Source organism: Pteropus medius, unplaced genomic scaffold (genome assembly GCF_902729225.1).
Source record: "Pteropus medius unplaced genomic scaffold, Ma_sr-lr_union100, whole genome shotgun sequence".
In the NCBI taxonomy this organism is placed as follows: Eukaryota; Metazoa; Chordata; class Mammalia; order Chiroptera; family Pteropodidae; genus Pteropus; species Pteropus medius.
The window spans coordinates 11,541,136-11,685,314 of NW_024353517.1; the positions used below are offsets into that span (position 1 = coordinate 11,541,136).

Below are 144,179 nucleotides of genomic sequence, written 5' to 3' on the forward strand. Positions count from 1 at the left end.
CTTAATATTAAACCATTTTTGTATTTCTGGAAGTTAGCCATTTTTTAAAATCCCCTTGAATCCATCATTCGTACATGAAAAAACTTTCTTATCTGAACCCCTATCTCTAAAAAAATGTTAAACACAGAAATATGAAAAAGCTACTCATAAATGCTCCTGTTACTTCAACAGATCCAGGTTCATCTGTATATGAAAAACCCTGGGCCCCTTTGGCTAGAGAGGCATAGACAGATGGCCCAAAGGAACACTCCTCTTCACACGCAGACTATCAATTATGAATATGGAGCTTTGTTTAGCTATGGTCAAACAAGGTGGGTTCTTTGCCTGAAGAACTGCCCTGGGCCCAGAGAGCTATGGCACCTGGAATCTCCTCAAGTGAGTCACCCCTACCTCCTATGGTCACCAGTTAATTCTGTTAATGATCTGAGATCTTTCTGTTTTCTCAACTTCTTTCACAATCCTGGAGGCCCAAGGCCAATACCCCTCGTGAGGGCATAAGGGACTGGGAAGCCAGGAACACAGGTCAGAGTCACCTGGGCATAATGTGTTCTTTGAGTTTCTTCAGAAATAGTTTCCTGGGCTCAGCAAGAAAATTCGTACTCAGGTGAAACGGGAGAGCTCTGCTTCTACAAATCAGAGTCCTGTGATCACCATCTACTGCTTCATTATGTCTCCGGATCTGTCTTTAACTTTGATGCTGTTTTCCTAATTCTCTTTTCCTGGCTTGGCTGGGCCCTTGACCCTAAGTCTCTGGCAGCACACCCTGGCTGGCTAATGGGTGTACTCCAGCAGGCTCCAGCCACTCGTGTCACAGATACAGGCTGCCTAAAGACTCCAGCTGGTGAGTCCCTGGAATGGGTCAGGGTTTAGCTGAGACAAAGCCAAAGGAAACAACACAGGGCAGGTGGCATCGAAAAATTTGGGGTAGAAGCATATAAAACTACCAATAATCTTTTACTTTTGACCTACAAAAAACAGCACTAATATATGGTTCGAACACAAAAGCTGCTTCTGAGACCAAAATATGTAGTCACAGAAGAAAATCTGTGGTGCCACCCAGTGGTCAGAGCAAGTAAACAGAGCTTGTTTCATTAATCATGATGACAACAGTAACAGAATAACATCTCTGGAGCTCCCCACTGCATACTGGGTTAGGAGCTTCACGCAAGCGATAATTTAATGCTATTGTGGTTTATGGTAATAATTACTTATTTGATGTACTACAAACCGCTCTTCTGAGGTAAGCATGTAGGTATTATTATCTTCATTTTAGAGGAGAGAAAAATGAGACTCGGGATTTAAGGGAGTGATGCAAGATCACACAGCTAAAAGAGGCAGATCCTGGTTTGCTCTTCACATTCAGTGGTTTCCCTTCCAGCTTTTGGGAGAAGATGAGCTCTCAAGCTGGAGGCCCAAACCCCCGGAGGTCCCAGCCAAGGTCAATCCAGGCACATACACTTGAATGTCTGAGCACTTCATGTCATACAGGAACATATGTTAGTAGAACCATTAAGGCAGGTCATTAAATTAATATTTTTAACTGTATTAAAAGAAGTTTATTAAAATAAAAAAGAAAACCCTATACTAAAAAGACATTGATCAATTAATTGTCAGCTTAGTGAAGTTCATTCTGGAAAATTCTCTGTCCAAAACTTAATCAGCATTTGTGTAACTCAGATCAAATGTTTTAATTCTAATCTTTCTTGAGGGTAAATTGTCCTTTGACTCAAATGGCATATCCAAGTGGCAAGGTCCAAACACTCCTCCCGCAAAGCCTCAGCTGCTTCTTCCCATCCTGTGAGCTATAGCACCAAAAGAAGAAGATGCCTCGTTAGGCAGGCTGAGGAAATGGCAAAGCAGGCAAGACGCTCCCTACATCTCAAGGCTCCCAGGAGGGCATTGCAATGGCCAGTCCATGGGACACCGTCAAAGCCTTCTTGACTGAGAGGGCTAGGGCTATCTCAGGTGACTTCCTTCCAGGACACTAGAGCTGTGTGGCTTTTTAGAGCTCACAGTGTCGTTTTACAGTTGGGGAAGCTGGAGCATAGAGAGAGGAATCAGCCTGGTCACACATCTAGTTGGTGGCAGAGCCAGGTCATTCCCTGGGCTCTGACTCTCCATCCCAGCTCCTTCCAACTCCCGGGTAAGATGAGAAACCCTGTTGCTACGACTGACACATAATTTATGAGTTTGGAAAATCACAGGAGCATCTGAGCCAGCACTTCCGCTGTTCCAGAACCTGTATGACCTGAGAACTTTGTCCTGTTCCATGTGGGCCAAGAGCAGAGAAAGGAAGAAATGAAGATAGTTCCAGCAGATAACTCTGCACCTGTCTCCCCTTTTCCTACAGAGTCTGGTCCTGATTACAGACCGTGACATTGAGGAGGAGGAAGATGGAAGAGGAGGCGGACTCAGGGATAGGAAGAAAGGAGGCTGGGCCCTGACCCAGAGAAGGCCTCTGGGTTACTCGATTACATCTCAGGCTTAGGAAAGGCTCTCATACTAGGCTGCTATTTCTCATGTAAGCTTTGGGTGTCTATCTGAAGTTTTAAAATTGATTAAAATGTAAATTAAAGCAGTAAAGACTTCAATTAGACACAAGGAAACTGAAGGATGGCAAGCACTGCTCTGGCAACTAGAGAGGTGAAGATCCCCAGAGGGCAGGGGGCCTGAAGGAGGGCTGAGAGGGGTCAGAGGCAATGGAGCCCTCACACCCACAGTGTTCTCAGGGAGCCACTTCTGTCTTCCCAGTTGGTTCTTTGCCTTTGCAGGGTCATGGGCCCTTTTAAAATTAGAAACCCTTATTCACCCCAGGAAAAATATATGCACATATGGATACATGCGGAACTATCCATATAATTTCCTGGGTCCACAGACCCCAAGTTAAGAACTCCTGTTCCATGTGCTGATGACGAACCAGACTGTTTTTCCAACCCAGCCCTTTTTTCCTGAGCTTCAAACCCACACATTTAGCTCTCTTCTGCAAACCTTCTTCGAAATTTCCCAAGTGCCGGATAACCAAAACCTAACTAAAATCTTTTCTATCTCCCGTATTCCTTCTCTAGGGACTGGAACCTTCATTCATTCAGTTGCCTACGTCTGAGACTGGCCATCATCCTGAACCAGTGGTTCTCAATGCTGACAGCACATCAGAATTCACTAGGGAGTTTTCAAAACTGAGCCATGGACTTCACCTCTGACCTCCTGAATCAGGGCCTCTGGGAGTGGGGCCAAGCCTGGAGAGTCTGAAGGGTGCTTCTCTCATGCAGACCATCCTTCTCCCAGCCTCACTCCAGTCATCACATTCTGTGGCTTCTACTTACTGAATTCGTTTATTTTGAATAAGTAATTCTTAAACATGATACAGAAGTCAAAGGTTAAAAAAAAAAAAGGACAATCAGAGGAGAGCTCCCCTCCCATCGTCAACTCTATGTAAATAATATCTCAATAAAGTCTTTTTTTTTTTTTAATGTGATGGCTGCTGTGAAGCACTAGGGAGGACACATATGAAGAGATTCTGCTCAAAACTTTCCAAAAACCATTTGGTTTGGAAGGGAGGGAGGATTCTCTCTGCAACATCAGCCTCACCGGGAGGCTTAGTAAAATATTCCCCCGCCAGGGGGCAGTGTCGTAGCCGGCTGGCCACCAGGTTTTGACCATTAGCCCCCTAGGGCGTGAGCAGGGACCCAGAGGGATCCGAGAGGCGACGAGCCTCACCCACATACACGTGCCGTGGGGCTTCGAACCCCGCCCTCTAGCGCGTGAGTGGGGGACGATCACCCCGCGTAGGGACAAGGACCGTGAGGAATGGTTCCAGCGCCGCGTCCTGCACCCCTCGCCCAGCCCTTCTGCTGGCGTCGCCCCGTCGCCTTCGAGGGCATGGCATTGGAGAAGGGAGCCTGGGCTCCCCCGCACACAACTCCCGCTGTCGGGCAACCTTGGGCCAGTCCCCTGTCCCCTGCTTGCGGGATGCAGAAGGGAAATTGTGCCCGCCGCGGGACTGTTTCCAGCACGAAGTGCGCTGCGGCGGGCGGCTGCAGACGGGTAGCAGAACCTGCCTCTCTGGCTCCGCTCCTCAGACAAGGCCTGCAGAAAGACTTGCCGGCGCCCCCGTCCTCCCTGACCTTCTTCCACTGAACAAAGCAGGTTATCTGAGCTGTAGCGAATCTCCACCCATATAGAACTTTAAAGTTTTATTTCGAATGACAAAAGAAGTATGGCCTAGATTGTTTGGTTGTCCCTCGTGCTAAAAAGGCATTTTTCCAGCTGTGGCTCACCAAGGAGGGGGCCGTTAGGGGAATGAGCTGGAACGCGGAGAGGGGAGAGATCAGTCACTTCCCGGAGTGCCACGGCCCCAGGGACCCTCCGTAACCTCCCCCAGCGTGGCCACAGCCGGCCCTCGGACGGCGGAAGACATTCGGTCAGCCCTGCCCGCCCGCTGGCGCACTTGTCTCCAGCCCTCGGCGCCACACCTCCTCCTCACCAGGCGCACCGCGTGGTTTGCCCAGTTTCCCGGATCCCGGTGTTGAGGGCACGCCGCCTCCTCCTCCCGCCCTCTGGTCCGGGGGGCCCCTGGCGCACCACCCCCAGTGCAGGCTCTCGCGGGGCCGGACGCAGCCAGTGCCGCAGGTGCAGCCCAGAGGCAACACGCGGGTGAGTCAGACTAAGCAGCTGCTAGAGACCGTGGAGGCAGGCAGGGGACCCATGGGTCCCCACATTCTCTCGGGTAGCTTCCCCCACACCGGGTCCGCGGGCTCTCAAAACTGACTTGACCCCAGGTTACGGGAGACAGGAGGCTTGCGTGGCTTTTTCTCGGGAAAGGAGGCTGTGGGTATACTTCATTTTAGAGCGCTAGCTTTGGACTTAAATCCTCTCCTACTACCAGCTGGCGTTCTTGGGTGATTTCGTAACTTTAGTGGAAGACTTCCTGGACCTCACTTTCTCCATCTATAAAATGGGAATATAATGCTACCTCCCAGGGTCCCTGTGAGGATGAAACCAAAAGACGCTGCAAAGTACTGAGCAGGAAGCGGGTGAGAGCGGCTAGATCCTCGTTATTTTACCAGAGAAGAATCTCCACTCCCGGCCTTGCGGGGTGTACTTTGCCCCTGGCCTGCCGTCCCGCAGTATAAGAGAAGTCGCATGGGGGGTATGGCCAGGAGTCGCATGGGGGGCATGGACAAGGGCAAAAGCTCTGTCGCCAGCGATGCTCCAGGAGACCCTGTGGGCGAGCACCTACTCTGTTCTGATTGGTGGTTCTTTGGGCCTTTGAGTAGGACCCACAATATGGCAAGGACAATTGCAGCTTTCCTTAAGGAGGACATCCCTCACATTTGCTTCTCAAAAGTCATTCTTCACCCTAGACATCTTCACCTCAGGAAACTTGGAACCACTGTCAAAATTATTAACACCGCAAAACTCCTCCCTAGAGAGCACAGTTCTCATTTTGCAGTTGGGAACCATGAGGTCACGGATAGTTAAATAATGCAGGCGCATTAATGGAAATACCTTACTCTCTTCCACTCTCCCATATGTGTGAATGCTGTGTTGCATTAAATGTTAAACAAGAGATGAACGTGGGTCCATTTCGGCAACCAGAAAAAGGAACGGACAGGGTCAGACTTTCCAACGCTTCTAGGGTGGGGCTCCCTGCAGGGTTTACTGCGGCCCGCAGAGTAAAGGTGAGAAATACGACACCAATCGAGAAAGTAGACTTGGAGAGCCACTCTCACCCTCTGCCCCTGGGATGGACCCCAGAGTCTGGAACAGGATCTTAGCATTGAGGAATTTGGTCCTTGAGCGTTTCGAGCAGAAGACGCCTTTGGCGGTTACGCAGGGATCCTCCTTCTCTTCCAACACTCCTGCCCCCTCCCCCCGCCCCACAGTCTTTAAAACCTGCTCGAAATGCCAGAACCCGAGAAGGGGCAGAACCTTGGGCCTGCCGCCCTCTCCCGTAAGCAGAGAACCAGCAGCTTTGTCATGAAGTTTGAAGATAGGGCTATTCCTTGGAACGAGCCACGCGATGGCTGCCATTCTAGACTACACTCTGTGTCCCCAGACTGTGTCGCCAGAGCCGACACGGTGCTGCGCATACAGTGGGCGCGGGAGAAAGGTGGGTCACCTACGTCTGCCGGGGACCCTCTGACTCAGAGAGAAAGACAACTATCTCGGCTCACCCGCGGCGGGGCGGAGCGGTCTCCCTTCCATCTTCTCGCCGCATTGGTGAGAAGCCTCCCCCCGCTCCCGGAGCAGTGGTTTCCTCTTCGGTGTGCCCCTGCCACTGAGATGGTCTCTCCCAGCTGCCTGCCCTCGCACATCCCGCGCACACGCGTGCGGAATGCCCCTGTCTGTGGTTATCAGCATCCGCTCCCTGACCCCACAGTCGAATCTCCGCGGTCTTGAGCGTTTTCCCTTTATTCTAAAGCTCTCCGTTCCCCTGCCCTCCGGGAGACCGAGCCCCACCTGGCCGCAGCGCTAGCAGGATTTGGACCCCGCCGGTGTTCATATGCATAAATGAGCTTGCATCCTGATTGGGCTTAGGTAAGTAGTTGCCACGCCCAATGGTGTTGGCCCCGCCCCCTAGGACACATGGCTAGAGATGTTCCCAAGGACAACTCACTCCTCCAGCCAGGCCTCGGCCTGGGGAGCTTAAGGATGAGTACCGATTGAGCCTCTTTCCGAAGAATACCCGCGCTTGTTAAATTCAATGTCCCCTATGTTGTCACCTCCTCCAGGGACCTCGACTCTGTCTTTGACGCTTGCCCCTCAGAGGCCCATCCAGGTGTACTCGAGGGGCAGAGATGGATCCGAACGGATCTCTGACCTGGAGGACATCAGCTAGACAGGGCAGAGAAGTAATCAGAAGGCCCCACGGGTCAGTGCTCAGTGAAGTGTAAAGCCTAGCACAAGGTCTTGCGGAAAACAGGGTTAAAGAGGGCTTCTCTGGGTCCCAGCAGTTGTAGCAAAATTGATAATGAAAGAAACCACTTGTTATGTTTGCTTTTTATTTAATGATTTCGTCTTCACAACAGCCCTGAGGTAGGTATTGTTGTTATCATCATTATACAGATGGAGATATAAATTTGGGGTGCAGAGAGATTTAGTGCCCTTTCACCATGAGCAAGTGACAGAGCAAGGATCTGAAACTGGGTCTTGTCGAAGCCAAAGATGGTCTTAACCTCCATGTTAGAAACAAAGCCGGCAAAGGAAGCAATGTGAGCAAAGACACTCAAGTGAGAAATAAAGCAGAATAGAGGAGGGGCTACAGGAAAATGTTTCTGGAGGACGAAGCTCTGTTCACAAAGGGAGAGTGAAGGCTGGAGAGGGCCGGTGGAGAGCTTTGTACACCACGATCAGGAATGTGGACTTGATCTTGAGGTGGTGAGGGGCTGACCCCCACCCAGAGATTTTACAAGGAGAGTAATGCACTCTCTCTGGCTACAGTTAGGAGAGTAGGTGCAGGGAGGAGAGGTAAAGAAGCAAGGTGGGTGCAGTCTACTCTATCTCTTGCTTCTTGATTATTTTTTCATCATGCACGTGTATAAAATGGTTCCTTGTGTTGACACACTGGGTTAATAAATAAGCAAAGGAGCTGTTTGCAGCTAGAAGCAACCAACCCAGAGGGCTCCAACCATCAGAAGTCCCTACACAGCCACCCCTAGGGCTGAGGAATCTCAGGCAACATGTACCCCAGTCACAGTGGATGTGGACTCAGATATTGACAGTGGAGGATGAAGAACAAGAGCTGGATTTAAGGAATGATTAGGAAGCAATGTTAGTATCACATAGTGAAGGGGTGAAAAAGGAAGATGACTCCTGGGTTTCTGCACTGAGTACTTGGATAAATGGTAGTTCCCTTACTGCTGCAGGGAACATGAGAGCAGGGCTGGTTCATGGAGAAATGATGAGTTCTGTTTGGCTGCCTGTGTTAGAGGTAGACAGGCAGTGGATTAGGACTCTGGTATCAAATAGACTGGGTTCAACAACTACTTTCATCAACTTGGTAGTTCTGTTACCTTGGGCAAAAAACTTGATCTCTCTAAATCTGTTCATTTATCTATAAGGTAGGGGTCATAATAAGATCATAAATTTGTTATAAGAATAAAATGAGAGTGCACAATGCCTGGAATATAATTAGTATTTTATAATGGCAATGCTATTATTGTTGATATTTACTATTATTATTATCAGTAAATCTGAAGCTCAGAAATGAAGCGGCTTCAGAAGTCATCAAATGGAAATTGAAACCATGAGACTAAATGAAAAGACCCACGAAGCATGTAGATGATGAGAAGGGAGGAAATTGAAGACCACAAGGACTTACATTTCAGGAGCGGAAAAAGAAAGAGGAGCCTAAGAATAAATAGAGAAGAAGGAGGAAAGCCATGAGAGTATAACATCATGGACACCACATGCATCAGCCACGCAGTTGATCCTCTGTCTCACTTTCTCCTTCCCAACAGAACCTGAGGTTGTTAGGGTAAGCACCCACCTCTGGAGGGCTGTGTGCTTCAGAGGAGGCAGCCGCAGCCACAGCTCCAAAGGAAGAGGTGAGTCCTCACTGGTAATTCCATTTTCTTTGCCAGTGGTTGGTTTAGGAAGGTCTATTTAATATCATTCTGGCCAATGAGACTTGATGGAAGTCTACGGGGGGACTCCTGAAAAAGATTTCTTTGATCTTAAAAAGAGATACACATGCATATCAAAATCACAATGAGATACCACTTTACATCCACTAAGATGGGTAAAATGAAAAAGCCAGATAACAACAAATGTTGATCAAGATTTGGAGAATTCAGAACCCTCATACACTGCTGATAGAAATGTAAAAAAGGTACAGCCACTTGGAAAACAGTCTGATAGCTCCTCAAATCATTAAACATAGTGTTACCATATGACCCAGTAATTCCATTTCTAGGTATATACCAAGGGAAACGAAAACATTTGTCATACGTCCCTGTGAAACTGTACACCAATGTTTATAGCATCATTTTTCATAATAACCAAAAAGTGGAAACAGCTCAAATTCATCAACAGATGAATGGATGCACAAAATACTGCCCCTCCATGCAATGCAATAGTATTTGGCCTTAAAAAAGAATAAAGTACTGATGCATGCTATGACATGCTAAGTGAGAGAAGCCAGCCACAAAATACCACATACTACGTGATTCTATTTATATGAAAGCAAGAATAGGGAAATCTATAGAGCAAGAAAGATTAGTGATTGTCTAGGGCATGGGTGGCGGAGAAATGATAACTAAAGGACATGAGGTTTCTTCTTGAGGTAATGAAAATGTTTTAAAATTGACTCTAATTTTAATAGTTACACATACCTCTGAATATACTAACAGCTGTTGAATTGTATGCTTAAAATGAGTGAATTGTATGATATGTTAATTATATCTCAATAAAACTGTTTAAAAAGAAGCAACAAAAAAAGAGATACACACGCAAAAAAATACAAACTCTTCTTCTCGATGTTGTCATGTCTAGATGGGATGGCAGCATGAGGGTGATTCCACGCGCAGAGAAAGGCAAAACCATGAGGATCACTGAGAAACAGCAATGGAGCCTTGGCAGCACCAAGCCCTGGTTGTCTTGTTATGTGACATGATAAATTGTTGAAGCCAGTCTGAGTCAAAGTTTTGCTAACGTTGTTTGTGGACAATTTCAGTACTTTAATCACGAAGGAGTTTAATATAGGGAAGTAGCTGCTTACGAAAACTTATAGAAATGACTCCTGGAACATGTAAAGCTGACCCCTGTCTGAAGAGTGGCGACTCAGGAGACCACTATGAGAACTAATGACTCCAAGAACACAGTGCTTTATTTGCAATCCAAGGATCAGAAAGCCATAACCAAACCACCACAGCTGCCTGTCAGTACTCACAAAGCTGGTGAATTAACATGGAACACTAGTTCAGAAAACTGACCCATCTTTTTGACCTTACTTGCCGGAAGAAAACAAAGCAGCAGAAGAATGACTTTCACTTATTTCCACTTTCCAGATAGCTCCCATCTAATGACCAGCTTTTTTGCTCTTTATTCCAACTTTCATCTCAGATCGTCTATCTAGAATCATTTTTCCTTTAGAATTTTCTGAGGGTCTTCTTGTGATTTTTCAGATTCGGTTTGCCTGGAAATATCTTTGTATTGCCCTCATTCTTGACAAAAAAAAAATTCTGAACATAGAAGATAGACTAGTAGTCATTTTTGTTTTTTCTTCTTTTCTTTCTGTTTATTTATTCATTTATTTATTTTAGTTCTTGTGGAAGGGAGTGGCAGCTAGTGTCTGGGTTCTTTGATGGGTTTAAAGGGTGACCAGATTGTGGGCTGGGGCCCCAATACCACAAGGTCCAGAGAAGGGCGGCAAGGGGCCATCCAACAGGGAGTCAGTGGATGAAATCAGTGTGATGGAACGTGTGGTCAAGGTGGAAAAACAGTGAGTGTGGGATGGGGTTTTGCTAATGTGGCAGAGCTAGTCATTGACTGACTGGGAAGCTCTGGAAGGCGGTGGGGACAAGCACAAGGAGAGGGTGTTCTTCTCAGAGTCTGCCCACGTGTTTCCTGCCTGGCCAACTGATAGTAATGTTCTTTCAGCACATGAATATTCCCATCCATGACAGCCTATATTGCCTACAGCCACTTCTGACACCAAATGGCCAGAGTTCAGTACAGGAGACCGAAGTCAGCAAGAAAATTCCAGACAAGAAAAAGTAAAAGGAGTTCATCGCCACCAAAACAATATTATAAGACATGTTAAAGGGACTTCTTTAAGAAGAAGAAAAAAATTATGAATAATAAAATGGCAATAACTACATACCTATTAGTAATTCCTTTAAATGTAAATGGATTAAATGCTCTAATCAAAAGACTGAATGGAGAAGAAAAACAAGACCCATACATATGCTGCCTACAAGAAACTCACTTCAGATCAAAAGACACACACAGACTGAAAGTAAAGGGATGGAAAAAGATATTTCATGCAAATGGAAATTTTAAAAAAACCTAGGGTAGCAATATTTATATCAGACAAAATAGACTTTAAAACAAAGGCTTTAACAAGAGACAAGGAAGGACATTTCATGTGTAGTAACCAAGATATGGAAGCAACCTAAGTGTCCATTGATGTATGATTGGATATATACAATAGAATATTACTCAGCCATGAGAAAGAGTGAAATCTCACCATTTGTGACATCACAGATGGACCTGAGGGGTATTGTGTTGGGTGAAATGGGTCAGACAGAGAAAAACAAATGCCATGCGATTTTATTTATATGTGGAATCTAAAATAAATAAATAAAAATAAGTGAAAAATCAAAACAAAAACAGGCTCATGGCTACAGAGAACAAACTGATTTGTGCCAGATGGGAAAGGATTAGGGGGCTGGTTGAATAAAGTAAGGAATTAAGTTATAAAATAGTCACAAGGATGTAAAGTACAGCCTAGGGAATATAGTCAATAATATTGTAATAAATATGTATGGTGCCAGGTGGGTACTAGAGTTGTCAGAGGATCATCTCATAAGTTACACAGATGTCCAACCACTATACCATACACCTGAAACTAATATAATATTGAATGTCAACTGTAATTGAAAAAAAATTTTTAACTAAAAAAATGTCAGCAGAAGAAAAATTCCTTATACAGGGAATTAGGTACTAAGAATTATTAGGTGCACTGGAAGAATGGGCTGTAGTTTAGGCCTCAAGGAAAGACTTTCTAAACACCCAGAAGTAACTCACTAGAGAAGATGCTGTTTGTGTGACGATCAGGCAACTGTAAAGGCCACCTTGGAACTCAGTCAAATTTGGAACACAGCACTGTTGTTGAGAATCAGGACACCACGATAACCAGAGTTGCGTCTTGATACCGACAAAGATGGCCCTGGACACTGGAAAGCTGCTGCAGGAAAACCCTAGGTCTTCATAATCTAGTTTGCCAGGGGGGAAAAAACAACAACAACAATGAAAACTGCAAAAGTACGGCCTGTCTCATGACTGCTTTCTAAATTTTTAAAACCTAATTTACATACACCAACTTCTAGGGAAACTACAAAATGGAGGCTTTTAAAAGGGCTGTGTCGGTGCAGCGGTGGTGGGAAAAGCCAGATTGTATTGGGTAGAACAGTAAACAAGACATGAGGAGTGAATTCAGTAAATGTGGGTGGTTTGAGTTTTCCTGTGAATGGAAGAAGAGAGAGAGGTAGTAGATAGAGGGCACATCCAGTTTCAAGCAGAGTTTTGGTTGTTTTTTTCTAAGAATGATGGAGAGTCCAACATGTTTATTGATGGAAGGGAAGGTGCCAACAGAAGAGAACAGAGGGAGTAAGTGGATACATGATAGATGGAGAGTTTGCACCTGGTAGGAGGAGGTGGTCATGATGTAGGGAAAGATGCCCATGATATTTTGCTAAGTGATAAAAGCGTATTATAAAGCAAACATTGTATGATTCATTTCCTATTTTAAAAACATATTAGGTATACTGAAAATACTCACAGACTTGTCAAACAGCCCTCATAGAGATAAAATTCAATTCCGCTGTTGCGGGCTGCACCCCTGAGGTGGAGTAGCCCCAGCAAATGGCACAGGCTTGGGCAGTGTGCGTTGTAACTAGAGGGGCAGGATGACAGTAGGAGAGGGTGGGAAGGAGGACAGCAGACCTATACTCTTGCAGGCCATATGGCCACAGGCTAGCTTGCTCCATAAAACTCATGCTCAAGTCATGATCCCAATTCACCCACTCTCCCATATGCTGAGGGACAGACTGCCAGCAGTTCTTCCAGAAGCAGCTCCAGAGGCGTAGGCATAGCACCTCCATATCCCATCTGGCCACACTGTGAAAAATCATTGATTGTGACACAGTCTCTTCAAATCATGTTTCCCCGCCAAATCGTGATCACGAAGATCCTCTGACAAAGGCAGACTCTTAAGTACATGACTTCCTTGAAAATAACTTGACATGGCTAAAACTAATTTAGCTTTCTCAACCCCCATCTTATCTCTCAATATGGTTATTTCTTATGCCAACCATGTATATGAATATATTTATATGAATAAACAAAACTATAAGCCTATATGTTACATGAAATGCCAAGCAAATCATATATTGAAATGTTAATGCTGTTTTTCTGAGTGATAGGAATTGAGTGTAATTTCTGTTTTCTCCTTTTTTGCTTATTGTGCTTTCTATTTTTTCTATAACAGTCTTGTATTACTTATATAAATAGGAAAAAAAATGAGGTTGCTAAAAATCACACAAGTGGAGGGTTGTCATTGAACTATAAAATAAATAAATTGCTAAAAATAACTAAAGTGTTGGATAAAATAATAAGTGAGCTAAACAAAAGGCAAAGAATACTCAGGCATAAAAGCAGGGGCCTAGAGAAGTATGCAAAGCCCTAAAACCAGATTTGGATTCAGGGATCAGATGCATCTGAGTATGAGTTTTTGTAGTGTTTCAGAACTGACAAGACAGAAGATATAACCTAGCAGCTACCCTGAAGTCTAACAGGAGACTCCTCAAAGCTGAGACTCTGTAGGACTACATTCTCAACATGTAGGTGACCTAGAAATAAACTCTCCCATCCCCAGAAGACTGCAAGGAAAACTGCTTTTCTTCAGTCTTGATGCTAATCAAATTGGTATAGAGGTTCTCCATTGAGAATTTGCATTTATAACCCTGTCTCACATAGGTTCTCAGCCTGAATTCACATGATTAGACACCATTCCCCCCAAAGGGGAAAAAAAAAACCTGGAGCCAATAATATGACTAAAAATGGTCCCAGACTTTTAATGCCCCCCGGTACCTGACAGAAGCAAATGTAAATCTTTTCCAGTGGAACTCAAAATTTGCCTTCATCTCTGTCCTCAAAGAATTCTCATAGTAACATTCCAAAGAAAACGAGCAGCCCTCAAACAAAATATTTCATTAAATATACAAATAAACAAGGCACTATGAGTAAGAACTGGCCAAAACAAAACATTAGATTCAGATCCAAAAAAAACTTTAGATGTTGGAATTATCAGATCTACTATATCAACTAAGTATGCATAATATAATATAAGGGAGCTTTACAAAAATGACAAAAGAGCAAGCAGATGTGAAAAAAATCAACAAATTCTAGAAATAAAAAATATATAAAATTGAAATTTCAATCTCTATATCTGTGAGTCTTTTTGTTTCATTTGTTCATTTCTTTTGTTCCTTAGTTCCACATATAAGTGAAATCATATGGCATTTATCTTTCTCTGACATTTCACTCAGCATAGTACCCTCTAAGTCCATCCATGTCATTGCAAATGGTAAGATTTCTCTTTTTTTTAATAGCTGATTAATATTCCACTGTATATATGTACCACAACTTCTTTATCCAATAGTCTATTGAAAGGCATTTACGTTGCTTTCATATCTTGGCTATTGTATATAGTGCTGCCATGAATATAGGGGTGCATAGATCTTTACAAACTAGTGTTTTAATTTGCTTTGGATAAATACCCAGAAGTACAATTGCTGAGTCAAAAGATAGTTCTATTTTTAACTTTTTGAGGAACCTCCAAACTGTTTTCCAGAGTGGCTATACCAATTTGCAATCCCACCGACAGTGTACGAGGGTTCCCTTTTCTCCACATCCTCGCCAACATTTGTAGTTTTTGATTTATTGATTATACCCATTCCAACAGGTGTAAGGTGATATCTCGTTGTGGTTTTAATTTGCATTTCTCTGATCATTAGTGATCTTGAGCATTTTTCATGTCTATTGGCCATCTGTATGACCTTTTTGGAGAAATATCTATTCAGGTCTTCTGCCCATTTTTTAATTGGATTGTTTATTTTTTCGTTGTTGAGTTGTATGAGTTCTTTATAAATTTTGGATATTAATCCCTCATCATATGTATTATTGGCAAATATCTTCTCTCATTCAGTAGGTTGTCTTGTCTTTTTGCTGATGGTTTCCTTTGCTGTGCAAAAACTTTTAGTTCGATGTAGTCCTATTTGTTAATTTTTTCTTGTTTCCCTGGTCCAAGGAGATATATCAGAAAAAAAATTACTAATAGCAATATCAGAGAGTTTACTGCCTATGTTTTTTTCTAGAAGTTTTATGGTTTCAGGTCTTACATTTAAATTATTACTCCATTTTGAGTTTATTCTTATATATGGTATAAGAAGGTGGTCCAGTTTCATGTTTTTGCATGTATCTGTCCAGTTTTCCCAACACCATTTGTTGAAGAGATTGTCTTTACTCCATTGTATGTTCTTGTCTCCTTTGACATAGTTTAATGACCATATAGATGTGGATATATTTCTGGGCTCTCTTTTCTGTTTCATTTATCTATGTATCTGTTTTTATGCCAGTACCATGCTGTTTTGATTACTATAGCCTTGTCGTATAGTTTGATATCAAGTAGCATGATACCTCCAAGTTTGCTTTTCTTTCTCAAGATTGTCGTAACTATTTGGGATTATAAATTTTTGGATTATTTGTTCTAGTTCTCTGAAAAATTCCATTGGTATTTTGATAGAGATTGAATTGAATCTATAGATTGCTTTGGGTAGTATGGCCATTTTAATGATGTTGCTTCTTCCTACTCGTGAGCGTTGTATATGCTTCCATTTATTTGTATCTTCTTTTATTTCTTTTTTCAATGACATAATGTTCTGAGAAAAAGTATTTTACCTCCTTAGTTAATTTGATTCCTGTGTATCTTATTGTTTTTGATACAATCATTGTTGGTGTATAAAAATGCAACCGGCTTCTGAGTATTAATTTTGTATCCTGAGATTTTCCTTGATCTTGTTAACCCATTCATTATTTAGTAGCATATTATTCTGCCTCCATGTGTTTGTGTATTTTCCAGTGTTTTTTTTTTTCTTGTAGTTGATTTCTAGTTTCATACCATTGTGGTCAGAGAAGACACTTGATACGATTTCAATCTTCTAAAATTTATTGAGACTTGTTTTGTAGTCTAACACGTGGTCTGTCTTGGAAAATGTGCCATGTGCACTTGAGAAAAATGTATATTCTGCTGCTTTGGGGTGAAACACTGAAAATATCAATTAAATCCATCTGGTCTAGTGTGTCATTTAAAGCTGCTGTTTCCTTACTGATTTTCTGTCTGGAAGATCTGTCCATTGGTGTCAATGGAGTGTTAAAGTCTCCTACTGTGAGAGTATTACTGTCAATCTCTCCCTTTATGTCAGCTAATAATTGCTTTATATATATATAAGTGCTCCTATGTTGGGTGCATATATGTTTACTAGGGTTATGTCCTCTTGTTATTGATCCTTTTATCATTATGTAACACTCTCTTTGTCTCTTATTCTAGCCTTTGTTTTAAAGTCTATTTTGTCTATATAAGTATTGCTACCCTAGCTTTTTTTTTTCATTTTCATTTGCATGAAATGTCTTTTTCTATCCCTTTACTTTCGATCTGTATGTATCATTTGATCTGAGGTGGGTCTCTTGTAGGTCTTGTTTTCTTATCCATTCAGCTACCCTATGTCTTTGGATTGGAGCATTTAATTTATTTACATTTAAAGTGATATAGGTACATAGTTACTGCCATTTTATTATTTGTATTTATAGTCCCCCACCCTCTTATTTCTACAGAAGCTCCCTTAACATTTCTTGTAATTCTGTCTTGTGGTGATGAATTTCTTTAGCTTTTTCCTGTCTAGGAAGCTCCTTATCTCACATTCAATTTTAACTGATAGCTTTACTGGCTAGAGTAGTCTTACTTGTAGGTTCTTTTTTGTTCATCACTTTGAATATTTTGTGCCAATCCCTTCATGCCTGCAAAGTTTCTGTTGAAAAGTCAGCTGACATTCTTATGGGAGAATCCTTGTAAGTAACTAGCTGCATTTTTCTTGCTGTTTTTGGATTCTCTCTTTGTCTCCAATCTTTGGCATTTTAATGATGATGTGTCTTAGTGTGGGTCTGTTTGGGTTCCTCTTTTTTGTGACTCTGCACTTCCTGGACCTGTATGTCTATTTCCATTACCAAATTAGGGAAGTTTTCTGTCATTATTTTCTCAAATCGGTTCTCAATCCCTTGATCTCTCTCCTCTTCTTCTGGTACCCCTATGATGTAGGTAGGTGTAGGTATGTTTGATGTTATCTCAGAGGTCTCTTAAACTTTCCTCTTTTTTTTTCTTTCTTTTTTTTTAGATTCTTTTTTCTTTTTGCTATTCTGATTAGATGTTTTCTGCTACCTTGTCTTCCAACTTGCTGATTCAGTCTTCTCTGCTTCATCTAATCTGTTGATTCCTTCTAGTATATTCTTCATTCTGGTTATTGTATTATTCATTTCTGACTGGTTTCTATGTCCTTTTTTAATACTTACTATCTCTCTGTTGAAGTTCTCACTGAGATCATCCATTCTCCCCCTAAGTTCATTGACCATCTTTGTAACCAGTGTTTTGAACTCTGTATTGAGTAGGTTGCTTTTCTCCATTTCTTTTAGTTTTATTTTCTGGAGTTTTCTCTTGTTTCATCTGTGGCATGTTTCTTTGTTTTCTCACTTTAGTTGCCTCTCTTTGTTTGTTTCTATATATTAGGAAGATTTTTTATGTCTGCCAGCCTTGGCCAGGTGTCCTGTGTGGCCCAATGGCACAGTCTCCCTGCTCACCTGCACTGGGGGCTCTGGGCATATTCCTTGTGCAGTTGTGTATGTTCTCCTATGGTAACTAAGCCTTGATTGCTGTTAGCACATCAGTGGATAGGATTGACTCTCAGGCTGACAAGCTATGGGGTTCGGCCATGCCCACAGGGTATGAGCTGCTGTGTGGAGGCTGATACCATGGAGTGGGATTTGCCCCAGCAGTCTCATATACCTATTGAGACCACCCTTTGAGTGTGCCACTTATAGGACTAGTCAAGTGGTGCTCTGTTGTGGTCTGATGCCAGCCTTTGGATGTGTTGGTTCCATGTCTCCTTGGGAGAGGCTCCCGTGTAGGCCAAGTTCAGCCACTGCCTTTGATTGCTCAGGGCTACCTGGTAGGAGCTACAAAGCAATCCATAGATGGTTGCTTCCTATGCTGGATCTAGAGACAAGTGGGAGAGATTACTCTGCAAGCCAAGGTAGATTACCCCAGTACCCGGCCTGGGGAGACTTAGCAAAAGGATCAATGCACTTCAAGGCCTGGGGCTGCCTTCCAGCTGTAGCCTCACTTCCCCTCTCAGTACTTAACTACCATGTGCGGTTGCAGACCCAGACTGCTTCATATCTTTGCCTCTCCTACCGAACTCAATGTGGCTTTTTCTTTATATCCTCAGATGTATGTGTTATGATCAGCTAGACTTCAGGTGGTTCTCTAAGTTGTTTCTTTTATAGTTTGTTTGTAATCCTAATGTGGTCACGGAAGGAGGCAAACCTTGCTTTTACCAGCCTACCATCTTGACCAGAAACTCCCTCCTGAAGATTCATTCTTAAGTGAGTTCGACACCAACTAGAACCTAATGTTCTAAGGGCTTAATGATTAAAAGAAGTGGACATGCAGGAGGATCTGGGGGAAAGAATGAAAGTGAGTCATAGTTCTATCAGGCTAAACAAAGCTAGCTTGGATTAAAGAAAAAACCACTACGGCCATGCCACCCTGAACATGCCTGATCTCATCTGATCTCAGAAGCTAAGCAGGGTCAGGCCTGGTTAATATTTGGATGGGAGACCACCTAAGAACACCAGGTGCTGTAGGCATAAAAAATCAATCAATCAATCAATCAATCAATCAATAATAAAGCAAAATCCATGCTAAAGAAATGAAGTTCATGTGCAGTTACAAAATCAATTAGGTATTCTGTTATCAAAAGGATTTATTTGAGGAAAAAAGAAAGAAATGCAATGCAGTACATGCAGACATAGCCAGCCAGACAAGCACGAAGCATATATACTGCTGTATAAGTACCACATACTAACCAGCCATGACACGTACACCACTGGAGAGCTTCTCCTACAGGTTCTTCTAATTTCTGTGCAGGTTAATGTCTCTGTCATAAATTAAACACTGAAGATTGGTGGTAGGAGGTGAGGGGTGCAGTTCTTGGTGGGAATTCTGAGTAATGTAGCTGTAAGAAACATCTAAACCTATAGAGAATTTTTATAAGAATTTATCTGAGCCAAACTAACGACATGTGCTGGGGAGCAAGATCTTATGTGCTCCAGAAAATAACAGTTTTGAAGCTTTTTTTCTGCACTTGAAATTAAGGAGGGAACATAAGGAAGATTACATGGAGGTGAGAAAAAGTAAGGCGAAGATTGGTTTACAGGATGGTTAACAAGATTATGTGCTCTCGAGGATGGTTAGGGATTATTTCAAAGGTGTGTTAACCTAGATGCACAGAAAATAATGGGATTACTTAAGGCAAAGATAAATCTTTTGCTAAAGAAGTTATGTGCCTGGGATGTGACTACCCACCATGACCTGCCCAGTTAGGAATTTATGATCACATCACCCTGTGAGGTTACTTTCCACAGAACTCCTTTTTTAATTCATAGGACTGTTTCCTGGGAGGAGGAGCAGATGGTGGGCAATAAAAATATGTCCCCTTGCTGAATTTCTTCTGTTGCTGCAGAGGGAAAACAGTGCAGACTCGGTGCAGGGCAGGCAGGGTTTCTGTGTTCCCAATTGGTGGAATGGATTTGGTATTTTATTCTAATCATAGGGTAAAAGTCCTGTACTTAAAGGAAAGCTTGAAACATGTGCATAAATGTGTCTAGGCAATCGGACTAAACCAAATCCTGTTTATTTTCATAGCCATTGGGAGTGCTGATTTGGGGCATTTCCTAGAGTATCTGAAGCAGCCTGGATTTGTGCCTCAACTAAAAGTAGTAATAGCAACTGTCAGCACCGAGCTGATCAAGAAGGGAAGGTTTTGGTGGTGAGATGCCCAGTTGGAAGAATGCATGAGGGGCTGACATGAGAACGATACGGAAAGCACCAACTTTATTGTGGGGAGCATGCTTCTGTTGCAAGGAGTGCACTTCTATTGCGGAGAACATGCTTCTGTTCCGGCCCCCCTAGGGGATCGCATGAGCTCCACGTATATCAGAGTACAATAGTGGCATTCTTCCACACATGCATGATACAATAAGCTGAATTATGTTCACATATGTTAGGCACAGGCGCCCTACTACACTAATGTAACATTCTAAATCCAGGGTCCTATTCCAAGCCGTGAGCCTGGATCACAGCCAGACCTGGGACCTGCCGGGCCTGGGACCCACAGCAACCTCACATTGATCACTTATATGCAAGCTTTGTGTACTAAGTGCCCTTCAAGCACCAGCTCTTTAACTCTTCCTCAACCCCTTGAGGTTGATGTTGTCATCTGACTTTCCTGATGAGGGATCCGAGGTTTAGGGATATAAGCAGCTGACTCAAAGTAACATAGCTAATAATGGCAGAGTTGGTATTTGAACCAGGCCTGGAAAACCCCAAAGTTTGGGTCTCAAGATGGATACTATGCTTTCCCCTTTTCCCTATCCCCATCCATCCCTCCTGCCACGTCCTGCAGTATCATACTGGCTGCCTATGAGGAAAAGTATTACAAATCAATCTTTGCATCCCACATGTAAGTTTGGCCTCATCTTCTATCTGAAAACTCTGCTCTAAATGTCAGGATATTCATCGACTCTGGAAAAATAGTCTGTACAATTCAGTTGGAAAGCTCGAGCAAAAGCTGCAAAACTTACCTTTCAAGTTCTATGAGGTTTTAGTGAGTATTATCAATGTAAAAAATGTCCAGATCTGTAAAGAATTTTTATAAGATTTTATTTGAGCCAAACTAACGGTAATTGCCAGAAAGCAAGACCTAAAATGCTCTAGAGAAATGACAGCAGTTTCTTTTATGCATTTGGAGTTAAGGAGGGAATTTGAAGAAGAGTACACGAAGGTGGGAAAAAGCAAGGCAGGGTGGTTACACCTTGAATGGGTATTCTGTCATTTCAAAGGTGTGTTAACCTAGATGCATAAGAACAATGAACAGGGCTTGCTTAAAAACCTTTCACTAAAGAAGTTATAGGCCTGGATACCCACCATGACCTACCCAGTTAGAAATTTATGATTTATTACAGCACATACCCCCCTTTTTTTGTCTACACTATTAAGAGGCTCCTTATCAACATCTGCCAGATTCCTGTTCTGTTGCTTCTGCCTTCTCTCCTTTGTTATGACATGATAGCACACCTGTTGTTTAAGGTCAGGCTTTAAAATATCAAAGTCGAGAAGTCAGAAAACATAGAAAATGATGATTCAATAAATGGTTTGAGATAAATAACTAATAATAATTTGTTAAAAAGAAGTCTGGAAACAGTCACCATATGTATTTTTGGAAGAAGGACAAACTCATTGTCAAACTTGTTTTTCTGTTCAGCAGAAGGTGATATATAGGTGCTGATATATAGGTCCATTATGCAATGGGCCCAGGTTCCACCTGATCTTTGGAGGAAGTGCGAATCCCTATCAAGAGGAGTTGTGTAAGCGTCTTAGTCTGTTTGGGCTGGGTGGCTTATAAAGAACAGAAATTTATTTCTCACCATTCTGGAGGCTGGGAAGTCCAAGATCAAGGTGCCAGCATGGTGAGGGCTCTCTTCCTGGTTCATAGCCAGTGCCTTCTCACTGTGTACTCACGTGGTGGAAGAGGTGAGGGAGCACTCTGGAGCCTCTTTTATAAAAACACTATTCTATCATGAGGGCTCCACCTCAGTGACCTAAGCACCTCCCAAAAAAAAAGCCCCCCCCCCCCCCATCTCCAGCATGATCACATCAGGCATTAGGATTTCAACTTATGAATGTGTAGGGGGAGACACAAACATTCAGACCCTAGCAGTAAGTCCCCATCAGCTTCCAAAAGGTAGGTCCCAGGGTATGTGAAAGTTGGAGGGAGTGACTGGAGACAAAGGGGTCGAATGTAGTTCATTTTTGCAGGGAAATGGAAGGAATCCATTAAGGTTCCCAAGTTTTCAGAAGTCCAAGATCAGGCTGCCATGTTTGCCTATGGATAGGAGCTGTGAACAGGATAGGCACTGTGAGACCCAGATTTAGGTCTAATGCCACTCGCAAATGTCATACTTATGCATTTAGCAAAATGTCATGCTAGAAAATATCATATTTAGCAAATGTTATATTTAGACACTTAGCAAATGTGATTAGCAAGTAACCATGTTCCTCAACAGAGGCCTCAGCTTCCCCATCTGTAAAATGGAGATAATGAGACCCATTGTCCTAGACTGTAGAAAGGATTAAATGAGATTTGCATGTAAACTTCCTGACACTTTAGCAGGCACTTAGTAAATAGCATGTTATTGTTATCATTTTAATTGTGCATAGACCCATTTTGAGTTTGTTTAGATGACTGAACATATTATAATTTACATTCTAATAACTAACAAATGTTATCCTCAGCAGATGCAGATCTGTGGATCCAGAATAGCAACTGTAGCAGCTGAGAAGTCATTCTAGGCTCTTGGCCCTGTGTCTTGGCAGCAATTTGATCTGAAGATGATGTCCAGGGTGCTGTGGGGCAGCCTCAGCCTGCTCCGCCTGGTGTGGTGTCTCCTTCCACAGACCGGCTATGTGCACCCAGATGAGTTCTTTCAGTCACCAGAGGTCATGGCAGGTAAAGTGCCCCATGTGTGGCTAAAGACAAGTTTCAGCAAAGTCTGGATTGGATCTGATTGGATATTTACTGAGGAGGGAGAAACATGTCTGTGCAGATGAACAATAAATCCATGAGCCTCTCTGGAATAAGAACTTGGGTGTGGGGACTTCACATCTCCTCCCTCAGTGGTGACATTGACCTTCTGGATGATAATAATGAAATGCCAGCCTCTTTGATGTTTTCCTGCTTGGACAAACAGTACAGGTTATTCAGAACAAAAGCTGTTTTTTACTTCCCAGTGGGAGGATTTTAGAGTTGGGCTTCACCAGTGGCTGGGAAAACTTACAAAGGGTTGTGATCTGAGATAATGAAACTTTTCTTCTGTAGATTCATATGAGGGCTGAGGGAATCCAGACCCAGAACTTATTAGAAGTTGTCTTGTTAGAATTTATTGGCTAGGTGGTGTAGGACATATTATGAAGATGGTTGCCAGGGACGTTGAGACTTTTCAGATGCTGTGGGCACATGGCCTCTTCCTCATGGTTCAACATGGCTGCTTGAGCACCAGCCACCAAGTCTAAAACCAGCCACCAAAGAAGAAATGAACATGCTGCTCTCTTCAAGAGCATATCCTGAAAGTCATGCCTTTTGCCCATTTCCATCCCTTTGGTCAGAATGTATCACATGACCACACCTACCTGTCAAGGAAGCTGAAAAATATCGTTTTTATACCTGACCAAATGCTCAGCTAAAGAGAGTAGGGAAGAAAGAAGAAATGGTTACTAGGGAGACATCCAGCTATTTCTGGCACAGGGCTCTACAGGTGCTATCTGTTTTTTAAGTTGAAAGGTCCAGTCTTATTTTCCACACATTTTTTTAACCTGAGCCAGCAAAAAGCAACCAGATCAGTCTGATTCTAGATTTTGTTTCCCTTTCACCTTCTGACATAGAGAGAAAATGGCCAGAAGGCTGGAGGAATAAGTAGGAGAAGCAAAGAGCCCTAAACAACCAGCAATGTTATCAAGCATGAGATGTAAGCTCGGAGCTGAGATGTAGAAATTGATTTTGTTTCCCTCTCCCCGGCCCCTCAGAGCTCTGGGACGCTGGAGCACAGGGTCACAGACCAGCCCCAGGCAACAAGTACTTTTTAATTACATAAGTACTGCTTGAATATATTCTTCTTATAAAAAAAATTTAGCATCACAGGCAAAACTAAAGTCACTTTTGACCATAGTCACAATTGTTTATTCCCTTCCCCCTTCTCACACTGCCTATTCCGGATAACAATCGTAATTTCAGAGATGGATTTTTGACTTTGACTTTGGAGACTTTAAATTCCAAGGAGAGAAATGGAGCCTCCCCCTGCTCCTCCCCTTATGCCCTGTCCAGGGCACAATGTCACCTCACGTCCCAGGCATGGTTCCTCCTGCCCCCTTCCTAGGTGAGGCCTCAGAAGGGCTGAACTCCTCTATATTAGTTTCCATTGCTGCATAACAAACCATCACAAACCTAGCTTTTAAAACTGTTAGTTCACAGTTCTGTAAATCAGAAGTCCAGCATGGGCTCTCTGCTCAGGGCACAAGGTTGAAAGCAAGGTATGGGCTGGGCTGAGTTCTTGTCTGGGAGCTCTGGGGGAAAATCTGTTTCCAACTTCATTCTTCTTGTTGGATGAACTTGTTTTATTGCCACTATGGAACTAAAGTTTTGTTTCCTAGCTGGCTGTCAGCCAGAGGATGCTCTCAGCTCCTAGAGACCACCCACATGCCTTGCCAATGGTCCCCTCTATCTTTAAGCCAGAAGTGCTGTATCAAATCCTTCTCATGGCTTGAATCTCTGATGTTCTCTTCTGCTACCAGCTAGAGAAAACTCTGTTTTTAATGGGCTCGTGTGATTATGTCAGGCCTACTCTGGTTATCTCCCTATCTTACAGTCAGCTATCCCCTGAGATATAACCTAATCACAGGGGTAAAATCCATCATTACAGTCCCAGGGATTATATGGGGCATGTACATTAGCGGGCTGGAAAACGTGGGGGCCATCCTAGAATTTTGTCGGCCATATTCTCTTAGCTTGGAACTGGTTCATCTCTGCTTCTCTCTCCACAGAGGACATCCTGGGCATAGCGGCCGCACGGCCCTGGGAGTTCCACCCCAGCAGCTCCTGCCGCACAGTGGTTTTCCCACTGCTGACTTCTGGCGCTGCCTTCTGGTTGCTCAGGCTCTGGGAAGAGTGGGGACCACAGCCTGGCCCAGTGAGTGGCTATGTGCTGCTGGTGGGGCCTCGGCTCCTCCTCACTGCCCTTTCCTTTGGCCTGGATGCGGCTGTGTACTACCTGGCCCCTCTGTGGAGGGCAGAGCGCTGGAACGCCCTGGTCCTGCTGTCTGGTTCCTATGTCACCCTGGTCTTCTACACAAGGACATTCTCCAATGCCATCGAGGGATTGCTCTTTGCGTGGCTGCTGGCACTGGTATCCCCCCATGTGGCTTGGAGCCCTACAGCCAAGAAGCCTGCTCCAGGCCCATGGTGGCACGGCTCGCTTCTCGGGGGCATAGTGGCTGCTGGCTTCTTCAACCGGCCCACCTTTTTGGCCTTTGCTCTGGTCCCCGTCTTCCTCTGGAGCATTTGTGGAGCCACAAACCCTGGCTTCAAGTCACTGACCAAAGACGCCCTGGGGCTGCTTCCAGGGGCAACTCTAACAGCAGCAGTGTTTGTAGCTGTGGACAGCTGGTATTTCTCCAGTCCATCTAGATCCACTATTCTTGTCCTTACACCTGCCAACTTCTTGTACTACAACCTGGATCCTCAAAACCTGGCGAGTCACGGCACACATTTGCGGCTCACTCACCTGGCAGCGAATGGCTTCCTGCTCTTCGGGACGCTGCACGCCCAGGCCCTGCAGGCTGCGTGGCAACAGTTGCAAGCCTGCCTCCAGGCCTTTGCACGAATGGGCTTCCGAAGGGTACTTGATGCCTGGAGCCTGCTATCCAGCCCCAGGCCGCACCTCTTGCTCCTCTACTTCACGCCCCTGGCCCTACTGTCTGCCTTTAGCCACCAGGAGGCTCGGTTCCTGATCCCCCTTCTGGTCCCCCTGGTCCTGCTTTGTAGTCCACAGACCCAACCTATACCCTGCAAGAGCACCGTGGTCCTCTTCAATGCCTTGGGTGCCCTCTTCTTCGGCTGTCTGCACCAGGGGGGCCTAGTGCCTGGCCTAGAGCACCTGGAACGTGTGGTTCATGCACCTGTGCTTCCAAACGTACCTACCCACTACACACTCCTCTTCACCCACACCTACATGCCCCCTCGGCACCTCCTACACCTCTCAGGCCTGGGGTCACCCGTGGAGGTGGTGGACATGGGTGGGACTGAGGACCAGGTCCTGTGCCAAGCCCTGAACAACTTCACCAGACAACCAGCTTGCCAGGTGGCTGGTGGGTCATGGCTCTGCCGCCTTTTTGTGGTGACTCCTGGCACCACCAGGCCTGCCATGGAGAAGTGCAGCTTCCCCCTCAAGACTGAGAAACTCGTGTTTCCTCACTTGACTCTGGAGGACCCACCAGCCCTGTCCTCCCTGTTGAGTGAAGCCTGGAGGGACCATCTCAGCCTTCACATCCTGGAGCTGGGAGAGAAGCCTGACAATATGACAGAAAAGCCACTGCCATAGGTGAAGCCACTCTATATTATATGTGGGTAGCTAGACTGGGACAGAGCCCTGATTCTCTTCATTTCCCTTCCAGAATTCCCATCACTGCTTCTCCTGTGCACAGCCTTGCCCTACCTTCTGGATAATCTGGCACCCTTTTCCCCTCAAAGACCAAAGATCTGACCAATCATGGACCTGATTCCAAGGTCCCCAAAGAACCTGGTGTAACAAATGGCACCTAATGTCTGTTCCTGCGCTATACCTTCCAGCCACTGTGATGTTTTAAATGTAGGATAGCACCTGCTTGTGAAAAGAGACAACTATTTACTGATGACATTCCTGAATGACCTCCTACTATCTTCCAGATGCCTTACCTCTTGTTGTCAGGACAACCCTCCGGCTTCATAGATACCTAGAAGGAGGCAGTGCGGTGATGCAGAGACATGAGGTAGTTTCAGGGTACCTGAGTTCTAGTCCCCGGTCTGCCTCTCACTGGCTGTGTGATCTTAGGAAAGCCCTTTTCCTCCCCCGGCCTGTTTCCCAATCTGTACGATGGATCAGAGGATCTCTGAGGCGTCTGCCAGCTAAAACTGTCATTCCTGCACAGTGTCAGCACAGTCTGCAGCATGTGTCCCCTGGCTAGACAGGCATGTCTCTCTCAAATCTCTTTAAACACAGAAGTGAGTGTGGTCAAGTATTTAACTGCACTTTGGTGCCTGCTGTCTTAGTATTGGGTTATTACCAAAACAAGTAGTTCTGCCATTTTTCTCCCTGTTCCCTTCTACTCCTGTCGCAGAGAGAGGTGGTGGGACATTTCAGCATTTCACTCTTTAAGCATTATTTATTCTCCCAGATTAGGGGGCCTAAATGTTTTCCCTCTCAGCCTGCCCCCGTGGGAGTAGAGAACATACAATGTTCAGTCAGTATCTGGCAGCACTTGAGGACGACCTGGTGCTCCCACAGGCCTTTCTTCTTAAATGTGGTCTGGTCCCTTTCCACGCTCAAAGCCCCTGTCTGAAACTTCTCTTCACAGGATAGAGAGAAAATCTCACTCCAGACCTGCTGCTTTGGTGGAAGCTATCACAGCCCCGAACGTGCTGCTCTCAACATGGTGAACCCTGACCCTGTCCACTGATAACATGAGGAACTGTGGAACTACACCTGTGCTCGTTCTCCCTCCTCACACCACTGCTATCTCATGAGAACAAGAGGCACCCGGGCCGCAGAGACCAGTGGGCTAGAGGACAGCGCAGAGCAGGAGACCAAACCTATACAAATGACCAAACCTGAGTCCTTTTCTAATTCTGCCTTCTGTTGACTAAAGCCTTGGGTCATCTAGAAGCTATGCCGTTTTGGACGTGGTTCCATAGTGTAGCGGTTAGCACGTCTGCTTTAAATGCAGGTCTTGGGTTTGTTCCCCAGTGGAGCCATGGTCCATGGTATACGGCCATGCCACCCTGAACAAGCCCAATGTCTGATCTCGGAAGCTAAGCAGGGTCGGGCCTGGTTAGTACTTGGATGGGAGACCACCTAAGACCAGGTGCTGTAGGCATTAAAAAAAAAAGTCTATTAAAAGCTATGCCCTTTACAGGCATGCTGCTCTGTGACTGCTGATAGGGTCTTATGCCACACCTTCCTCATGACTCCGACCCGAGGAAAAGCCAGTGATAATGCTGGTAAATGTTTAGCAACCCGTTCTCTGGGCTAAAAAAAAGAAAAAGAAAAAAGCCCCAATTTGTAGCACTTGCTAATTTCCATGGTGTAGATATTCCCACATGGCTGATTCCAAATCTACTGGATGTTACTGAGCTCAGAGTTGGGAGATGCTAAGGAAGGATCTACTCATGAGACAGTATAAGCTGGCTCTAGTACTCTATCAGACATTTCCCTCCTTTAAACTCTAGACCCATTTGTGACAACTCACTGTTCTTGTTGTGGTTTCTGTTTCTGCTATGGACCTCTGATTTGCCTTTCTACCCCTAGTGCTTAGCATCATCTCTGGTGCTAAGCACTTATTTACTTTGCGGCCAAAGATGGCATTTTGCCCACAAATTAGAAACCAAGTGCCACCTTGGAGAACCCAAGACTCTAGAATCTCAATCTCCTTGGGGCTTCTTGGGACTTCTGCCTCTTCCCTTCCCTAGTTGGGTCCACAACCTAGAATTCCCTGGAGAAACTATTGGTGTGGTAGTCCTTGTAGATTGTGGTGGTCTGAGCTCTAATAAATTTGTCTGTAAAGTGTTGGTATCTGTGTGGCATCAAAAGATCAGCCAGAATTACCCTGCAGGATGATAAAGTAGGTGAATTGCTTCCCTGCTTCACTTTCTGGCAGATCTTAGAAGAGCATGAACGGCATGCTGGGAAACTGTTGCCACAGCGGGTGGTGGGAAGAATTTCATGTTTCTTTAGTAATACGGTAACTGGTGAGATGGCAAGCCACTGACTTAAAAACACTGGAGTCTTTTCCAGTGAAGTGGGGAGCATCCCAATCACCTGTGCTAGAGCAGAAAGGACCCAGTCTTCTCTCTGCTTTGACTCCTTTTACAGAAACGGAGGGAACTTAGTTCCTGTACACTCCTTCCACAAAAAATAAGCAGTGGTCCCCTTCTCTCGCTCTACTTTTCTTACTGAATGGACAGTTTCTCTAGAAATTTCATTGCCTCCTGTACTGCTCCCCTTTTTCTCTTCTAGAAAAAGACCAAACAGTGAGCGTTCTTGTTTATGCTGAGGGTAAGGGGTTGGGCTGGAGACTGCTAATATTCTGCTGCTCTGATATCCAGAGACCAATGGGTGGGACTGAGACCAATGAGGCAGACAAGGCAGTAAGAGTGGACAAACTCTTCAGGCTCCTCACCGCCAGGCTCCAAGGAGAATCCAGTAAGTTGCTTCTAGTTTGGGAGGATTTCATCTCTGATGGGAGGAGAGGGCGGGATGCGAAACCAGGACTTTAGTCATTAAGAGAATGGGATTTCTGGCCTCAGAGGATAAAACAGCAGCAACTCTGATAGGAAAACTGGACATTGGGATGTCAAATCAGAAGCCTGAGCATGAGGAAAGTGAAGGACAAGCTACTTTAGCTTCTCCATACCCAGGAAAGGTTTTCAGCCTTATCCAGCTCCCTATGACTATCAGAAAAGCGAGAGTATAAATTGTTTGGTCACCAGCCAGCCTAAAAGCTTTTCTTGTAGCTTCAAGCTTTCTAGATTGCATGATTACCTCAGTAGCCTAATTAGAGGTATTCAGAAATTCAGTCAGAAGCCTCAAATGAGAGGACATTTCTGTATACAACAGATTTCCTAAGCACAGGCCCATTAGCTGGACCAGTCTTTAGCTTGTATCCTAGATCCTATAAAATGGGGCATAGGAATTCAGGTAGTTTGTTCCATGGTGGGCAGTAGTCCTAACACCCAGTGCTGATGGTAGTGGGGTTGGGGAGGCAGGCATTGAAGGTCATGGGTAAATGACGCACTGATTATGGACTTAGGCCCTAGGGTTAAATGCCTGTATTTAATCCTGCTCTGTAAGGCCAAGGCAACATAAGAAGTAGCCTACACTTCCTCATATGAAAATGGCTGTAAGCATGAGATAACCCACAGAGAGTGCAATTAGCAAGTGCCAGCACAGAGAGTAAGTACTCAATATGTGTTAACTAGTACTACCATGGGCTTACAGTCCCCAGGAATCCTAATCCATCTTGCCAGATAAGTACCACACTCATACCCATTACTCAGCTCACATATTTAATCAGAGAATTTTGGCAGCTGTAAGGTTGTCCTTCCATCCATGATCTCCTCTGAAGTAGTGCCCTATTACATCAGTGCAGAGACATTACCTATATCACGAGTTTTAGTCCCATTCGCAGAAGGCAGACTCTTGTTCGGACTGTGGTATGGTCCATGGCTCTCTGTACGCGGTGTATCAAGGCCTACCCTATCTTCGATTCTGTTAGGTTTCAGGGGCTTTCTTCACACACTGTGCCATGTCCGATCTCAGGGCTACACCGGGAATGTCGGTTTGACCTGGGCTTTCTGATGGCTGGGACCTCTGCTGGCTGACAATCTGAGTCAGGATTTGAAGACGCGCGCAGTGCCAGGGATGACTCCTTAGCGCCGAGTGCGGTGTCGAGCCCAGAAGGGAAATCAGGCGATTTGGGCTAGGCCCAACCTAGATTTAGGGGTTTGCACCTGGGCCCCTCTGGCTACCTGGTGGTGCTGGGCGTTCCCGGAGGCCGCGGCGTAGCTCCTTAGTGAAGATGTCTTTGAAACGCGCAGCGCGGCGGCCCAGGGAGCCCGCGGGCCCAGCCGCGAGGCCTCGCAGGCGCCGGGCCGCGTCCTGGCCGCGCAGCTGGGCCTGCAGCAGTGCGAAGGCGGTGAGCTGCGCTGCACGACGGATGGGCCGCGACTCGGACAGGCGCTCCACCAGCTGCGGGCTGTGCAGCAAGATCGCCAGCAGCCGCCGAAGAACCATTCTCAGAGTGACCCGGAACCCGGAGGGCGCAGCTTTGGATTCTGATCGGCGGCGCCCGACAACGGACCACATCTGCGCCGGCGCCGCCCGGTGACGGCACTGCAGCTCTGGGATTGGTCGGCAACATTCCGACTTTCTGCAGTCGCCCCGCGCGTTTCCGGTTCCGCCACAGCCGAGACGGCTCGGTGTTCCCGGAGTGGCGGCATCTTTGTCCAGCTCTCTGCACTATGTCCGGTGGCCTCCTGAAGGCGCTGCGCAGCGACTCGTACGTGGAACTGAGCCAGTACCGGGACCAGCACTTCCGGGTAGGGAAAGGCGGACCGCGAGAAAGGAAGGCCCTGGGCCAGAACGCTGAGAATCGGTTTGCTCTAGTCTCATTGTGTCGTCTCCCGTTCTCTGGTTTCCCCAAACCCGAAGTGAGGCCCGGTGCCTTCTGGGGAATGGATGCTGCAAAGGCGTTTAGATATCACTGAATCTCGTCTCTCATAGAAAGGGAGTTTGAGGCTTGCTTTCCTATTGCCCTGCAGTCGCTCCCATGCCAATGCAGAGGGGTTTGAGCGGCAGTAGTGGTGGCTCACGTTTTCACAGGCTGTGTCCCGGGAAAGATGACTTTGTGATGAAGGGAATGGGTGTCATTTTGACACCTGGGGTATGTGGAGGTGCCTTCCTGACTCAGATACCGGGGCTTCTTATTATTTTCAATTAGCCAAAGAGTCCTTTGGCGTTTCGAGTCCTTTCTTTGGTCTGGTAGAACGGTCCTATAAAGTTCTACGCGGTGGGTGAGAGATACAGAGTTGAGCCCTGTTTCCATCCTTAGGGAGCCCTCGGAGTAGGGAGGTGGACCAGCCAAGCTAGAGACGTTAAGAGTTTGCATGTCAAGATCAGAGAATGGTTGGGTTTCAGACGAGGAAAATTTTAGTTTGGCATACGTCATGGTAGTTTTTGTGTAGAAAGGAAAGGCTACAGATATTCAAGGTGGACTATTCGGTATCAGCAAAGGCAGGGGTAGGGTGTCGCGACGCTCATTAATCACTGGTTATTTAGTATTTTTATTGAGTGCCGTTGCTAAGCCCTGGAGGGAGACGGAAGACAGTTTCCGCACTTTGAGTTCACACTCATCTAGTAGGAATTGTAAATGGAGGCAAGTAATCAACCTAGAGCAGAGATGATGAGTGGAAAAGGAAGGGCTGTGAAAATTCAGAAAAAGGAGAACCCTTGTAATTGGGAAAGGAGGGGAGCACATATTATAGAAGAGGGTGGAGAATGTGTAAAAGTATTAGTAGAGTAGGGAAAAGAAATTTCGTTTGAGGCCAAATTAAGGAAGATCTTAAATTCATTCACTCAGCCGTTTTTAAATGCTCGCTATATGCCAGGCATGATTTTCACTTCTATCGTTTACAGCTCTCATTATTTATAAAGTTCCACATCATAACCATCTTGAATTGTAAGCATTCTGCAAAACTGAAACTGAAAAGATTCAACTTGCTATTATTCATCTCTGCAGTTTAAAGCCTGTGGCTTTACTTAGATAGTAGTAAGATACTGTAGTGGGGAATTTCTGCTGTTCCCTGAATGGAATCCACGTTAATATCATACCTCAAGTAAGACTTACACCACAGTTGTCTTCAGTCATAGGCTGCTTGTTTAGACATTACTTACATGTGTAAGAAAGAAAGTAGAAAGAAAAAACAAAATGCCTCCTGACCATATTTTAAGAAAGAAAAAATAATTTATGTCAAAGCAGTAATACAAATAAAGTGAATCTACTTTATCTAATGTCTCATCCTAAAGTTCTGAAAACCTATTTTTAATGAACAATGTCCTGTAGACTTTTTAAGGAAGTATGGGATTGGGGAATTAAGTGAGACCCTATACGTGGAGTCTCTGATTGGCAGTCCTTGATTCTTCATAGAGGCAGATGTACTTACCTTTTTCTTGTGTATAGTATCTATGTATAGTCATACTTTGAAAAAATATAACTGGGAGCATTCCTTTCCCATTGTTCTATACTTTTTTTTGAGCTTTGCTCACTATCTTGGGGATGTTCCATATCACTGCATGTGGATATGTATTATATTTATTGATGTACCATTATTTATTTCATTATTTTCCTTTTGATATAGTTTAGATGGTTTTTCTATTTTTCTATTCTACCATTGAAGGTGAGCACACATGAGACCCATTACTCTGAGCACTGTGCTACAAAGCATTCAGAGATGAATAGTGCAAAGTCTTATTCTCAGAGTGAAGAAACTGGATCAGAATTATATATGGAGTAGTAAATGAAGAAGGGAGGCTTCTTGGGAAAATGCTCTAGGGGCCTGAACATGGTTCCGCTCAGCTACTTTCCAAGCTGGAATATCACTGTGTGGCTGATGTTAGAGCCCTAACATGAGTCTGAAGGGCCTGAGAGCAGTTCAGCTGGCACGTCTTCTATTTAATCAGCATTTGTCTTCCCTAGTATGGAGGCTAAAAGGGAAGGTCCAGTTGCCACATTGTTTCTTTGAAGACATCTACAAATATCATGTCTGGCTCATGATGAGTCATCTTGTTCTCAGAGGTTGTCAGATGTGTTGGCTGAAGCCCAGTTACATTCTTGTCTCTGGCTTCATCCTATCTTCCAAATTAGGAAGCCTGTCAAGAAAATGAGATCTCTTGTTTTTAGTGATCACATTTTCTCCTAAACTCAGCAAAATATATGAGTATATAACTAACTAAGCAGTTGTTACTTTGAACATTCTCTCTGGGAATATTACAATATTACAAGGGGTACCCTGTCTCTGCAGATCCATTTATTTTTCTACAAAGGATAAAAGAGCTCTTTCTAATATATTGGTTCAGGGTCTGGAAATTAAACTTGGGGTATTAGAGAAGGATTCAGTGCTGAGGGTATGGAGAATGCAGGGAAAAGGCATGGTACTTGTGTGGCAGTATGGTGCAGGAGAAGGAGGGCTATGTGCACAACTTTCAAGCCATGGCGCTCTACTAAAAGCAGTCTGGACCTTGCGTAAGTGCTTCATAGATTGCGAATAACACCTTTGGGCAGGGGGAGGGCAAGAGATTTGTCATGGATTGGGATGATGAAAGAAGCTGATTTCCAAATCAGAATTAATGAAAAATTTCCCTCATACTTAGGAATACTATTTAAGCAGGGCTTTTCTTATGTTATGCTGCTTAACTTTTTCTCTATTTTAAATTATAGGGTGACAATGAAGAACAGGAAAAATTACTGAAGAAAAGCTGTACGTTATATGTTGGAAATCTTTCCTTTTACACAACTGAAGAACAAATTTATGAACTCTTCAGCAAAAGTGGTGACATAAAGAAAATCATTATGGGCCTGGATAAAATGAAGAAAACAGCATGTGGTTTCTGCTTTGTGGAGTATCCTTCCTGTATATCTGATGTAGCTGTTGGATGAGGATGGGGCCTAGGGTGGTTAGTCACCTGTTTAAAAAAATGGATGAGGATATTTGCTAATTAGCATTATCTCTACCTTTTCTTCCTTCATCAACTTCCTATCTTTGTCCAGTGTGTCTATACTCTTACATTATCAAAGCTGGCAACGTTAACATTCTGTTCTGAAATCCATGCTTTGTTTATATTTGTTCTTTAAGAAAAACAATCTTTCAAGAATATATGCTCATGGAGTTTAAAAAAGTGAAGGGTATCGTGAAAATAAAATCTCTGTACCATTCTAAGCCCAGAGACAATCAGTTACCAGTCTCGTGGGTGTCTTTCAAGAAGTAATCCTGTGGATGTGTGGCAGTGTACTGCATGCACTACTTTTTATCACCTTTAGAGATCGTTCCATATTGGTACATGTAGGTCTTCCTCTTTTTAAAATGGCTGTATAGCATGTATTTCATTATATTGAATGTATATAGCTTGATTTTATAGGTCAAAACCAAAACTGTATTTACTTGTGATCATTTATTGTCTCCCTGGAAGCTATAAATACTGGACCTCCTGGATTTATCCTTCAGTTTTTTTCCCCTAGTATTTTTTTTTTTTTTTCATTTTGTTTTATATTCCGAGAAGTCTCAAACCAGATCTAACATGTCAATTTTTTTTTCTTTGCCCTGAATTGTTTCTTTTGGTTATATTTATGCTGTAAATTTTCCATAAATGTCTGGTGATCCCCGGGTTTCCAGTCATAATAAGGGAAAAGGTTGATTTTGTGGACCTTGGCAGAACTTTTTACCAAATGCCAGACTGAAGGGGATTATATTTTGGCCTGTTAATATCAAAGACACTGTCCTAGTTCCTCCAAACAGTTCCTCCTGTCATTTTATTTGTATTTGCCTGGGATTAGATGCCTTCCTGGTAGCAAGTCTTCTTCCCACACAGAGACCATTAACAAAACCCTATTTGCAGCCTCACTTCTTATTCAGCTTTGAATTAAGAGCTTTCTGGGTTTGCTGTCTCCTTGAAGCCACTTTGGAATATTTCAGAGTTTTACCCATTTGCACTCTCCCACCAGTTTTTGTTGAATTGCTAGTCTGCTGATGGGCTCTTCTGTTCTCTAGGTTTCTTTTTTTGTGATTTTAATTGGAGTCTTAAGAATGACCCCAATTAAAGGAGAGAAATGTGCTATCATCTTGAACCAGAAGCCGCCCCACTTTTGATTTTGGTGTTTCATTTCTGCAAGTTTCTTCCTTCTTCATTTTTCCTTCAGATTCAAGGTACCAGAGTGCCCGGGTTTTGTTTTTGCCTCTGGTAACAGTAGCATGCAATAGTTCTCAGGGGACAGGGAGAACAATGAAAACACAAAAGGCCAAAAAAAAAAAATTCCACCTTGTAGATCATAATCAGTCTCTGAGAACTATAGTATTTTTGCATTTGTCTTATAGGTCAAAGATAACAATCAGTGGCAAATACCCAAAAGAGAGGCTGCCATTACCAGTATTTTCTTGTTTGCCCTTTTAGCATTCATTTCATTCATGCAGCAAAAATTATTGAATATGTACTATGTACTAGGCAGTATTGTTGGTGCTCAACATTGGAATTTCACCAGGTGTTTCCCTATGTGTAAAGGAAAAAAGTCTAAATCAGCATTTTCTAAACCCAGCTAATAATCATAATTGCTTGTAGAGATTTTTTTTTTTAATATCAGCCCAAAGATTTAGTAGATCTGATTAAATAGGTTTGGGAACTACTCATCTGAGTGATTGACTTTTGAGTCTTTCCTTCTAATGCAATGCAATAGCAATTCCATATACACTGTGACCCCTTTTATTAAAGTTATTTTTGAATATATAGCTCCAAGTTTGGATGCTATTGTTTTCTTGGATAAGAACTGTGCATTCTGTGATCTAAACCTGCATTGAGGTCTATGGCCATTGCTACCCTGAACGTGCCTGATCTCATCTGATCTCGGAAGCTAAGCAGGGTCAGGCCTAGTTAGTACTTGGATGGGAGACCACCTAGGAAGACTAGGTGCTCTAGGTGCTAAAAAATGAATGAGTGGATGAATGAAAATAAACATGCATTGAACATATTTTGTTTTGCAAATCAAAATATGGGAACAATGGGACAAAAATAATTATTAACAGGATTACCCAGGAAATCAAGACCAATGTAGCCATGGATAAATGTTGTATTTAATTCTCTTAAGTGCTCCTGGACCAACCTCAAACAGGCCTGTGCAGGCCAAACTATTGTCTTTAAACTCCATGTGGTTGGATTTGTTTTTGTACTTAACAATTTGGTTTCATTTAGATATTACTTGTATTTCCAAAAACATGCCATATAGTGTTCCTTAATAATTATACTAAGATACTATTCAAGAGCAGATGCAGAAAATGCTATGCGGTACATAAATGGAACTCGTCTGGATGACCGACTCATTCGCACAGACTGGGATGCAGGCTTTAAAGAGGGCAGGCAGTACGGCCGTGGACGGTCGGGTGGCCAGGTATGCAAGAATGTTTTGTGGCTCAGCCTTTGCCTAGGCTTCCAGTCCTAATGTCAAGTGTTTTGTCAGTTTGTAGTTGCACTTTTGAAAAAACTTTGTGCTTATAACCTTGGCTTGAAGTATATCTGAAATGACCTATTGGGATTGGCAAATTATTTCCCTAAACCGTGAATGTATATGCTATACATTTCCACAAGCAACTCTTATTGGACTTTTGCTAGGGGGTAGTTATTTTCCACCTGCAAAAGTATCTAGAACAAAAGCAGAATACACTGAAATTAGTTTTAAGTTTTTATTTTAATAGCCTAATTTAAGTGCTTATTCTTTGGAACGTGCTATTTTTGAATGCTGGTGAATGAGTATGCACCTCATGTTTGGTTAAAAAAAATTCAGTAGTCTTAAATAATTTTGCAAGGCAGTTAAGCTTTTTATATTGGTTGCTTAAAAATTTATGTCCTGCTTGAATGTACACTTTATGGCACCTGAAAAAGTCTAGCTGTATATTTATTTGATTTACTTTACTTGGGAGTGACATATATACACCAATCTTCTCTATATTGTAACTTGTGTTCTTTTCAATTAAGGTACGAGATGAGTATCGGCAGGACTATGATGCTGGGAGAGGGGGCTATGGAAAACTGGCCCAAAACCAGTGAGTGGTGAGAAACCCATCATGAAAAACTCACTCCTTTGGCCTGCTATATTTGACATATATTACTCAAAGTCTGCAAACCCGCCCGTTTTTACCAAGCTTCGATCAATGTCTGAGCCGGAAGCCTCTTCGTGGTTTTCCTCTGAAAATTATTAAAGGACAGAATCCAAAAGAATGCCTTTAATGTCTTAGAATATTGGCCATGTGGCAAGTTACCAGAATGATTTTCTTACCAGGTCAAAAACTGTTCCTTGGCAACAGATTTGATTTATAATGTTGATCAGCCCAAAACACCATACTTCTTTTAGAAAGACTGGAAAAATTTGTTTACCATCTTTGCATCTAAGTAGGCTCATGGTTTACATTGGGGCCTGGAATTATTTTTTAAATTCTAAATTTTCATGAGATAAAGTTTAATGAACAGAGTTTTGCTATGTTTTATAGCTTTGCTCTACGTTAGGAACAGGTATTTCACAACTGAGTTTGTTTCTATGTTGAATTCTAATCTCTAAAGGCAAACTTAGGAGTCAAGAGAATGTCCTAGTTGGTGCAAAAGCAAGCCTTCGTCCCAGGGTATACAGTCTGCTTACATGATATCAGGAAATTAGGTACAGAACTTAAAGGGGATCTACCAAACACATTTTTCAAAAGATGTGTTTTTCCTAAAGCTGAAAAAAAGCAAGGGTTTATACTGCAGAGAATCCCAAAGAATCTAAGGGAAATGGGATGAAATATCAGGGGTCACAAGTTAAAACATTGCTGTGAGGGCCATTGCATGTATTTTCATTTTTAGTGATCTTGGGAATGGAGTGGGTTTAAGAAGAGCTCAAAAATCGAAAGAATGCCTAACAAAAAATGATCAGAAATGCTTCCCTCAGGAAATGTGTTTTGGCCAGTTCTCATGTGGAAGTCTGTCTTGTTTTTTCCCTAATTGTGCTGAGTTTCAGAGCCTCGATAGTGAATTGATGGTCTCTACAGAGAGGGGAGTCTAGAGTATTTTGCATTTGTAAGGAAAGAGGTGATTCCTCTACTATTGTATATGAACAACTGCTCATTTAAAACTGCTAAACTATATAATTTTCCCTGATATAAGTGAATTTTTTTCATCTAGGAACAGAGTATCTCCAAACTTCTCATAGTTTATGAACCTTGGGGCTAAAGCATGTCATATGTGAACATCATTGACACTACAGTAAGTTGTAGGTTTTCTCATTAAATTGAAACTGGTTATTTGAATTTTTTTAAAGAGCTACAACTACTTTTAAGTTCTTAGGAAAGAAACCATTTGCAAATATTTAATTTCATGAGGACATACTATTCATTTTTTAAATTTCTTTTTACACTATAGTTTGAATTAATGTATTTTATATTCTTTTGTAGTAAAACATAACTCAGATTTCTACAGGCCTTAAAACCACAGACTGTGGTTCTGTTTGAATTTTGTCTTCTGTAACAAATTTCAATAAAGTTGGACCAACTTTACCGTTGTCTGTGCCCATTTCCTCACCTATAAAAAGGGATACTGGAACCCTCTTACTCTGGAATATTTATGAATGTGTTTTGGGGGAATCTATGAATAACGTGAAGAATTTACATGTCCATTTTGATTTGACAGTTACCTAGTGTGGTAGTCAATAGTCACATGTAGCTAGCTAACTAAATTAAAACATTCAGTTCCTCATTCACACTAGCCACATTTCAAATGCTCAGTAGCCACATGTGACTGTTGTAGTGGAAGCAAATAAAGAACATTTCCATCACTGCAGAAAATTCTATTGGACAGTGCTGTTTAAGGGACGGCTGCTTGGAGCCTACACTGGTCACTGTTCATCCATGAGCCTTGTCAGGGCCGGAATGTCACTGGGAAAAATTACTACTCACCAAACAGTACACAAGAGAATACACATTTATAAAGGCATTTAGTTTATTTTTCAAAAAAATATTTTTGCTAGAAGGTTTGAGTCATTTTACATGATCACAATCTTTTAAGTTCTTTTTCTAACCAAAAGGTACCACTTAAGTGAACAGCTCGCCTAGGGCTGCTTTTGTAATATGCAAATACAATTAGCACTTCTCTGATGGTATTCCCTAGGTCTTCTTAATTGTCTACAGGCCAGGAGGCAGAGCCTAGCACATAAAGTACGTGCTTTGTAAATGCTGATTAGTTCAATTTTTAACATGAGTAGAGCAGGTAGTCAATATATTTAATTCGCACTATTAATAGACTTTCTTGCCTGAAAGATCTGATCCACCCAGAGCGCCCAGGAAAGCAGTGAACCACAATTGCAGAGAAAAGGGCAACTCAACTTAGGCTAATGCTGGCTGTGTCCCAGTTATGTCTGTTACTGTTTTATTCCAACTATGAATTCAAGATGAATAGTGTTATTTGTATTTAATGATAAATAGAAAATACAATGCAAAGCCAAAAGAGAGATCTGAAGATTACTGGTAGCAAGTGTTTCTTTTTCCTTAAGCAATTTCCTTTCTTAAGAGAAGGTTGGTTCTCTACGATTCTTGAGAGATCTTAACTAAAAGTTGAAATAAATCGACATTCACTGCTATAAATTTAACAAATGGGGAAAAAATCACTGGAGAAGCAACTACAGACTGGTAAGTTTGCTGATGGAGAGGGCTGGGCAACTTGAAGGCACATCATAAGTAGCTTTTAGTTTGTACAAGGCCTGCACTCAGCAGCAAAAGCCTGAGGTCTGTTCACCTTGTGGGCAACAATTCAGTGTCAAGCTAGTGATGGGTACACAATGCCTGTCTCTTCCACCAAAAGCCCAGACTATTTCAAAAATGTTTCTGTTGCAAGGAAGAAATTATTGCAAACACCAGGACAAACATTCTAATGTAAGACTTGGTCTAATCACAAGAGGGGGAAAAGTGACTATGTGTACTCAACCAAGTTTCATGAATGTAGAGGCTTAAAATATTTGACATTTAGGCTAAAGCATGCTGAACAGTGCACCTCAAGGTGTCCCATAAAGTTAGAAGTAAAACTAGAGTTGGACGGCTCACGTTCTCTATGCACATCCCTGCATGCCTCAATGCTGAGACCAATGCTGAGACTCCGGCTTTGGGCATAGTAAGATTCTTGCCAGAACAGAGTTCTTGTCTCCTCTGCATGCCTGATTCTGTCAGTAAGAAAGTGAAATATGGAGCTCTAAAGTATAAGACATTTTGAATCAATAGCCTAGTTACTACCTTGTGTAGCTACAAAAAGATGTTAGGCAAATGTCTTGTGCACAGATTTGAAAAATCTTTTTCCATACTTATCTGAAAACTAAGAAGGCGTCCTCCCCACTTTAAATTGTCATCTTTCCTAATGCTGACACAACCCTACTTGTAGCAGCATAAAGTGCCTCTAATCTCAGTCTTTTTAATGACTTGAAGCACAATAAGAAATACTGACCTGGTTTTATACTAAGGAATTTGAGTCTGGGGGACTTAGGAAAGTGCTGGGGCTGTTTGCAATGTAAACACTGGTGTTGGTGCTTGGAATGTCTGGGGACAGGAACCCTGCATGTAAACATCTGACTCCACCTTTAACTGCTGACAGTCAGCCTTACCTTATGGCCAAGTTAAACTGCACATTTTAGCTTTTTATTTTCAAAACCTAACTAAGCATAACTCCACGTATCTTCTGCCATTTATTTGGTATTTTTTTGTACAGGTTTCTGAGTTTCTTATATACCTATCTGTTGCTTTTCCTGCCCCAGTTCAGAAAAGATAACTGGGTAATTGACATGTTATCTTCTTTCCTTTCCTTTCAAAAATCACAAAAGGCTAGATTAAAGATGCGAGATCCATTACTTTAATGCAGCTAAGTTTAAGAATAGGGCGATTTCTGCCTTTCCCCTGAATATGAGGTTCAGAAAAACGGAAAAAAAAAACAAAACTCTTCTTGTACTAGAGTCTCAGGGTTGGTCAAGTAGAAACCAAATGAGGAGCCCTGCATGTTGCTGAGATCACTAGAGAGATAAGAGGGAAAAAAAACCTAATAATATTTGCTGTGCTCCTGAGGAACCAAATCTTCTCTATTACCTTTCCTCTTCTCCCCACCCATCTGCAAAAGACCTAAAGCCAGTCTTCGGCTTTGAAAGTTTATATTTTAAATACCCTTGAAATACAGAGGTATTTTGCAAACCTTAACTTCTTACGGGAAACAACACAAGGCAAGCGTCAACTTATAAATTACTCTTAGAAAAGCTGAATTCTAATTTGACCACTTGTTTGATAGTTTTTTAATGGGTCAAAAACATAAAAATCCAGGGAATTTAATGTTCCAGCAAAAGCCTTTATAAATTACTTAGGTATTATAATTCTTAAAAGCAAGATTGAAATCTTATGTGCTAAGATACCTGGATCCCCAAGGTCATTCTTTTTCTCATATTTTAATCAATTCTTCCCAAAGCAGGCACTGTGCTTACAAGTGTGCCTCCATAAATAGAATACCCAGTCAGTTTCTGGCCACGTCCTTCTCCTTCTTCGAAAGGAATGCAACTTAAGACTCAGGAGAGGGAAGTCAGTGAAAGGTGCTGCTGATAAAAGTAAAACAGGACTGGCTTTGTCAAAACCACTCCTAGCTACCTTTTATGCCCAGGGAACACCTATAATTCTTTAAGTTGTATCAAAAACATTCCACATTTTTAGGTTCTGGGATTAAATTTTAAACCTGTATTCAGTTCACATCTAACTAAGTTTCAAAAGCTGCACCAAATCTACTAGGCTTTTTTTTTTTTTAATACTCCGCACTGCATGCTCTGTCTATATGCATGCATTGGATAATAAATATTAAATATGGGGGGGCATACAGAATCCATAAAATTAAAAATGAAACCAAACCGAACATTAAAAAATAGTACATGGTAGCTAGAGAAATTAATAAGGGCTAAAAATAAATTTGAGGTAACAACAGTGGCCCAACACCACTGATCTGAAATATCTGTAAAATTCAAATAAGTGTTTGGAGATTCAAGTAACAAACCATCTGCTCCAACTTGGTCAGACTTCCCAGCCTTGCTGAGTTTTCAGTCCATGAGCCGGCACTCACACAGCTCCTTGTAAATCCTCTTCCGTACTCGGGGCATGTCCTCCTGGGAAAACTGGAAAGGCTGCTCTAAGGCGAGGCACTTGCAGTACTGCAAAGGTCCCAGAAAACACTTAAATGTCATGTGGAGTTACATACCAGCCCAATGTATTTAACCAGGTGCAGAACTAACAGAATAGGGCCTAAGGCATTTTAAAATGTGTTTAAACTTGTTAGAGAACATTTTCCTCCAAATTATAGTCAACTTTCCAGGCAAGTATATAGCCTGGGATTTCCCCTCCATCCCCACTTAATACTGTGAAAAGCAGAAACTGATGAAGAGGCTCCAATTCTTCTCAAGGTACAACCTGATGAGAATGCAGCCAGACCTAGCATGGCCTTTAAGTGAGAACTTGAATTTGTTTACAAATCCCAGATAGTCATGAGTCATATGAGTGAGCAGCCTATGTTCCAAGATCTTTGCAATTCCCTAAATTCATGGACTATATACTACAATTTCCTTCATAAATATAGTGTGTAATGAATTTTTCTGTAGTCTTTTAGACCACGAAGGGAGCCTATAGCATGAGAAAGCAGAGTTTTGAATGTGGCCATAATTTAAAATCTAGTTTTTACTTTATGACTAAAGACCATTTGCCAACAGTTAAAAATATATAGTAAATTCTGCAAATGCCAAGGCTCTGTGATACGAACAAATTCAGATCAGTCTCCAATGTGTCTTACGAATAATCTCTGATAAGACATGGATGATATCAATTCATTCTTGACCTATGAAGGTGGTTCTTCCCTAGTGGTAACATCTGAAAACGCAGAAATTACTGCTTCTCAACAATAAAGGGAGGGAAGGAGGAAAAGTACTCTAATTAAACTGTACCTAGTACCATGTACCCATCACAGGGACTCCCATCTCTCTCTAAACCCAACGAGTTTAATTCACAGACTGTAAATTCTGAAAAAACAATACTTCTTTACCTGGAGCACAAAGACTCCACAGTCACTGTCATTTTTCTGTTGTGGAATACACTAAAGGAGAAAACAAAATGACCATTAAAATAATATCAAGTACTCCTCTTCAGATAAGAAAAGTTGTTTTTATGGAGAATAAGGAAGAGACAGGAAACCTGTCTCTATCCAGTACAGACGATATATACCTCTTTTAAAGAGTATTTAAAGAGTTTGATTTTATGGAGGCATCTGGCCACAAGAAAAGGGCTATCAATCAACCACAATTTATACAACAACATTTTGCCTAAACACGAGAAATGGGAAATCAAATAAAATCCTATTTTAAAACTTCTATTTGGATAATTAGTTTTGCTGTAAATTCACTGACAATGGAATCAAAATGGAATTGTGAATCAGAACAAATGCCTGGACTCTGAATATTCATATAGTAACAATCCTACTTAGCAGTATTTTCATCTCATATTATACAATTCCGTCTCACTCTTTGAAAGAAATCACAAACAGTATGTTTTCAAAAGAACTGGTTACTGTATTCTGCCTAAAGTGGGACTATGATACATCTTGACTAAATTTAGGGAGAATACATGGATATTTTCATTGGGTAAACTCAGAAAATTCACCAAGTTCAAGTCTAGTTACTAGCTAGGCCATTTAAAACATAAAACTTAAGCTTAAATTTAAAATTTAGCATTTGGTTCAAGGTTGAACAAATAAATCTGTCCCTTAACCTTTAGGTTAAGGTTTGTTTTAAGATTCTGCCTCTTAAAATTGTGTCAATGCTCCCAACAGACACCTGAGTTCAAGGATCTGACCCTACCAATAGCTTTAATGGCCTTTGGGGAAGTTCACACCTGGGCTTCAGTTTTCTCATCTATAGAATAAAGATGATGCTTCTCTCCTAAATGACCTGCCTACTTCACAGGCTGTAAGGATCAAATGAGATCATGCAAGCAAAAACACTGTGAAAACAAGAAAACCGTGACCATATAACGTGAGATACTTGTATTTGTAACAGAATTGAGAGGCTATGTCTGGGGACTCTGCCCTGCCCCCCCCACCAGCTTTAAATGTCTATGGGCCAAACAGAGTGCTGCTTCAAGATAGTGTTCATACTGAAGCACTCAGGCCACTGTCTTCCCCAAAATGCCTGGAGAGTAGCCCAGTGCACTTGCTCCTTAGTAAATCCAAATAGTCATTTCAGTATTTCTCTGGGTTTATATGAGTCATCTGGAAATAAGAACAATGAGACAAGAGGCATGTGCCACCCCCAAAATTTTATTTATATATATACATATCCCCGCTCTCCAATCGAGCAACCATATCATTAGCGGCTGTCCTGGGAATGAAATGACTGAATTTACTTGTTCCCAGCAAGCACTGGGAAACTGAGATGATAAATACTAACTAAGGTCCAGGCACTCTGTTGGAAGATTCGTCACCAGTCTAAAAATGCTTTTAAAGATACCTACCCCTAAGATAATTCCATCCCCTTGACATCCCTTGGATTTCATTTTTATGACATACTTACCTTTGTAACAGCAGTCTGCCAACCCTGAAGAAATTCAGGTCTATTTTTTTCTCTGGCTTCAGTCAGCAAATACTTTCTTATATTCTGGTTAAAAAGAAACCACAACACAGATGCTGTGTTCCATCAGTTGGTGAAAAATGGAACCTGCCCACAGCAGATAGAAGCAAAAAAGGAGGCTGTGGCCTCACCATTATTCCTTTGTCTTTTGCACGAACAAGTTTAAAGCTGGCACTTTATTTCAGACCTTTCACTTCATAATGTTAAGAAGGACTCAGACACTCTGTACTCAGGTATGCACTTAAGACTGTGGACACTGATATATATTTTAATAAGAACTTTTCATGAGATGGTCAGTCGTTTTCAGCAGTCAACTTGCTGAATTTGAAAATTAAAAATTACTGGCAATGCTCAATAAAGGGAAGGAACTTGTGGCAGAAATCATTAATAACAAACTCTAAACAAAACCAAACATTTCAGCTTTACATATACTCCTTATTTTTAAGAGCTGCAGGTAAAGGTATCATTCAGCTTCTATAGTTATACTGCTGAAATCTCTACGGAGATGAAGCCTACTGGAGTTTCAAATTTTCCCTTATGCCCTCAACTTCTTTGTGTATATCTCTTCTAAGGAGTCAGAGGTTACATGAATGAAATAAACCCCCTGAAGGTGGAGAAGTATGAGTAGAAGTACATATGTGTATACAAACAAGTCTGTGTTTGTATATACATACATATATACATGTGTGCATATATGTATTGTATTTCAATACACACGTTATACAGTTCCATTCTGTGACTTGCTTTTTTAAACTCAATATGTCTTGGAGATCTTTCCATGTTAGGACAGGGAGATCTAATATATTCTTTTTAACTGCTATGGTCAGTTTAATAGTATGACTATACTATAGTGTATGTATTTAGCTAATCTGTTGGTAAAGCTAAATTTAGGTTGTTTTGCTTTTCAATATTATCAATAATGCTACAATGAATATACTGGTGCATGCCCCATCCTGTGCGTATACATGCATTTTAATAGAGTAGATACCAAGAAACAGAACTAATATGCAGTAAGATCTTTTTAATTTATAAAGTACTTAAAACTGATTAGAACTGCAATTGTCCAGGTGGCTATATCAATTTATACGTTCCACCAGAAAATATGAGAATGCCTGTTTCCTAACACCCACACAAACACCTAAATAACATCAAACTTTTCCTAATAGGCAAAAAATGGAACGGTATTAGCATTTCTCAAATTTCTGGTAAGGCTGAGCATCTCTCCATGTGTTTAACGGTTATTTGCATTTTTCCTAGAAATTACTTATTTTATCCTTTTTCCATTTCTATTAGACCCTTCTTTTTCTTAGTCATTTGTAGGAGTTCTTTATATTTTCTGGATAGTGATTATTACATATGTCACAAACATTTTCTCCAAGTCTGTCTCTTGTCTTTTAGGTTTATGGCACACAGAGGTTTTAAATTATGATATGGTCAAATTTGTCAATCTGTTCTTTTATGTCTTTTGCTTTTTTGGTTTTGTGTAAGAATGTCTTGGAGATCTAAGAATATAACATCTTCTATATTTTATTCTAACTTTTACAGTTTTGTTTTATATTTAGGTCATTATTCCTTCTGGAATTTGTTTTTATAAACAGTATAAAGTAAGGATCTATATTTTACTTTTTCAAATAGACAGCTACTCTTCCCAATGGCATATATTGAATAGCCTGTCTTTTCCCAACTTTATCATGTATTAAGTTCCCACATATACATGTTATTTCTAGATTGTCTATGCTGTACCACCAATACACTTGTCTATTCCTAAGTAAATATAGATATAGTTTTAATTACTAAAACTTTGTGATACGGTTTGACATCTAGTAAACCAAATATTCCTTCCTTTACTATCCTACTTTAAAACTGTTTTAGCTGTTCATGCACATGAATTTTGCAAAATGACTTCTAGAATGAGCTTATCAGGTTTCATTCAAACTCCTGTTGAGAAACTGATTAGGACAGAAACTGGTATATATTAATTTGGGAAGAAATGATCTCTTTCCAATATTGAGTCTGTCTTCTTTCCATCTATTCAGATTTCCTTTAAATACTTTAGAGTTTTCCATCTTTAAAAACTTCCACATTTTTTGCTAGGGTATATTCCTAAGTAATTTATGTCTTTGTTGCTTTTGAAAATGAAATCTTCCTGTTTTCAGTTAAATTTTCTAACAGGATTTTGCTAGTGCAGGACTAATGTAAGAAACCTACTGGTTTTTCTTGCTTTGTATCCTACCATCTTGTTGAACTCTCTTATTTTGCCAGCTGATTCCCTGGGTTATAATTCTTTCTAAGGAAGTTATTTTGAAGATATAAGCAAATTTCAGCTCTAAAAGAAACCAAGGAAAAATAATTCTATCCACATTAAAAATGAAGTTTTAAGGGAAAGGCAGAATAAAATCTGATGAAATCCAAAAAGGCATATATCTCCAAGGCAGTTACCTCTCCCCATCTGGAGATTCCTCTTGTAGTCTTTTTCTCTGCCAACATTTCAGAGTGGTTTTATAACAGAAATTGAGCCTCTATGGCATTGGCTTTTGCTGTTATATCTAGAGCTAACATATTATTTGGTCAATCACAAGGTAAAAGAAAAAATAGGCAGTATATTAACTTACCTCTACACAAAACTTAAAATGAATGCCTTGGGAATCATAAAATGAAATAATCCGATTAGAGAGTGTCACAGTAATGAGAGACCAGTGGACTTCCAGGTGAATAGGAATTAACAGAAGACTCTTTTTAAACAAATCCACCTGATCAAAAAAAAAGAAAAAGAAATACAGCCATCACTACAGGCTATCCAAATCAACAACAACAAACAGCAGCTTCCATTTCCTGACCTTTGACCTGCTCAAGATCATAAAACTAGGAAGTAGTGAAGCCAGAATTTGAACCCAGGCCTTAGAAAGCTCATGCTTGTAACTACCAAGCTAATATATACAACAGTAAAAAAACTGAAGATGCTGAAAGTACTATTTTCCATTTAACCTGCTAAACCTGTGCTTATCAACTGCCTAATATGACTTGGCCCCTTATTTTTATGTTTATTTTCTTGTGTACATATTTGACTTAGACTCAATTCTTAGTTAGGAAGGAATCGTGGTATTAGAAAACAGCATAGGCTGTAAGGCTTATCTTTCTACAGACTCTGTAGATCACAGGCTCTAAATTAAGTCATGTCAAGTTCAAATTGTGTTGCTTCTACTTATTGGCCAGATGATTTTCATAGCTTCTTTGTGCTTCGATTTCCTCCATATAAAAATAAAATAAAGGTAACAGTAGTACCCACCTTATGAAATTGAGAGTGATAATGAATTTAAATGCAAAAAAGTGCTTAGCACATTATAGTAGTCAATAAATCTTAGCTATTATTATTATTACTACCTGGGGTCTCCCAGGTGTAAATTTGAGAAAAATATCCCCGATAAGTCTTTACATATCCTTTATATCCTGATTTGCCCTTTATAATCTAGAAATATTTGCTATTCCACTCAAATTCCCAGTTGTGGATGACAAACTAGTAAGTGCTCAATAAACATTTTGTAAAAGAGTGAATGAATTTATTTTTTCAGGTATTTTTAAAGAGTATTTCAGTGATTCTTAGGTTAAAACAATTACAAAGATATTTTAAACTACATCAGATTCTTAGAAATGTTCTCAAACCTTCCCTGCTCTCTGATATTCAGATAATGTCTCACTCTAGATTAATCTTCTACTAGTCTATATGACCTTGGAGCAAAGCACTTTAGCACTTCTGCTCTTCAGTTCCTGCAGCCATAAATCTGGGAGGTAAATAGAAGGAAATATTAGAAACTGGTCCTTTCCAGTTCAAAAATTCTGAGTATCTAAAACAAGGAATCATATTTAAAATAGACTATTATATAAAATGAAATTTATATTCTTCTCAAAAAGGAACTTTTTTCTTAATTATAAAAAATTTTAAAATAAAAATTAGAAAATACAGATAAAAAGATACACATTAGTGTGTATCTTTGCAGAGCTTTTTCGTATTTTTAAGATATTATTTTTCATACAAACACATGAACACACACACAACTTTATATATATAAGAGAGATGTGAGACCCATATCTATGTTGCCTCCAGGACACTCACTTCCGAACTAGACACACACAGTAAAGGGATGGAAAAAGATATTGGAAATGAAAGTCATAGTAGCAAGACTAATATCAGACAAAATAGACTTTAAAACAAAGACTGAAAGCAGAGACAAAGAAGGGCATTATATAATGATAAAGGGATCAATCCAACAAGAGGATGTAACACTTATAAGCCTCTATGCGCCCAACATAGAAGCACCTAAGTACATAAGGCAAATATTAACTGACATAAAGGGAGAGACTGACAATATTACAATAATAGTAGGGGACTTTATAACACCCCACATACAACAATGGATAGATTATCCAGACAGAAAATCAAGAAGAAAACACTGGCTTTAAATGATACATTATACCAGATGGAATTAATAAAATCAAAACATTCCATCTAAAAACAGAATATACATTCTTTTCAAGTGCACATGGAATACTCTCCAGGACAGATCATATAGTAGGCCACAAAAGTCAATAAATTTAAGAAGACTGAAATCATATCAAGCAGGGTGGCTCCATAGGGTAGTGGTTAGCACATCTGTTTTACACGCAGAAGGTCCTGGGTTCACGCCCCAAGTGGAGTGACAGATCATATCCCGGGTGTGCAGGCCTCCCAAGTGCACTAGTGCACTAGGCCCTGAGTACGCCAGGCCCGGGGTGCATGCCATGAGCATGTGGGAGGAGACGCCCCGCCTTCAACATAGTACTGAAGTCCTAACCACAGCAATCAGACAAGAAAAAGAAAAGATATTTGTACAGAAAGGAAGAAGTAAAATTGTCACTTTTTGCAGATGACATGATACTCTATACAGAAAATCCTAATTTCACCAAGAAACTATCAGAATAAATGAATTCAGTAAAGTTGCAGAATAACAAATATCCATAAATCTATTGTGTTTCTATACAACAACCATCAAAGAAATTAAGAAAACTCATTTACAATTACATCAAAAAATAATAAAATACCTAGGGATAAATTTAACTAAGGAGGTAAAAGACCTGTGCTTAGAAAACTATAAGACACTGATGAAAAAAACTGAAGAGCCTAGAAATAAACGCACACCTGCATGGTCAATTAATGGCCAACAGTTGGCCAACATCATGAATCATCAGGGAAATCCAAACAAAAACCACAAAATCTCACATCTGTGAGAATGGCTATTACTGAAAAGACAACAAAGAATAAGTGTTGGCAGGGATGTGGAGAAAAGGGAACACCAGTGTACTGTTGGTGAGACTATAAACTGTGCAGCCATTATGAAAAACAGTATGGAGATTGCTAAAAAATTTTTATATAGAACTGCCATAAGATCCAGCAATTATGGGTATTTATCCAAAGAAACTGAAAACACTGATTCAAAAAGATATATGCACTCCTATGTTCACTGCATTAATTACAATAGCCAATACATAGAAGCAACCTAGGTGTCCACTGACAAAGATGTGAGAGAGATACAGATATATACACAGACACACACAATGGTATGTTACTCAGCCATGAAAAAGAATGAAACCTTGCCATTTGCAACAAAATGGATGGACCTAAAAGGTATAATGCTAAGTGAAATAAGCTGAACAGAGAAAGACAAATACTGTATGATTTCACTTACATGTGGAATTTAAAAATCAAATGAACATGCAAAAACAAAACAAACTCAGAGAATAAACTGATGGTTGCCAGAGAGGATGGGGTAGGAGAATGGGCAAAAAAGGTGAAGAGGATTAAGAAGTACGAACTGCAAAGTTATAAAGTAAGTCACAGGTATATAATGTTCAACATAGGGAATATAGCCAGTAGTACCATATAATAACTAAGTACAGCAACAGATGGTTACTAGACTTATCATGGCGATCACTTCATATGGTATATAAATGCTGAATCACTATGTTATACATCTGAAACTAATATTATATGTCAACTACAATTTTTTTTTTTTAATTGATGTTTGTGGTAGGTTGTATTATTGATCCCATTTGTTGCCCTCCTTAGAAGAGGATTATACAGAACTGGCTATTGTCATGTGGCTTCACTGTCTCTCCCAGGGGAAGAAATGTACTCCTGTTATGTGATTTGCTTTAACCAATGTGCTATAAACTGAAGTGAAGTTATGTCATGACCAAGCTGAAATTTTAAGAGCTATCATGTGGCCCTGAGACTGGCATGTCTCAAAATTAGGTATTGCTCTTGCAGTTTGGGTCTCATTAAAGGAATAAAGATGAAAAACCAGAGGATCATCTCCTTAGATGCAGGACAAGCATCTGATAAAACTCAATATCCATTTATGATTAAAAACTCTCGGCAAACTAGAAACAGGATGGAACTTCCTTATCCTAATAAAGAACATCTACAAAAAATCCTATAGCTGACATCAAAAATAGTAGTGAAAGACTCAATGCTTTCCTCCAAAAAGTGAGAACAAGGCAAAGATGTCCTCTCATTACTTCTACTCCACAGTATACTAGAAGTCCTAGCAATAAGGCAAGAAAAAAAATGGCATGCAGTTTGGAAAGGAAGAAATAAAAGTCACTACTTACAGACATGATTGTCTATGAAAATCTCACAGAACCTACAAAAAGGCTCCTAGAACCAGTGAGTGAGTTTGGCAAAATTATAAGATACAAGATCAATATACAGAAATCAACTGCATTTCTATATTCTAACAACAAACAATTGGATGATAACATTTTAAAAAATCTGTTTATAGCAGTTTCGAAAATATGAAATGCTTAAGGATACAGTCTTAAAAATATGTACAAGACCCGTACGCTAAGAATTATAAAATATTGCTAAGAAAAATGAAAGACCCAAATAAATGGAGAATATGCCATGTTCATGGATTGAAAGGCTTAATATTGTTAAGATATCCATTCTCCCTAAATGAACATATAGACTAAACACAATCCCAAGCATAATCCAGCAGGTTTTTAAAAAACAGAGACAGACAAACTGATTCTAAAATTTATGTGAAAATGCAAAGGACCCAGAATTGCTGAAACATCTGGAAAAATAAGGATATAGCTGGCCAACGACTTATACTGATTTCAATTCATACTATACAAACACAGTATCAAGACAGTATAGTATTAGTGTAAGAACAAAGAGATCAGTGTAAGAGAACATAAAGTTCAGAAACAGACCTACACACAAACGGTCAATTGGAAATTGAAAGAGAAGTCTTTTCAGCAAAAAAACAAAAAAGTATGGTAAATTAGATTTCATTAGAATTTAAAATCTCCATTCATCAAAAGATGTGGTTAAGAAAATAAGCAGAAAAGCCACAGACTGAGAGAAAATCACAAAACATAGATCTGACAGAAGACATATCCAGAAGAACCCAATAATAAGCTTTCTTTACTATAAATCTTTCATTCATATTCACCCATTTTTCTATTGAGTTGGTGGGGTCTTTCTCTTATTGATTGGTAGAAGCCTTTTATACATTAAGAAAATTAGTCTGTGATATGAATTGCAAATACTTTTCCCAGTTTACTATTTGTCTTTTTACATGGCTCCTATTTTTAAATGCAAAACTATTTTACTTTTCATGTAAATGAATTGTCTCCTTTATAGCATCTAAGTCTTAACTTGTACACTGAATGGACTTCACTATTTTGAGATTATTTTTTAAAAATTCTCTTACAGATTCTCTCAGTACTTCTACTGTTTCATTTTTGTTGCATTCAAATCCTTATTCTATAGTGTTGGTGATATAGTGGTGATCATAGCTGCCTTCCAAATCCTTATTCTATAATTTATCTTAATGTAATCTAATTTAGTGAGTACTTAATTCTATTTTTCATTTTTTCTTTAATGGATAAAGGCATTTGTGGCCATTAACTTTCTCTTTAAAATAGCTTCGCTATGTTCCGTGTGGTTGGTTAAAATGTATTCCCCTTTCCATACCTTTTTATACAGTTAGTGTATAATTTCCTTTTTTTTCTTTTATATGCAAGGTTTATATCCAGTAACATGTGTATCTGTTAAATCTTCAAATTAAGATTTAGTCATCTTTATTAAATTATGATCAAGAAAAAATATATGTAATATATTATTACATGTATTATTGTAATTTTCTGTGTGTCTAAGTATATGATCAAATTTTTACAAATGTTCCTCAGACACGGGAATAAATGTATATCTTCTTTTTCAGAGGTATAAAGATCTAGTATATATCTATTAAACCAAATATATTTGTTGTATTTTTAAATTTTTATTTATGATTTTTTTGTCTACTAGATTTGTCCAACTATGATAGAGGTCTCTCCTATTACTATTTTATCAAGCTCCTCACACTTCTGTAATCACTGATGTATCTTCTATAAATTGAAATGATCACAGTTTACTTTTGACCTTAAATTCTACTTCATCTACTATTAATATTGCTATACTCTTTTTTTTTTTCCTACTCCTTTCCTCTGGTTTGCATTTGCCTAGTACCTCTTTAAGTATCACTTTATTTTCAACCCTTCTTTTTCATATTCTTTTATTTCTTACCATACAGCATATAGATGAATTTTGTGACTTAATCCAATCTGAGAGGATCCAGAGGATTAGTTTCATTCTATTTAATGAAATGACTCACATACTTGATTTTAGTCCTTTTCTCTCATGCTGTTTATTATTCAGATATTTTTCTATGACTGTACAGGCATACCTCATTTTACTGCACTTCTCTTTCCCGTGCTTTGCAGATACTATGTTTTTTTCAAATTGAAGGTTTGTGGCATCCCTGCATTGACCAAGTCTATCAGTGCTATTTTTCCAACAGGCTCATACGATTAGCATTTTTTAGCAATAAAGTATTGTTTAATTAAGGTATGTACATTTATTTTTAGACACGATACTATTGCACACTTAATCTACAGTATAGTGTAAACATAACTTTTATATGCACTGGGAAAGCAAAAAATTCATGTGAATAGCTTTATCATGATATTCACTTTATTGAAATGGTCCAGAAGCAAACCAGCAATATCTCCAAAGGATGTCTTTTTTTTTCCATGCTATTTATAACCTTTCTCCACTCCACACTATATATGGTCATCTTCCCTCATCTACATAACTTTTCCTGGTTAAGTAGCTTCCTATTAAATGGACATATATTTTTAATTCAACCAATCTCCTACTAATTAGTTGTCCTCAATTTTTCTAGTATAAACACCACCACAGTCCATCCAGTGGTACAAGCAACATATTTGTAAGTCATCTTTCATACTTTCTTCTCCCTCATCCCCATAATTAACCCATCACCAAATCCTGTTAATTTTACTTCCTAGATCACACTCATATTTGTTTGCATCTCCCATTTCTACAGCTACCATTCTAATCCAAAATAACATCAGTCCACAATGGCCAGCTGTTCTACCCATATCAACTTTGCTCCCACCACTTATTCATCTTCTTCAGTGCTGCTAGAGCAAAGACTACAAACAGGATGATGTCGCCTAAAACCCTTCAATAGATTCCCATATATTTAGGATAAAAGTTTTTAAATTAAATTTATTGGGGTGACATTGGTTTAAAAAGTATATAGGTTTCAAGTGTAAAATTCTATAATACATCATCTGCATATTGCATTATCTGTTCACCACCCAAAGTCAAATCTCCTTCCATCACCATATATTTGACTCCTTTTACCCTTTTCTATTTTTCCCCCTCCCCCTTTCCTTCTGGTAATCACTAAACTGTTGTCTGTGTCTATGAGTTTTTCTATGTTTGTTTGTGGCTTTCAGTTTTACACATTTAGGATAAGATTTAAAACATAGATCTTGAGGCCCTACATCTCTGGATCAGGACCACTTCATGCCAACCTCTTCTTTGTTATCTGCATTCCAGCTACACTAGCCTTCTCTCATGCTTCTACCACCATAATATAATAATGATTATCAGTTACTATGTGTTTACTGTGTACTTAGTGGTTTACATGCATTATGTAATCTTCACAACAAATTACATACTATTGATATTCCTATTTTATAGATGAGGAAACTAAAGCTTAGAAAAATTATGTAATTTGCCCAGGGTCTTACAACTAGTTAAGTGGCTGAACTAAAATCTGAACCCAGGTCTGATTCCTGAGTTCATTATATTTGTTTCTCCAGACTTGTACTCTTTAACCACATTTCATTTATCTTGGCACTACTGATGATGCCTTGTACATATTACCTACAGAGCAATGTTTATAAAAAGTTATTTCTGTCCACAACTACTTAAGACAAAACTTACTTTTGTTTTGTTTTGTTTTGTTCTCTAGTCTTTTATTCCTTCTCATATATTTCAGATATGGCATTCTTAAATTTCTCTAACCTATCCACTATAAAAAATAAAAAATTACATTTTCTCTAGACCTATGACTGTGGAATTTGAACTTGTTGGTAATTTTGTCAAAATATCAAAACTAGAAATGGGCTTTTAAATTTTTTTTTTTTAGGCAAAGCAACCCTTGGTTGACCTCACAGATTGCAAGGACCTTGTCAGCTTACAATCCCTTATTTTTAAATTTTTTATGCCTACAGCACCTGGTCTTCCTAGGTGGTCCCCCATCCAAGTACTAACCAGGCCTGATCCTGCTTAGCTTCCGAGATCAGATGGGATCAGGCTTGTTCAGGGTAGCATGGCCGTAGACTTAGAAATGGGCATTTAAAATAATGTTTTTGGCATAGTCAATGAATATAGAGAGAAATTAAGGCTAGAAGGGACTTTAGGGATTATTCTGATTCATAATTTTGTTTTATAAATAAACAATCTAAAAGCCCAGATAAATGAAGTGTCCTGTCCAAGTTGAGCATTAAGCTAATAGTAATGCAGGAATCGTTAACTTCCTGCCCAGTGCTTTGTTACAGCATATTCCAATCAAGTGGACAGACTCAATTTTACTAGCGTCTTTCAAACAAGATTTAAAACAAATGATAAAAAACAACTGTCACATAAGGACTCTGTTTCTAATTAAAATCATATTGATATTAAAGTTCTTATCCTTCCAAAGTGGTTATCATTTGCATTTCAAATTTAGGACATAAAGCAATAAAGAGAATACCTTTTTAGTCCATCTTTTTACTCCATTATATCCTTTGGTTACCAGCTGTCTATGAAAAAAGCTGTTGAAAAAATGAACCTAGAAGAAACATCAAATATAAGCACCCAGATTATATTAGGCTTTACCCAGATTTAACTTCAAAAGAAAATGGAAATGTAAAAATCCTTGAATACAGACAAAAAGTAAGGGAAAATTTCTTCTTTAAAATAATAACCAAAATATAGAAAATATATTAATTGGTTCACAAAATATTTTGTTCCAAATTTTCATTAGAATGACCTTACAGCTGTGGTCTATAATTAGAACTGGAATGGGCAGTAAATAGATTAGCTGAATCCAATCAAGTAGAGGAGCAACCTGACAAATCTCTCCAAATGAAGTGATAAAGTTGAAAGAGGCTATGAAAGAATGAGGTAATGATTACCTTGAACTCAAGGGATATGGACTATAAAACTAACTCCATTTGAAGGATGTAAATTTGGAGACTCTTGCTGTATAACAACTATGAAAAGATTTTAGCATGATCACTTCTAGCACTGAAAGAATTACGCTGGTCATATGGAGAATCATGTCCTGCATCCTTGGCTTCAAATTTCTGGCTTATAAAGTAGTATCGGCTCATCTGAGATAGTAAATTATTGTGGTCTTAACGCAGTAACTTTGACTCACTTGAGATAATAAAATTGTTCTCTTTTGCTGAGGTTTTCAGGATGTGGTCACCAGATCGCAGCATCAGCAGGAACATGCTAAAATGTAAATTCTGAGGCTCCACCCCAGACCTACGTTAAAACAGAAACTCTGAGGGCAGGACTCAGCAATGTGGTTTTATAAACCTTCCAGAGGATTCTGATGCACATTTGTTTTCAGAACCATGTAGCTTAAGATATCAATAAAAAAGGGCTTATAGTAGCTACATCTCAGTAGCTGTAATTCTCAAACTTTGTATGCATCAGAATCTGGAAATGCTATGTTAAAACACAGATTGCTGGGCCCCACCTTCAGTTTCTGGTTCAGAAGGTGTGGGTTGGAGTCCAAAAATTAACATTTTTATTAAATTCCCAGGTGATGGCTGATGCTGTTGGTCTGGGAACTGCCTAAGTGCCATTTCAATCCAATGAAGGTTTAGGATTAAATAAAAAGGCAAAGACAGTAAACTATACCCTTGAAAATACTTTTATGTTAAAAATCATGTGTTTAAATTTAAACTTTCTCATGATTAAGAGAACTTGACATAAAAGAAAATCTGACAGATTAGCCTCATGATTCCAATTTAAAATGCATAACAGATGTGCGATTTTAAGTGCAAAGTTATGACATTTTGTCTATATTCATAAATAGCGTTGGAATCTGAGATTCATTACATTTACCTGTTTAAATTATTAGATTTATAAAAGTTTATAAAGTACCTGGAAAGGTTTTGCTTGTTGAAATCAAAGGCTGCCCAGAAGGCAATTTGAGTGCCCAGAAATAAAAATTAATATATTAAATTTTTAAAGAGTTTCAATATGTAACTATATTTTTAACCCATTTGCCATTTAGGAAAAAAAATGTGCAGCTCACTGCTAGCATTAATTTAATTTTACATAAACACACTCTTTGAGGCTGAAGCAAATCTGACTGGTTTTCAATGTGAAAACAAAATATAAAAAACTGTTCTTAAAGTTATTTCTAAACAGAACTTATCCCTAATCCTAAGGTAACAGAAATGTATGCATAAATCAGATTCATCAAATGAATCTTCAGCTAACAACTGTTTAAGAACGATGTTAACATCACACCCAGGAATGCTACTTTTTCTAGGATTTAACATTTCAGCAATCAAGAATTACTATACTTTGCAAATAGAAATACTACTACTAAAGACAGAATGCAATAAATAGAATGATGTCATTTGTTTTCAAAACTATCGATATACTAGAGCGATGCGAAAATAATAATAAAAGTGAGATATTTCATGGCAAACTTTGGGAGTAAGGTTAGGACTATAACATGTGAGTTATTTCAGGGTGAAAACTACAGCCGCAAATGGCAAATGTGTTAAGGGAATTTTATAGTTTAAGAGAGGTTAGTTGGTATTTGAACTGAGTATCAAAGATTAAGCCAAGATAAAGTGATAATAAATACCATTTTACCACCTTTTTAAAGAGAGTAAGACTTCAATTTAAAAGCTTAAAGCGAATAGTCTCTTTTGTATCTCCCACTAAAACAAAAAGCTTCCTCAAGATATCAACCAACATTCCCACTCTGAAATAAATAAGCAGGGAACACTGGCATCATGACTTTCTTATGCAGAAGTGATATTATAGAACATATGCCCAATCTTAACACATGATCAAGAGAAAAACACACCCTTTTAAAAAATCTAAGGAATATCAAATAATTGCAAAAAGTTTTTTAAAAAAAAAACTTCCTTCAATACACAAGGACTCTCTCCTAAAGAAGAGTAAGTTTTCACTTACTTTGTCTGGGACTGCATCCATTATCAGCTCACCGTACATATTAATGACCTATAAAAAGTCAACATAAAACCAGCTTACTAACCCTATACAATTCAGAACGTACCATTCAGAATGAATAACATATTGATATTGCCAATAGTAATCAAATCTTTTAGATAGTGGAGTTAGTGAATGAGTCACTTGAGTAAGAAATAAAGAATCACTGATTCCAAAAGATATTGACTGTGAGGCCAACCGGAGGTTATTAATTATATTTTACTGTTCAACATCCTCTGCAACTTTTCCATGATGAGAACCTACAATACACTAACCTGGTCATTCAGCCAATTCTGACCATCCAGTGTTGCCAGGTCATCCATATCTAGCATGTGCTTATTGTAGAAGATACGAAAGTTGCATTTTTGATGTCTGGCCCGATAGTTTGTTATTTCCCTATTGATAAATGGCTTTCTGAAACAAAGATTTTGAAATAAAAGGTAAAATACATGAGTGCTACTCAATTTATAGCGAAGTATCTACTTTTTAATTGAGAAAGGTCATATATGACAATTTTATTTAAAGGGCTTAACTTAAGCATCATTGACAAACCTATTAGAAAAGTCTTCATTAAAGACATCTTTTAATTTCCCAAGGACATCTTTTTCACTGAGTGGGACCAAACTGCCATACTTCTTCATAACCTCATCTAGGAATCCTTAAATAAAGGAAGAAAGAAAAATTAAGATGGAAAAAATATTTTCAGCAAAGTCACTCTCTCAATACTTAACCTGTACATACCTAACACACATTTAACCTATATTATATATTATACTATAAAGAAAACTTTTAAAATTTATGTAAAAAAAATTGTAAAATAATAAATGAATCAGGCTCTCACCATTCCAATCTAGAGAGAAATGCTTGCTCTAAGGCATCATTTCGTATCGGATTTCTAAGGTGCTGATGCATTGTTAGAGGGAGAACAGCTATCTAAAACTAAAGATTGACATCTTTCAGTAGCTTAACCTTGGAGAAGAATCCTATCTCCTAAAGAGTAAAATCTAAAAGGCTTAATCATCTGATTAAATGTGTCTATCACATTTAACTTGGTAACTGAAGGAATTCTCTTTTTAAAAATCACAATTAGAGGGAATTGTTGAGATCGCTGTCAAAGTATTATTTGATAAAGGTGTGTAATTTCACATCTCGCAACAAGGGACAAATTCTAAGGCATTTTTAATATACAACTTGATAGTTATTATACTCTGAATAATGCTGAAGTACGTTTAACTCTATAACACCTGGGAGACATTTTAAAAGGGGAAACAGAATTAAAGGGTGACTTCTTGGCTAGAATATAGAATAGTCTTCAGGTCAATTTAGGTAATACATATATTCATTTTAATGACTTCCAAGAGGATCCACTGAAGAAACATACATACAAAAGCCCTAGGGAATAAGACCAGGACATTATTTCTAAGTAAATACAAAGAAGCTCAGGGAACACTTAGAGGTTCGCAAAAGTGCAGGCATGACTTGCACTATTCAGTGATGCTGAATGAGAAGAGCAACAGCCTGACTAACCATCAGTCAGACAATTAAGTCCACTAGGTTTTGATGGGAAAAATGAGGACTGTAGCATCTATTTTACCCAGCTCCCTTTCTAACTTCAAGAATTGCCTCTGCTACACATTAATACAAAATGAACAGGAAGGACTACAATAAAGTGACTATCCTGAGAATGGACAGTTTTATACAGGGGAGGGGCAAATAAAGGTGTGAAAACCCCATTTTTCCTCCTGTTAGTCTCCTACCAGAGTGGCTCCCAATTGGAATGGCTTATTACAAGAGCAATGGTTAAGGCATAGTAAACAGGAAAGAGTTGTTTGCTTAGACCTGGTTCTGGTCTAGGCTTTAGGCAAGAAAGGGAGTCCCATGTTCTGGCCTAATCAGAATAGGAGATAAAGATTTAGGGTTTCAAAACTAGGAATAGGACGTGGTTCCATACTGTAGCGGTTAGTACGTCTGCTTTACACGCAGAAGGTCCTGGGTTTGCCATGGTCCATGGTCTATGGCCATGCTACCCTAAACAAGCCCGATGTCTGATCTCAGAACAAAACCGGGTCGGGCCTGGTTAGTACTTGGATGGGAGACCACCTAGGAAGACCACGTGCTATAGGCATAAATAATAATAAAAAAATTTTTTAAATAAAAAAACTAGGAATCAAGCATATATTTGCCTATAGTGTTTACTATATCATATCTTATAGTTATCTAAGCATAGCCTTGTATCCACATGAGAGAATGAACCCAAACAGAAGGAATCTCAACATTTAAGGAACAAATTTTATATACTGTTCCTAATAACAAAAGATTATGCTTTACACCCAGCAACACTGACACTTTTCAAATAAGAAAGCAGTCTCATCTACCGTGGGAAAATGGATTCCAAACCCAAATGATTATCATGGGAAAGAGGTGTCCCTGTTAATAATGTTATTGCTCAATGCTATCGGGATTTTAAGTTGTTATAGTTTTTCCCTCTTACCTGTATTTTTTTCATTTTCAGATGATAACCATGGATTCCTAATGCAGTAGAAAGGCCCTACCTGTTATCTTCAAGGAGAACCCTAGATAACAACATCTCACTGATACACACCATTAACTCACTGGAACCAGAAGGAAAATGACAGTTAAAGAGCACTGACCATAAGCCAAGCACTAGCACATATCATTTCATCCTTGTAACTACCCAATGTGTTAGACAGTAAGCCTATGTTACGGATGGAGACAGGAAGCTTAGGGAAGTTAACTTCCACCAGGATCCTTAATTGGCATATGGCAGAACTAAGACTCTGACTGTAGGTCAGTGACCACAGAAACTGAGCGAGTTACCTCCAAAGCAAAAAATATCTATTAACAACCCAATTGATCATTTCATCTTTCCCTTTTAATACCTGTAAGCAAAGAATTACCTAGAAAACAGACTTAAAAAGAGTTACATCCATTATTCTTTACCTACTTGCTTTCATCAAACTAATGAACCAAAAAGGAAAAGTGCATTAGAATACAATTTCACTTCAAAAATACTAAAATTTTGATGTGACCAAGAAACAAGATAAAATGTTAGGGGAAAAAAAAAATAACAAAAAACTACAGAGTTTGAATCATAGTCCATCCTGCAAATATAAAAGGTAATAATATAAAAAATAAAATCTGAGGTGTTATTTTAGAAGTTAAATGACTCGTGTTAAACCAACTGTGTTAGACAGTGTTTTCTTGAGACAATATCCCACACTGACTGTGGAATAGGGTTCACTATGTTATGCACATAAGAAATGCAAATGCTTGGTTCTCCAACAACTTACAATACACATGTCAGAAATCACAAATAAGAAAGACATGAAATATCTAAGAACAAACTTAAGTAATGTGCAAATCCTAAGTAAAAAGCCCATTCCTTTAGAACTTTTATGCCTTTATAAACATGTATTTCTTAAAGATATAAGTAGCACACCACTTATTCTTGAAACTGCTTTTTTTCCATTCAATACACCATGCTGTATTTTTTTCTCTAAGTCAGTTCAAAACAATCTAGCAGTCCATTAAATGGGTATGTCATATTTTAACCAATTCCCCATTGATGACCATTTGGTAATTTTAGCTCCATAAATAATGTCCCAACTAAAACCTTTGATATAGCATGGTTCTAATGCTTTCTCAAAACAATTGCTAATTTCTGGGTCAAAGTAAATTTTTACTTTGATTTTTGTTATATACGTATACCAAATTTTAATATTTATGGAGACAAATTGGTATATTCTGAGTTTCCTATTAAACATTAAGATGTCTTATCAATGAGATCATAAAAATGGTCTCCTGTATCTGTTTTACAACTTTATTGAACTTATTATTCACATATCACAAAATTCAATCTCTTAAAGTATACAATTCAGTGATTTTGTATATTCAGAGATGTGCATATATCGCTACTACCCAATTCCATAAGTTTGCATTGCTCCCCAGCCCCCGGCAACCATTCACCTACTTTCTATCTCTATGTATTTACCTACTCTGGACATTTCAAATCAATAGAATCATAAAGTATATGGCCTTTTTTAAATCTGGTTTCCTTCACTTAGCAAGTTTCAAGATTCCCCCACAATGAAACATGTATCAGTAGTCTACCTTTTTACAGAACAATAATATTCCATTGTATAGATATACCAAATGCTATCTATCCGTTCATCAGTTCCTGGACATTTAGGCTGTTTCTACTTTTTGGCTACTATGAATAATGATGCTATGAACAAATTGTGTACAAAAGTTTTTGTGTCTGTACTTGTTTCTAATTAAATTTTTAATCCATCTAGAATATATTGTGACATAGGAATCTCTTTCCTTCCAAAACAGACAGCTAATCTAAGTACAGAATCCTAGACTTTCATATCCTCTCTCAAGTTTTTCAGCAACTCATTACTGTCATTGCAAAGCATCCAACTTGGTTTTGAAGGGAGTGACTTTCTTTTTAAGGTCATATTTCATCAGTTTATGCAATATTTAATAAAATTATGAAAGAAGTAAACTGGAATAAGTACAACCAGCTCTTGATAAATACATAAATCTGCTGTAATGAGCATTATGTGCAGTTACATTAGAGAAAGCCAGCATTCAGCATTACTATGGAATTTAATACGAGCTAATGCTATAAAAGTCAATGAAGGAAGCACCTACTACACTGTCCTATATTGATTCCTATTGTGATTGCTTTATTAATCCTGATTACTCAAGTTTAGTTCCTTTGTTGAATTTGTCTCTTTGTGTTGGCTTTTCTTGGATGTTTGGTGACAGATTCTGGGTTCATCTCTATTTGGGGAACTTGATGGGCTAGGGAAGGGCTAGCCCATGAGCAGTAGCTATTGCTACGTCTTGAACTATTTTCAGTGGGATTAGGGATGCTAAGAACCCAAAAATTCTTAGCATCCCTAATCCCTTCTGGAAATGGATGTTTCTCAGTCTTGCCAGGTGTTACACGTAATGGAGCAGGGGGAGGGGGAAATTCCTGTCCCTTCCCACCAATCTCCTGTTCTTAGGATTTCAGTCCTGTATGTCAATTACATCTTAATAATACTCGGCAGGGGGAGGGGATTTCAGATATATTCGTTGCTGATACATGGCACAGGCAAGGAGAGGTGCTTTTGTTGAGATTCCCCCAACTATTCAGTCTTTTACCATGGGTCTTCCCTTTCGTCCCCATCTCCACCATTTCCAGAAATAGGACTCGCTCAGTGTTGCACCATTTTCCTGCACTAATCTTTTCTTCTGCCGCTGGGGCTACCCTCTGGATTCTTCCCTCTACTTTCTGCCTTTGGAGAGTTTCTCAGTTTCTGTTTCACCAAAACACTGTTACTTGTTTTTGAGTATAGAGATACACATGTGTTTACTTTATCCTCTTAAACCTGGAACTGCTATTGGTTTCTGACAGCTATTTTTCACTAAGTGAAAAAAGCTTTCTTTATTCTTAGTTTTGAGATTTACACAGAAAGAAAGCTGAGTTTTATAAAGATTTTTCAGTAACTGCTGAGATGCCATGATTTTTCTCCCTTAGTCTATTAAAAAAATGAATTACATGGCAGATCACAAATGTCAATTCTGTAAAACTTTCTTCTTCCTCACGTCATGCTACAGTTTTATAATATGCCATATTCAACTGATCGTTTTTGGAAGTACTGCATCTGTAAGTTAATTGGTATTTGTGGGTAAATGCTAACTTTTTCAGGTTTATGTATAATGGTTCTGCTAATCTCAAAGTAGGGAAATTTGTCCTTTTCTATTCTAGGACAGTATAAAGAACAGAAATAGTTTTTTAATATTTGCCAGGACTCTTTACTTTGTGACTTTTTGTGAGGGAAAAACTTTTTATACATGCTTAATGGTTGGGCAAACAAAATATTCAGAATTGTTTAAATCATCAAGAAGTAACTCTCCTTAACTCCCCAGAAAAAGCCATTTGTAACAATTTGATATATCTGCCTAGATATGTCCTATACAAATATATGTACACACATACATACATATGCTCATCCTACATATGTACATGTTTCTTTTAATAAAATGGCATCTTTCTTCTTTGCGACTTGCTTTTTCACTTTATAGCTTTCAAAATATAGATCAAATTTATTCCTTAACAGTTTCATAGTATATTATTGCCTGGATGTGCAATAATTTATAATTCCATAAAAAATTTGTTTTGTTGTCTTTACTTTTTATTTTTTTTATGCCTACAGCACCTGGTCTTCCTAGGTGGTCTCCCATCCAAGTACTAACCAGGCCCGACTTTGTTTAGCTTCCGAGATCAGACACTAGGCTTGTTCAGGGTGGCATAGCCTTAGACCATGGACCATGGCTCCACTGGGGTGTGAACCCAGGACCTTCTGCATGTAAAGCAGACATACTAACCGCTACACTATGGAAACACGTCTGTCTTTAGTTTTTATGACCAGGCAGTAAATAAGTAATGTCTCTGTACAATATACTTGTACTCTTTTATGTCTTGGACAAATTGTAAGAAGAGAAATCGGTCAAAGACTGATACTGCCATATTGTATTCCAAAAACGTTTATGCCAACCTACTTCATTGGGTAGATTTTGCTAATTAGAATTTTCAAAGCATGATATAAAGACTTGAAGCCATAAAGACAGATAAATTTTACTATGTAAGAATTGAAAATTTCTGGTAAGCAAAAAGAAAAGAAACAAAGTCAGAGTACTGAAGCTTTTCCCTTTTGGGGGAGAAAAACTTAAATTCTTTTAACATTTATAATTAAAATTTAACATCTTTAGAATAATGCTAACTAAGGTATATGAAGGTAGAAATCAGTATATCCTGTTTCATGCTACATTCATAGACTAGGACAGTCATATATTAAATAAGTAAAATATAAATAATCGAATAGAAAAATAGGTAAAAGAAAATTATATAAACAAAAAATGGCCAACATAGAAAAATAATGTTCAAACTTTAAACTTAAAAATGCAAATTAAAACAATTCATGATCTGTAAGACCGGCAAAGTTTAACAAGTGTGAACTGGTTCAACCTTTTAGAGGGTAATTTAACAATTCTCTTAAAATTTTAAGTGAGTATTCTTCTACCATTAAGTTACTAAGAATTTAACTTACAGAAACAATTGTATAAATAAAAAGAAGCAATTTCATTGCACCAATGTTTATAGAAGGAAACAGCTGGAAGCAACACAAGTGTCCATCAATCGAGAATTAAATAAATTATGGGACATCTATATAATGCAGCAATATAAAAGGCTTTAAGAAGAATGTCTAATTGCTTAAAGAGAAATCCATGTGTGGGAGGAAAAAACAGGACTCTCCTAGAAAGGATAATAGACAGCAACTGTGGGCTGGAGGTTGGGGGAGAATAAAGGAAGAGTGCATACCAGAAAGGCAGATTGACAGCTGTTCATCATCCACTGGAGATGCTTTTTGACTGTTCTTCCCACCTCCCACTTGATTTTCTAGTTTGAGTCCACTGTACGTCAGAGGAGCCTCCAGTGGACTTTTACAGTAAGGGTGGTCCAGCAACTTAGAACTAAGAATGTTCTGCTTCAGAGATCCATCCTCATCCATCTGGCATAGGCTCTCTTCCTGAATAGTCTCTTCGGACACAGGCCCATCTATACTACTTACAGATTGATCTGCCCCAGATACTGACAGTTTTACCCTGTCATCATTGACAGTACTTGTACAATTTTCCTGACCCAGAGTCATAGCTTCTCTTTCGGTTTCCGAGATAAACATGTTACTAGAATGCTGTTCTGGTAAGGGGATGTCATGAATCATCTCTGTACACTCCCACTTAGGAGAGGAACAGGGTGACTGGTCCCAGGTGTATGTGGCACTGCCATTCTGTTGGTCAGGGAATGCTTCATCTAAACTAAGCTCCTTGCCCAAGAAAGGGCTTCCTTTAGTACAGCCATCAGGCATATGAGAGTTCTTTCCCTTCACCACAGCACTGCTGTCCATATCTGGGAAGTACGGTTGATGCCGACAAGAAGGGTCTTTAAGTTCTGGGGAAGGGAATGGACTGCAACTGCCACCCTCACCGTTCTCCCTAAGGGTCTCTTGATGGTCCCCAGTGACCTGCACCCAGCTTTGCTGGGCTTTTTTTAGCTTGCAAACTTTGCTTTTTGTTCTGAAGTGCTGGGATCTGAGAATCCTGTACCGAAATCTAATCATGGATAATTTCTCGTACATCATAAGAGGAGATACTTTTATTCTTCTATGTTGGTTAAGTTGGAACTTTTTTGGAGTCAGGGGTCCCCCATTCCTGTGGCGCTCCAGCCCTTGGTAGCAGCCATAACAAAAGCGCTTTCTCTTATGGTTGCTCAAGGTGACCACAATCGTGCCACTCTCACCTGGACTCTGGCTCTCCCCATTGAACGTCATGGGAAAGTCAGAAGCTTGCAGCTCCGTCCTAGATCTGTGACCAATGGCCTGGCCTAAAACACTATTTGTTGGCAAGTCAGCAACTGCTTTTGAGAGGCTTTTCCCTCTGCAATATTCATGGTCAGAGTTCTTTGCTGATGACAGCAACTTCTCTGCTTGGAGTTTCAGGAGGGTCCTTGAAGAGGAAATTAAGTGTTTAGTGCCTTTTCTTTTCACTTTAGAGGATAAAGTACTAACGTTTTCAACAGCCAAACTGGACTTTGTTTTAGCAAAAAAGGGTTCATCTTGGATCCACGTTTTCTGAATTTGAAAGGTGTTCTTTCTGAACTGGAAATGCCTCAACTGCCTGCTCCAGGTAACTGGCCTTCCCAACTTGGCTTTCAGAATGCACAAGTGCTGGTGAAAGTAGAACTTCTTAAAGCCTCCAAACCCAGTGTTCCATTTCTCAGAAAAGGCTAAATGGATTCCTTTCCTCCAGAGAATTTTCCTCTGTTTTTTCATTTTTCTGATTCATAATGAGATCTGGATGCAGCTATAAAGAAGAGAAAGAAAAGTTACATTTCTATCCTAAAAACAGTCATAAAGATATAGTCACAGAAATGTTAGAAAACTGAAAAAAAGAAAGCATATGAAGTTCAGTTTACACTATCAGATATAATGTAATCCTCCCTGATCAAGGTTTTCCTCACAATGAGACCCCAAAAACCTCCCCAACTCCACACAGCAGATTAATTCCCCTACCTCATCCAAGATTGGAAGTTTATCATTCAGATAGGTTAAAGTAGGAGCTATGCTGATGGGGATCCCAAGCACCGTTGGAAGATGGAATTACGTAACGAATATAGACTCCCAGAACTTTCCCACCCATCTCCCAGAGCCCTGCGCATTTTGTCTTATCCAGGCCAGAGATTGGAAGATTATTTATTCTCTAGAGAATATGATTAGTCCACAAGAAAATACATATAAACAGAAATTCTCCCCAAAATGGCCTAGGATAGCCCACAGTACATCCCTGAAGTTGACAAGTCCCATCGCATGCCCAGAACTTCTCAGTAACTTCTTAGTGGTCATTCTTTAAAATGACAAGATAACCAAGAACCACCAGCCTTCCAGGGTTGAAAAGTAGATCAAAACAAACAGATAAAAGCAAAAACTTTATATAGAGAGGTCAGCTTTAAAAAACTAAGGTAGGGGTAAGGAAGGGGAATTATTATAGTTTAATGGGTAGAGTTTCAGTTTAGGAATATGAAAAAAGGTTCTAAAGATGAATTGTGATAATGGTTGCACAACAATGTGAATGTATATAATGCCATTACTGTATACCTAAAAATGATTAAAACGGTAAATTTTATTTTATGTATTTTACCATAATGAAAAGAAAAAAAAAAGGAAAGAAAAACACAATACAATCTTCCAAGAAGTAAAAGAAAATCCACTAGGAAAAAAAATAGAATGTTATTTTTTAAAAAACAGGAATAACCAAAAATAAAGGGGCCTTGGGAAATTAAAAATAATAGCAGTGAGGATGGCTCCATAGTGTAGTGGTTAGCACTTCTGCTTTACATGCAGAAGGTCATGGGTTTACGCGCCAGGTGGAGCCACAGACCAAACCCAGGGTGCACCAGGTCCTGGGTGCACGCCGCGAGCGTGTGGGAGAGGATGCCCCGCCTTCAGAGATCTAGTTCTTAAGCGGAAACGGCAACATTCATAGGTCAGGGGTGGAAGGTGGGGGTGGGAATTACGAAGGGGGAAAAAAAATAAACATAATAGCAGAAATGAAAAACTCAAGAGAAAGTATAGGGATACTACGGCCATACCTCCCTGAACGAGCCCCATCCCGTCTGATCTCGGAAGCTAAGCAGGGTCGGGCCTGGTTAGTACTTGGATGGGAGACCACCTAGGAAGACCAGGTGCTGTAGGAAAGAAAGCAAAGGACTAAAATCCCTAATATAAAGGACTCTGAAATTGAAGAATGAAGAACAAAAAGCCTGATGGAAAATGGAAAAAAGACAGGAGACATAAAGATGTTCTGTTTTTTGTTTGTTTGTTTTTTGGGGGTGACTGCTTTATTTTTTAAATAATTTTTTAATTTTTAAATTCCAAGTGGCATACATTATTAGTTTCGGGTGTACATAATAATGATTAGACATTTATACAACTTACAAAATGATCACCCCGATATAGTATCCATGTAACACCATACCGTTATTACAATATTATTGACTATAATCCTTATGCTATTTTTTAACTTTATTAGTTTCAAGTATATAGCACATTGGTTAGACATTTATATAGTTTATAAAACAATTCCCCTAATTGCTCGCTCTCCTCTGGCTCTCTACCTAGCCAATACATTAATGCTAACTCCATTCCCTATGCTGTGACCCCATCCCCATGATCATCTAGCTATCGACTACTAATTTGTACTTCTTTAACCCTTCACCAGACTGTCCTCTATATTTGTGAATCTGTTCTTGATTAGTTTGTTCTTTTTGTTCCTTAGATTCCGCATATAAGTGAAATCATATGATATTTATCTTTCTCTGACTTATTTCACTCAGAATAAAAACCTCCAGGTCCATCCATGTCATTGCAAATGGCAGGATTTCATTTTTTTTAAATGGCTGAGTAATATTCCATTATATATATGAACTATAACTTCTTTATCCAGTCATCTGTTGATGGGCATTTAGGTTGCTTCCATACATTGGCTATTGTAAATTGTGCTGCCATGAATTTTGGGGTGCATAGATCTTTACGAATTGTTTTCGTTTTCTTTGGATAAATACCCAGAAGTACAACTGCTGAGCCAAAAGGTATATCCATTTTTAATTTTTTGAGAAACCTCCAAACTGTTTTCTATAGTGGCTATACCAATTTGCAATCCCACCAATAATGTATGAGGGCCCTTTTCTCCACATCCTCGTCAGCACTTGTTCTTTGATTTATTGATGATAGTCATTCTGACAGACATCAGGTGACATCTCATTGTGGTTTTAATTTGCATTTCTCTGAAGATTAGTGACCTTGAGCATCTTTTCATATGTCTGTTGGCCATCTGTATTTCCTCTTTGGAGTCCTTATGCTATTCTTTACATCCCCATGACTATTTTATAACTATCAATTTGTACCTCTTAATCCCTTCCCCTTTTTCATCCACTCCTCAGCCCCCTTCCCATCTGGCAATCATCAAGATGTTCTCTGTATCTATGAGTTTCTGTTTTATTTTGTTCTGTAGATTCCACATGTAAGTGAAATTATGTGGTATTTGTCTTTGTCTGACTTACTCCACTCAGCACAATACCCTCTAGGTCCATCCATGTTGTTGCAGATGGCAAGATTTCGTTTTTATGGCTGAGCAATATTCCATTGTATATATGTACCACCTCTTCTTTATCCATTCGTCCACTGATGGACACTTACAAAGATTCTGAAAGGTCCTTAACATTAAGGAATAAATAACAAATAACAAATGCCTAATGAAAAAAAACAAGAAAAAAGATATAAGGAGACAATTCACAAGTAAAGATTTTTAAAAGATGTTCAACTTTACTCATTAAAAAATTGGCAAAAGGGGTTGGGGAGTGGGTGAAATGGGTGAAAGAGGTCAAAAGGCACAAATTTCCAATTATAAAATAAATAAGTTTTACATTACATCATGGAGATGTAATGTAAAACATGGTCACTACAGTTAAACACTATACTGCATATTTGAAAGTTGCTTAGAGTAAACCTAAAAATCCTCATCACACACAAAAAAATTTGTAACTATGTATGGTGATGGATGTTAACTAGGCTTATATTGAATTATTATGTTTTATACCTGAAACTAATATGTCAATTTTGCCTAACTAAATAAAATTGGCAAAAATTGTGACAACACATTCTATTGGTGGGAGTAAAGAAACTTTCATACTTCGCTAGTGGGAATATAAATTGATAAAATCCTTTTGGAGAAAAGTTTGGTATTATTTAACAAAAGTATTTACCTTTTAATCCAGCAACCCCACTTTTAGGAATTTACCCTAAAGATATACCACCCATAATAATGAAAATACATAGTATGAGGTTATTCACGGCAACATTATTTACAACCACAAAATACTGGAAACAACCTAATGTCCATACATAAAAGAAAAAATAAGGAAATATGCATGTATCTGCCCTTTTGTGCCCACCCCCCAAAACAAAATGAAATAAAAACCATAGGAAGGATAACCAGAAACTGAGAACAGTTACCTAGAAGGGTATAGTAGATGGGAATGGGGTGAAAAGAATGAAGAACAAGAAAATAGTAGAAAGAAGGAAAGGAGAGTGGCACGTCTCTGAATATCTCTTTTTGAAAAGTTCGGACTTTTAAAATTATGTTAATGCTTTGCATACTTTAAAAATATACAAAATCAGCCAAAAATTTCCAATAAAGATGGCAGAGTAGGTAAACACTGTACTCGCCTCCTACCACAACTACATCAAAATTACAACTACAGAACAACCAACACTGAGAATCGCCTGAAGTCTAGCTGAACAGAAATCTTATAACTAAAGATATACAGAACCTACTTCAAGACTAGTAAGAGGCTGCTCCCACACTCACATGTGGCAGTTAAAAATTGGGAGGGATATCTCAGCTGCAGAGGTCCCCCTGAGGAGTGAGGTGTCCTGGACCTAAACCAAGCTCCCCAGCCCCAGGGAGAGAAGTCCCCACAACTTCTAGCTGTGAATAACAGCAGATACTGTGGCTGAGCGAAATGGAGAACTGCTAGAATCCCAGGCATTCTTCTTAAAAGGGCCCACTCATGGACTTACTTGCTCTAAGCTCCAGTGTCGGGGCAGCAGCTCGAAAGGCACCAGGGACATATGGGGAGGATCTAAATTGTGTTGCTTCAGGGCAAGGACTGAAGGGGCAGCTTTCACCCAGATAGAATGGGTGGCAAAAACCATTATTGCTTTGTTGGGCCCTTCCCCAACCCAGCCTGCACAATCAGGCAGGCTCCATTGTTGAGTCTCTATCAACCAAGCTAACACCATTCACCCTGCCCTGGTGATTCCGAGACCGAGCCCTACCCAATCTGCAGGCCCACCCGAGCTTCCAGTGACTTTTCCAAACAAACAGCCTGTTGTGGCTAATATTGGGGACTTTCCTAAAATCTCTCAAAGGATCACAAACCCCAAACAAGCAGCATCTAGCCTTGGCACACCCAGTGCCTCTTGCTAAGCAGCTCCAAGCCAGGCACTAGTGGCAACTAGCCTCAGAGTTCACAGTTCAGCCTCTTCTAGGCACCTCCACATCCAGCACAGGTGGTAAATATTTGCAGATAACTCTGTAGCCACTTTGTAACCAAGTGGCTCCGGGCATGACAAAGGGGGCAGCTAACTTTGGCCTGCACCAGAGCCCCTCCAAAGAGGCCCCAGAACCAACACACCCAGTGGCCAGTTTCAGACCACACCAGAGACCCACCCAACCACCTCCACAAACAACATACCCAAAACGGAGACTCAAAAAGCACCAGAGTCCTGCTAAAGCAAATCCTGCTCCATAGGGTCAGCCTCTGCATAAAAGCTCCTCCATGGTATGGTAGTCATGGCCAGTTCTCACAACCAATCAAACCGAGAGTCAATCCTTCCCACTGATGTGCAAACAGAAACCAAGGCTCAACTATAACAGGAGGGCAAACAACCACACAAGGGACACACCTGGAGCACACAGCTCAGGTGACCAGGGAGACTACTCCACTGGGTCCCACAAGACACCTACTACATAAGGCCTTCTATCAAGACCAAGAGACATGGCAGCTCTACCTAATACGCAGAAATAAACAGTGAGGCAGCCAAAATCAGGAGGCAAAGAGACATGTTCCAAATAAAAAAATGGCACAAAACTCCAGAAAAAGAACTAAACGAAATGGAGACAAGCAATCTATCAGATGCAAAGTTCAAAACATTGGTTATAAGCATGCTCAATGATCTCAGTGAGAACTTCAACAAAGACATAGGGAAACATAAAAATTGAGGTAGAAAATATAAAAAAGAATCAGTCAGGAATGAAGAATACAATAACTGAAGACTACATTAGAGGGACTACAAGCCCAGGAAGCCATAGAAGAATCCCAAACACAATGAACTCAAAGAGGCCCACCTCAAAACACATCATAATTAAAATGTCAAAGGTTAAAGGCAAAGAGAATCTTAAAAGCAGCAAGAGAAGAGCAGTTAGTTACCTACGAAAGATCTCCCATAAGACTGTCAGCTGATTTCTCAACAGAAATTTTGCAGGCTAAAGGGGACTGCCACAAAATATTCAAAGTGGTAAAAAGCAAGGACCTATAACCAAGATTACTCTAACAGGCAAGTCTATCATTTAGAATTGAAGGACAGAAAAAGAGCTTCCCAGATAAGAAAAAGCTAAAGGAATTCATCGCCACCAAACCAGTATGACAAGAAATGTTAAAAGAGTGGGGAAAAAAATAAGCAAAATGCTAAAAAAATTTTAATTTAATTAAAAAAATTTTTCAAGGAAAAAAGTTAAACTTCTTTAAAAATAAAAGATCAAAAATATGATTAATAAAATGGCAATAACCACATACCTATCAATAATTACTTTGAATGTAAATGAAGTAAATGCTCCAATCAAAAGACATACGGTGGTGGCCAAATGGATAAGAAAACAAAACCCAGATATACGCTGCCTATAAGAGACTCATTTCAGATCAAAAGATATATACAAACTGAAAGTAAAGGGGTGGAAAAAGATATTTCATGAAAATGGAAATGGAAAAAAAAAAAAAGCTGGGGTAGATATAGTTATACCAGACAAAATTAGACACTAAAACAAAGGCTATAACAAGAGACAAAGAGGGATCCAGTAACTCTACTCCTGGGTATTTATCTGAAGAAATCCAAACACTAATTCAAAAAGACATTAAGCATCCATATGTTCATTGTATCATTATTTACAACAGCCAAGATACAGAAGCAACCAAGTGTCCATCAATATATGAATGGATAAAGAGTGGTACATATATACAATGGAATATTACTCAGCCACAAAAAAGAATGAAATCTTGCCATCTGCAACAACATGGATGGACTTGGAAGGTATTATGCTTAGTGAAATAAGTCAGACAAAAACAAATACTGTATGACTTCACTTACATGTGGACTCTAAAAAACTAAATGAACAAACAAAACAGAAACAAACTCATAGATAGAGAACATTTTGATGGTTGCCAAATGGAATGGGGGTTAGAGGGATGGGTGAAGGTGGGGAAGGGATTAAGAGGTACAAATTGGTAATTACAAAAATAGTCATAGGGATGTAAAGAACAACATAAGGAATATAGTCAATAATACTGTAATAACTCTATATGGTGTCAGATGGGTACTAGATTTATTTGGGTTAATACCTCATAAGTTGTATAAATGTCTAATCATTATGTTGTACACCTGAAACTAATATTGTATGTCGACTGTAACAGAAAAATAAAATATTATTTTTAAAAAAAATCAACCAGAATGCAGGAGGAATCCAAAATGAAATATAAATAGTAACAAACCTAACTGTATTATATGTATATAACAACCACATTGAAAGAAGTAAAGCAGAAAAGAATTAGCCAAAGTAACTTTGGAAAATATTATTTTGACTGTGTAAGATGAGAAACAAAAGGGCTGTATACAAATACTGTACTATAGTTAGCTAATTTGTTTTTCACAGAGGAATGAGTTAATTCCGAAACCATTTTGTAAGTATTCTAAAACTGAGCAAATAAGTGAATATGTTATGGATAATTAGAACCAGGTTTCTTGCTCTTGGTGAAAGACGTTACAAATAATGAAACAGACAAAGTGAGATAGCTTTGAATCTACAATGAGAGTTTGAAATCAGAGGTATTTGTATGAACTTGTGGTGCTTAATATATAGATACAGATCTAGAAGTGTGCACACACGTATATTTATTTTCTAGTTCTGTCCACTTCAAGGGCCTAGAAGCGATAACATCCCAGTAGCAATGGGCACTCCTATCCCAGATCTTGGTTTCTAAGTATTATTCTCCACTTAAAGAAACACCTGATTCCAGAGCTGGGGCAGAGGAAGTAGAAGATGAACCTGGAATATTATTGTAGTGTCAGAAACTAAACAAATGCTCAAAAAATGATGACATGTCAAAAAGATACAGGAGCCAACTTGTAAGGGTTCACAATGGCCAAAAAAACTGAGCAAATGAATATAAAATGATAGTAATGGATTATAGCTTAAAAATAAATATCCTTAGTCTACAGTGATATAAATAACTGAGTAAATAAACAAACAGGAAGGAGAAGGGACTTACATATAATTTCAAATTAATATAGAAAGAATGATGGAAATAGAAGTTATAATTTGCAACTCCTCAGAAATAACTGACTCATGCAAGAATCATCAATGGATGCTAAAATTAGAGGGTGAAAGTACAGAGAGAAACAAGATAGTTACATAGTCTCAAAGTGTCTCCCACAAGATAGCCTCCCACAAGATAGGAAAAACTGTGCCTTTCAATGGAAAAACCTGGCACACATCACCTTAATCAGGTGATCAGTAATGAGACATACGGACGTCATGTGCCTCTTGATGTGGTACAACATCACTTGTGTGGTATTCTTGTGGAAAATTTATAACCTGAATTTAATCATATAGGAAAAAACAGACAAACCCACACTGAGGGACACTCAATAGGATATCTGGCCAATACAATTCAAATGTGTCAATCAATGTCATGAAAGAAAAAAAAAACCGAGGAACTGTCCCAAATTAAAGGACTAAGACCAAAAAGACAGGACAACTAATATAACGTGTAATCCTGGACTGTGCGAAAGTCAATGTGGAACAGGAAATGTGGGTGGCAGTGTGTAATAATTCCAAGGTTTGAGAAGTTTTATGGTGCCCAACAAGTGCATATAGTAATTGTGGTTATTTAAGAATAAAATAAAAATACTATTTTGTCTTTCAACTTATGTTTATTTTTGAAAAACTATCAAATTGCTAGAACATAATACTTACTAAGCTGTTTGACCTAATTATTTGAACTGTTAGGCCTCAGGGCCCTATGAGAAAGATAATATGGGGGCTATGAAAAGAGAAAGTTGAGGAACCTCTGGATGATGGCATTTTACTTTTTTTATCAATAGAAAAAGCACTTTAAAATAAACTTCTAAATATGAAATTCAAATATGCTCTCACTGTGTACTACTAATATAAAAGGAGATTTGGAATTTACTCTTCATAATACTCAAAGGTAATATAATAGCTGAGATATCTTAAGATGTTTATTCTATTAAGAATATCACACAAAGCTGCATAATTATAAGTCCATAACAAATTTCGACTGAAGAACGAGGGAAAAGCACATAATTAATTTCTTGAAAATTCTCCCCAAATTAGAGAAAACTATCTCGACTGTGTCTTAAAAAGTTAAACTAATATAACATATTTCTGGTGATTATATATCACCAATAACGCTGAAAGTATAAAAATATACAAACATCTATTAAATTTCCATTCAATAAATATTTGAGTTTCTACAAATATGATGGCACTGAACTTTCAAAAAATGTATGGTCTAGTAGGAGGATTATTTGAAAAAAGTATTAACAAGCGTGATGCATATAAGAAAGGTAAAATTCAGAGTATTATGGGAATATCTGGCAAGAGGGTCAGGGAAGATCTCTGTGAAGAAATTATTTTTAATCTGAGACAAAGAATGACAAAGAGTTACCAGGCAAAGGGAACAGATAAAAGCCTAGGAGAGGAAATGTAGTATTCCAAGGAACTAAAAAAACTTCAGTTAAAGGAGGAGCTGGAGAGGCAGGCAAGGAACAGAAAAGCTAAATCAATGATGCTGGTACTTCACATAAAGGTAGTTATGAAGCCACTGAAAGACAAAAAGGGGTACAAGACCTGATTTATACGCTTAAAAAGATCATTTTACCTGCAGTGTGCAAAAGGGCTGGGAGAAGGCAATAGCAAAAGTAAACTTGTTAAGAGGCTATTACAGGTAAATGTAGGCAAGGTGCAATAACCACTTAGATTAAGGGGAAAATTGGGAGAAGGAGCAGAGTAAATTGACCTTGAGACTTTTAAGGACAGAAATGATAGAACTGGGTGGAAAGCCTGTCTGTATGTGGGTGGTGTTTTGGCATGAGCTACTGGATAGTGGTATAAATTATGTGGAACAAATGGAGAGAGAGTAGAGGAAGGTTATACTGGCTAATTTTAGACATGTTAGATTTGAGATAACTATAAAAAATCCAAGTGGATGTATACTGTTCCATGCACAGGTCAAGAACTCTGAAAGGAGGATACCACGGGAATTCCAATTTAAGCCATCAGCTTACAGTAACCAAAGCTACAGGAAATGATAACCTCATCTAGAGAAAATTTGTCAAAGGGATTAGAGAATGTACCCTATGGCAATGTCCTGAGAATTCTAAGATGTAATGGTGAGGTAAAAGAAGACTACCAAGCAAAAGAAAGAAGGAATGATTAGGAAAATAAGGTGGAAAATCAGGTAAGTGTGGTGTCAGGAAAGCTAGTGAAGGGTTTCTAGGAGGGAAATGGTCTGTCAAAGGCTGTTGAGAGGTCAAGCAAGATAAGGATTTAAAAGTGTCCCTTTGATTCTCATAACATTTACAAGAGAAATTGTAGAAGAATGGAGAAGATAAAAACCAAGGAGGAGTAAAGAATACAATATTATATAAAACTGCTCAAGAAGCTTGAGTAAATATGAGAGAGACAGGGCAGATTTTTTTTAAAGGAAGAGATCTGTACATATTTAAATGCTAATGGAGTACTTTACTTATGGATGAAGATGGCAGACTGAACAGACACATCTTACTTTCACTTCCTCCTAAAACCCCAGTAAGATGAAAATAAAGAATTTCTTAAACTACTTTTTAAAGATATTATTTACATACAGTAAAATGCACAGACCTTAAGGGTTTGTTTTTAAAAACATATGCACACAAATAGAAGAGTGGACAATAACAGAAACTTGGAATCTGGAATGCAGACTGACCTAAAGACCTAAGAAAGTTAAATCTCAAGCTTGCAATGAGGAAAGCAATCCAATTTATACAACAGTGTCTCAAAACAGGTCAGGAATTAGCAGCAGCAGGTTCAGGGGTAAATACTGCACTAAAAACAAGATGACTGCTAAAATCATTTAGATATCCCCACGCTCACCATAAAAATCAACCAACTGTCCCTCCTCCATCTTTACGGTAGTCTGGAGCATTATTCACGAGACCAGAGCAACACTGTCCAATAAAACTATTTAATGATAGAAATATTCCATATCTTCCCTGTCCAATATGGTAGCCTCTAGACATGTGTGGTTACTGACCACCTGAAATGTATCTAGTGCAACTGAAGAACTAAATCTTCAATTTTATTTAATTTCAATTATTTAAATTTAAGTTGCTAGTGGCTACCATATTGGATAGTGCAGCACTGAGGGTAAAACAAAGGATTCCTGGACTGGAAAACATCTGGTACAGCTGAGAAGGAGGGTATCGTACTAAAAATAGTTGAATTAAATGAACGTAAGTGAACGTTTACATAATGAATGCTAAGATTTCTACCCCTTCTTCTAATTTAGCTACCATATCACTAGCAGCCTAGCTTATAAACTCCAAACAGATCTGAAGATTTCTTCAAATATAACTAGCTCAAAGAGAAAAGACAAAAATACTGCAGGTTCTCCAATAAAAGAGTCTAACCAATGCACCCTGAAACTGACAAATTCCAAGCACGCACTCAGAGCACATGTAATCAAAATTAAAAGCAACCTCCCCATGAAGTCTGTCTACATATATGCACCTGTATTCTCGGCCATGCTGTTGCGAGCTCATGTTCACCAAATACCAACATTCCTTCAAAGATAAAACAGACACACAAGGGAAGCAGAAGTGAGCTTTCAACTCTTATTAGGTACTCACTGACCCTAGGACAACCCAAATTTTGAACAGTGCAGCCACTAGATAGGTTAACTCAAGCATCACTATGAAAAAGTTCTTTCTCCTAGAGGTGAAAAGACAGTGATGAGACTAGCTGTTGTGTAGTAATAAACAGAAAAATGAGACAGAATGGTTTATAGTTGGAAACAAGATTAAAAAAAAATTCCCCATTGGCATAAGAGAGCATGGATGACCATAAAAAAGATCAAGATTGAGAACTGGAGACAACTTGTACATTTACTTACTTGTACATACTGACAATACTTTCATCACATTCAGCCACCAGAGATAAAGTAGATTTAAGTACCCAATTTTGGTCTCAAGTCCTTACAGAAAGAGAAGACTGCCTCAAGAACCAACAAGTGACTTCTAAACTCCACTTTCCACTGGGTCTTCAAATTGTTACACCACCACTCTTGCCTTTGTTTCTATGTTAAATCTGTATTATCAGTTTAGATTAAAATTGTGACCTTGGGTTCATATTTATCCTTTCTTAATATCTCTACTTGAAAATACCTTTACTTTGCTCTGTGAGTATCTGAAATTCAGTAACTGTTAAAACTTCAGAATTAAAGAATTTTAAACACAAAAATAAAAAAATTTAGAATCTTGTACACCTACAACTAACAATATTGTATGTCAACTATAATTAAAAAATAAAAATGTAAAAATGTAAATAGAAAAAAAATTTAGAGACTCAGTGACTTGGTTTTTCATCTGAGACATATATGTCTCTCTGGATGCTGAATTCATAGACCACCTATCTGTTAACATGATTTTTAATCAGTGATTTTAGAATACCCTTGTCATCTGGTGGTAGGAAGTTAACATGCTATAAACTGGGTCATTTTTAGAAAGAAGATAATTCAGTAACTTCCTTTAGAGGATTTATGATGTAGGGTCCATTTCTGACTCTACATAGAATAGGAATTACTAGAGCAATGAGAAGCCTATCAAAGAATAACTTTCAGGGTCAACCTATCTCCCTAAAAGAGAATGTTCAACTCTGCCTGATGGCCTATTACCTTAATAATTCTGAAAATACTACCTCTCCACAAAGTTATCAAGTCTTCACTATAACAGGTAGGAAAAATACACACAAAGCACTGTTACCACCTTATCAGTTCATCCTTTCTAGGCTTCTACCAAATTTTTTAAATCAGTAGCACAGTACAATTTAACCAAGAAAAAGAGACTAAAATTTCAAGGACAAGCTTAAAACAAATACTGAAAGCCTTTAGTTAAATCTGGTGTTTATAAAGCAATCTACAGCCCAGTTCTCAAACATAGGAGGCTGGCTAGTGATACAAAGTTAAGTGGTCATGCATACCAAGACTGAAGAGGGGGAGAAAGCACTGGGTATATGATAAGCCAGTACAAAAGCAAAATATTCTTAAACTGGAATTTTTCCATGGTACGGCACAAAAGCCTACTAAAAAACTAATTTATAAAGTGATAATAACCTTTATACTATTCTGCAAACAAACAGAGCTAAGCAACATTTAGTATGAAATTTTACTTTAAAATCTACTTTCATGAAAGAGCATTGAGGAGTCTAATTTCATAGGAAACTATAAAAACAGAACTACAGAGCTACTGACTTAAAGGACTTTTTTCTAACTTCTGGGCTCAAACACCACAAAACCTGAAATAGTACTATTAATTCGAGTATCGTTATTTGTTAAGGAAAGGACAGGAAAGAGAAAAAAATTAAGAAGGCATGGAAGGCAACAAACTAGTTGGGCATGACACTCATCTCTCTGAGCCTGTTTATAAACTAAAATGTGAAACCTGATCTATATCTGTGTTTTTAAACCATGAGTATCATCTGAGAAACCTTTTAAAAACCAAATACCCAGGTCTCACTTCAGAGCCACTGAGGTAGTGTCTAGGCATCTAAGATTTGGTTTTAATTCTCCAAATGCTTCTAATGACCAGTCAGGTTTTGGAATTACAAGATGAGGTGACCTCTAATGACCAGTCAGGTTTTGGAATTACAAGATGAGGTGACCTCTTTATCCATGACTTAAAGTTCCAAATTGAAAATTCCGTGGCAAAGGAACTGAAGATTGTACTTCGCTACATACTGCACAGCAGCCATCATTATGCTCCACTGAGGAAAGGAGAGCATCCTTAATTTGTGTGACAGGCAGTTTTAAGAATAGGGGCTTCTCACCCAAGTCACAGACCGTATCTCCCATCCCTCCTCCCCAAACACTTCTCTAACTTAGGGTCTATTAAACTTCAGTGAAGAATGTTCTTCTCTGGCCTACATAAAGGCATCTTTTCATACTTAGAACTGCAATGTCCAACCACTCAAAGGATTCAAGTTCCTGTATTTATTCCCTGCACATTTTCAATTAATATGAAATATTTTAGAGGCAGAGTGAGGAGTCCTCAGAAATACTTGCAAAGAATTCCTTGTAAAGTGGCCAAGGTATAAATGAAGTCCCTCTCAGCTTTTCTCCTAGAAAGGGCCCACTGGACAAAGTTATCTCGAGTAAGGAGCAAAACTGATCTGAGTTATCATCCTTCATATACCAATAATGTTTTATCAATAAGCATGAGACATCTGGGTGACAAGAAGATTCTGACTTCTTCCTAATGCTGCTCAACCTAAAGCACACACTGCAGTTAGGTTCTAACCATACAAGATCCTAGTATCTCTTCCGACACCCTTCTCTCCATACCAAGCTGAGCTATTGTAGATAGATAAATAAACATAACTAGGAATCTACCATTAAATATCCTGGATATCCTTAAACCAAGGGTGACTAGATTCCCGAAACATTTCAAGATTAGCGTTCTGTCTTCATTTCATTTAAATTCTCCCTACTAATTTACATAGGTATAAGAAAGCTCCGCTTTAAATGTGGTCAAAAATGTCTAAGCTTCAAGCATGAGATTAAAACCACTACCAAATGGCAAGCTAGGATTTCAACCCAGCTCTTCTGACTCTTAAATCCAAAACGCTCCCCACATCCTCTCCGTATCCCTCCTCCCCTAACAGAGCGGCCCTACAGTCGAACTGTTCTCCCTAGCATAGAGAGAACAGAAATATCAGGCTTCGCACCACCCTAATGTCCAGTTGTGCCATAAGCGTTCACTAAAACAGGGTCCCAGGAGTGTGGGGTAAGGAATCGAAGGCAGGCAGGAAGAACTGGCAGAATAAAAACCCTTGACTTCCACGACGGCAGGAGCTGGAGGACCTGTAACAGCAGCTCTTTCCCTCTAAGCTTTCCCAGGCTTCAGGAGGAGCGGCCGAGGGCGCTACTTTTCTCCGCTTCTGCGTCGTACATCTCGAACTGGAGAGAAAGAGGGGAGGACAGCGGTCCCTCGGGACGAGCTCCCTCCCCGCCCCAGGAAGGTACAGTGGTGACCAGGGAGAAATCTGCTGCCTCGGGTTCGAGCATGGGAGGAGGGCAGCGCTTGAGGCCTCCAGGCCGGAGTGCTGAGCTGGCGCACAGCGGCGCGGGAACGGCCAAGCAGCCGGGTCCGTAAGCCACTCCGCCGATGTGACACCTGGGCTCCCGCTTACCTCCGTCCCTCGCTGCCCTCACCTGCCCTGTCGCGGGCCCAGACACTAGGGCAGCTCCGACTACGGTCCTGTCTTCCCCAGCTCTCGAGGAAGCCCCGTCAGCAACAAGGTGTCCGGCCTGCTCACAGCGACCACGGCGGCCAAGCTTCCTTTGGAGTTGCTGCCGCGATGCCGGCGCTCACTTACGTCGTCACCTCCTTCCCTGCCCTTCCGCCTCAGCCCCGCCCGCGCCGCGTGCGGGGCGGGAGGGCCAGCGACTGCCGGGCACTGGGGGCGTGGCTCCGCCTTCCCTCCGCTTCCGGCGGCGAGCGCTCTTCCGCTTCCCCCGGGACGTCAGGCTGTTGCGCTGGTCTTCACTGACTGGGCCCGCACTACGTCTCCTGTCCGGCACCTCCTTCCAAACGCATGAGGTCTCGTAGAAACTGATTTAAAAATTACAGAGGCTCTGCAAAGCGAGTTTCAGACATCTGTTCGGCCCCTCAGAATTTTTTACCCTAAAAAGGCTCGGGCAGACCACGGCTACTACGGCCCCTCCCTTCACTAAGCCCTTTTCCCTTGTGCGAAAAGCGAAAGACGTTCCTGTTCTGGATGCTCCGGCCCAGGCATTTCTTCTCTGGTTCTCCCATGATGACCTTACCCAACGGTATTGTAATGATGTTCTTTAGCTGTGCCCTCCTCTCAACTGAAAACACTTCCACTGGAGGGCAGAGCCCGATTTTAGTTATCATAGTAGCCCGACACCAAATAGTGACTGGCCTACAAGTGCTTAGTAAGTCGGTATGGTAAATTTGTCATTCTCCTTATAATGAGAGAGGAAAGCGACTTCAGCCTGATATGTTAAAGCACAATTCACTGAACATTTTTTTGAATGTGAACATGAAGTCTCTCTTGCAAGCCCTGAGTCTAATTTTGGGGAAAGAGACATAAATATAATACAATATCCTGACAGGCAGAAAATATATAATAGCAGAGGTATGGTGGAAGATAAATTCAATTTTGGACATACTTGATTCTGAATAGAGTGGAGACGGATACAATGGAATGCCAGGAGCTGGGCGCTAGGCGCCTTGAGCCCTAGGTGCGAGTAATAAGGGTGTGCCTTGACTGTAAAGAAGATAAAAACAATAGTAAAACCAACTAATGTGGTTTGCTTTTAATTATCATGCGTGTCAGCAAATTCTCAACAGTATCAAAAATTAAGTTTTCCTTCTCAAACAAAAGCTTTTCTCAGTCTTCTAAACAGTTGCTATAGTTACTGCTGAGTTTTACAACAGTCATGCACCACTTAACAGGGATACATGCTGTGATTTCAACATTGTGCCAACATCGGTGTACTTAGACAAACCTACATGGTATAGCCTACTCCACACCTAGGCTAGGTGGTATAATTTATTGTTATACCAAGGAAGAAAAATAATTTTCTCTACCTTCTGGATTCTTGACTGAGATATCCCTGTAGTAAAAGACAGTTTAACAGGAGAAAAAAAGTTTAACAATGTGTCTACCTAGTGTTAAAAAACGATTCAGTTGAACAAACTTGAAGATCTAATTGGTTTTAATTAAGGGATTCATGAATGAGGCAGCATCCCATCTAGCTGCTAGAAGGGTACTCTGATGAGATGTACAAAATGGAAGGTTTTTATAGGCAAAAAGAGGGTGGACTAAGAAGTTAAAAGTGGATCAGGGTGGAACTAAGAAATTAAAAGAATGGATTATTTCAGGCAAGGACAGATTACCTCACTAGTGTTTATCAGGAAATTACATATTGATTAAATCTAAGTTTGGTATCGGGGGTTTTCAGCTCAGGTGAGGCCATTCTAGGCCTGTGGTTTGTTTTTTTCTTTGTTTGTTTTTTTAACACTGGGAAGGACTCAGGAAAACTAAATAACTTACCAAAATGGCTGAAGCCACCACCTAAAATACCATCTTCAGCTGAAGAGGAAAGAAGTTGTGGCTAGGAGGAGTCCTTATGGGAGGTTACCAGGAAAAGCACAGTAAACAAGAGTAAACTTATTATGCAGATTTAGGTCGTTTTCTGCATTCATATGAGTCTCTGGAAGGTCATCCCCCTTTTCCTGGTACAGCTAGGGAGGCACCCTTACATCTGGAGATTTCCTTTACAAATGTATTTTACAAAGGATAACTCTTACTTGGTTTCCAGAGCTTCTTCCATGTCTACTGTTTCTTAAAATTAACCAGCCTAAAATAATCCTAATGCCAGACACATATTTTGGGGTGACAAATTCTGTTCCTCTACAGCTTATAGGCTACAAACCTGTACAGCATGTTGTTGTAGGCAATTGTAACACCATGATATTTGGGTAATGTGTTGCTCTCAGATGCCTTAATATACGTGGTCTGTCCTTGACTGAAAGGTCGCTGTGTGGTACATGACTGTATGTAAGCTTCAGATTGACCTGTTTCCTCAGTTCAAATGTAAATCTTTTGAGATTTCCACTTCCAGCAAAGATGGAATAACAGAGATCAGATTTACCTTTCCAACTGAAACAACCAAAAAGCCAGACAAAAAATATGAAACATCACTTTTCAAGACATTTGATATAAGGCAAAGAATGGCTATCCCTGAGAGATGGACAATAAATGGGGTAAGCCCCCAACCTGCTCCCCACCCCCACCCCACCCAGTGTACTGTCTTTAGGATATGTACAGGTAGAGGAAACCAGGAAAAGCCAGGTGGTTTTCCTGAGTTGAGAGGAAGATGCAGGGAGATTGGGGAGGCCAAAGCAACTAGAGTTCACAAGGAAGACTCCCTAGTAAAGAGAGAAAATGAGAGAGTCGCTCAAAGAGAAAACCCTAGCTGCTTATTAGTTTCTTGTTGATTTTCAGCCATTTGACTATTTTGTGTCCTAATGTGGTTTGCTTTATATTTATCTGACTTGGGTTTTACTGAGCTGCTCTAATTTGTGGGTTGGTGTTTTTCATCAATTTTGGGAACTTTTTAGCCAGTGTCTTCAACTATTGTTTTTGCTCCATTCTCTGTCTTTGCGCCTCTGAGATTCCAATTACATATGTAAGATTATTTGGCCTTATTCAGCATGTGTTTTACACTTTGTGCCATCTTTTTTTATCTTGATGCTTCAGTTTAAGTATGTTCTGTTGACCCGTTTTTGAGTTTACAAATTCTCTCTTATATGGTCTCCAGTCTGATGTCAAATCTATGCATGGAGTTCTTAATTTTTAATATTGTATTTTGTTTTATAATTTCATTTGTTTTTGTTTTTTATAAATTCCAGTTATCCATTTGAAGTCTCCATCTTGTAATCCATTTTTTCATCTTTTTCTCCATTTTCTTTATCTTATTTATCATAGTTTTTCTTTCGGTCCTTGTCTGTCTTTAACATTTTGATAATTTGTTAGCCTTGTTCAATGGTGCATTTTTCTTACTTGATTATCAGTCATATTGTTTTGCCTTTTCACATGCTTGGTAATGTTTTCTTGTGTGCCTCACAATGTATATAAAAGGATTGTAGAGCCCCCACACGATATCTCCCAGTGAGAATTCCCCCTTCCCTCTATTAGGTTGATAGAGTGAAGGGCTGATCATCATAATATAATCAAGAATTTAGCTGGATTTTGGCAAGGTTGCCCTTTAATTTAGATTCATTCTACCGCTGGGTCATCCCTATTCCTCAGAGGTAGCCCAAGCTTTTGATAGAAAACCTGTTTCCTCAACCCTGAAAGACTACAGGACATTCAGTTTATTCCTTTAGAGATGTTGAGCTTAGTTCTTTTGCCTCAAGCCTACATATGTCTTGAGGGAGAGATTAGCCATGTGTTAGAAGAGGCCATGTCCCTCCAATGGGGCACAGTTTCCTAAGCACCATGACTTTTCAAAACTTTTGGCCCAGTCCCACAGCCTTCCAAACAGGTCTTGAACCCAGCAAATGCCCACACAGCAAACCAGCCAAGCACTGGGACTCTTCTGACTTCCAATCTGTCCTAGTAGTCCCACATGACCACCATAAATTCCTCTAGGTTTTTTCTTCCTAGGTTAAGACTGAATCTCAGCCTACACCTAGAATCTAGCAAACGTTTCCAGAAAAGAAAACTAGTGATTATCAAGTCACCTTAGAATGGCTCTCCCCTCTCTGGAATTTTAGTTTACCTAAAATTAGGTATCATGTCCTTGTTACTTCATAGTTCTCCAATATATTTTAGAATATGGTATTTTTAACTTATTCTGTACTTTCAAAAGCTGTTATAGCAGGAACATTGTCCTGCAACCTACTACATCCTACTTGGAAACAAAAGTCACTTGTAAAACTCAGTTATATCATGTCTACAATGCCTAAGGGTATAAATGATACCTTGTTTATAATTATAACATTTCCTTAGACTTAGACATTTATATAGCCTATATAGAAATTTACATAGGTTTATTGCTCCCAAAAAACATTTTTTCCCATTTTTCTAGCTATTATTTGCTTGCCCTAAGTTTGTCCTCTAGATTTTTTAAAAAAATAATAATTTAGTTCTTACTGCACACTCAATATTTTATGGGCCTAACATTTAAATTTCACAACAAACCCCTGAGGTGAGAATTTTCCCATTTTTATAAATGAGAAGACAGAAACTAGATTTAGTCAAAGGCCTGAAGTCATACAGTTAAATCTATCTGATTTTAAAACCCCTAAAAGATACACTATTTTGACTTCCTTTCAGTATTCTAAAACTGTGTTATAAAAACTAATAGCCACTAGCCATATGTAGCTATTTTAATAAAATTAAAAATGCAGTTCCCCAGTTGCCCTAGCCACATTTCATATGCCCAACAGCTACATGTGATTGAAGGCTGCCGTAATGGAGGTAGCCTTTATGATCTATGTATGGATCATTTCTATCATTGCAGAAAGTTCTACTGGAAGGCATTGCTCTTAGAAGATTTTTAAAGATCCATGAGAACAATATATTCTGACAACCCTAGATTGACCACCGCTGGACTTCTTTTCGTGTGACTTTTAAATAAAAGTCCTATTTGATTACAGTCATTCTTCGGTACCTATTACTTATAGTAAAACTCTTAATAGAGATATAAACCAATACCCAAAAGTGTATTTCTTTCTTTTTAAATCCCCTTTAGGAAAATGACTATCCAAATTATAATGCACAGAGTGTCTCATATTTCGAGTTATGCATGACATGTAATACTGTAAAATATGCAATTTCATAGTATGTTACCAAACAAGAATGTATTGGGGCCTTCTTGGTATTGTACTTGCAATATAATTCCTTAAGATATGTTATGCATACAATTTTAAAGATGAGATGTGGGGGAAAGGGCAAATAGCTCTGTGCAGCTTTCTCAGTTCATTAGTCCTCCTGCTACTGCATTACCATAAAGGACTGTCCAATGGATATGGTAAAAAAAAGTTAAGTAATGATAGATCACATTTATCAAATGCTTACTATGTGCTAGGCACCACTCTAACATTTTATGTGAAATTAATTCATTTAACCCTAAAGAAAAAAAAAAAAACCTATGATGTATATGCTCTTTTATCATCCAGAACAAACAAAACCCACCAATTCGCGGTAACAATTTTCAGTGCACATTCTATTAGAATAGTGCTGTTACTAAAAGCATAACTGGTCCACCCACTGGCAGCAAAATTTTAAATTATACACCCTATTTTTATTTAGAAAAAATTCTCAAGTTCAAACATGACTATAAGATGAAACGAAGCAAAAATAAGCTTTAAATAAAGCTTTGTCTTGCAGTACTTAGTGATGGATGAAGAAATGTGCAGCAAGATATAATCAAGTACTCCGACTTCTTGAGATAATACTTGGGTCAGCTTTGTTTTGTCATTAAAACAAAACAAAACAAAACAAAACTGAAACTGGACACAGCAGGCACACAATGGAGTATACCAGAAGTAAAATATGCAAAGATGAAAGCAAGTGGAAAAGTATTTGCTTGACTGACAGTGCAAGTAATATGAAAGTGGCTGATCCATATATCCAACAGTCTATGGCTTAAACTTATTTTTCGATGATGCCTTAGTCTTGGATCATACACTAAATAAGATCTATAGATGAATGAGAGAAATGATAAACATTTAAACACTTCTCATATCACCAAGAAAAAGAGTGTGATCAAAATAGTAACAATGTCTGTAGTAAAAACTCATAGGATTTAAGGTGTTTTTTTTTTTATTGAAAACCAAAGCTCTTCAACAAATTAGCAGCAAAGCTTAGTTTTCTAAAGTGTAAGAAATATCGAATGGGATTAATGTTTTCTAGTTTCAACTACAAAACTCCTTAAAGATTTTAATGACAATAAAGCAATGTGAATGAGATTGTACTGTTATACATTCCTTAATCTTATTGCCCAGATCAAATAGCTTTTGAAAATGGTGCATTTCTGTTTCTAAATACAGAAGCCAAAGTGAAGTTATTCATTAAGAAAGAGAGAACATAGTCTGGCAATGCATTCATGGTGCTGCAGCATATACCTACAGATCTAAGAATGCAAGACAGGAACATTATGCGGTACTGTCACTCCATTTTGACTGTTAAAAAAAAAAAAAGGCAGCACAACTAGGGCGAGACGTTTTTACCTGCTATAGAACACAAACTGGGATCGGTTGATAAAAGGTAATGTTAGGTATCTTTTAACAAGTATAACAAATTACGTATCCACATGACTGTTGTTCCTTACAAAATAATCAACGTCTGGGTTACAAATTTATATAAAGGCTATCGCTATTTACTGAACATATTTTGTTTAGAATACTTTTAATCTTTTTCTCTAACAAAAAGATGTATAGGTGAAAGTTATAATCAGGATTACTGAAGCTATAAAAACCTCTGTGTAAAGACAAAAGTACTCACTGACTCTTAATTTCTTACCAAGAAATCTACAACTGCTTTTTAAGGCTGAGCTGGCTTTCCTCTGCCACTAGCACATTCTAGATAATGCTTTTCTCCTTTGGGAGCTCACATTAACAAATTCAAGGAACTAAACACTTTTAAGATTAAACAAAATATCAGGAAGGCAAATCTGTTATTCAATGTACACTACAAATTAAGTTGTAAAGAAACTTTTAAGAATTTGTTCTTTTTATCACCACCACTCTTCCCCTTCAATTGCTAAGTTCACCAAGAGCTGCTTGCATACTGTATATTCAATATACAGAATCCTACTAAAAGCTTACCAAAATCATTATATCATATTCTGGACCTTAGCCCAAAATAAATGCCTGGTCATAACATGTTTTTAAAAGCTAGGAATTAATGTCCTCTATTTCACACCAAAGAAGTCTGATAAGTAGAATCTTTGGAATTCACAAAAACACCAGTGCGCATACTAGCTAACAATTAAGGGAGTAATCTTTTTGATGTTTTAAGAATCTCATGGAAATTTGGTGGACACTGGTGATATTGGTAAGGGTAGTTTCAGTGACATGTTGAGGGCAGATGCAATATGCTAATGAAGAGAAAAACAGTAAGTCTAGTCTCCTCTTTCTAGAAGTTTAGTTGAGAAGTCAAAAGAAGTTTGTTTTAAAAGGAAGATATATGAACATGCTTGTTTTGCTGATGATTAGAGAGAGAAAAGGGCCAGGTGAGCCAGGGTAAGTCAGAGAGGCCTGAGGCCCCAGGAGGTGGTGGAAGATAGAGAACAGATCCTTGGTAGGGTTAGCTGCTGGGATGAACATCTCCCACCGAGACTGAAAGGAAGAAGGCAAACAGAAACCCAAAACATTTTGGCATCCGGGTAAAAAAAAAGTGTTGAGATGGTGGGATAAAGGGGTTGGGAGTCATGAGAGATAGCCTGGACTCAGGAAAAGGGAGAGGAAAAAAAACCTAGGAGCAAAGTGAATCATTGGTGTATAGCACCAAAAGCCCAGCTGAGAATTGAGAAAAATCATTGTGTAAATGAGTATGTTTCGTGCTGTGCCAGATGGCAATATACTAGTGTTGTCAGAGAAACAGAATTAAATCTGCAGTTATTTACCAGACATCTTTAATAAATCTTTTTTTGAAAGACACAGTTAAAAATAAAAGACCTGTTATGGCTTGAATGCTTGTGCCTCCCCCCCCAAATTTAAATGTTGAAGCCCTAATACCTCCTATATTAGGATTTGAAGATGGGAAGTAGAGTTGGATGAGGTCGTGAGGCTGGGGCCTCACAATGGGTTAGTGTCCTTATGAGACACCAGAGAGAGTGTTCTCTCCCTATGTGCACATTCTTAGAGTAGGTCCTGTAAACACATAGCAAGATGGTGGCAGCCTGTAAGCCAAGAGGCTTCAGGATGAAACCTACTTTGCAAGCATCTTGATCTTGGACTTCTCAGCCTCCGGAACTATAAGAAGTAAATTTCTATTGTTTAAACAACTTAGTCTGGTATTTTGCTATGGTAGCCTGAACTGACGAAGAAAAAAACTCTCATAATTAATACTCATGGAGAGATATTGAATTTATGAAATAAGAATAAAAGGCTATGAAACAGGAGATCAGAAAACAAGAATGAGCTTTTGGAAATTAATGATGTGATATCTGACATATATTCAAAAAGAGAGGTCAAATCAAAGAAAGTTAAAAAGCAAAGAGATGGAAAGCAGGAGAGAAAGATAAGAAAAACAGATTAATGCTGTAATTCTGGAAAGAAATAACAGAGGAAAATGTGGCATTTATTAAAGAAATAATACAAAAGTTTAAAAGAAATTAAGGAAATGAGTCTGTGAACTAGACAGCCCGACAAATCCCCAAATCAAAACATATACGCCCTCACCAAGGCACTTCATGGTAAAAATTCAGAACAAAAGATCCAGAGAAGCAGAAAAATGGGTTACATACAAAGATGTTACAGAAATAGCAGGTTATGAGACAATGAAGCAGTGACTTCAAAATTCTCAAGGAAGATGGTTTTCAATTCATAATCCTATAGTGTCAACATGACTATTTTCAGACATGCAAGTTCTTAAAAATCTTGCCTCTATGTACACTTTCTCGGGAAGCGAGGCAAAGATGTACTTCTCCAAAATGAGGGAATAAGTCAAGCAAGAAAATCATGGTGTTCAGGAAACAGGATCTAAATCAGGAGAAAAGTGCAGTTGAGTTTCAGATGCCAGAGGGGCAGAAGGCCTGGACAGTATCAGTCCAAACTTCAGCCAAGTTCCAGGAAAGAAAAAGGAACTGTCATAGTTTTCAGAGAGATTTTGTAATTTTGTGGTAAGTTAGGGAAACTTAGTGATAGGAACATAGAAACTTGCAAAGGAAACGAAAAGACAAGAAACTTAACAGGAAAAGAGTTTTATAAGAAATGACATGTAATGATAACTTACTTGGCTCAAGTGAACAACACATAGTCATAAGGTAAAAAGTTACTACTAATTGAATAAAAAATTGCCATCTCTTAATTAGGAAACCAGAGAGTATAGTAATGGGAGAATGGGATGGTAGATGGTATGACAGTACCCAAATTTTCAACCATCATAACAGGAAGTTACTAAAGTAAAATATAGAAATGTGAAGAAATACTGTATTAAGTATATGATTTAGAAAGGTGAAGATTAATGCATGCTAAAAACAGCTCAGAGTTAAAAGCAGATGCCTCTGTGGAGCAGGACTTGGCAGTGAGTAAGTTTAAAATTGGGCACTAGCATTGTTTATTACAACTCCTTTATGATCAGCATTTGAATTTTTAATCTATGTACGTAACTGTTAAAAACCTAAAATAGGTAGGCCTGAAAAGACAGTTCCATTTTGTTCTACTCCTCCTCCTCTTCAAAAGATAAAACTTGTTAAATAATTTAGCATAAAAAATGATTTCCTAATTTGAAAAATGGCACAAATATCAAAGTAGTAAAGCGTGCATTAAGCTCATTCAAATTGTGCTTTTTAAATCAATCATACAGGCATTTAAACACTTCTCTTAGGCAAACGTTTAAAGCATTTGCTACAAATAATTTAAAGAAATGTGAATGTTAGAATACCACTAAACAGATTTACAGTATAACAGATATTTTAAGCAGTCATTGCCTTCACAGACACCCACAGCCCTGTTCCACTCCATGCTAAAAAAAATGTATAATTTTGGTTTTTGATAGTAACTCTATATTACAGCTATTCTCCATGTCAGGGTATCCAACATTGCAAATTAAATGCACATAATGAAGTGATGCCTTAAAGTATTGCACTTTTAAAGTTCTCTTGGTGCATTTAGCACAGAAATGCTAGTAAGAGTCTTATCACCTCAGCCATGTAAGGATTAGAATTTCAGGCCAAGTTGTTGGAGGTATCAAACAGATCAGAAGTGTTTCCCTGGGCCTGACAGCCAGAACATTTCTAAGAAATTTATTTTGAACCTGGTTCAAAAGAGAGAAAGCTCATACCTACTACACATAAATTTCTGGAAACCTTTCTAATTTGGGCTTTTTAGTACAAACGGTGTCATGACATGTTTAAAAAACATTTAGCTTTAAAAATATTAGAATGTTCTTTGAAAGCCTACTACACTTATGCTTTTAAGGTACTCTGATTTAAAGAACTGAAGTTTAGGAAAGGGAAAAATGAACATAAAAAAGTTTATTTCTAGCCCTGAAAGAACAAAATTATTGAACAGTCATCAAATACAGCAGTTAATGTAACAATTAAATAACTGAATGAGATTAAATTAAAAAAGTCAATATAAAATTTGAAGACAAAACAGAAGACAAGCTGCTTTCACTTAATTCCATTTCTATCTATCAAGAAAAAAAAGCAACACATTCCTACCAAAGATATTCAATTCCAAATATAATTCTCTGCTTTTCTTAATACAGAATGAAAATTTGTTTGACAGAATTATCATACATTTCTTTCTCCCTCTCGTTTGGCAACATTCTAGAATGGTGAATGAAAAAGACTTCAGTTCTCTCAAGGCCAGGCCAGTGCTTGATTCTCCTTTGTAATTCCCACAATATCTACCACAGTGTCTTTGCCAAAGTGGTCAATAAATGTGTTGAGGAGAAAAAAAAATGTATGCGTGTCTGCATTTTTTCCTTTCTTATACACACATACACACGCACTGTGGAAAAACTGATATTGTTTAAATATCTACGTGGGAGCAATGGAGACAAGAAAGACAATGTGCTTTTTTATATTACTATGAAATTTCACTACAGAAAATGAGTATTAATCTGGATTTTAGCTATATTCTATGATAATTTTTTGACACTTCACTAGATATGGATCTTAGTATATTTTAAAACTTTTAGACTAAAAAACTGATGTAAATTCTTTAAGCACCCATTTTTTTCTAACCATAGTTATTGCCTGATCAGATTTAGAATTATTCCGTCTAGAATACAGTAGATTTAAATAAACATGTATTTATGTGACCTCTAAAAGAAATACTCATAGGTAGTTTTAAATTGCTTATTAAAGGCACAGGTTTGTTTAAGACTGGTGATAACTAGATACATTTTAAGCAGCTTAACATTTATATGTAGAAGGGAAGAGAATTTATATTATGTGCCAGGCACTCAACACATGAAGAGAGTTGTGTTAGCCTTGGTTTCTGTTGCTATCACAATCACTCTACTTGTTTACTATTCTAGGTAGGATAAAATATTCAATTTTTTCATGGTTTCCCAGTTTTAACTGTCCCTAAAAGCAGCAAAAGGAACAAGAGGAGAAGGAAACTTTAAGACCACCAGAGTCTGAAATATAATAAATAAGTACTATAGTAATATTGTCCTAACGACACAAGAGGACTACTAAGGTAACTTTTAGATTTAAATGGGCATTTTCATTCTAGAGCGATGATAAAAAGGGTGACTACAAAGGGCAGTTATTAAAAAAACATGAAATCTGGATTCAGATATAATTTTTCTTTCAACAAGACCTAAACATTTTAATTTAAAATTAATAAATCACAATTCCATATTGCTTTTAAGATTATTTTGTTTAAAAATGACACATTTCAGAATTAACCAAAGTATATTTCTATTACAAGTTAGTTTATCCAAGTAAGTAAAGAATAAACCACAGTGTAGCTCCCTTAACCTAGGAGTCAGATTTTAATGACAAAGTCCGTTGCCAGCAATGGACATGCAGGTAACCATCAAAAGTTGTAAATACAAATCCCAAACTGCTTTATAAACTGAAAAGACATTTGTTGAGTCACAGTAATTAAAAATGGGGTATTGGCACTGTATTCAATGAATATAGTCTTTGTGATTTATGTATGGAAGTGCCTTCTAGAGTGGTCATGATGATCACAGTCTTATCTAGTTGGTTTTCTATTTCATTGGTAGCATCTTCTTTATCATAATCCAGCCAGACTACTATTTACAAAGAATGTTCAAATCTGGAACTCAAGAGGCAATAATATAGCTTTCCACCAGAAATAAACCAGATTGTTTCTGTAATTAAGTAATAGCTATAGGAGCCAACATACTCCAGAGAAATATGAAATCAAGAATCAAATCGAAAACAGAGATCAAGTGCTCTAGAGAAAAGTTTCATTATTTTACTCATTTCTGTGAAAACCTTCCTGCGTTATCAATAAAAACACAGCCATTTCTATCCTTATACCTATATATTAACACTGGGCATGATAGGACATAAAACTATATTAGTTCCCATCTAATGTACTCCAAAACATCAAAATTGTTTTTATTCGTGATTTGTACTACTGCAGGATGGCAAGTAGGTATGATGTTAATTAGGAGAGAATGGTAGGAACATTCTCATGTTCCAAAACCAAATGCCAGAACCAAACCACAGATTTTTCTCTTTTATGTGCTCTTGGCAATGCCAGAAGGGGTGATACTGCATCCAAATGCAAAACGATAAAAAAATATGGAAAAAGAGGGGAGGAAGAAGAGAAAGGAAGGGGAGGAAAGAAAAGAGGGCACTCTATTAATTAATGCTACAGGTCGCAGACCTTTTAAAATCTTTAAAATAAAAAAAGTATTGCTATCAAACTAGTACATTTCATTTTTCTTCCTTTCTCCAGTTTTTTACATGATTATTTACTTATTTGAAAAAAAAAATCATAAGTAACTCAACATCTCAAATGATCCATAAATTTATCAAGTACTTTTCACTGAAGTTCTCAGACAGTAAAATGTTGGTAATGGGTTGGGAACAATGTTTCTAACAAATCTCTACAGTTTACTGGTCAGCACCTGCATCTCTATGTAAATGACATTTCTCTTTCACGAATATAATCTCACCTAATTATTTTAGAGCTCACCAAGGTTCAAGTCTCTCACTTTGTCTCTACCAGCTCCAAATATTTTTCTCCTTTAAATGGAAAAAGAGTTAACTTTTAAATTCTGAAATTCAACGATTGTTATATTATTTACCACGGGGTGGGAAGTACAGTGAGAGAGGGTTAATTAAAAAACAAACTAAAATTACAACATATACAGAAACTTATTTCCAAAATGAAGGGAAAAGCGGGGAGGGGAAAGTAGCGGCACCAACCAAAGTCATAAAGCCCAAGTTGGAACAAGAACAGATCACTTTGGTTCCAGAAGCCAAATCTGAAGAGGAAACAGTCAAAAGGGAAAAGAAAATTGTACAGATGTTTAGTCAATGGGCTTCTTTTACTGTCTCAATGATTTAGTTATAAATATAGATTAGTCTTTTCTCTATACATGTAACAAATGCCAAACACCTCACTATCATGAAATTTCTAAAACTGACGTTCACATTTGTTAAAAAAGGTAAAAATCACATACTTTTCTTCCCTTCCCCCAGTTCAAATTCTGAACTGAAATATTACATGTAACAACAGCTGGTCCTAACTTCTATACAAAGTTAAACCATATCGCTCCTTTGCCAATATAAGGAGCTACATAATTTCTATCATACTTGCCTCTAATTTAGGCCTAATAAAAACAACTCAAAAGGAGCAAGTCAAGGAAAGAGAAAGCTACAAAGGAGAGAGGGAAAAGAAGACTAGCAGATGAAATACTCTGAAAAACTCGAATCTGCCATTCAAGTATTGAAAATTCCTCAAAAGGGGCAATGAATGGTATTCTATTACAATGAAGTCAGCAAAATAAAATGCAAATCTCAAGCATAATAAATGGCCCTGATGGGCTGTCTGCTGAAAGAAGTAAGGCTAGTGATTCAGTCCACAATTCTTTTTGGACCCTAAAGAAGGGATTCAATAGAAAGTTGTCAATCTGTTTTGCAATTTTCTGTTGGTTGTCTTCAGGAAGTAGTAGTTTGCATTTTTCTTCCACGTTATGCAGACCATTTCCTTAAACCCCGAAGGAGTAATAATTTTCATATATTAAAAGGCTTCTTTTAGAAATGGAAAAAAAAATATGAGGCCATGGCAATGATGTTAACGGTTACTCTTCATTGCTTCTTTAGCTGCCATAATCAGTGGTGTCAAGCTAGATAACGGTTTGGCCAGTTTTAGGAAGGGATGCTGCCAGAAAGAGGGGAGAAAAATGTGTAAATGTCACCAGCTTAGAAGCTACATATTTCCTTTCAATTAAAGCCTCAAATATTTTTATGGATCATAATTTACCTAATAAACACATATTTCAATACCTGCATAAAATCAACATAACCAATACATCACCTTTACAGTTGAAAGCATAGTCTTTTTAAGCTTTCTAATATAAAATCTCAGTTAAATGAGCCAGATATCCATGCCAGCAAGAAACTGGTCTGAGAATTGATAATACATAAAAATTCATATACTTATTATAGTATGATGGGTATTTTATTTCCAGCAGATGAAATTTTAAACTTTGGCAGCTGCCATACTGCTGGGGATGAATGAGTAGTGAAATTAATAACTCTATGTAAACTTTCTGTTGGTTATTCAAAAAGGTCAACTTTTTCCAAAAATATTATCATGTTCAAATTCACCTGTAGCAATTCTTTGGCTGAACCCCTCTTCTCGACGTCCATCTCCAAACATCGATTTAAGAAATCCCGAAATATTGGGGAAAGTTTCTCTGGGTTCTGAAGTTCTGGGGTTCCATTAGTTGCTATCAGGTACAAGGCCTAAAAATAGAAGAACATCACAGATATAGTTAAAGTAGCTCAACGAACTGAGAAAGCACTTTATAAAGTTTACAGTTCTTTTACGTCTTTAAAGACAATCGCCATAAACACTAAAGTGAGGTATTATTTCTATCCATTTGGATTAGACATTCCTTTATTCATTTATTAATTTTTTAATAATGTCTACAGCACCCAGTCTTCTTAGGTGGTCTCCCATCCAAGTACTAACCAGGCCCAACCCTGCTTAGCTTCCAAGATCAGAGGGGACTGGGCATGTTCAGGGTAGCATGGCCACAGACGTTCCTTTATTTTAATGTTAATTTCTCTAATATCTTTTTCAAAAAATAGCTTCATCTTTTTTTGCAGGGGGGCGGCGGAGGGGTATAAATGCAATACATATTGATAAAAGAACTGTAATACGTAAGGTATAAAGAAAAATGACCACAACCCACCATTAACATACGGTATCCCATTTACCTTTCTCAAGTCGCACATTTCAAAACAATGGAGTTTATTGACCACCTCCCCTGCTTTTAAACTAGCCATATCTATATAGCTATAGATGAAGAAGCACATAGGATTTTTAGGACAATAAAAATACTCTATACACTATAATGATGGACACAAGTTATTTATTATACATTTGTCCAAACTCATAGAATGTACACCACCAAGCATGAACCTCAATGTAAATTATGGACAATGAGTGATAATGATGTGCCAATGTAGGTTCATGGATTATAAGAAATGTACCCTCTGGTGAGGGATACTGATAATGGGGGAGGCTATGTATGTATGGGGAAGTGGATATATAGGAAATCCCTGTAGCTTCCTCGACTTTGCGGTGAACATAAAACTGCTCTAAAAAAATAAAGTCTTAAAACCCGAAAAACAAAACTAGATATATCCCAGTCTCATTATTACTAATAACAGATTAGAGCTACAAAATTATTTTAATGGCTGGACTGACCAGCGTAATTAATTATAAGGATGTTTCATAATTTAGCCAATCCTCTTTGGAAAATCTTTTATTCTTTATGTACTTTGATTATTTTCTTTAAATTCCTAGAAATTAAATTTAAAAAAAATTAAGACTTAGAACTCCAATATACTCATCCCCTCTCGTTTCCCCTAGTATCAATATCTTACATTAGTAGTGTACACTTGTTACAAGTGATGGACCAATACTGATACACTTTCATTAAACAAAAGTCTACAGTTTACATTAGGGGTCATTCTCTGTATTGTACGCGTCTATAGATTTTGATAAATGCATACATATCTCTATGTATCTATCATTATAGTATCATACAGAATAATTTTACTGCCCTAAAAAAATCCCCTGTGCTCCACCAATTCATCATCCCCACAGTCCTGAGCCCCTGGCAACCACTGATCTTTTTTACTATCTATAGCTGGAATTACACAGTATGTAGCCTTCTGAGACTGGATTCTTTCACTAAGCAATATACATGTAAGATTCTTCCAAGTCTTTTTGTGGTTTGATAGCTCATTTCTTTTTATCTTTTTAATGTTATGGAATAACATTCCATGGAATATTTATATCCACTTTTAAAAATACAGTATTATTTATACATTTCACATTTTGGTTGCTTCCAATTTGGGGCAATTATGAATAAAGATACTATAAACATTTCTGTGTAGGTCTTATATGGACATAAGTTTTCAACTCAGTTTGGTAAATAATGAGCACAATTTTAAAAAAATTTTAATGTCTTATTTAATCTAAAATATTATCATTTCAACATGTAATTAACATTAAAATCATTAATAAAATATCATGTTCTTTCTTTAGGCTGTCTTTGGAAATTTGTGGATTTTACACTTATAGTCACATTTTTAAAAATTATTATTTATTATGGTAACATTGGTTAATGAAATCCAGTAAGTTTCAGGTGTACACTTTAACAGTAAGATATATATATATATATTGCATTGTGTGTTCACCTCTCATAGATTCCTTTCTGTCACCATATTTTGAACCCCTTTACCCCATCTACTTCCCCTCTCCCCTCTGGTAACCACTAGTCTATTGTCCATGTCCATGAGTCTGTTTGTCCTGTTTGTTGCTTTTAGGTTTATATCCCACATATAAGTGATATCATGTGGTTTTCGACTTTGTCTGTCTGGCTTATTTTGCTTAGCATGATTATCTTGAGGTCCATCCATGTTGTCGCAAATAGCAGTACTTTATCTCTTCATACGGCTGAGTAATATTCCATTGTATATATGTACCACAGCTTCTTTAGCCAATCATCTATTGTAGGACACTCGGTTGCTTCCATGTCCTGGCCTCTGTGAATAATGCTATGAATGTTGGTGTGCAAATATCTTTTCAGATATATGTTTTCAAGTCTTTGGGGTAAATACCCAGGAAAGGGGATTGCTGGATCATATGGTAGATCAATTCTTAGTATTTTAAGGAACCTCCATACTGTTTTCCATAGTGGCTGTACCAGTGTACAGTCCCATCAGCAGTATATGAGGGTTCCTTTTTCTCTGCATCCTCTTCAACACTTGTTATTACTTGTCCTATTGATAACAGCTATCCTAACAGGTGTAAGATGGTATCTCATTGTGGTTTTGATTTGCATTTCCCTAATAGCTAGCGATGTTGGGCATCTTTTCATGTTTGTCGGCCATTTGTATGTCTTCTAGGGAGAAGTGTCTGTTCAGATCCTCTGCCCATTTTTGGATTAGATCGTTTGTTTTTTTTTATTGTTCTTTAGTTGTATGAGTTCTTTGTATATTCGGCCCTTATCGGATGGTTGTCTCTTTACCTTGTTGACAGTTTCACTTGCTGTGCTTTTCCTTAAAAAACAAAAACAAAAACAAAACAAACAAAAAAAACTTTATAGTTTGATGTAGTCCCATTCATTTATTTTTGCTTTTACTTCCCTTGCCTTTGAGGTCAAATTCATAAAATCCTCTTTAAGTCCAAAGTCCATGAATTTAGTTCCTATGTTCTCTTCTATGCAATTTATTGTTTCAGGTCTAATATTGAGGTCCTTAATCCATTTTGATAGACAACAGTCTAGTTTCATTTTTTTGCAGGTGGCTTTCTAGTTTTCCCAGCACCATTTATTGAAGAGGCTTTCCTTTCTCCATTGTTATGTTTTTGGCTTTTTTGTCGAAAATTATTTGCCCATGTAAACATGGGTTTACTTCTGGACTCTCGATTCTGGTCCACTGGTCCGTGTGTCTGTTTTGCTGCCAATACCATGCTGTTTTGATTATTGTCGCTTTGAAGTATAATTTGAAGTCGGGAAGAGTGATGCCTCCAGACTTGTTCTTTTTTCTCCAGATGGCTTTGGCAACTCGGAGTCTTTTGTGTTTCCATTCTAATCTGATGATTTTTTGTTCTATTTCATTAAAAAAATGCCAATGGGATTTTGATGGGGATTGCATTAAATCTATATAATACTTTAGATAATAAGGTAATTTAAACTATGTTGATTCTTCCAATCCAAGAACACAAATAACTTTCTATTTCTTTGTGTCTTCTTCGATTTCTTTTAATAGGGTCTTACAGTTTTCATTATATAGGTCTTTCACATTTTTTGTTAGATTTATTCCCAAGTATGTTATTCTTTTTGTTACAATTGCAAAAGGAATTATTTTTTCCACTTCTTTTGACACTTCATTATTAGAGTATAAGAACGCTACGGATTTTTGAACATTGATTTTGCATCCAAAAACTTTACTATATTTGCTTCTTGTTTTTAGTAGTGTTCTTGTGGACTCTTTCGGGTTTTATGATTTTCTATACAGAGGATCATATCCACAAATAGTGACAATTTGACTTCGTTTCCTATTTGGATGCCTTTTATATCTTTCTCTTGCTAGGAACTCCAATGTTATATTGATTAACAGTGGGGATAGTGGACAGCCTTGTCTTGTTCCTGATCTTAGAGGGAAGGTTTTTAGTTTTTCACCATTAAGTATAATGTTGGCTGAGGGTGTGACATATATGGCTTTTACTATGTTGAGGTACTTTCCTTCTATACCAATTTTGTTGTTTTTTGATAAAAAATAGATGCTGTATCTTATCAAAGGCTAATGAGCACAATTCTGAATCATATGTTAAGAGTATGTTTAGTTTTGTAGGAAACTGCCTAATTGTCTTCCAAACTGACTCTACCATTTTGCATTCTCACCAGCAATGAATGAGTTCCTATTGTTCCAAATCCTCACTGGCATTTGGTATTGTCAGTTTTTTGGATTTAAGGCCATTTGAATAGGTATGTAGTGGTATCTCGTTTTAATTGGCAGTTCCCTAATGGTATATGTTGGACATCCTTTCATCATGCTTATTTGTGTATCTTCTTTGGTGAGCTGTGTACAGATCTTTTGCCCATTTTAAAATTGGGTTGTTTATTTCCTATTGTTGAGTTTCAAGAGTTCTTTGTATATTTTGGATAACATTCTTTTATCAGATAGGTTGTTTTGCAAATATTTTCTTTTAGTTTGTGACTTGTCTTTTCTTTCTCTTAATAGTGTGTTTCTCAGAGATGATTCCAATTTTAACGAAGCCAGATTTATTCTTTCATGGGTCATGCTTTTGATGTGGCATCTAAAAACATCACCAAACGCGAGGTCACCTAGAATTTCTACTGAATTATTTAAAGTTTTGGCTATATTGCCAAAATGCCATTAAATAAAAGGATATCAATCAACATTCTAATCATCAGTATACGAGCATGCCCATTTTCTTGTCACTTAAGTTCGCTTCTTTTTACATAACATTTACCCCCAAATTTTCATTTAAAAATTTTATTCTTTTCTAAAATAAATAAATAAATAAATAATTATCTGATAGCAATTAATTTCAAGTTGAGATGAGAATATTGTTTTAAGCTTCAATACTTCTACCAGAAGGGATTAATAGAGAACTTCATAAAAACAAGCACTCCTCCTCTGCAAACATTTAATCTTCTATTTTGGAATAAATCCAAGTACACTCCATCTCCACTTACGTTAGTGATTATAAACATCCCATGATTCCCATAAGTCTCTCAGCTCCACCATTCTAATGCCCATGTAACTCTGCACATTCCCCTTTCTAGCTTTAATTTTTTATATATCACTCCCTTCCCTTTCTCAAACATTCTCCATACTTTATTTACTTAGGCCTGGCTCTCCCATGAGGATTCTGCCTGATCCACAGCACTCTCTATTGCTAGCTTTTTTCTCTCTCACACTTCTGTATGGTCTTGGAGGCGAGAGTGTTCTTTTGGCTTTTCATTGCCTCCTTGAGGTCTCTATCTCCCTCTTTCTCTATAACTCTTGGGCTTTCAAACCTATCTACCTTTCCCTGTTTCAAGCATCTACCAAAAAGTTATCCTCGCTAACATTACTCATAATTCATCGTGCTTTCGATAGCTACAAAGATGCTGTTATAGCTCCTTGACTACCTCTTTTGCAATATTCTTGACCTTTAGCCTACCTCAGCCACATACACCCCCTGTCATATCCTATACCTACCAGTACCAATAACTGCAACTCTCAGATCTCAGTTGCACTCTTTCTCCTAATTTTTTCACTCCTAGCACCCTAACGCCAGCAATCCTTTGACTCCACTGGACCTAAATAAATTCCACTGATCTTCCAGTGTCCATCATTCCTTTCACATGATCATTTCTTCGAGCCTCTTATGTTTTGCAACATTCAGATGGCAAAACATAGTTAAAACGATGCCTACTCTTTGCCTGTACCTATGCAACTAAGTATGATGGAAGAAAAAAATATACCCCTGCTGACCAGCATCATTAACCTCATTAAGGACCCTAAGCGCATTCACCCTAGATTTCCCGATTTCCCATCCTCCTGTTTCTGTTCCAGGATACTATACATTACGTTTATTTGTTATGTTTCCTTAGGTTCCTCTTGGCGGTGACAATTTTCTCAGATCTTCCTTTGCTTTTGATGACCCTGACAGTTTGAAGGAGTACTGGTCAAGTATTATATTGTAGGATGCCCTTCTATTGAAATTCGATGTTTTTCTCAGTTAGACAGTTACGGGTTTGGGGAGGAAGATCAGAGTTACAGTGCCATTTTCATTGCATCATATGAAAGGTACATACCATCAATATGATTTAGAATTATGTTCAACTTATCACCTGGCTGAGGTAGTGTTCATCAGGTTTCTCTACTGTCAGTTGATTTTTTTCTCTACTTTTTTCTCCCCTTTTCATACTGTGCTCTCGAGAAGAAAGTTGCTACGTGCAGCCTACATTTAAGGAGTCAAGAGTTAGGGGTGGAACACCTACATCAACTATTTGGAATTCTTCTGAATGAGAAATTTCTCTTCTGTCCCATTTATTTATTCACTTATATGGACTTCATACTATTTTATTTTGTTGTTCAAACTGTTGCACTTTGGCCACTGAAGCTCTTTCATTTTGGCCCCTGTGTCCCTTTGAAATACCATACCCCCCATGAGTGTGGGCTTTTTTTTCTTTAATTTGGTATTACTTATGATTCCATTTACTTCGTTAATTGAGTTTTATTAGGTGTAACTCTTTCACTATTTTAGTGGTTGCTTAACCGTTTATACAGCATACACCTTTCAGCTGTTATGACTATCACAATACTATGCCACTTCACACAGAGTATAAAGATCTTATGATTATCCCCCTCAGCCTTATGCTTTTGTTGTCATTTTACTTATACACGTTCTTTTTCTCCTTCCACTGATATTATTATTTAAAGTTTTATCTTTTAAAGATCCCTATACAAGGAAAAAAAAATCTTATATATTCACACACTTAGTTACTATTTTTAGTGCTCTTCAATCCTTCGTGTGAAGCCACACTGCTGTATTTTCTGCTTTAAACTTTTTCTTTATTATTTCTTAGAGTGTAGAACTGCTGGTGGTAAATTCTTTCAACTTTTATATGTTTGAAAAAATCTTTACTTCATCTTAGTTTTTTAAAAATATTTCTTGGCCGTAGGATTCTTAGTTGACCGATACTTCTGTCAAAACTTCATTACACATGTATTTGGAACACTTGGAAGCTGTCTCTCAGCTCACTGTTGCTATCTCATTTTTCAAAAATTTCATTTCTTCTTCTGTGTTTCATTTTGGGTAGATTCTATTACTACGTCTGATCGTTAAATCATCAATCATTTTTTCTACAATGTATAATCTGGCATTAATCCAATTTCAAACAATATAGTTTGTATCTGTAAGTTTATTTTTTTTTTATTTTTTATTTTTTTAATATATCTTTCAAATGTCTCCACTTAACTCTTTTAACATCTGGAATGCAGGTAAAAAAATTGTTTTAATTAACTTTTACGCTAATTTTTATTTGTGTCAGTTCTGGTTCAGTTTCAATGGATGGATTTTTCTCCTCATGGGTTTTAATTTTCTTGCTCTTTTGCTTGCTTGATAAACTCTGGATATTTGGGTGCTGGATATATCTGTACTCCTATAAATATTCTTGAGCTCTGTTCTGGGACATGGTTACTTTGGAGCTGATCCCTTTGGGTCTTGTTTTTAAGATTTGTTAGGTGGGACCACAGCAGCATGTAGTCTAGGGGTAATTATTTCCTATCACCCCTATTCAATATCCTATGAATTACAATGTTTTCCACTGTGGCTGACAGAAGTAGGCACTATTCCCAGCTGTGTGAGCACCAGACACTGTTCTCTCCAATCTTAGCACAGGGTTATATTCCTGGCCTTGGGTAGATTCTTCACACAGGAGTGCCAATCTCTGTTCAATGCTCAATGGGGATTTTCCTAAAGTCTCCAGAGTCTTGTCTTTGCGAGGCTTCCTCCTCTCTTTTTCCTCTGTGTCTTGTTAACTCCAGCTGCCTTGGTTTCCCTATACTCTTAACCCATCTCCTCAACTCAAGGAGTCCACTGTGTCCCACCCTGGATTCTGCTCCCCGTGCATGACCTGGAAACTCTCATAAGATATTAAGCTGGAGCAATCATAGGGCTCACCTCATGCCTTTCCCACTTTTGGAGATCACTGTTCTTCATTGTCTGATGTCCAGTGTTTTGAAAACCACTGTTTCATATATTCTAGTAGGGGGTTAATCTGGTCCCTGTTATACTATCTTGACAGGAAGCAGAAGTTTCCACTTGTCAAGTTTTTACCAATTATATCCACACTGCCAACTCCAAATATCAAGTCTCAGTCCTCATATTACTTGACATAACTGTTTCTGACAAGCTGGTTTCTCCCTTACTTTTTGCACGAAGATTCTGGGGCATATGTTTATTTGGTTTTTTATCTACTCCTCTGGCCATTCCTTCTCAGTCTCCTTTGCTGGTCTGCCACATCAACTCTTAGCCATGGAATGCCTCAGGGTACAAGCTGAATCTCTTCTATTGTCTGTCTATGCCCACTTGACACAGTGATCCTATCTAGTCTCATAACTTTAAATAATTTTTATAGCTAACAAATCTCAATTTTATCTTTAGCCTGGACTTGCATACCCAACAACCTATTCAACATATCCACTTGGATGTCTTAATAGACATCTCAAACTTAATATGTCTAAATATGTTGAAATGCTATCTCTGATCTCTCAGCTGCCACCTGCACACCCCCTATACACTACCTGCAGCTTTCCCCATTTCAGTTAAGGTGAATTGTAACTTCGTCATTGCAGTTGCTTAGGTCAAACTCTTGTGGTCACTTCTCTCTCTCTTTCAAAATATATCTAGAATCCAACAACCTTTTCCTACTTCCACTGATACCATCCTACTCTAAGCTACCATTGCTTCTTGCCTGGATTATTGCAAGAGCCTCCTAACTGGTTTTCTTGCTTCTGCATCTCCCTTCAGAGTCTCTTCACAACAAAGCAGACTGTAATCCTGTTAAAATATACATAAGACCATTTCACCTCTCTGCTCAAAACTGTCCAACGGTTTCCCCATTTTACCTGTGTAGAAACCATAATTCTTACAAAGGCCTAATAAGGCATGACACAATCTGGCCTCACTTCGACTGATATACCTTTTTATTTCCTGCTGTGTGCTCACTGAATGGTAACAATTCTGCAATCTTTAATGACAATCTTTAATGATGTATTGTTAAAATACATCAAGAATGCTCCTGCTTTAGGGCCTCTGCATGTGCTGTTCCTTCTGACTGAAATGCTCTTCTCTTAGGTAAGTATCATTCTCTTATATCCTGTGTTCAAATATCAACTCACTAAAGCTCTCCCTACTCTTCTGAAACTGAACATTCTTGACTCCCTGCTTACCAGTCCCAGTACTTAGAGTTCATCATTTAATATATTACATATTATTCTTTTCTTTTCTCTTCTCTTTAATTCCGCCCCCTTCCACCCCTGACCTACGGATGTTACCGTCTCCCCTTAAGAACTGGATCTCTGAAGGCGGGGTGTCTCCTCCCACGCAATCGGGGTGCACACCCAGGGCCTGGCACACCCAGGAGGCCTAGCACAACGGGGCCTGGTGTACCCAGGGCCTGGCACTTTAGGCGCACCTGGGAGGCCTGGTGCATCTGGGGTATGGTCCATGGCTCCATCTGGGGCGCGAACCCAGGACCTTCTGTGTGTAAAGCAGATGTGCCAACCACTACACTACGGAGCCACCCCTATTACATATTATTCTTATTCATATGATTGTTTCTCTCCTCCTTCTATGAGGGCAGAAATTTTATTGGTTCTTTTATTTTTATTTTTTGTTGGTTTTTTTACACAGCTCCTTGAACAGTGCCTGATACAGAGCAGATACTTGGATTGATATTTACTGAACTGAATGAAATTAGAAGGTTTAAAAAATTGTTCTGAAAAGTGTTCAAAAATTAATATCCTTTATAAAAGTACATTTAACTGCTCATTTGAACTGGGATTTTTCAAGAAGATGAAAAACATTCAGGAAAAATAGAATTAAAACTCATGCTATCCAAATAGGGTACCTCTTACACATACTCATTACTTTGGTCTCTAGCTCATTTTATAGCATGTCCGATTTATTTTGAAAAAAATTTTTAAAAACATTTCTGGCAATATAAGTCTGTAGTCTTATATAGTACTTTAAAAACTCTTTTGAAAAGAATTGCTGTATTGAGATATTATGCACATACTATAAAAATCAACCTTTTCAAGTGTGCAATTCAGTGTTTAGCATATCCACAAAGTTGTATAACCATCACCACTATCTAACTTCAGAACATTTTTATCCTTCCAAAAGAACATCCATGTGCATCATTAGTTACTTCTCATTCCCACCTCTTCTCAGTCCCTGGAAACCACTAATCTCCTGTCTATTCTATAGATTTATAAGCAGTCCTCATTTAGATCATTACTTGAATTCCATATATGGGAATTCATCTACTCACTAAAATTTATTTGCAACTCCAAAACTGAAACTCTCAGTGCTTTTGTGGTTATTTGTAGAGATATATGCACAGGTGAAAAGCATAGTGCTGAAGTGCTGCCTAGCATCCCTAAATGCAAAAAGGTTGTGATGTGTCTTATGGAGAATATACAAGTGTTTGATAAGCTTCATTCAGGTATGAGTTATGGTACTGTTGGCCATGAGTTCAATGTTACTGAATCAACAAATATGTGTTAAATAAAGTATCTTTAAACAGAAACACACATAAAGCAAGATTGTATATTGATCAGTTGACAAAAATGTGATCAGAGGCTTGCAGAAACCTAATCCTGGATTTCCCCTAGAAGCAGCGGTTCAGTATTAACTCGGTGTTTTCGAGTTTATAGAACCTAACTCTTACGAACAAGAATTGAATGTACATTAAATCATACAATATGCGATCTTTTGTGTTTGACTTCTTTCACTTAACATAATGCTCTCAAGGTTCAATGTTGTCTGTACCTATACTTCATTTCTTTTATCATGGCTAAAAACATTCCATTGTATGGCTATACCACTTTTGTTTATTCATTCATCAAGTGATAGACATTTGCATTGTTTCTACTTTTGAGTATTATGAATAATACTATCAATATTTGTGTATATACAAAGCTTTTGTGTGGATATAAGCTTTTAATTCTCTTGGGTATAAACCAGCAGTGGAATTGCTAGATTATATGGTAACTCTATGTTAACTTTTACAGGAACTCTCAAATTGTTTTTCAAACACTGCATGTACCATTTTACCTTTCCACTAGCAATGCACGAGGGTTCCAATTTCTCCATATTCTCACCAACTTATTGTTTATCTTTTTGATTAGAGTAATTATTGGAGGTGTGAAATTTATCCGTATATGGTTATTTAAAAGTAGAAGTAAAAGAAAAAAGATAAACAAATAAAAGGAAGGAAGGGAAGGAAGGAAGGAGGGAAAGAAGGAAGGAAAAAGGAAGGTAAAAAGGGAGGGAGACAGGGAGGGATCCCCAACTCTCCACCCTCAGCTGCTGAATATTCAATTTTTTAAAGTCTACTGACCTCATCTGTATCTCAGGACCCTTACTTTTTTGTCTGAATACGAGCTTTAACATTGCCATCTACACAGCTTTCTCACAGATGTGATCTTGCTTTCCTCTTCTCTGTACCTGGGGGTACCAGAGGCCAAGGTTCAAAGTTGATAACCTGAAGGGTATATCTAGGGACCCTTAGCTCTGCAGAAAAGTGAGGAAATTCTTACTTATGTGCAAAATTAAAAACCATTCAGCTTATTAAAAATCTGAAAACTCTTTACCTATCACATTCAACTCAACCCAGAAGCACATGATATTTAGATGCAGAGTAAGAGCAGAAACCAGGTTTTATCAACTTTGCATCCTAAATTCTTGGCCCATGCTTAGCACAAGCAAGTTCTAAATAAATGTTTTAAGAAAAAGTATTTTTCTTAAAGTAAAGCAGGTGTTTAATTGGTCTTACCCTCAAGGGATTTTCATTGAGGTATGGAGGCTCTCCTTCTACCATCTCAATAGCCATGATACCCAGAGACCATATGTCCACTTTAGGGCCATAAGCTTTCCGTGTAACCACCTCTGGTGCCATCCAGTATGGTGTGCCAACCATGGTACTTCGCTTGCTCTGCTCAGGGGTGATCTGGGCACAGAAACCAAAGTCAGCTAAAAAACAAAACAAAACATCTAGAGTTAATAGTGTTCATGGGTGGTTTTATGTAAGCTTTCACTTTAGATGACTTAATTAATTCCATTTCACTATTCAGCCTCTTGCTTTTTAACAGTATTAATAAAGTCAACCACAATAGGTTTACAAATAGTTTGATGATGTATTTCCATATTCTCACTTGTTTGCTTTTAATTCCCAAGAGGGAAAAATTATCAAGTCTTTTATTCTAAATAATTAATTCCATCCTAAAAATTTCAATAAAGTTGAAAAGGTCTGGAAAAAAGTCACCAAAGGTAGACACCAAAACTAAATGCTGTGAATCAAAGATCAGGAAATGGTAACTACTTTTGAAGAAAATAAACAGAAGCTAGGACTATTAAGCATCTGACTTACCAGATTCTAGGAAAAAGAACACATTTAACTGCAACTGTACTTACAAGGTGCTTACCACCATTACTCTACTCTAACTACCTCGTTTTATAACTGAGGAGCAGAATGCCTAGTTTAGTACTGTTAATTTAGTGGGAAAGTAAGAATAAGAATACAGAGTTTTTTCCCCACTTCTACTGTTAAACCCATTGTGTTCCACATGTAACTACTGTTAATATTTGGTTTGTAAAGCTTTAGGTTTTTTGCTATGTATTTACATACAAATAATATTTACAAGCCACATGGTTTACTTTACCTAATTAGGATGTTTTGTAAACTGTTTTTTAAATCAATCTATTTTTAGAGACTTTTCCATATTAAAAATTGATCTATCTCATTACTACTACATAATATGACAGAATATAAAAATATCATAACTTATTTAACCATTCCCATACTACTAGACATTTAAGATAGTTTTGGTTTTTCTTTACAATGATGCAGAGAACATCTATGTACTTGTGCATATATGTTCAGTAATTCTACAGGAGAAAATCCAAAAGAGTAATTGTTAGGTCAAATCACATTTATAGCTAAAATGAGTACTTATAAAAAACCAGATACTGTTCCAAGTACTTAATAAGAATTAACGTATTTAATCCTCATGATAACTCTATGAGATAGATATATTTTTATTATTATTCTTGTTTTTAAAATGGGAAAACTGAGGCATACACATATTTTTCTTTTTTAGATAACTTACCCATGATCATTCATCTAGTAAGTGAAAGAGCCAGGATTAAATATTATCCAAAAAAGTCTAATTTAGTTTATATGTGCCCACTAAAAATAGATGAGAATGTCCATTGCCTACTAAGATTAACATTAGTAATTTTATATTTTGACCATCTGAAGAGCCTAGATCCCTTTTCTTGTGGCTGAATAACTTTTGGAGAATATATCTTTAAAAAGAAATGTTGAAAAAGGAGCCAAACTCTAGCAGAGTTCTTGATCCAGAGATGCCTTGAGTTTTGCATAGTTGGATAAACCTCGGTAGAAGTTCTTCTTAAATCCTACAAGAGGGCATGGTTGGAACTGAGACACAGCTAGAAGAGGGAAAGGAACCTAGGATTTTTTTTTCATGATTCTACCATGTCTGATACAAAAGATAATTAGGAAAAGAGGTTTACATGGGTTTTCTTCCTTGTCCTCTCCAAGGTCAGGGTTATATAGCCCTCCCCTGATTAGGCCACGCTCTGCCAAATCCAAAGAAAGCTGAACAGTATGAGAAAAATCTACCCTAATAGATAGCAGAGACGAATTCAAGTTTATCGTTGGAAGAAAGTACCAACATTATGACAGTCCCAAGTACTGTTCCTCAGCATTTTCCATTTTTAATCCTCAGAAGAATTCTTTGAGATGGGTACTATTATTTTCCTTATCATACAAATTAGAAAATGGACACAAAGAGATTAAGTAATTCACCTAAAATTATTCAGCAAGTATAGCGATGTGCTATTTAAACACAAGCTGTCTAGTTGTGTTTCTCTCTCTCTTCATATACTGTCATACAAATATTAATAGTGGTTTTTTTTAAAAAGGCAGAAAATTATAATAAATAACAAATATATGTTATCTGTTCATTTGTGACTCACTAAGTTTAACTGATCCTTCCATCCCCAAAAGCACGTTGTCACTTTTGATGTCTCTGTGGATCACTTGATTAGCATGTAAAAACTCCAATGCCTGTAAACACTGAACAGAAGAAAAATACCAATCAATGAAACAGTCTCTGAAAAGTCTAAGGGAGGTTCACATACTGTATATATGGCCTGAACACTGCTTCTAGTATCCAAGACATGCCAACACCTACATTTATAAAGAAAAAACATACTCTCATGTATAAAGTTATAAATATAAGACACCTTAATTACTTAGATATCCTATGTCCCACCCTCTGGCCTTTCCCAGAGATAATCATTAAATTATACCTTATCTAGTCCTACCTCTGCCATGGATTATTTAAAACATTAAGAATATCTTCAGTCTTCAATGTTCTCACTTATAAAATGGGTGGGTCTATATAATTTGTAGGCCTTTTCAGGTTGAAATGCCTAAAGGTATGCAGCACTTGGTAAACATGCACAAGGCTCTCAAGAAATCATTTCAAAAGTAAAGGATAAACTTGTGATTATTCCCATATTAAGATACTCAAGTCCAATCGATGTGCCACTGAAAAATAGCTAAGATCCTGCGTGCTCTGGTTCCATCCAGCTGTTCATCAATGTGATATAAGATGTTTTCTTCACTTCTTCTTCTATGGTAGATTTTACATAAAGCTATATCCACAACACAAATACCAATGATAAAGGAATAACTTTATTTTCTCTTATGCATGTTTTAGAAAGCACCGAGTCCAAAGTGAGGAAAAACTCCTTGGCTCCTATGTTTTTAAATATAAACTGAGTATAAATTGTAAACTTGGAAAATTTTTTTTACTTCTTATCTCCATCAGAGTAGAATGAAGAGAAAAGTCTGTACATTATTATAAACAAGTAAAAATCTCATTCAAAATATTCTACTATTCATTCAAGGGGAAAAAAACAGATAAACTATATATTACACTACATTTACCAAGCATTTAAACAGATTCCTAAAAAAAAAAATACCCAGAAAAATACTTGTACAAATAAACTAAAACTTGTCACAATTAGAAGAACTCCTAAAATAATTTTTATAACAATTATAAAAAATTATTAGAAAAACAAATGAAATAAAATAGATAAAGTCTGGTTAAGTTTTATTAGCTTTTAAGTAACCAACATTTTTTGTTAAGGGATATTATATTATTAAACTATCATGTTCATAACTATTAACAAAAGTTCAAAGGTGAAACTAATTCAGAATTAAAATTTTCAAAGAATACTTTTTTAACACCTTAATAAAAGCTAAAAAAGAAAACGTCATGTGTTGTTCTTACACAAACAAAGTTTATAATTCACCTACATATCACCATAAAAATGTTGAAAGCCAAATCATAGAGAAAACAACAGTCTTAAGAACTTTTACAATTTTGTCCTTTGTAACAATAATTCCTAGGATATTCAAAAGTAGTATCACAGTTTCAGTGACAATGAGCAAATCATTAACCTAAGTCTCATCTGTAGAAAAAGATTAGGAGGAAGAAGGAAGACTCATTTTTGGCTTAGACATAGGCAATTTGGCCGAATTTACTGGCTTAAGCAAACAGTATGTCTAGCAATTCATTAATGACTATCAAGAAACAACCAGTTTCTTCACATTCAATGATATGAATCAAGTCAGAAACAGATCTATTAATACTTAAGGTGAGCGTGTGTCCAGCTTAGCTTGAGACAGTCCTCTTTCAACTGCTGAGTGGTGTATTTTTAATGGCTCCCCCCTTTCACTCTCGAAAGCATCTTGTTTGGATGATGAATTATAATGATCGCCCCCACTGAAATTCACTTGTGAACTGGGCTCTTCAAAGGTCCATAGTTCATCCTAGAATTATCTTACACATGAAGGAAAGCACTGAAAACTCTCATGTAGGATGAAATGGTATGGAGAAAATTTGCAGAGAATATGTACAGAGAAAGTTTTTATTATCTCACACAATAAAAATTAAACTGTGCAAAAAAACTTTCCCTTTTTTCATCTCCTGCTAATCACTCACATCATTATAACTTACCAAAAAGGGAACAAACTCACCTCTCTGCATACAGCAGCAATCTGTGCTTCATCCATACAGGTTTCTGTGACAACATCAGTAAGTGATCCTCCCGCAAGGTACTCCATTACTACGAACAATTCATCTCCTACCAAGTAACTAAGAAAAGAACACACAAAATACACTCACATTTCTATTTTTTCTAAACACATGGCATTCTATGATGAAAAATTCAAATGTTAGGCACCCTAATAACAAAACTAGAAAGCTGGCAGCTTTGAGAGCTAGAAAGAAAACTTGAAAGCTGCTATGTTAACAGTACAGAAAAATAACTGAGGGTCATTATGATTTTCCTGAATCACTTTATAGTTTGCCCATAATTGTAACTTGAGTGTGTACACAGATTATTCCAATTAAAATAACCCTGTAGGGTAGGAATTATTTGTCCTGCTTTATAGATGAAGAGACAGACGCTTAGAAAAGTTACTAATCCAAGGTCAAATAGCTGGTAAGTGACAGAACCAGAATCTGAAGCAAATATAACTGATTCCAAAGCTTATGGTTAATCTTAACCACCACGCTATACTGACTTAAAATATTATTTTTAAAAGCAGGGAAATGCACCTAGAAAGTTTCTTTCTGTGAACATGGTCCCATAACTAGGGCTATAGTCTAAAATGGGCTATCGTTTCCCATTCAAATCAAATTTAAATATGGAAATAAAATCACCCATAATCCTCTATCTCCAATACAATCACTATTATAATTTTCATTTATTTTCTACTATTCTTTCATTCACATGTAATTGCTTTGCAAAATATACATAGTTGTAATATTCATAATTTTCTATTCTGCTTTTTAACAAATTCCTGAACTAACTGAGGTTTTGATAGACATATTTTTTGCTCATTAAAGCATCTAAATAAAAATTGATCTAAAAGCTTAAAAACTGTGTGGCCAATCACCTCTCAATAGAGATATGAATTACAGCCAACCTTCCCTTAATGTTTCTGCTTCTGATCATTTGTAATTAATATGAGCATAGAAGCAATGTTCTTCATTTAACTGCCTTCTCTCACTTGCCAAGTGATATCTATGTAGAAAAAGAACCTGTTAAACTGTAATGCGCTATTTTTACCTCTCCTCCTCCTCAAGCTTACTTTTCAAAACTCACATCCTACTTTGGTCTAAGTGAAGTGGCTATCTCCCCAAACCATGAAACTTAAAATTTCCACATTTTTGTCCCAATGCTTTAGCAATATTCACACTTACCTGTCCAAGAAGTTAACTATGTTGGGATTCTTTAATTCTTTCATCACCAGAATCTCATTAATGATCAATTCCTTCTTTGGCTGTTTTTGTAAATTAATCTGTTTGATAGCAACCTATAATGGAAACAGAAAAACAAAATCAGAACAAGTATCTCAATTCTCTTAAAAAATTACAAATACTGATCACTTAATAATTTAATTTACTGTATACATGTTACATAATGAAATAATTTACTCATAGGTAGCACTTTTATTTCCACACTGCCTAGGCACAACACTTGTAGTAATATACAGAGCCCAAATATTTTTAGATTTCTCTTGAAGCTGATTAAACAAACCCAAAGTTAGCCCAGTGCCAGGAATTAATTCTTTCATTCCAAGCATGGGAAAATAATTTTTAAAATATTTGCTTATTTATGAAACAAAGCATAACTCTTTTTTCCCCTTAACAGGGGCTAAAAAATTAGAGTGATTTTTTCAATATATTCTACTGAAAAATATTACTATTAATTATTCACAGGTTTATCTAGTTTCTTCTTATACTAAAAGCTAATAGTTAACACCCAGAAGTATGAAAAAGTAGCTACCTCTTGTCCCAATGCCACATCCGTAGCAGTGAAAACTGTTCCAGAAGCCCTGGGGGGGTGGGGGGAGATAAAACCAGATTTTTAAAGTTTCTAAATCACTGTCATTCATAACAGCCAAAGACTTTATACTTAGAACAACTATAAAAGGATTGAACATTTCAGATTTACTATCTTTAACAGGAGTAAAAAGCAAAAACAAAAAGGGAAAAAAATAAGAAAATGAGGCAATCTTTGTGGCCAAAACTTGTTACGTTCTTGTGCGTCCTTTCCAAAGGCATCCTCCTCCTAAAAGTAAACTGTATTTGGTGTTTATTCTATATTTGATGTGCATCAGTTTCATGCATTTCTTTATACTTTAACTATAAAGGGCACAGGTGTGTATCTCTACAGGATATAGTTAACATAATTTTTAAATGTCATACAAATGGTTTCATTTTATGTATTTTTCTGCAATTTGCTTTTTTAATTCAACATTGGATTTGGGATCCCTATGAATAAATGTTATTCTTGTTCGTTCATTCATTTATTATTATTATTTTTATTATTATTATTATTATTATTATTCAATATATAACTATTATCATGCTCAATACTGATTCTTAATTTTTTGTTATTAAAATTAATGTTGCAACTGTATTTAGTTTTCAAAAAGAAACTCATAAGGAAGTTTTCAAAAAAGACTTAAATTTCCTTTCTAAATTCACATTTTCCAGAGAATAACATAAAACATTCCAGATGTTCATTTGCTCCCAAGCAACAGAAAAAAAGGGTTTAGTCAGTGTAGTTTAAAAATACAAATTATCGAACAAAATCAGAACATCAGTAGACTCAAAAATCGATACTCAATGATGTAATTAAAATGCATGTTTTTTATTGTCTCTAATCTTGTAGTACATGTTCTATCTTTTAAATATATTTGATGGGGAATTTTCCCACCCATCTAATCTCTTACCACCAATGAAAAATAACATTTAAGAAGAAACAATGTAAAATCACTGCTAAGCAGTACAATGTTTTAATAGCATTTAGAAATAAATGCATTAGTTATTTACACAAATACAAGGAAGGACACCAGTCATAGAATACTGTAAGTGCTCAATGTCAGCAGGCAAAAAAGATATCATGTTGTACACCTATGAAATACTGAATATTGTGGTAACACAATCACAAATACTTACCCTTGCCCAATTTTTTCATATCTTGTGTATTTTTTCTTAGGGTCACCTATGCTCACAATGGTTCCTATTTTAAACAAAAAACAACAAGTTATAAGCTCAGTCAAGCATTTTTAAATTGTAAATATTCTGATATCATTATTCCTTTTAAAAAACTCTACTGATTTTAGGACAGTGGTTTTCAAATATAACATTAAGTTTCAAAAATAATGTATGTTTCAAACACAAAACATTGAAGAATCTTAATAAAAAAAAGTATCTAGGTTAGACCTCCTAACTAATGCCTTAATTATCCTACCACTTTCTCAAAAATGATCACATTTGAAAATGTCCAACTGTAGCACTTTGCCTAGACTGAGGAGTTTCTCAGGATGTAGAATGTTCAATCTTAAAACTGGGAAATTTCTGGTAAAAGGATGAGTTGGTCACCCTACTTTTCACGCTCCAATGATATGTATTAAACTAATGATAGTTATGAACCTATTATCAGAATATATAAATGATATCCAAATGAATAACTCTAAATGGTTTTTCTGACTCTTCCCATGTATCTTCAACTTGACAATATATTTAAGAAACTACTTATGAATATAAAAACTACTCTAATATGAACTAATCATATATCTGTTTTAGGAAAGTTCACAAAGTTACAACCAGGAAACAGGTTTTAAAATTAGTATGTTGGACATAGAACTGTAACTTATACTTATTATCAGTAAGTAAAATCATGAGAAAAACACAAGGAATTTTCACTTGCTCAAGGTAAAAGGAGACAGGAAACTCATATAAATCCAATTTTATGTAGGTACCCAACCTGAAGTCTCTAGCAATTATGATTATAACATTTTTCCTTGATCCCTCTATATCAGCATTGTTTATAACTATAGCTGCTGTAGACTTGTGTATCTGACATTATTGCTACCCTCCCCCTGGCACTAAGTACATTATTTCCAATGCCTGATCCAGGCCAATGATAGTTGATAGATGAAAAAGGAGAAGGGAAGAAAATACATTTTATGCCTACACATAAAATTATACAGGAAGGCTATTCTGTTTAGTTATTTAGGATCATTTTGTATTCTCATACCGAGAAGTGATAAGTATGCATAAATATACATAAAGTTTCTTTGATAAAGTTTCCAACAATGACCCTTAGATTTAGCCCTTCGGGAAAAAGTATTGCTCCCAAAGGCACTGACTACTGCAAAGACATTGCTTACTAGTCAACACAAAGGGTATTATTTGGCTTCACTAGACTTAAATTCAAACTACTGTTCCTAAAACAACACACTTTATGTCTTAAGCCAAAATATAGGGTATAAATTAAAATTCATCTGAGCCAAATGGTACAAGAGGTGTTAGCAATTTAAGAATAATGTAAAATGTAGGAAACATACTTAATTTTTCCATAATCTCTTCATCTGTCATTTTGGTCTTCTTTTTCTGTTTGTCAGAAGACTTGGCACCACCATCAACATTAGAATCACCAACTGGTGCAGGAATAGGGTCAATTACAGACCGCGTATAAATCTGCAGAGAGACAGTTAATTACTGAGATTTAAGGAAAAATATTTTTAGGTATTCTTACTGGTACATTATTTGGTTCTTCTGATTTTTAACCAAAACTAAGTTGTCTCCAGTGTTCTAAAGAATGAGAATAATATTTTTAGACTTGTGTTATAAAAGACTTGTAACTAAGAAGAATAAATGTGAAACATTTTTCTTTGGCACATCATGTCTAGATTTTAAGTCTTTCTAGCAAAATAGCAGATCCATGAATGAAATTTAAGTGTAACCAGATCTAAAATGATGTGCTAGCAAGTAAAAAGAAATTTAAAAACCATATTTTTACTACAAAAGAAAAATAAAGAGCAAAATAAGAGAAACCTTGATGTTAAAATAACTATTAATATCCACAAAAATTTTACACAAATATGATTTCTATCATTTCGTTTCAAACAGCCAGTTATAGGAGATAAAGAAAACAGAGCCCTCTATCAATTAGATCAGAATCCAATGGCTGTCCTAGAGCTTTACCTGTCAACTGTATCACCACTCCGTCACACTCCACTGCATAGCACCTTCCCCATACTTTACTTGTATTAGTATGGGGAGAAGGACAAATCTCTTTCTGTCTCTATCTAAGGTCATAATTATTAAAATTCTCCCACATCTGGTTAGGAATTTCACTCTCCGCAGCCTCCTGAACAATATCAATGTTTTGAGAGAAATGGGAGATAAAATACATAAGATCTAAGTTTTAGACATAGTAGTTATTTGCATTGAGATAAACAGAGAAAGCCAGAGAAATAGATGAATTCTCTGGAAGAGAAAGTATAATATAGAAAGAAAAAGTAAGATAAATATTTTAACTTTTAAAAAAGCCATTCAATTTTAATTTTCAAAAATCTATTTTTTTTTTCTGAGAGCTTAGGTGAATTTTATTTGTTAAGAAGCTAGTTGTTTGATGAATGGTCTTTAGGTAAAGATCTCCTATTCAAATTTCCCCACACTAATATATTTTAAGCATGAGGGCATTTTAAAATTAATCATTTTAAGGCAAATACAGACTGCTGGTTTCTAAAACATACATGCACAGACACACACAGCCCAATTTACTAATCAGACACTCACAGATTTTGTATGATCCGGTCGTGGGGCAATAACAGGAGGAGTGGCCTCTTCATCATCATCGTCTTCCTCTGTTACTACTGTAGATGTTTCTGATCCCTTGGTATTCAGCTGCATTTATCACATAAGCAAAGTGAGGAAGTCAAATATAACAATACGTTAAAATATGACTATCTCTTTTAACATACTTGAAAAGCTTTTTTTAACAGTTCATTTCAAAACAACGAAAAAACCTGTCTCTAATCTAACCACTTAAAAAAAGAAAAGGTAATTCTGTAAGTAAAGTAAGTTTATGAAATAAATGTATATAATATCAAGTATTCTTAAGAGAGAATTTATGTCCTTCATATAGGGTTTAAACAAACGCTAAAAGTAAAATGAACACTTTATTTTTTAAGACCAAAAACAAAGATCTTCTAAGCTCTGTATGAGTCAGAGTCATATTCAGTTAATTAAAACAGCCAGATTCACCAGAGAAAAATGGTGACTAATGAAGCAAAAGAGGAAGACAATAACCTTTATAAAGATGTGATTATTATATGCCAGTTGTGTGCTAGGTAGGTACTTTACATGTTATACCATTTAATCTTCATATAACTCCAGGAGTGTTTCCTCCCAATTGAGGAACTGAAAATAAAATGCTGATTGTTCGATTCCTCCTAATTGAGGAACTGAAAATAAAATAGTGACTGTGCTTACATGATAACTTAAATTTCAGACAACTTTGAAGAGTGTGACAGATTTCTATTATTCAGTGTTACCGTAATCTATATTTAGTAGAATGGCGCCAGAAAATAAAGTTAGCAAGTTCTTTGTATTCCTGTTTGTATGTGGAAACATTACCAAAAGTAGCTAAACTGCTCTAAAGATCCTAAGTTTTAGTCACTCTAAGTGTCATATTGAGGAAATTTGATTTGCTTCATATGGCTTCCTCAACTAATTAAGTGGCTAGCTAAAACATGTATTAAGTAGTTATTTCTGATGGCTGTAATGTATTTTAGAAAGCAGAATAAAAACTGAGCTGTTTTAGGTATCTTAAATTAGAAAAAAAGCTACAAGTAGTAACATATTAACTTACCGCTGGTGTTCCAGAAGGGAAGCCATCTTTCTCTGAATATGAAACAGAAAATGATGCTAAATTAATAATTCAAAAAATAAAATGTCTATATAATAAAAGGAAGAAAATAGAAAGCAGAGCAAATAAAATGTTCTTAGACTGATTTCATTTTAAGTTGAATTAAGTCTTGAGAAAAACGACAATATCGGTATTCAAACAATTGAGCTAACAAATCTCAAATCTTAACAGAACTCAGTAAGTTTATGAAAAATCACTGAATTGTACTCTAAATGGGTGAATTTTATAGCATTTAAATTATACCTTAATAAAGTTATTTAAAAATTTTTGAAACTATACCTGTCAATCTGTATTATTAAAACAAAAATTTATTCATAATGATACCTTCTCCAGAAAAAATGCAGATCAAGGAACTTAAAGCAACCATTCAGACAATGGCAATTGTGTAAAGGACAATTCTTGACATAAATTTTGATCAATATGAAAGCAAATCTCTGAAGGTAAAACACAGTTCATGAAGACTAAATGTTAAAATATTTGAGTTTAGAACAAGAGTTGTCTTGTTTTACTTTTAAAATACTGCCCACCAACACATGGCAAAAAGAATACACTATTTTCTAGTCAAACACTGACTTAAAAAAAGATTACTAATTTACACAGACTTACTAGTTGACACAAAAGTTCTAGGGACAAGTTTGACCTTTTGCTAAGTACTAGATATACTTAAATACTATATGTACTAGACTAAGAAAAAAAGGTCAAAATCATTTGCCAAGGGGTCTCTATTTCTTTCTTCTTTGAACACATCCTTATTTCTGCAGTGATGCAACCGAATTAAGTACAATTAAAACTTAATTGTACTTAAAAAACTTAAAGGTATGATTTTAGCTCAATCCTATTGTTTTTAAAAACTACTTGTATCACTTAAGGGAACAGAGAAATATTAAGTGACATCTTGGATGTAATTAGTAAAATCCATGCTGAAAGAAACATGACAAATGATCTTGTTTCTTTAAGAAATAAATTGCAAGGAAAAGAGACTATGAGAACTAGTGTAAGGGAGGAGAAACTTAAAAATTAAAAAAGATTCAAGAAATATTGCAATCGACTATAATGTATGAACTTTATTCTGATCCTGATTTAAAAACACTGTTTTTTAAAATCCACTATTTTCCAGTTCTTACTTGATATTCCAATTCGGAGGTATAAATTCTTTGAGTCTAATGCTTATCTTATGTTTACATATTTGATAAGTTTTGAGTGGACTTAAACATTTTTTACTTCAAAGTCTGTGTGTTTATATAGCTAAACGACCCTCCTCCTGTCCCACTAACAATGAATAATATATTTCTAGCATGAACATGCCTATATTTCTAGCATGAACAGCACCTTTCCCCCTTCTATTGATGGAAGTCCTTCCAAAGCAGTGAAAAGAAAACAAACAAAAGGCCAAACATCCACTTTTGGCAAAACTAAGAGATCAGTAAAATTCCCAGACTCTAAATTATAAAAAAGAGCTGCTCCAATCAGTTTACAAAAGGCAGATCTATGCGAAGAGAAAAGCAGAGACAAGAAACAGCTTAGTTTTGTTTTGTTTTCTTAGAAGCAATCTTTTTATGTAAAAGAACTGGCTTCACAACTCTGCAATTTCATTTGAATCAGCCTTTTACCATTGACTAATGGCTTACCTGGAGGAGTAAAGCTCAGATATTTCTGTTTCACTGTGTTGGAGTCATAGAACTTTAAGACATCCAGCACAGCCTGAGGATTCTTCTTTTGCTCTAGTTTGGTGATATTGGAGGTCTGTAATAATCGAGCCCACTGTTCTGGCATTCCCTTACAAAAAGATGTTCAGAAATTAGTTATTTGGAGTTGCTCTAATAAAATCAATTTCTAGAGATGAACGACAAAATACGTAAAACAAATCAATCTACATAACTATAGGTTTGACTAAATTCTAAAAGGCCTAGTTTTCTATTATATCCATTTATTTAAACCTATTTTGCATAATTATAATAGGCTCAGCTACCTAGGAAAAAGATACATCCAACCACAGACACTTTTAGATGAGAAAATCACTAAGAATTCGTACTTAATAATGGATAGAAAAGTAAACTTTAAACTTAATGATGAAAGGAGAAGCTTGAGCGATGATATATGAGTCCCAATTAGGTAAACTTACAGTGAATTCTCCAGTAACAGCATCAAAGCCAACATGGATGGTGTGCTCAAAATCAGATGGAGGAGAAATTTCTGGCCGTTCTTTTTCTTTCTTCTTACTTCCTGGAAGGCATTAAAAAAAGAATCAGCCTATTTAAACAAGATTAATAAAGGTACTTATATGTTTATATTTTTCCTAAAACAAATTAGGAACAAAGTTATTCTGGAAAGATTTCCCCCAAAAGACACTGACTGATAGAAAAATTAAAAATGAAGTATAGCAACCAAGCAGAGTTGGGAACAATTAGCCAGTGTCTAGATTAAAAAAGAACATGCATTGACCCAGCACCAAGCCTGAATAAAAGGGCATGGGGCAGAAGAGACAGCCCCTTTGAATACTGTTCACTCTCTCATAAATAAAAGCCTACACCTTAGATATTGAGCAATTTGGAAAACAAGTTTATCAAATCATATCTCCTTTCAGCTATATTCATCTAGGAAGAACAATTTTCTATGACTATGTAGATAATATACACTGTATATGCAAGTAGTTTACAAAGACCACATTGCCTTTCTTGCACAACTCTAACCCTTTTTATTGAAATTAATAACTGCTACATTTTAAAGTTTCCTCATTTTTCTGTGGTTCCACTAACAATTTTTGCAACATTTCTGCCACACACCTATCATTCTCTGTATATTCTAATGCATCGGTTCCTTTTTTAACTAGCTACCTTGCTCTCAGATCACCCTGCTCTAATCTGTAACGGTTTATGCCTAGGCTTCTGGCACACCTGTTGTTTTAGGAGATTCCTTCACTTTTAACCTGTGCTAGAATCTATTTTCTGGATCCTATGTTTGCCTCTTCTTAGTATACCCCTTGATAGTTCTTGACTCTATATATATATATATTTTAGGCTGAAAATGTTTTTCTATCTCAGAATTTCTTCCAATTTCCAGTGTTGCCATTTAGGGTAAATGCCATTTGAACCACTGTTGAAAATCAATTTTCCATATATGCATAGGTCTATTTCTGGAGTTCAACTTTGCTGCAATGCTCTTTATCTTTATGCCAATACTGGACTGGCTTGATTATTGTAGTTTTAAATAAAGCATTGAAACTACATAGTATAACCCTTGTAATTTTTTGTTTTTTTTTTTTCAAAGCTGTCTGGGTAGGTCCTTTGCATGTCTATGTGAATTTTAGAATGAGCTTGACAGTTTTACAAAAAAGCGTGCTGGGATTTTGATTGGGATTGCAATGAATCTATAGATCAATTTAGAAATAATTGATTTCTTAACAATATTCAGTCTTTTAAACCATGAAAACAGTGAGTCTTTCCATTTATTTAGTTCTTTAATTATCAGCAATGTTTTGTAGTTATCATTGTACAGATATGTCCTGGCTTTTGTCAGATTTCTGCTTCGGTATATCAAAATTTCTCCAACTGCAAATGATACAGCTTTTAAAATTTTGATTTTCAATTGTTTATTGATGGCATATGGAAACACAATTGATTCTTGAATATTGATCTTATATCTTGAAACCTTACTATACGCACTTTTTAGCTCCAGTAGTATTTTTGTAGCTATCACAGTATTTCTTTTAAAAATTCAATCATGTTGTTAGTGAATAAAGACAGGTTTATGTCTTTTTTCTCACTCTGGATTCCTTTATTTATTTTTCTTGCCTTGTTGCACTGGCTAGAATCTCTAGTACACTGTTGAACAAAAGTGAGAACAGAAATTCCTGCATCCTTCCTGATCTTAGGGGAAAAGCCATTTTTGTCTTTTTGCCATTAAATTTGATGCCAGTAGCAGGTTTTACAAAGATGTTTTTTAACAGGTTATTTTACTCTATTTCATTCTATTCCAAGTTTGCTTTTATCAGAAATAGATACTAGATTTTTGTCAAATACTTTTTCTACATCTACTGAAGTGAAGATATAGTTAACCTTTTCTTTTTTGTTAATATAGTGAAACACTGGTTGATTTCCAAATGTTACACCAATCCTGCCTTCCTGAAATGAAATCCACCTGGATTCTAATTGCTAAAATCTTGCATCTATGTTCGTGAAAGATACTGGTATTATTTTCTTTTCTTATCTTTGGTTGGGGCATCACAGTAATACTATCATATAATGAGCTGGGAAGTATTCCTTTCTATTCAATTTTCTGGATGTTTGTGTAGAACTGGTACTATTTCTTGCTTAAATGTTTGGTTGAATTCACCAATGGAGCCGTCTGGGTCTGAGATTTCTTTATGGGAAGGCTACAATTTCCTAAGAAATATAGGGTATTCAGGTTACCTATTTCTTCTTGTGAGCTCTGAAAGAACTTTTCTCACTTTATCTGATGTGTTAAATTCATTTGTGCATACTTATTCATAATATTACCTTATCCTTTTAACTTCTGTAAAATCTATAGGGTCGCCACCTCTCTCATTTTCAACATGGGAAATTTGTGTCTTTTTTCTTTTTCTCCCCCATGAATCTGACTAGAGGTTTATCCATTCTACTGATATTCTCAACAAATTCATTTTTGGTTTCATTCATTTTCTGTATTGTTTTTTTCTTCTATTTCATTAATCTCCACTTTGATTTTTATTATTATTTTTTCTATTTACTTGAATCTCACCTGCTCTTCCCTTTTAGTTTATTAAGATGGCTTAAGTCATTGATTTAAAATTTTTCTTTGCTTTTCTAATACAGGAATTTAATACTATAAAAAATTTCCTCTAAGTACAGCATTAGGAACATCAAACAAATATTGTTTTAAATTTTCATTTTTATTCAGTTTAATATACTTCCTAAATATTCTTTTGCTTTCATTTACTTAGAAGTGTTTTATTTATTTTCCACATATTTCTACATCTTTCTGTTATTGATTTCTACTTTAATTACACTGTGGTCACAGAATATACTTTGTGTGATCTGAATCCTTCTAAATTTATTAAGACTTTAAAAAATGACAATAGAATGTGCTCTATCTTGCTAAATGTTCCATGTTCAGTTAGAAAGAATGTATATTTTGTTGGGTGCAGTGTTCTGTAAGTGTTGACTGGTGAAGTGGTTGATAGTTTTAGCAGCAATTTTCTGCCTAGTTTTTCTCCTAATTATTGAGAGAAGTATATTATAATCTCCAACTATAATAGGATTTATCTACTTGAAATTCTATCCATTTTTGCTTCATGTATTTTGAAGCTCTATTATTAAGCACATGAATGTTTAATTCTGTAGTATCATCACAATGAACTGACCCTAATATCATTATAAAATACCTATTCCTTATCCTTATTCCTTATCCCTTAAATAGCTAGGGTAGTATTTTTTTTTTTTCTCTAAAATCTATTTTGTCTGATAATATAGCCAGTCCAGGTTAGTATCATCCCTAAAAAACAAAAACAAAACCTTATACCCATTAGCAATCACTCCCCATTGTTCCTTCTCCCCATCTCCAAGCTCTAGGCAACCACTAATCTACCTTCCATCTCCATATATTTACCTATTCTGGCCATTTCACATAAATGGGATCATACAATATGTGATCTTTCCTAAGTGGCTTTTTTCACTTAGTTTTTAAGGCTCATTCACGTGATAGCATGTTTAAGTGCTTCGTTTCTTAAAAACTTAATGGATTATCTTTTAAAGAAATTTAGATAACTTAAAACATTTACCATTTCTAGTGATTTTCATTCTTTTATGCAGACCCACATTTCCATCTGACATCATTTTTCTTCTGCCTAAAAAATCTGGTTTAACATTTCTTGTGGTGCAGGTCTGCTGGTAGTAAATTCTTTCAGCTTTTATACATTTAAAAAAGTCTTTGTTTCCTCTTCATTTTTGAGAGATATTTCATAGGATATAGAATTCTAATTTGACATAATTTTTCTTTTAGTACTTTAAAGATGCTGTTCCTTGTCTTCTGACTTGTATTGTTACTTAAATAAAATTTACTGTCATTTTTTGTTCCTCTACATGTGATTTGTCTTTTTTCTGGCAGGCTTTTATTTTTTGGCTTACAACAGTAAGCATTTTCTAAAAATAGACTTTAGTTTTTAGAGCAGTTGATTCGCAGAAAATTGAGCCAAAGGTTTGGAAGCTTTTAAGATTCCTCTTTATCATGGCTTTAAACAACTTGATTATATGCCTTGGTCTAGTTTTCATTATATTTCCTGTGCTTGAAATATACTGAACTTCTTTAATCTATGGGTTTATAGTTTCCATTAAGTTGGAAAATTTCTAGCCACTTTTAAAAAGTATTTTTTTAATGTCTCCCCTTCCCCTTCTTTGGAGACCCCAATTCCACTTAGTCTGCCTGAAGTCCCATAGCTGTTCACTTTTGTTTTTGTTTTTTTTTTTTAAGTTTCATTTCGGATGGTTTCTTTTGCCATTGTCTTCAAATTCACTATTCTTTTGCAATGTTTAACCTACTGTTAATTCTGTCTATTATATTTTTCAATTCTAATTTGTTTTTATTCTGATTTGTTCTTTTTATATCCTCTATTGCTGCTCCTTCTTAATATGCTAAATCTTTCCTTTGGGTTCTTCAATATATGGGATACAGTTAAATATTTTAATGTCTTTGCCTACTATTTCTATCATTTGTGTCATTTCTAGATTGATTCCAATTGGTGGATTTTGCTCCTTATGGGTTTATGCATGGCTGGAAAATACTGATTGGATGCCAGACATTGAAATTTTTTTCCTTGTTAGGTGCGAGATATTTTTGTATTCCTATAAATACTGGTGAGCATTGTTCTGGGACATAGAAAGGTGATCCTTAGCTTTTTACTCATATAGAAGATAAACCGATTTAGAAACAGTTGATTCTGCTAGGTATTATTTTTAAGGTTTTGTTAAGCAGGACTGGAGCAGCATTTAATCTAGAGCTAATTGTGCCCCATTACTGAGGCAAGACCTTTATCCAATGTTTTCTATTCTAAATGGTGATGGGAACAGAAAATATTTTGGGCCCTGTGTGAGCTTCAAGGATTGTTCTAATTATTTCCAGTGGTCTTTTCTCCAGCTTTGGGTAGTGTCCTCACATGCATGTGCTACTGAAGACTCAAGGGGAACCCTCTGCAGATCTTTCTCTTTCTACAGCTCTTTACTCTCCAGTATTTGTACTACAAACTAGCTGCTTTGGCATACCCCAATTCACAGCTGTTTCTCAACTCTAGGAGACTAACTAATTGCCCCTCCCTGTGCTACAGCCTGGAAATTCTCTTCAAATAGTATGCTGGTTCAGTCATAGGACTCATCTCACTTGTTTCCCATCTCTTAAGAATCACTTTCCTTTATTGTCTGATATACAATGTCTTGAAAACCATTGTTTTGTATATTTTCTCCAGTGTTTTAGTTCTTTCAGGTGGAGGGGTAATCTATCTAGTCCCTGTTACTTATCTTGACTGGAAGTATAATAGGTATTGCTGTCTTATCTGTGGTATTATAAAATTTTAGGATGTGATTTGATGTGGTAGTCATTCATTCACTGTGCTGAGTACTCATTGAGCCTCTTCCACCTGGAAATCATATTATTCAGATCTGTGAAGTTTTTTTCTATTTTTTTTATTTCCTATTTTTTTTATTAGTTATGTTATATTGGTCCATCCTGGTCTGATTTTACAACTGCTATCTTTTCTCTTATATTTTCCATCTTTGTATTATTGTTTAATGATCTGGGAGAATTTTCTTAACCATCTTCCAATCTTCACCTATTGACATCTTTTGTTTCGGTAATCTTAAATGTTGATTTTCCAAGAATCATTTCTTATTGTTCCCTGATCATACTTTCTCTAAGAATACTTTTCTTGTTTCATGGATGCAATTCTTCCTCTCAATTATATAGTTTGTGTGTGTGTATATACTTTGGTCTTCTTCTCCCTATGTTGTTAGTTTCTTCTACATTCCTTTTTTTATCCCCTGTTGTTTTGGCCTCTCTTACGTAAGCGTTTTTCTCAAATATCTGGCACTCTATTGCTGTCTACTCATACGGAAAAGTAAGTTAACTGGATATAAGTAAGCCTTTTCATTAAAGATGGGGGTGGGGAGTGGGGTACCTAAAGTATTTTTTCAAGGGCATTCTGTTTATCCTGAGAAAAATCTTCCAATCTCTTATCTGAGGGCTTTGAGTCAAGCTATAAATGTTCTGAAAGCAGGGCAGAAGAACGAAGTTTAGTATGTTAACTTTCATTGTATCTGCTTTTTTTTATTCTGGTGCTACACCTTTTTCTGATGCTCCTGACAAAAAAAAGGGGGGGACCTCTCAGGTTTAATTTATCTTCCAATAAATGTAAACATCAGTTTGTTCTTTTTTCTCCTAGAGGATGGGAGTTATATTTGCATGCGTGTATGAGGTAGAGGAGAGATCCTAAAGTTCCTCTGACATTTCCTATATAGATTTTCAATTAATTCCTCTTCTTTTCAGCCTGTTTATTATGTCCTGCTCATCCCCCACCTCGACACACACAACTGTGTGCCTCTAAATCCTGAGCCTTGGAGACTGACCTTAAGGAAAACTGGTTCACTTCTCACAAACATTCCCCTCTGTGAATGCTTAGGCTATGTCTTCCTCCACTCTGCTTAGTTGCCACTTCTCTACCACTTCAATCTTCCAAATATGTACTGAAATCTCTTGTATACTACTGTTTCCTCTCCCATTCTCTTTGCCCTTGTGATATTTTTTTTTTCTTCTTTTTTTACTGTCATTTTAGTTGGGTCTGGAGAGGGACAGTAAATAAGAGGCAATGTTTAACCAGAAGATTTTCGTAATATAAAAGAGCTAAAAGTCATGTTGTTTGATAGGTCTGCACATATAAAGTTAGAATGTTACTGTACACTATTCTTTGAATACAAAGATGCTACTGACCTAGCATTAGTAGGAAGCATTTTTTTGACTAGTGGTGACAGATTTCTGCTCAAATGTCCACTTCCTCTTTAGGTCTCCTAGGCACATATAATATCTATTTACAAGAGACTTAGTATAGTTAAGAGGGCAGGGCACACTGGTCATAAAAAAGAGCAGAGGAAAATGCAATTGTTAAGTCTAGTATAAATTTTGCTATCTTTACTGAAATGTACCATTACACCTATCATAAACTACCTCTCATTTTCCACTAGACTGTGAGTAATCTGAGGTCGCATCCTCTACTTATCTTTGTCTCCTGACTTCTAACTCGATATCCTACATAAGAGGAAAAATTTATTAACCAACCCAACCATAAGCTAATAGTTTACTTTTTACATGGCTCTGAACTGCTGACAGAAAAACTATACAATTTCATATACTATAAAAGTGCATGTTTCTTCTTTAAAAAAAAATCTGCTCAGCATCTCACTTCTGATATGCATATGGTTGAGAAAGAAGCTATTTTCGTATATGACCCTGATGACCTGTGCAAGGTAGGCATCTAATTCAAGCTAGGTCAGCTATAGTTCCCCACGCACTCTTAGCCAGTTAGATTAGCTCAGGGGTGAATATCTAAACTAAGACAGACTTAGCACCCTGAGAATCAGTCTCTCACTAGTGAATGAAGCTATAAGAAATAAAGCCCAGGAGCTATTGCAGGCTATATTTCCTAACACAAAGAGAAAAACCACTCTGAAAATAAGAAATATGATTAGGTATACAGAAAAGGGAAAGACAAGACATATGGCAAAAGAATTCTGGTTCCTGTTGTGTCTAAAGCCCAGCCATATTTTCCAATTTAGGAATGTTAAGTTGAGAGACACATATTAAAGAAAGTTTCACATATGTTAGGAGTACAGAAAAAAAAAGTTAAAGACGTGAAAATGATTAAGCAGAACTTAAGACGTATTTACGTACATTAGTCCACTTAAAAGAAAATGACACAATATCCTAAAAATCTGTTTAATTCCATGTATTTTTATATAATACACACATATATTATATATGAATAATCTTGGTATTTTAGTAGTCCTGTTAGGAGGAGAAAAGGATACTTTTAAAAGTATCTAAAATAAAAAAGATACTGAAGCATATCTCATATCAACCAATGTGCTGGAAGGATACTGCTATATAAACAGAATCATAGCTTTATAACTCTGGAATCCAAGAACTATAAAGACCAACAACAACAAAAAATCCACAATCATCTATTTAAAAGGTGTCCACCAGGCAACTGGATCACTTGATGGGAAGTAATGACCAGGAAAGAAACTTCTAATAAAATGCACAAAAATTAGTATACTAGGGGGAAAAAAAGATTCTCAGAATCATTTCCTAACTTCACTAAACAATTAAACAAGCGGGCCGAGGAGAAGGGCCCCTGAGTCATGTGTTGCACAAAAGGTACTTAAAAGAATCATAAGTAGGCCACTACCACATCCTGTAAGGCCACCATCTTTTAGGCTACATTGGAGCTAGAGTCTAAGGGGAAAAAAACAAAAACAAAAATCATTTCTTTAAAAGAAAGACTCTTCTGTCTCTACTCTAAAAAACTAGTGATTATCCTTTTTTTTCTTTTGACCCGTAACAGCTTCAAATTGGTGAAACTAAACTTGTTCCATCACACAGAAGGGTATTTTCTAGGAAACAGGCAGAAGAGTATGGGCTGCTATTACTAGTCTTAGAATTAGATTTTTAGACCAGAAGGGATATTTACACTTCTAAATCTATCATCTTCATAACCAACCAACCAGAAGTGAGGTGCACATAGTTGAATAATTAGATGTGAAAATTGCTTTAGTTAATAAATAATATACCACTCAACACTAGCTAACTAAATAGCACTTTTAAAAATAAGCCAAGATAATGGTCATCACCATTTTCACTATCAAAACTAGACTTGATAAGCCATTTCTCACCTGGACTACTGCAAAATCTTCCTACCTAGTTTCCAACTTCAGTCCAACAAAACCTATTTTCTATACAGCTACCAGTCTCTCCTACTTAAGACAGAAATGTGACCAGGTTTTCCTCCTGTTTAAAATTCTGTAATGGTTCCCCAGGAAACAGAATAAAATCTGAGCTCTGTAGCATGGAATACAAGGCCCTTTATGACCTGCTCCTTGTCTACCTCTTCAGCCTCTTCTACTGTCTGTAGTTTTCTTCATAATCATGCTATAATTCTCTCTCCTGTTCTGCTTTCAAATCACACTAGACTGTGCTCAGTTCCACCATGACAGTGCTACGAGCAGTCCTGTGGCTGGGCCACTGAACCTCTTTTCTAGGTATGGAACACACTTTTTAACTATCAAAATCCTCCTATTTTCAGTTACTCATCCTTTAGTCTTCAACTCTAATGTAACTTCTTTAGGAAGCCTTCCCAGATAGGACAGACATTTTAACACTAACCCTATTATCGCTTTTCAGTTTGTAAATACGGGCTGTAGTTTTTGATTAGTGCCATGAAGTGCGGAGACACCATCTGCTTTATCACTGTATCTCTGATGATTCCCAGAATACATATGACACATATTAGCAGGGATGTGAAAAAGATTTGTTAAATTAAGTTGTCATAAAAGGCATAATTTCTAACTTTCTTTGTTTTCTAGTGAAACTGATTAAAACCAATAACAAATAACTGAAGATACTCCAAAGTAATTCTTTTTTTTTTAAATGAAAATATTAGCTTAATGTAAATTTGTGTAGAATAAAATCATTTATTCTGGGATTATTATGTTTTTTAAAAAATAAAAATATAATTTTTTTCCCCTTATGGACTTCTGTTCCAAGATGACAGACTAAACACACACTGTAGTCCTCCCATTCTACACCAAATCTCTTTATCATGGAACGAAATCTATGAGGAATGTCCATAATTGAAAAGTAATTAGAATAAAACTAGAGAGAAACAGCAGCTCAGGATGTAGGCAAGAGGCTGCTCCTGCACAAGTGTTGGGAGTGGTTAACCAGGTAGATTTCTGTGTTCTTATAAGCATGAATGAGCATACACACACACAGGGCTCTCTCTCATTCCTAACCCTCAAAGCTTCAGGCCATATTTGTCTCAGCTTCCGGAAAGGATTAGTTAAGTGTGAGAGGTTAGGTTAGAAATGGAGGGAAGAGCCCCAGGAAACAGGAAGAATCAAGGAGCACCCTATTCTACAAACAATCCATCTCTCTCTCTAACTGAAAACTACTGCACTCCTAAATATCCCTCCAAATAGGCTATACAAAGAAACTTTGCAGATGTTCTATTATCAGCTACAAAGCTGAATGCAATTCTCCCCAAACCTGGCCCACAAATTCAATGCAATTCTAATCAAAACATCAACAGGTTTTTAAAAAAAAATACATGATACAAGCAAATTCTAAAATTTATTTAAAAAAAAAAAAAAAAGCACAAAGAGCCAAAAGATCCTGAAGAACCGTGTATCAGATAGCAGATTTCCTCTATCAGGTATTAAGAATTATAAGGCAGTACAGTATTAGCTCAGATACAAATAAGCCAAATGCAATAAAAGAGAACACAGAAGCAGGCCTGGGCATACATGGAAACCTGACAGATAATGGCTAGTCTTGTAGGTTAGTGGGGAAATGATAAAAGTTTCAATAAATGGTCTGGAACAATAGTTAAAAAAATAAAGTGAAAATGGAACTCTCTTTACAGATCCACAAAAATCAAATCCACATAGTTCAAAGGTTTACATTGTAAAAGGCAAACTGTAGAATTTTTAGAAAAACCTAATAAAATATCTTTGACTCCTGGTTTGGCAAAGATTTCTTAAAACACAAAAGACTCAAACTATAAAAGAAAGGGACTGATCAATTCAACTACCAAAATTAATAACTCCTATTCATCAAAAGATATCACTGAAAGATTAAAAAAGCAAATTATAACCTGGAAAACTATACTTAATAGCATTTAACTGACAAAGGATTAGTATCCAGACTATTAGGAATGTTTATCAATAAATAATAAAAAAAAAAAAAGAAAAATGGGTTAAAGAATATGTCAGAGAGAACACAAATAGTAGATTAACATGCAAATGCAAGTTGAAACCACAATGAGATACCATTTCACAACTCCCAAATCAGCAAAAATTAAAGTCCTGTAATACAAGGATTTGCAAGGATGTTTAGCAATGGGAACGTTTGTGTTCTATTTGTGTTCTATGAACATAAAACAACTTTAGAAAGCAATCTGAAAAAAAAAAAGTCAAATCAAACATGGGAATACCCTGTAATCCAGCAATTTTACTCCTAAACATACACCTCACGGCAAACTTTAAATCTTTGTCCAGAACCTACACCAATACATTTACATCCTGGCTCAATATAGGCCAGCCTCAGAGATATTGCGGTTTGGTTCCAGACCATCACAATAAAGTAAGTATCACGATAAAGCAAATCACAAATTTTTTTGGTTTCCCAGTGCTTATAAAAGTTATGTTTACACTATTCTATAATCTATTAAGTGTGCAATAGCATTATGTCTAAAAAAACAATGTACATACCTTATTTAAAAAAATACTTTACTATTTAAAATATGCTAACCATCATCTGAGCCTTCACTGAGTTGTAATCTGTTTGCTGGTGGAGGATGTTATCTCATGTTGACGGCTGCTTGCTGATCAGGGTGGTGATTGCTGAAGGTTGGGGTGGCTGTGGCAATTTCTTAAAATAAGACAATGAAGTCCGCTGCATTGATTGACTATTCCTTCCACAAACGATTTCTCTGGAGCATGTGATGCTGTTTGATAGCATTTTACTCACAGTAGAACTTCTTTCAAAATTAGAATCAATCCTCTCAAACTCTGCTGCTGTTTTATCAATTAAGTTTATGAAATATTCTAAATCTTTTGTTGTTATTTCAACAGTCTTCACAGTATCTTCACCAGGGGTAGATTCCATCTCAAGAAACCAATTTCTTTACTCATCCGTAAGAAGCAACACCTTCTCCATTAGTTTATCATGACATTGCAGTGATACAGTTACATCTTTAGGCTCCACTTCTAATTCTAGTTCTCTTGCAATTTCCACCACATCTGCCATTACCTCCTTCACTGAAGTCTTGAACTCCTCGAAGTCATCCATGAGTGTTGGAATCAACTTCTTCCAAATTCCCGTTAATGTTGACGTTTTGACCTCTTTCCATGAGTCACGAATGTTCTTAACGGCCTCTAGAATGGTGAATCCTTTTCAGGTTTTCAACTTACTTTGCCCAAATCCCTAAGAGGAATCACTATCGACGGCAGCTAGAGCCTCATGAAATGTATTTCTTAAATAATAAGACATGAAAGTCAAAATAACTCCTAGATCCATGGGCTGCAGAATGGATGCTGTTGGCAAGCATGAAAACAGTATTAACCTTGTTGCACAACTCCATCAGAGCTCTTGTGTTACCAAGGTGCATTGTCAATGAGCAGTGGTACTTTGAAAGGAATCTTCTTGTCTGAGCAGCAAGTCTCAAGACTGGGCTTAAAATATTCAGTAAACCATGTTGTCAACAGATGTGCTGTCATCCAGGCTTTGTTGTTACCATTTATAGAGCAGAGGGCAGAGAAGATTTAGCATAATTCTAAGGGCCCTAGGATTTTCAGAATGGTAAATGAGCCCTGGCTTCAACTTAAAGTCCCCAGATGCATTAGCCCCTAACAAGAGAGTCAGCCTGTCTTTTGAAGCTTTGAAAGTGGAATGACTTCTATCTAGCTTTGAAAGTCCTTGATAGCATCTTCTTCCAATAAATCTGTTGTTTAGTGTAGCCACCTCATTAATTATCTAGATCTTCTGGAAAACTTGCTGCAGCTTCTACATCAGCTGCTTCAGCTTGCACTTTTATGTTATAGAGATGCCTTCTTTCCTTAAGCCTCATGAACCAACCTCTGCTAGGTTCAGACTTTTTTCCTGCACTTTCTTCACCTCTCTCAGCCTTTGAAGAATTGAAAAGAGTGAGGGTCTCATTCTCGGTTAGGCTCTGGCTTAAGGGAATGCTGTGGCTAGTTTGATCTATCCAGACCACTAAAACTTTCTCCATATCAGCAATAAGGTTGTTTTGCTTTCTTATCATTTATTTGTTCACTGGAGCAGCACTTTTAATTTCCTTCAAGAACTTTTCCTTTGTATTTACCACCTGGCTGTTTGACGTAAAAGGCCGAGTTTTTGGCTTTCGACATGCCTTCTTCATTAAGCTTAATCATTTCTTTTTTTTCTTTTTTTTTTTAAGGCAAGGCAACCCTTGGTTGACCTCACAGATTGCAAGGACCTTGTCAGCTTACAATCCCTTTTTTATTTTTTATGCCTACAGCATCTGGTCTTCCTACGTGGTCTCCCATCCAAGTACTAACCAGACCCACCCTGCTTAGCTTCCGAGATTGGATGGGATTGGGCCTGTTCCAGGTGGCATGCCGTTGACATAATCATTTATACCTTTTGATTTAAAGTGAAAGACAAGCACTCTTCTTCTCAATTGAACACTTAGAAGCCATTGTATATTAATTGGCTAAATTTCAATACTGTTGTGTCTCAGGAAATAGGAAGGCCCGAGGAGAGGTTGAGAGATGGGGGAATGGTTGTTAGTGGAGCAGTCAGACAAATCTAACATTTATCAATTATGTTTGCCATCTTATATGGGTATGATTCATAGCGCCCCCAAACAATTACATTAGTAATATCAAAGATCACCAATCACTGATTACTATAATATATAATGTAATGTAGTATAATAGAATACAATGTAATATAGTATTTGCTGAAATATAATAACGAAAAAGTTTGAAATAGTGGGAGAGTTACCAAAATGTGACACACAGACATGAAATAAACAAATGCTGTTAGAAAAATGGCACCGATAGAGTTGCTTGATGTACAGTTGCCACAACCTTCAATTTGTAAAAAATGCAGTAACTGGAAAGCAATAAAATGAGGTATGCCTGTACACACATAACTGAAACAGAAGTTTCATGAAACAACTCTCACTATGTGAAATCATACTGAGTTTGAGAAACCCCAGCCTAGATTCATGTTTGAGGAAGATATATTAACATGCTGATTGCTGAGTACTGCCTCAGATGCTTGTGAGAGCATTACAGAATAATGATAAAAAGACCACTACTCAGAAATCAGAAAAACTCTTAACTTCACCACACAATTGGCTCTAGGGATTTCAGATAGGACACTACATAACCATTCCTATAAAAGTAGGTCTATATAACCATTCTTATAAAAGTAGACTCTATATAACCATTCCTATAAAAGTAGGTCTTTCTCAAATATAACAAATCTCATTAATGTTGGGAAGCCAACATGGTCCAAACTCTGAAAAATGAAGGAGTACAGAAATTCATTTGACATAATGAGTAGGCTGAGCAACAACCTTAGTTTTACTCTTATCTATCACAGTTTAAAATAAACTAGACTTTCTAATAGTGCCTATATATCACCATCAATTGTTTTCTTGGATCTGTTTATTGTTCTCATCGCATAAAAAAATCAACTTACTATACTTTAATTGAAAAGGTATCGAAACGGGTAACAAAATAAGTTAACTGCGACTCTTGAAACCACTACAGCTATTTACCTTTCTCTGTGCCTGAGAATATAGAGATGATTTTATTCCTGGGCTTTTTCTCCTCTGGAACAGAAGGCAAAGGTTTCAAACTATGATTAGCTGACAAAGGGTCTTTGCCTCCAGTGCTAAAAATGGTACTGCTCATTCTCACGGGAGGCGCTGGAGGCTTGTCTTCCAGTTCTCCGTTATCAGACATGATTCAGAATTATGATGTGACCTGAAATAGGCAAAAACATACAGTTAATAACAAGGTAAAAAACAGTATGGACAAACACAAAACAGTAATAATCCCCTTCCCTACTCCCCTTCCCAACCTCAACTTAGAAAATGTTATCCATTTAGAGTGAAATTTGCAAAATTCATAAAACTCAACAAGAGGTGAAATTGGTTACCAATACAGGCAATCTCCCCTAACAAAGTTAGTAAATGGTTGCCTGAGGGAACGTCTGAAAAGCCATGTCTGGTTTTAAGAGGATTATGGTAGTTTTGGGAAAGCATGATGATACTAACATATCAAAAACTATGCACCTAGTCTATGGCCATGCCACCCAGAACATGCCCAATTTCTTCTGAGCTCGGAAGCTAAGCAGGGTCGGGCCTGGTCAGTACTTGGATGGGAGACCACCTAGGAATACCAGGTGCTGTAGGCTTAAAAAAAAAATGCACCTAATCAATTGATTCTAAGAATAAATGTTCCACTGAAAACACAGACAACATTGACTCTTAAAAAAAGAGAATTCCTAAGAGGAAGACTATGTCCTAACCAGCCAATCAAAGGATATGTCTGATATATCTCCATTTCTATAGCAGCAGTAGGACATTTGCTATTAAATATATCAACCAGCCCCCACTCCCAATCTGATTTCATGCTCACCAGCCTTGTGATTACAACTTAGCCTTCATATAAACCTTCCTAAAGGATGAGACTGTGCCACTGATGCAATATGTGGTCTCTCTGATATATTGACATCCTAACTACACATGTTGGTCCTTTCTGAATTTTGCAGACAGTGCTATAGAACTTGATCCATTTGGGAACACTGACAAAAATAAATCCAGAGCTTGACTAAAAACCAGAGTATGGCCACATCCCAAGGTTCTGTCATCCTGTGATGCCCTTTTCAGGCAGCCAAGTAACCCCTCTTACTCACATGGCTGAGTGGAAATTTAACCTTGTTACATATACATATTTTATGTCTTTAAAAAAGTGAATCATACACATTTAAAATCAGCCCTAGGCGAGGTGATGCGTAATTTACAGTTGAGTTCTGATGGACTACAAATTTTAGAAAACACATTTCCCTATTAAACTGGGTTTTGATCAGTAATTAGATCCTAATTTATTATAAAGTTATTTAATGCATGTAAGCAAACAAAACTTTGCATATGTAATGAAAAGAATGCCAACTATATTTACATAAAATTAAAAATAATTTATTTGGTTTGAATGCTAGTATGTGAAGAAAAGTAGGTATAATTTGAGAGGAACTAAGGGATAAAGAGATAATTACTCCTAATTCTACTCCAAATCTTACAGCTTGTTTTCCTTGATAGGAGCATGTCACCAGCACTACTATGCATTTGATCTGCCATAATGACAGTTATTTTTCAGCCTACAAAAGATGGAGAATGAGAGAAAATAAAGGGGAAAATAAAATTTCTGGGAATAAGCAGCTAGAGAAGGGCGGGGAAAAGGGAGTGAGAAAAGATTTATATCTGTGTGAGAAAGACTGCCTGAAGTAAAATTAAACTACTGGTGGTCAAAGGAAGAAATGGGAGTGAGATCTAGGAAGGTAGTGCAGGTGACATATAGTCGGATGATTCTTCCAAACCAGCTGGTCACAAAACATATTTTGTTTTGGGGTGGGATGCAAACAGGATGTGAGTGGCTATTTAAGTGTGGACTGCCAGGTGTGTATTACATGAGGGGACTTATCTATTGGTGCAAATAGAAGAAAGACAAGGCCTAGTAACAACACTTTGAAGATTATTTGATGAATTGATAAACCAAGTCTGATGTCATAACATTAAGGCAAAACAGATTAACCCTAGAGCAGTTCACTTTCATTTTAATCACCAGTGACAACAGAATCAGCAAGATCAGATTTTGGTTGCACGGTAAATGCTCCATATTTATGCATATTAAATTAAAAAATCAGAATAAAATTTCAAAATACATTTGCATGCACATATAAAAGGAAATGCATCAAAATGTTAACAGTTGTTATCCCTGGCCAGTAACTAATTTTAACTTAATTATGATCATCACAGTTGTGGTTTAAAAAAATCAATATAGAACAGTCAGTGTACAGTAATTATTTGGTGTGAACTGACTACAAATTCTGTCCTTAAGGCTGGCTCATAGATGGTACATGACCAGAAACTGCCAGTGCACCTTCAGCTGCATGTTGTCCAGTACTGTGGTAAAGAGCATGAGTTGTGAAATCAGATTGCTTTGTTTGGAATCCTGGTTCCACCATTTATTTGTGTGCTTCAGGGCTCCTTGGAGGAGTGGATGGTTCCAGGCCTGGGACAGGAAGGTAAAAGATAAGCCTAGAGCATCTTAAGTACTTAAAAAGGATTAGTGCATGTCAAAGGACTTAGGAAAGAGTTCCAAAAAGCCAAGGCTAGAATGATTTGAGCAACAAAATAATAAAGCAGTATTAGATTATAACCCAAAGTATAAAATACATATTATATATATATATACATATATATATATATATACACACATACATACACACACACACACATATATATATATTTATATTGATACGATAAATATAATGGGGGAGGGAACAAATCTTCCTTACAAAAACATTCCAAATAATAAATATAGATACAACCTTTTCTAGAAGTTAAAGCTTAACTTCCCTCCATACTTGAGTGTAGGCTGGACTTAATGACGCATTTCCAAAAAATATGGAAGAGGTAAAATGACTTTGCAGTAAAAAATCTAGTAAACACTGTGTCAACGTAAGAAATGTCCAAATCTGTAGAGAATTTTAATAAAAATTTATTTGAGCCAAAAGGAGTGGAAGCAAGATCTCAACAGACTGAAGTAAATGCTTCAGAGAATAAGTTTGCAGTTTATGCATTTGAGATTAAAGAGAGAACACAAGGAAGATTATATGAAGTTGGGAAGAAGAAACGGGATGGGATTATAGAATAGTTAAGATTATATGCTCTCTTAGGAGTGGTTACTGGTTTATTTCAAAGGTGTGTTAACCTAGATGCAAAGAAACAATGTACAGGGCTTGCTTAAGGTAAAGATAAACCTTTTACTAAAAAGTTATATGCCTGGGGTGTGACTACCCACTATGACCTGACCAGTTAGAAATTTATGATCAGGTCATTCTGTGAGGTGACTTTCCATAGAACCCCTTATTTCATTACGACTGCATTAATCAGTGATAAGTCATGTTGATATCACTCATCCCCTGATCTAATGGGATGAGAAGTTCACTTCACCTCTGTGGTATTCTTCCTCAAAATCCATAACTCAATCTAATCATGGGAAAAACATTAGACTAACCCAAACTGAGTTCTACAAGGCTCTTGACCATTAGCCCTCAAAACTGTCAAGGACGTGTAAAACAAAAACTGAGAAACTGTCACAGAGCAGAGGAGTCTAAGAAGATATGACAATGTGGTATCCTGGAACAGAAAAAGGACATTAGTGGAAAAACTGGTGAAATCCAAATAAAATCTAGAGTTTAGTTATTAGTAATGTACCAATGTAGGCTTCTTTGCTTTGACATACATTTTATGGTTTATGTAATGCTAACATTAAGGGAAGATGGGTGACAGCCATATTGAAAATCTACTCTTTGCAACTTCTCTGTAAATCTAATACAATCATTCCAAAATAAAAAGTCTATCTAAAAAATAATAAGTTCCTCCAAAAGTTAAATATAGTTACCTAACATATGACCTAGCAATTCCACTCCCAGTACACACCTAAAGGAACTAAAAACATATGTCCACACAAAAACTTGTATATAAATGTTCATAGCAGCATTATTCTTCACAGTCAAAAGATGGAAACCACCAAAATGCCCATCAATAGGTGAACAGACAGACAAATCATGGTATATCCACATAATGAAATATTATTCAGCCATAAAAAGGAATTAAGTGATGACATATGCTACGACATTGTTGAATCTTGAAAACATAAGTGAAAAAAGCCAAATACAGGAAAGACCACATATTGTATGATTCTGTTTATATGAAATATCCAGAACACGTAAATCCATAGAGAAATTAGATTAGTAGTTGCTAGAGGGTGAGAGGAACGGGATGTGACTGCTAATGGCTATGGAATTACTTTTGGTGGAATAAAAATGTTCTGGAATTAGACATTGATAATGGTTGCACAACCTTGTGAATATATTAAAATCAGTCACTGAATCATACACTTTAAAATGGTAAATTTCTATTATGTGAATTATATCTCAATTTTAAAAAAGAATGTTTACTGCACAAAATAAAAATTAAATGCATTAATATTCAGTGTTGCTGCTACTACTATTCTATGAAAGAAGTTAGAGGACTTAGTTCTTTTCTAAGAGTGGAAAAGACCAATACATACTCACTTAAGTTAGGTCATGCATGCCCTTTATCAATATCTGATCTCAACACATGCAAATTAAAAACCAGTTTCTTCAAAGTAGCAGTTCTCAATACATTTTGGCCTCAAGACCCCTTACACTTTTAAAAATATTTGAGATTCCCAAATAATTTTTGTTTATGTGGGTTACATCTGTCTGTAATTACTGTAAGAAATTAAAACAAGTTATTTAAATATTTATTTTATTAAAAAATAAACCCATTACATGTTAATGTAAATAACACTTGAGAAAATAAAATAAAATAAACTCGAAAAAGGTGGCATTATTTTACATTTCTGCAAATCTTTTAAATGTCTGGCTTCATAGAAGACAGTTGGATTGTCTTATCTGTTTCTGCATTCAATCTACTGTGTTATGCTTTGAAGTATATGAAGAAAATCTGGTCTACAGAGATATGTAGCTGAAAAAGAAAGTATTTTAGTAGCTTTCAAATAATTGTGGTATCCCTCAATAACTAAAAGTTAGTTACTAAGGACTGGGAAACTGTCAAACTCAAGAAAGTAGATGTAACTTTTCTAAAATTCAAATTTTCACTTGAAAGCTTAAATTTTATCGATTGCCAACATCTAAGAGAAAATGTCTGCCAAATACCTAAGTATGAACACCAGAGTTTGTGGGTCAGTTGTTCTTTCAAGTAAAAATAGTATTCCATGAAAAAGGGGATAGTTTAGTTCAATCACATAAGTAGTTTTTTGCAAGACAACCACTGATTTTTCATAAGCTCCTCATACTTCCCATTTTGCTATATACTTTAAAAGTGAACTCAAAAGTAAAAATATAAAAAGATTAATAATTTCATTGTTTCATCAAGTACATACTTAAGTAAACCTGGCTTTAAAAAAAAAAATTACAACCCCATGGCCAATGCCTTCATTTGTGTTAAAATACAGGCAGTTTACCCACCACTGCTTTTGCTCCATCAGTGCAAATGTCAACACAGTGTAAAAGGCAAAGAACATCTTAACGTTATTATGAAAATAGGTTCTGACCTAATGGCCCCTAAAAGGTACCACAGACTACACACTTTGAGAATTACTGCTTTAAAGTGTACCCCAGCTCTATATCTCACTCTCATACCTCCAATTCTTTCTGATGTTTTATTGCAGTGGCAGAAGATCCATATTTATTTCATCCCATATTCAACAGAACATATTTTTAACATGGGAAAAGGTAATCAATAGCTAGATATCCAAGCTAGGGCACAAAAACCTAGTCAAACTTTAACACAATGAATATTGATACACATGCAATGGTATTTACTATATTGTTCTGCTTAACAAAAATCAGAAAGATCAGTAGGCTTTCGTGGGTGAGCCAGAGAAACTAATTGATATTTATATGAAAAACACCACTGAATTCTAAGCAAATGACAGTAAGCGGCAACTTTTAGAACACAGCCTTTCTTTATATACTTTGATTATCAAAACAAAATTCTTTACGGCTCCATTTTAATATACTGTGAAGTAACTTCTCATTTTCTGCAGAAATTCAGTCCAACAGAACTAAAGAAGAGCCAATACATTGTGTTTCAGAACTTTCTTCTTGGTGATCGTATATTATAAATGAAGTTAGATTATCTGTCTCAAGGCAAATCCCAATTAACATGACATACCCTGTAGGAAACACATGCTGAAACAAAACCCAAATTTAATACTAAACATATGAATCACAGATGTCTCTAATAAAATGGCTCAATGACAATTATGGCAGCAACAACAATTCTAAGTGATATGCCGCACGAGTGATTAGATCTTAGTAAATATAAGCACTACCTTTGATACAACATCGATGACTACTCTGCCACCAGCTTAGCTACAGACTTTATCACTTCATCTCAGGATTTCTCTAACTAGTCTCTGTGTCTTCTTCACCTACTGTTCACAAAAAGAGGTTAGAAAAAGCTCTGACTGGCTTCCTGAAGTTTCTATGCATTCAGTTACTGTTCAGAGAAAGAACTGGTTAAATGCACAGCTACCCATAACCAAAAGACTGAGGACTAAACTCTGGCTAAGGCCATTTACTAGTGAATCAATCTGATCTCAAAGAATGCACCACATAAAATTCTATGCTTCATGTTCCCCAAATATATCAAAGACTTTCTTGGCCTAAATCTTTGTGAATATATTTCTTCATTCTCAAAGTTCCTTCATCCTTTTCTTTTCTAATTTTTAGTTTTCAATTAGAGTTGAATTCAATATTATTTCATATCAGTTTCAGGTGTACAACATAGTGGTTAGACATTTGTATCATTTACAAAGTGATCCCCCTGATTAGTCTAGTACCCACCTAGTACTATAGTTATTACAATATTACTGACTATATTCCCCATGCTGTACTTTACATCCCTGTGACTATTTTGTAATTATCAATTTGGACTTCTTAATCCCTTCACCTTTTTCACCCAGTTCTCCAATTTCCCTTCCCATCTGGCAATCACCAGTTTGTTCTCTATACCTATGAGTCTTTTTTATCCTTTTCTTTATCTAACCAAATCTTTTCATGCTCAATAAAAACTATTCCCTATATAAGGTCATTCTTGTGTACTTATCCCTGCTTAAAATGACCCCTCATATCTTCTGAATGTGAGTTATACAGGAAAATAAATCCAGAG

At 37.4% G+C, this 144,179-nt stretch overlaps 5 protein-coding genes, 2 non-coding genes and 5 pseudogenes across 13 annotated transcripts in view; 6 read left to right on the forward strand and 6 right to left on the reverse strand.

Annotated features, from left to right (window-relative positions):
- The first annotated feature begins 4,520 nt into the window (after positions 1-4,520).
- On the forward strand, positions 4,521-26,575 carry PIGZ (phosphatidylinositol glycan anchor biosynthesis class Z (Gwada blood group)). Of its 4 annotated transcripts, XM_039850517.1 has the most exons (6): positions 4,521-4,653; positions 6,425-6,540; positions 8,191-8,549; positions 21,381-21,480; positions 22,409-22,622; positions 24,710-26,575. In XM_039850517.1, the coding sequence occupies exons 5-6, from the start codon at positions 22,505-22,507 to the stop codon at positions 26,263-26,265; spliced, it is 1,674 nt and encodes a 557-aa protein (XP_039706451.1). In that variant the 5' UTR covers positions 4,521-4,653; positions 6,425-6,540; positions 8,191-8,549; positions 21,381-21,480; positions 22,409-22,504; the 3' UTR covers positions 26,266-26,575. The 4 variants fall into 4 exon arrangements, 2 of the variants coding, with proteins under 2 accessions (XP_039706451.1, XP_039706452.1); XR_005650211.1 differs by lacking the exons at positions 21,381-21,480; positions 22,409-22,622; positions 24,710-26,575 and adding an exon at positions 9,496-10,803; XR_005650212.1 differs by lacking the exons at positions 21,381-21,480; positions 22,409-22,622; positions 24,710-26,575 and adding an exon at positions 9,496-10,803 and having other exon boundaries at positions 8,463-8,549.
- Positions 18,584-18,702, forward strand: LOC120593156 (uncharacterized; annotated as a pseudogene).
- Positions 26,576-29,971: 3,396 nt separating the features above from the next.
- NCBP2AS2 (NCBP2 antisense 2 (head to head)) lies at positions 29,972-30,811 on the reverse strand. The gene has a single exon (XM_039850523.1). It carries the CDS (start codon positions 30,781-30,783, stop codon positions 30,415-30,417), a length of 369 nt encoding a protein of 122 aa, XP_039706457.1. The 5' UTR covers positions 30,784-30,811; the 3' UTR covers positions 29,972-30,414.
- Positions 30,812-30,869: 58 nt separating this feature from the next.
- NCBP2 (nuclear cap binding protein subunit 2) lies at positions 30,870-38,762 on the forward strand. Of its 2 annotated transcripts, none has more exons than XM_039850522.1 (4): positions 30,870-31,016; positions 33,914-34,095; positions 36,490-36,628; positions 37,213-38,762. In XM_039850522.1, exons 1-4 carry the CDS (start codon positions 30,939-30,941, stop codon positions 37,282-37,284), a joined length of 471 nt encoding a protein of 156 aa, XP_039706456.1. In that variant the 5' UTR covers positions 30,870-30,938; the 3' UTR covers positions 37,285-38,762. The 2 variants fall into 2 exon arrangements, with proteins under 2 accessions (XP_039706456.1, XP_039706455.1); XM_039850521.1 differs by having other exon boundaries at positions 30,920-31,127.
- Positions 36,043-36,162, forward strand: LOC120593153 (uncharacterized; annotated as a pseudogene).
- Positions 38,763-39,182: 420 nt separating the features above from the next.
- SENP5 (SUMO specific peptidase 5) lies at positions 39,183-82,669 on the reverse strand. Of its 3 annotated transcripts, none has more exons than XM_039850514.1 (10): positions 82,483-82,668; positions 65,923-67,463; positions 59,079-59,184; positions 58,802-58,940; positions 58,491-58,538; positions 56,032-56,109; positions 47,497-47,634; positions 44,828-44,911; positions 43,306-43,356; positions 41,964-42,424 (listed from the first exon to the last, which is right to left on the reverse strand). In XM_039850514.1, the coding sequence occupies exons 2-10, from the start codon at positions 67,430-67,432 to the stop codon at positions 42,314-42,316; spliced, it is 2,265 nt and encodes a 754-aa protein (XP_039706448.1). In that variant the 5' UTR covers positions 67,433-67,463; positions 82,483-82,668; the 3' UTR covers positions 41,964-42,313. The 3 variants fall into 3 exon arrangements, with proteins under 3 accessions (XP_039706449.1, XP_039706448.1, XP_039706447.1); XM_039850513.1 differs by having other exon boundaries at positions 82,461-82,668; XM_039850515.1 differs by lacking the exon at positions 44,828-44,911 and having other exon boundaries at positions 39,183-42,424; positions 82,461-82,669.
- Positions 55,502-55,620, reverse strand: LOC120593167 (5S ribosomal RNA). The gene has a single exon (XR_005650312.1). It is a non-coding gene; the product is annotated as a 5S ribosomal RNA (ribosomal RNA).
- Positions 68,735-68,853, forward strand: LOC120593155 (5S ribosomal RNA). The gene has a single exon (XR_005650311.1). It is a non-coding gene; the product is annotated as a 5S ribosomal RNA (ribosomal RNA).
- Positions 82,670-92,994: 10,325 nt separating the features above from the next.
- Positions 92,995-144,179, reverse strand: part of PAK2 (p21 (RAC1) activated kinase 2) — a 77,459-nt gene continuing 26,274 nt past the window's right edge. The window contains exons 2-15 of the mRNA XM_039850519.1: positions 136,944-137,151; positions 122,481-122,581; positions 121,987-122,134; positions 120,302-120,333; positions 119,227-119,334; positions 117,990-118,122; positions 116,596-116,659; positions 115,418-115,466; positions 114,832-114,944; positions 113,601-113,718; positions 111,527-111,626; positions 109,302-109,498; positions 97,309-97,446; positions 92,995-96,859 (exon numbers count right to left, since the gene is read on the reverse strand). Coding sequence (XP_039706453.1) covers positions 96,773-96,859; positions 97,309-97,446; positions 109,302-109,498; positions 111,527-111,626; positions 113,601-113,718; positions 114,832-114,944; positions 115,418-115,466; positions 116,596-116,659; positions 117,990-118,122; positions 119,227-119,334; positions 120,302-120,333; positions 121,987-122,134; positions 122,481-122,581; positions 136,944-137,130 — 1,575 coding nt within the window. The 5' untranslated portion in view covers positions 137,131-137,151 and the 3' untranslated portion in view covers positions 92,995-96,772. The remainder of the gene's footprint in view (positions 96,860-97,308; positions 97,447-109,301; positions 109,499-111,526; positions 111,627-113,600; positions 113,719-114,831; positions 114,945-115,417; positions 115,467-116,595; positions 116,660-117,989; positions 118,123-119,226; positions 119,335-120,301; positions 120,334-121,986; positions 122,135-122,480; positions 122,582-136,943; positions 137,152-144,179) is intronic.
- On the reverse strand, positions 97,627-97,745 carry LOC120593134 (uncharacterized; annotated as a pseudogene).
- LOC120593105 (uncharacterized) lies at positions 135,663-135,779 on the reverse strand (annotated as a pseudogene).
- On the forward strand, positions 137,466-137,584 carry LOC120593157 (uncharacterized; annotated as a pseudogene).

Excerpts from the sequence above, each read along its gene's own strand:
- PIGZ (XM_039850517.1), top strand. The coding sequence starts at position 22,505 with ATGATGTCCAGGGTGCTGTGGGGCAGCCTCAGCCTGCTCCGCCTGGTG. Across the intron at positions 22,623-24,709 it reads GTCACCAGAGGTCATGGCAG|AGGACATCCTGGGCATAGCG; the intron begins GTAAAGTGCCCC and ends CTCTCTCCACAG.
- NCBP2AS2 (XM_039850523.1), bottom strand. The coding sequence starts at position 30,783 with ATGTGGTCCGTTGTCGGGCGCCGCCGATCAGAATCCAAAGCTGCGCCC.
- NCBP2 (XM_039850521.1), top strand. The coding sequence starts at position 30,939 with ATGTCCGGTGGCCTCCTGAAGGCGCTGCGCAGCGACTCGTACGTGGAA. Across the intron at positions 31,128-33,913 it reads CTGGTTTCCCCAAACCCGAA|GGTGACAATGAAGAACAGGA; the intron begins GTGAGGCCCGGT and ends TTTAAATTATAG. Across the intron at positions 34,096-36,489 it reads TGTGGTTTCTGCTTTGTGGA|ATACTATTCAAGAGCAGATG; the intron begins GTATCCTTCCTG and ends AATTATACTAAG.
- SENP5 (XM_039850514.1), bottom strand. The coding sequence starts at position 67,432 with ATGAAAAAACAGAGGAAAATTCTCTGGAGGAAAGGAATCCATTTAGCC. Across the intron at positions 44,912-47,496 it reads ATTTTAAGTTTTGTGTAGAG|AATATAAGAAAGTATTTGCT; the intron begins GTAAGTTAATAT and ends CTTTTTAACCAG. Across the intron at positions 42,425-43,305 it reads GTGGAGTCTTTGTGCTCCAG|TACTGCAAGTGCCTCGCCTT; the intron begins GTAAAGAAGTAT and ends GGACCTTTGCAG.